Source organism: Trematomus bernacchii, unplaced genomic scaffold, assembly GCF_902827165.1.
Source record: "Trematomus bernacchii unplaced genomic scaffold, fTreBer1.1, whole genome shotgun sequence".
Classification (NCBI taxonomy): Eukaryota; Metazoa; Chordata; class Actinopteri; order Perciformes; family Nototheniidae; genus Trematomus; species Trematomus bernacchii.
The window spans coordinates 1-144179 of record NW_022988159.1 but is presented as its reverse complement, the minus strand read 5'-3'; the positions used below and the strand labels follow the sequence as shown (position 1 = coordinate 144179).

Genomic DNA, 144179 nt, shown 5'->3' with positions numbered 1-144179 from the left:
GAAAAAAAAATTAGTGAGGGGCGAACGCAGTAACCACTCCGCCAACGCCACAGTGCGTGCCGGATGAGAATGTCTGGCGTGCCATCGTCTGCCTTAAAGATGATGTCAATTTTTGCTAGAGTGCTGTCACTATCTGGGGACCTTGAATGTCTGTACACAATTGGCATGGCAATTCATCCCATATGTATTATGGCAGACACGCATTGCCATCCATTGATTGTTTGCACCTGCAATATCTGACTAGATGAATTTTCAATGACTACTTCTTACAATGTTTTATTTGATTGTTGCCTTCTGTGTTTAGTGTCCTGTCTGTCTGTAACTTTGTGTGGTAGTGTTACCACTGATCAGGTCTCTCTTGAGAATGAGACCATGTGTCTCAATAGATTTAAGAAACATTTACAGGCGATAATAACCCTTACCCTAATTACTAAATGGGACCAAGTAAAGTAATGAGGCCAACTGAACCAGCAGTGACAGAGTGCATGGTATTAAGAAAGGCATTTCAACTGTAGTTCTTCTCTCCATGTTGACAGCTCTATAGCCCAAGTCCCCTCAGTGCTACCAGTGCGTTGCCTGGACACCAGTGACCTCTGACCCCGGGCGGTGATGGTCCAATAAGAGCAGAGATGTGGGAACTGGAAAGCCCATTCACAAAGATCCAACTCTGAAAGAAAAGGAAGCTGAACCCATGTGGCCCTTTGGCAAGAGGGATTACACACACACACACACACACACACACACACACACACACACACACACACACACACACACACACACACACACACACACACACACACACACACACACACACACACACACACACACACACACACACACACACACACACACACACACACACACACACACACACACACACACACACACACACACACACACACACACACACACATCAGAAATTCAAACTGGCATCTGTGCAAATATTGCATCCTGCTGCAGTGAGGACAGAGAGGCGCTGCCTGCATCATAAAGCACAACGAGCTAATGGTTCCTCATCGCTATAACAACCCTCAGACAGCAGCTATCTACACAAGGTGTGTGTAGTGCGTGGTGTGTAAAGGGTTACACACTCTCTTTCTTCACACTCTTGCAACAGTTTTCCATTTCCCCCTCGTCTCCAGCTGAGCTCATGAAGTTCACAGACATGACGTTTTCTGCAAATATCCACCTTCGTTAATGAGCTCCCAGGACTATGTTTTTGAGATACCGCTCGACAAAGTTTGATAAACCCGGAGGCCGACTCAACACCATCTCGTTTACTGCTGCTGTTCTGTTTTAGTTCACTGCACATTTCATATTGGTGGGTTTTGGAGCTTTAATCCAAACAAAACAACATGTCCTTGTGCTTTGGGACATTCTCACAGAGATGTTTTTACTCTCTTCTGACACTATTTATATGAATGTATTATTCTTACAAAGGAAAAGCCAAATGATCAAATAGCCAATCAACATATGATATATGATATGATCTGATGCGCCGGTGAAGATGGCCGCATCGTCTTCGTGCTCCTCTCCAACTTTGCCCATTTTCGTATTTTGTACATATTTCTTTTACTTTTGCCGTTTTACTTTTAACATGGTTCGCAACATGCTAGCCGACCGCACCTACTCTGCCATACAATATAGCAGAGAGGAACTTTTCCAATTGCGAAACTTCGTGGACAATATTAACCCTCCGACAGACAATGGAGATTCACCATGGCTACCTGTTGCTGTTCTACCTGAGAGACGCAAGAAGAAGACAAAGCGAGGATGCCGGGCCGGGTTGCTGGTCAGACTAAGAAAACGTGAGAATCGGCCCCCTCTTCCGAGTATTCTTCTGGCTAATGTTCAATCCATTGAAAATAAGCTAGATGAACTCAGAAGCCGGATTGCTTTTCAACGGGACATTAAGAACTGTAACGTGTTAATTCTCACTGAGACTTGGCTCAACCCCGCTATCCCGGACTCCGCTATTGTCCCTGACGGATTCTCTATTTTTCGTCAGGACCGGACTGCAAACTCGGGGAAAAGTAAGGGAGGCGGTGTGTGTGTAATGACTAACAACAACTGGTGCTCAGATGTGAAGATTATTTCATCGGACTGTTCCGCACAGCTAGAGCACCTCATGATCTCATGTCGGGCCTTCCATCTGCCGAGGGAATTCACATCTGTTGTGATAACAGCAGTGTATATCCCGCCGCAGCCACTCGCCGACAACAACACGGCACTCGATCAGCTGTTTGGGTTTATTGATAAAACCGAGACTTCGCGGCCAGATGCGGCGTTCGTTGTGGCCGGAGATTTCAACACCGCCAACATGAAGAAGGTTTTGCCAAAATATTACCAACACATCAACTTCCCGACGCGCGGGGGAAACATACTGGACCATGTTTATTCCCCTTTCCGGAATGGATATAAGGCTCTCCCTCGCCCTCCCTTCGGCAAATCAGACCATATCTCACTACTGTTGTTGCCTGCTTACAAGCAGAAACTTAAAAGGGACAGACCGATAACAAGGACAGTACAACGATGGAGCGAGGAGTCAGATTCAGCACTGCAGGATTGCTTTGCATCCACGGATTGGAGTGTGTTTGAGGACAATAACATCAACACACACACGGACACTGTCATCTGCTACATTGGGAAATGCATCGATGTCGTGGTACCGAAGGTTTCTGTACGGACATTCCCAAATCAAAAGCCCTGGGTAAACGGTGAGGTGCGCGGCAAACTGAAAGCGCGCACTCTCGCGCACACAGCGGGAGATTTGGAGGAGTACAGGAAGTCTAGGTATGATCTCCGGAGAGCAATAAAAAATGCAAAGAGACAGTACAAAGAGAAGGTGGAATCTGACTTCAAAGGCTGTAACACTAGGAATATGTGGGCGGGACTAAGGACAATGACTGACTACAAAGGAGCAGCGGGGGGTGCTGCGGGAGTGTCTGCGTGCGCATCTCTCCCAGATGAGCTAAACAGTTTTTTTGCACGCTTTGAGAGCAGCCAGGCTGTGGAGGTACAGAGGGACCAGGAGCTACACTGCCCTTTTGTTTTAAATAGGGCAGATGTGTGTAAATCCTTTAAAAGGGTTAACCCACACAAGGCTCCTGGACCTGATGGCATCCCTGGCCGTGTTCTCAGGGTGTGTGCAGTTCAGCTGGCAGAGGTGTTCACAGACATCTTCAACAGGTCCCTGCTGCAGTCTGTAGTCCCCACATGTCTTAAACACTCCACCATCATTCCTGTCCCCAAAAAGACAATCATCACCTGCCCCAACGACTACCGCCCAGTAGCACTCACCTCCATCATAATGAAGTGCTTTGAGCGGTTAGTCAAATTATTCATCACCTCCTCCCTCCCTGAATCTCTGGACCCCCTGCAGTTTGCCTACAGAGCAAACAGGTCCACAGACGACGCCATAGCCCTCACCCTCCACACTGCCCTCTCACACCTGGACCCGAAGAACAGGAACACATATGTGAGAATGCTGTTCATTGACTACAGTTCAGCATTCAACACCATTGTGCCCTCCAAGCTGGCCATCAAGCTCAGAGACCTCGGGCTCAACAGCGCCCTCTGCGACTGGATCCTGAACTTCCTGACGGGCAGACCCCAGGCAGTGCGGGTGGGAAACATCACATCCTCCACCCTGATTCTTAACACCGGTGCCCCTCAAGGCTGCGTGCTCAGCCCTCTCCTCTACTCCCTGTTCACCCACGACTGCGTGGCCACACACAGCTCCAACACCATCGTGAAGTTTGCTGATGACACGACCGTCATCGGCCAGATCACAGACGATGACGAGACGGCGTACAGAGAGGAGGTCGAAAACCTGACATCTTGGTGCCAGGAGAACAACCTCCATCTCAACATCAGCAAAACAAAGGAGCTGATTGTGGATTACAGGAAGCAGCAGGGAGAGGGACACGCCCCCATCGCCATCAATGGGACTACGGTGGAGAGAGTCAAAAGCTTCAGGTTCCTTGGGGTCCACATCACTGAGGACCTGACATGGTCTCTTCACACCACCACCATCACCAAGAAAGCTCGACAGCGGCTCTTCTTCCTCCGCAGGCTGAGGAGGTTCAAAATGGATTCCAGGATACTCTGCAACTTCTACAGGTGCACGATAGAGAGTATCCTCACTGGCAGCATGACGGCCTGGTACGGCAGCTGCACCGACCTCGATCGTAAGGCTTTACAGAGGGTGGTGAAAACTGCACAGCACATCACCAGGACGGAGCTGCCATCCATGGAGGACCTTTACTCCCAGCGGCTCAGGAAGAAATCACTACGGATTATCAAAGACCCCCATCACCCCAGCCACAAACTGTTCTTTCTGTTGCCGTCTGGCAGACGTTACCGCAGCATCCGGGCAAGGACAAGAAGATTCGGAGACAGTTTCTTCCCGCGGGCAGTGAGACTGTTAAACAATTGAACTGTTGAAACAACATCAAACATTCAACTGCTACTCAGTAGTATGTATCTAATACCTAATATATATATCATTCCAATAACTTGTATATAGACTCATACTGCACTATTCCACATCATAACTTTATTTCATTTTTATAACTATTATTATTTTGTATTGCTCTTGCTCTTATTGTTATTATGTTATGTTATTATGTTGCATTGTTGGAGAAGCCTGTGACATAAGATTTTCAACTGCATAATTACTCTGTAGCTATGTCAGATTGACAATAAAGAACCTTGAACCTTGAACCTTGAACAATAATCATAACAAAATAATTCTAGTCTTTTCATTGAGCGAAGTTGTTCCTAACACATCTCCACCTCCCGTTGCCGCAACAGAGCTAACAAAATCATTAAGGACAGCTCTCACCCAGGTCACAGACTGTTCTCTCTCCTGCCTTCTGGGAGAAGATACAGGAGCTTCGACTCACGGACAAACAGACTCAAAAACAGTTTCTACCCCTGGGCCGTCAGGCTGCTTAACCACCACACATAAATGCAATAACCATAACCAGTCTCACACATACACACACTTTGAATGCACTTTATATACTATTTTTATATCAATATTTTTAACTATTTATTCCCCCGTATGATTGTTTATGGTGTCTGTCCTATGGCCGTGTTTTTTAGTGTTCTGTATGTGTTTGTATTTCTTGCACACCGGGACAGAGTTGCACTCTGAATCTCGTTATACTCTGTGTACAATGACAATAAAAGGCTTTAACTTTTAACTTAACTTATTTTGTCTTAGATTTTTGGATAAATAAGTACTTTATCTTTCAAACCAAATAAAGTGTTTGAATATGTCACCTTTTGCTTATTTGAAAGTTGCTAGAAAGATGATAGCATCACGTATTTAACCAACATGGAGCACTACATATTCTTATACAAAGCTAAACACAATGTACCATATTGCTTTGGAAAAATAAAATAAAGGAATTTTTAAGATTCACAAACAAAAACCCAAGCAGCTGTTTATCTTAAAGCATGCAGACTCTCAGTTCTACAGCTGGAACTCACTTCTGGTATTCAACGGCAAAACATTTTCCCAACAGCTGAGCACAAGCTGTGGCAAAGGCAACAACAACTCCTTCAGTTAAATGAATACCATGAAGATCTTATATATGAATACATGCCGAGTACTAAGGTCTTTATTAAAACTGGTTTCTAGCTCACCACTGACGAGGAAGAGGAGAAGGTGTATGGCGACAGCGGAGACCATTTTGACGACTGCTCGGTAGCTTGAAGGTCCGGCCACGCACACTGGAGCTCATTCATTACCAGAACCTGTCCCCCTCTATGCTCTGCACCCCATACTCTGCCCCCCCCCAACCCCAGCCACAGCCGCACACACACGCACACACACACACACACACACACACACACACGCCTGCCTGAACTAACCAAAGTTCTGGAGGCCAGCTCAGCCACAGCCACCTCCACAATGGCGCTTTTGTAACTCTCTGCCCAACATTACCAAGTGCATACACAGCACTGGCACAGTCACACACACACACACACACACACACACACACACACACACACACACACACACACGCACACACGTAACAAATGATTGCACCCACACTAAAAGTGGCTGCAGGAAAAAGCACTGATTTCCAACTTTCCATTTACCTTTCCTTAAATCTTACAAACACAAAATCATGCTGCTTGAACAAAGTTGACATCTCAGTTTGACACCTATAAATATTAAATTCCTCTTGAATTTTAATGGTAAAAGAGTCCGCTTACACACACACACAAAAAGCATGCATGCACCTTTGCTCATTATTTAAACATGTCACACCCTGTTCAGTCTTTCAGCTCCGTGTCCTGGAGCATATTCAAATGCACACACAGCTTGACTTTTACCTGAAGGCAAAAGCAAAGAGGGAGCTCTGCCACACAAATGCACACGAAGAATGTGTGTCAGCTGCCTCAGTGATTAGGAGAGGAGCAGGTATTCACAGAATGTGGTTTCACCTGAAAGTGTCCCTACTTATCGGACTCTTAAAGGTGGGGTAGGTAATTCACTTCAGAAACACTTTTTGTTATATTCCATGGAATGCTCTTAACATCCTGATAGCAATGAATACATGAAGTGCTTTGACAATAAATACATAAAAAAAATGTCATCTGTGGAAGCCGTGGCGCTGTAAAAAGCACGACCAATCATCTGAGCCGGCCCGGGTCAGATAACTGGATGGCCTACCTGCCTGTCAGCCTTCCATCTCGTGCACAAACTTATCTCGTGCCCTCATTGGTCATGTGCGCGTTCGTGTGTGTTGGAGGAGGGGCTCTGTAAGGAAGTCTGAAGGAAGGGGCAGATTTGTTTCGGCTGCGTACTTTCAAATTCTAGCGCACTCGAGCTGGTTTCTCCATTCTTACCTACCCTACCTTTAAGTGTTGAGGGCTAGCAGCACTGTGAAGAAGCTGTAACAAAAGTTTACCCAGTATGAGTATTATGTTTAAATGGCAACCTGCAGACGTCCATCATTTCAGATCTCTCAAATGCTAGATTGTACACATCACTTTGTAACCTGCACACGTAGAATCACATGCATCACCCCCCTTCTTGCTGCAAACTAATCAACATGAAGACTGTTTACCACTGGATGCAGCTTTATAAACAATCTGCAGGGATACAGAGATTATCCTTGTGCTCATTTAATTAAGCATTAATGCTGGGCACTACAGCTAAGTATGTGCTGATGAGACCCCTGATTGTTGATTTAATCCGTGGAGTTTTTTCTCATAGTGAGAACAATCTAATATTATACTTTTAGTCTATGTTTATTTAAAGTGGCATAATGGCTCAGTGGGGAGCACAGAGGCCGTTTCTCAATGTCGAGTATACCTGCTGCAGAGCCACTAGTTCAAGTATACTACGTCATCAAGTGGCGCCGAATGCTGGGCATTTAACATGCATTTAAACAGTCCTTCGGCGCCACTCGATGACGTAGTATACTTGAACTAGTGGCTCTGCAGCAGCTCTACTCGACATTGAGAAACGGCCAGAGTGTGAGGTTCCTACTGTTAGATCTCACTGTATCTGTGCAGGACATCTGCTCACCCATCACTAAGGCTCAGGATATTTTACAAACAAAAACTATTAAAGAACCCTTGTGGTTAGAGCATATGTTCCAGTCAAGCCTTGAGACGATTTAAGCATGTCATACCCCTCTTATTATACCCCTTTTCCTTTCCTTCTGGAGAAGAGTCTTATAGTTATTAGAGAAGTCTTGCTTGCTGTTCAACTCACGTCCTAGCTATAAGAGCAGAATGAGCACAGCAGTCGACAATGAAAATGTGCAGTGGAGTTCCTGTGAAATGCAGCAAGCTAAATCATAGCGTCATGATTCATCAAACTGGTTCTTCTGGTAGTTTGCAAGTAGAACCAACTGGTATCCAAAAAGCATGGAACTAGAAGAAACTCATGTCAGTGTACATTGTCAAATAAAGGCAAAGAAATCTTTAGTGCAAAGTCTAATGGACATGAACATATGGCTCTAATATCCCCGAGTTAGCTTTTTGTAGGGTGGCTTTGTTTAAGCTTCAAATAAGACTTTCTTTCATAGAGAAACGATTAGGTTGCATTAATCAAATGTGGTTACACAACACTAGTGCGACACAGACTGCTGTTTTCTCCCTACAGGGATTTAAAAGTGTCTTATCTCATAATGTTATTTAGACTAATCTCACAGCAGAACTCAGACAGGCCTTTATTGCAGACTCAGATCCAGATTCCAGCACAGGGCGATCCTCAGAGCAGACACCGCAGAAAGTCAGAATGTGGAGGAAATAATCTGCTAAGTGCTTGGACCTCTGCCGATTTAACACTTAACAACGCTCGTTGGTAGGTTGTTGTTTCTTTTGGAAAAGTTACAAAAGCTGATGTTAAGGAATGTCACCTGCTTGTCAACTTTTTGTTTTAAGAGACAGGTTTTCTTGTTGCCTTTTAACTAGGCCTGGGTGACGAGAAGAAAATCATATGATATTTATGACGAAATACCTCAATATCGATGTTGTGACCATATTTTAGGGTTGTATAAGACAATGTATTAACACAATGATAGTTTTGATAGAAAATCATTGGTTATAGAATAATTAAGCGGGTAAAGGTTAACAAAAGAACAGCTACTTGTACTGAATTTCTGTTTTAATGTAATGTTTGGATGCACCACACGCCTGTGCGTAGGTGTTCGGATCAGCAGGTTCAAACCCCACTGCAGTCAGCATGTCCTTGTGTCCCTGAGACACTTCACCCCAAATTGCTCCTGTGGGGATTGCCCACAGTATTGTGTATGTAAGTCGCTTTGGATAAAAGCGTGTAACAAGTAACATGTAATGAAATATCTAAATGATATCAAAGGAACAGGTAGAATAGTCTGGTAAATTCAGAAAATTACATAATTTGATTGTAAAACTGCTTTTTATGGAAGATGTTGAGGACCACTTTTGATTAAAGTCTGAATTCTGAGATAAAAACTGAAAATTCTGACTTTTTTCGTAGAATTATTAAGAAAACAAATCTGAATTTTGACCAACATTATTTAAATTAACAAATTCACATGTGGCCCTTATCCCCTTCCTGAGCCTTTAAAATCAGGGCAAGGCAACAATATCATGATATTCAAAATCCACAATGTTATCTAATCTAATTTTAAGATATTGGTATAAGAAGAATATATCGCCCAGCGTACCACAAACACACATTTACTTCATTCTAGCTATTTTTATCTTTGTGGGTCAGCCTCTCTTTCTGTTCCTACCTCTTCGTCCTCCCCTGACATTCCCTCTCCTCACGGTGGATCTGCCAGCACTCCTGCAGCACTTAACTCCCAACGAGCTCTGCTTCACCTTCCCCTCACTATACTGCTAACACCTCGGAACACTTCTGTGTTTCAGCCCCTCCTCTCTGGAGACTCTCACACAACTTTCCTCGTGTGTCAGTAAGTGTAGACAACGCCTTCGCTGTCTTTGTGTTTGCAAGCCATCACCTGAAGTAGCCTGGAGCCAGAGAGAGGCTTTTACTCCACTATCGATCCACATCCGTCACTCAGTCTCTCGTGGAAACTGTCAACAAACTATAATGAATGAGCTCGACATAAAGTGTGGGGAAATAAGCTAATGCATGCACGCAGACTGCAGACTGAAATGCAGACAGTAAAGAAGATACTTTTAAAAAATGACCCAGAGACGTGGAACAAAAACAGAAGCTGACATCCATTAACCATGAGGAGAAATCCCAAATGCTTTCATCCTATGCTTCTCCTGGATAATAGCTCAAATCTTCCTCTACAGTATGTGTGATGAATAAATGATGACAGCAGCTTTTCTCCAGCAGAACAACCAATCACTTACTTTAAAGGGGACCTATCATGCAAAATGCACTTTAGTACGTCTTTTATACATGAATATGTGTCCCCGGTGTTCCAGGGAACTCACCAAGTGTCAGAAAACACAACCCTCTCTATTTTCCTCCATACCCAAATCTCTAAAAAAGGGGCTGCAACGGATCTGATAAAAACTGATCCAGATTTGAACACTGTCCTGACGTCAGGACGGTGGCGCTACGGCTATTGGGCCAACTCCACCAATCAGGAGGAGACAGCCACGGCCATTGCCGTTCGAAAGCGCTGGAGACGCTGTAGTACATATGCCAGGCCTGTAGATGGTGCTGTTCTCACTGAATCAGCCCTTGCTAAAACAGAGCAAAAAAATGTCAAATTGAGCAAAATGAGGCATGGCTAAAATGCATGATCTGTTTGGTATTTTGAAGAAAAAAAAAGTATAAATATATGCCTTATATAGGTATGGTCCTACACTATATTATTCAAATATAGCATGATAGGTCCACTTTAAGAGAAAAACCCACCTAGCTCCAACATGTCATTATTTTATCCTGTTAAGACATGTGTAAAACTTCTTAAGTCTTCTTAATGCCCCAAAATGTGTGTTGTTCAGGTGGATATTTGGACATTTCCTCAATGTGTTTCTGAGATATATCGTCTTCTCAAGAATGTGAGGTCAGGCCATTTGACCCTTGAATCTTATCAGTCCATATTTTGGCCAAATACAAATAAAAATGGCCTTCCTGAGATATTGTGTGTACAAGAAGACGATAATAGTTTGTTATGAAAACATAATCCTGGTGCGAATACATTAAAACAGGAGACAGTGTGAACTCTGGAAGGTAGGCATGAATTCAAATACCTTCACTCATCCACTTCTACCATCGTAGCGTCTTTCAACTCAGAGTTTCATTAAAGGAGAAGATTACAGGGCAGGAGATGAGAGTGGGTTTGATAGTCAGACATTAATAAGAACTTACACAGCAGCCACAAAGGCAGTCAAGCACACATTATTATCTAGTGGAGGCGGAGAGAGGGAGGGATGGAGAAGCAAGTTTGTATTTCAGTTCATGGAAACTAGACAAGATGGGAGTGAAAAGCCCACTTGTCTCAGTAACCTTTTTACACTTCTTATTTTCATGGCATTTAAAGCAACAGAAGACGAGGGATTAGGGAGACGAAATACAAGCTTTCAGTATCCGAAGCTTCAAGTTTGAGTTCAAATGAGAGGACAGTATCCTAAAAAAAACCTGATGTACTGCTATTAAAGTCTTGGCAAACAAACACCAGCTCTGTGGCTCTGATTCCTCTGTAATCCTAAATGTGTGACAGAGCATGATTCATGCAAGTGTAATCCTATAGGCTCGTCCAGACAAGCACCACGACACTTCTGATGTGGGTGGAGCAGGAATTACTCCAAAAACCCTGAAGTTAGTTAGTATTTTACCACATGCAGTTCCCTTGTCTTAAAGTCAACTGTTTTGAAAATGTGTTTTTGGTTAGAAGGCTGAAATAAACTGAGGTTAAAGGTTTAAGATTATATTGTTTTGATCTATGACATAAAATCTGTCAGTAATTACCCATGGTGAATGCCTGAAGCTTTTATTTGTATTTAAAGGTCACCTATCAAGCTATTTTTAGGCAATAGCATAGGTCTCAGATATATACAAATATATAAAAAACATGTCTATAAAGTGATCACCCATTCTAGCCATTTCAAAAGTGCTGATTTGGGGTATAAAGCTTTAAAAAAAATACAAATAAAAAGGAGGGGGCTGAGCTCATGCGGGACCCGGCAGCTACTGTCTAAACTAAATACTGCCGTGATGAAACGCCATATCATGGATTATCAAGGATTCTTTCTGAAACAGTATGGAGCTCAAAGGCTTTCTCTCTTGCCGGTTATACCACAAGGTGAGTTCCTTTTTATTTCCTGCTTCTTCACACACATGCTCTCCAGTACAGGTTAGCTCTGAGTGTTAGCGATGCTAATGTAAACACCGACCATATTACGTCCAAAACAGTCGGGCATTGTTTCTGATAGCAACGTTTCTGATAGGGCCGTGGGTCCACATTTCAGATATTACGTCATATCGGACGCAAATCTGGATCAGCTCCGTTGTAGCCCCGTTTTTAGAGATTTGGGTACGGAGGAAAAGAGAGAGGGTTTTATTTTCTGACGCTGCGTGAGTTCCCCGACACACCGGGGACACATGTTTATGTATAAAAGACATCAAAAAGTGCATTTTGCATGATAGGTCCCCTTTAAAACGGCGGTTGCCAACAAGTGACTTAATGGGAAACGTCAACATGCAGAACATTAGCTGCCTTTAGCTTAGCGGTGTTGTCGTGATGTAGTTATTTTATAGCCTAACGTTAGCTTTTTACTTCTGGCAATTGCATTTACGCTTCAAAACTCATAAAAAGGTCTTAATATGTGGATATCATCCTGCCGAACAAAACCTAAAAGGTATCATAAACGTGTGTTTTCCACAGATCTTCAATACTCTAAAATCCTTTTTGTAGAAGGAGCCCTTTTTTAACTTCGAGGTTGTCTAACAAAATATGTCATCACTGCATCCCTCTATTTGGGGTTTCAGGAATCCAGAATAAAGTGAGTCTATCTTACATATTTGACATCTGAACACACATTTCCATTTGTACCGCACGCCTCATCACCCTCTGTTTTTCCAATCACGCCTGTGAGGCTTGCAAATCACTTTCAGTGCAGGAGGGTCTGTCTCCACTCACTGAGCGGTGCTTCCTCTCATTCACTGAGGCTCACACACTCTACACAATACCTGAACAATGACTTCATGTGAGGAAAGACACAATCATGAACACCTAGGCATTCCCCAGCAGATTGTTGACCCAGTCTCTTCCGCAGTGAGGCCGCGGCTGCTGGATATTTATAGGAAGCCTTTAGGGGATTCAGCTTTGTTTCAGAATGAATGGGGGTCCCTTCAATGGGAGAGCAATGAAAGGACATGCATGTATGAACAAACAGAAGAACTGAGACATTTGTCTATTGAACTTAATGAAGTGTAATGTCATTTTGTAGAAGTTAGCAACACAAAGGATCCCTCGACAAATAGTTAATTGAGATTTTTCTATCGGATTTAAAATATTGCAATAAATAAGATCAGAGGAAAACACATGTTTATGATATTTACATATTTAGATCGGCAGGATAATTTCCACAGCTAACACAACTTTATAATAAGTGAAATGCAATCGCCAGAAGTACAAAGTTAACAGCTATCAAGGAACCACGGCACGGTCACATGGCTTATACCTCTGCTTTTACCACTCTTATTTATTTGTGTCCATTTTTTTACCGCAGTGAGAGTTGCCAAAGAAATGTCGTTGTACTTTATTATATTCTATTCTTCATGTCACCAATGCTAAGCTAAAGGCGGCTAATGTCCAGCATGATGACGTTTAGCAGGCTCATTAAGTCATTAGTTAGCAACCACCGTTTCAAAGACAAAATATGTTTATCAGGAATAGTAGCTGGCGTATTTGATTTTAAAATAAAATACTTTATTGCAGGCATCCAACCAAAACCTCATGAAACGGTGTGGGCTAAAATGCTAACTTGTTTCCGGGTTTAAGGCTCATTCCTGCACCACTCTATAGCTGAATCAGTGGAGTTGAACTTACAGAACTGGAGGCTCAGACTGATGATGGCCAGCGCGGCCCCCCCCCACCATCACCAGCAGCAGGAAGCGGTTACGAGCCAGCATCTTCTCATGTGATTGGTCCTCCTTCCTGTCCGTCAGCCATCCAGATCACCACCCATCCCTGCAGTCTGGACACAAAGTGAGAATGAGTTTATGAAAAAAATGTATCTATGGTGCGGTAACAACTTTATAAACTGCTTGTTGTTCTCAATTGTTATACTGTTGGAGATTATAATCTTTAGGGGAGTTTTCTTGGCTTGATTAAAGGGGACCTATCATGCAAAATGCACTTTTGTACGTCTTTTCTACATGAATATGTGTCCCCGGTGTTCCAGGGAACTCACCAAGTGTCAGAAAACACAACCCTCTCTATTTTCCTCCATACCCAAATCTCTAAAAAAGGGGCTGCAACGGATCTGATAAAAACTGATCCAGATTTGAACACTGTCCTGACGTCAGGACGGTGGCGCTACGGCTATTGGGCCAACTCCACCAATCAGGAGGAGACAGCCACGGCCATTGCCGTTCGAAAGCGCTGGAGACGCTGTAGTACATATGCCAGGCCAGTAGGTGGTGCTGTTCTCACTGAATCTGCCCTTGCACAAACAGAGCTAAAAAATGTCAAATTGAGCAAAATGAGGCATGGCTAAAATGCATGATCTGTTTGGTATTTTGAAGAAAAAAAAGTATAATATGCCTTATATAGGTATGGTCCTACACTATATTATTCAAATATAGCATGATAGGTCCACTTTAAGTTAGCAATACTCGGGCTATCATGAACAGCTGTCATTTGTCCCCTACTTTTAAAAAAAGGAAATGATTAAATTAAAACATTTTCTTACTGCCAATCATAAAAATACTCATGGTGGTGGTTTTAAATTCAGACTAGTTCCCCTTTCAGACAAAAGTAGGACATCTGTGTGTAATTGGCCAGTAGTTGTATGATTTAGGTTTATGGACGTTTGTTCAGAGATGAGAGTATCACTAGGAAAAATGGTAAAACAATAAGTGTAGCATTCACAGTTTGCTCCTATTTTAAAGAGGCGTGAGAGAAAATAGACCAAGTGTTGACCCTGGTCTTTATTACTCAAAATCTTTGAACTAAAGCAGTTGGCATTTTCCCTTGTGTCATGAACCGGGTGGAAAATTGGAAAGAAGCAGCCGTATGTAATTATTACAACGATGTTGCAATTCTGTATATTCACCTCTTTCATGACAGTGGTATCTGTGCTAAGGTCAGTGTAAAACGGCAAATCAAAACATTTTCTGTTTGACCAACTACTGGAAGAAAATCTGTCAATCACTAGTATGCAGTTATTCTTATTTGTGTTTAAGTACTTGTGTTCTTACTGAAATGATAAAGACTCTAGCCTGTGTTGATGATATTTTGGACGAAGTTGTATGGGCTACACGTTGTAGTATAGTGGACAGATGAAAGGAGTTCTTACTGTAGGTAAATCAAGTTTCCAGTGTCACACACATACCGAGACATCCTTCATAATTTCCCACCAAACCCAGCAGTTTTGCACATCCATGAATAGTCCGAGAAAGAGCAGAGGGTTGGAAACCAGGCGGAGACATGGGGGAGGAAGGAACTTAAACTACACTAAATGTAGCCCTGCACAATAAACCCTACCATTAGGGTGTCTCAAAATACTCTCAGACAGGAGTGTTTAAGCCTACATCTAACCAAGGTACAATGAAATGAGGCCTCAGGGAGAATTGGAGCAACAAACATGCACCGTGTGACCTTTGCAACTGTCTGCACCCACTATCCTGTATTTCAGGATGTGTCACACCAAACTCCAGTCAGTTTGATGCTGAGTTTCTTATCAATTCAGTATAAAAACGTCATAGATCACACATTTATAGCATACATTTTTCAAGAACTGTAGCCACTGGTTGGTTTGCCATACAAAACCCAACAAAGCTCACTTATTGAATTTAAATATTGCTTACATCCACATTTTAGATTATAGCCTGCAACATGCAGCTTAAAAACTCCAGGGTGTACTTTGGTACAGTTTGAGATCTACTTAATTAGCACGTGCTGTGGAATATTGGGGTGGTTTAACCTTTAACATTTAATTAAGTTCACAATCACATGCATTTACACATTTAGGATTAGGCTCAAGTTAGGCTAAATTGTGAAGAGGGATACAACGACCTCTTGCCTTGATATATCTGAATGAAAATGATCAACCACAAACTAAAGACATGTGGCATTCAGAGGAGGTATGGCTTGCCTATAGGATAGAGTTGTGCAGTGACGCGTCCTAAAACCCGGAAGTCAGCTGCGCATGGGTTCCCTTGACAAAAAGCGGGGATTGGATATGGGATTTCTCCATAGGATTTTGGAAAATAGCTCGAAATAAGGTCTGTGGAAAACGAACCTGTTTGATAAATGCACGTTTTGTTCAGCCGGAAAATATCCACATGTCTACCCTGACTAAAACACAATGTGTATATAACAGATGTATGACTATAAAACATGACAGTGCTGGTGTAACATTAATCTTCCCAGCTGTCAGACTGTACATCACCTCTATGTGACATAACATATACTGACTTGACAAAGGATTATCTCCAAATTCCTCACAAATGTGCAGATTACTGCTCAGTTGCTCATACACAGGCTACATACACTGTACTATAGGCCGGTCCCCTGAGGATTTACATTAAATGCAACTTAACGCTGTAATTGTTCTGCTAACTCAAGTGTATAGTGTATTCATTTTTCATTTTGAGAGGTTGATAGGCTGGACAAGCACTGCCTTCTATTCTGTTATTGTATATGTATATTGTGTATTCATCACATATACTCTATAGATATGTATCCTTCATTATTGATACGTATATATTCACTGTTTTGCGTATGCTGTTTATCTTCGACTGCTCATGTGTATGTCTTTATTGTTTTTTTCTTGTATTTTATTCTACTCATTCATGTCTTATCTGTTCTGCTGTGATGGAAACAAATCCCAAATTGGGATCAATAAAGTATATTATCTTATCTCTTATTGGAAAAACACAGTATAAATAATAATAATCATCATAATAATAATAATAATAATACACTTTATTTGTATAGCACCTTTCAAAACAGAGAGCTTTAACATACAAATACACAGACAGCAGGTGAGTTAAACAATAGCATCTAAACGTGAGAATACATAGTAAAACACATAGAAAATAATAATACAAAAATACATAGAATAAGAACAAAATAAGACTAAAAAAAGAACATTTAATTTCCTTAATTCGTTACTTCAGAAATGGTTTCCCCAGTACTACATCTATTGGTCGTACTCTTGTAATATTACAACGTTAGTACAATATATTACACAGTAACTACGTAATGCTGCATTACAGTAAAAAGAACGTGTTTACGATCTGCTAGGTAACGTCAGTTAACGTCAGTTGGCTAACGGTTAGCTAGCTAGTTACATTCACTAACTAATGCAGTAGGTTAGCTCCAGCTGACTGGTGAATAAAGAACATTATACATGGAGATATCGCGAGTGTCCTGCTGGTTATTAACACTTCTCCTAACTTTATTTCTGGCTACTTGTTGCATCATGCCTGTGTGTTGAAGTGGAGTATTCTCACCGTGATGGTGATGTGTAGCTTTGTGGTGCCGCGACAGAGGAACCGATATTTAAATGCCATTCAACAATGCAGCAAAAGACAAACAGACAACGAATGCAAATGCGTCATAGAGGGAAAGATAAAAAAGCACTTGTTAAATTGTCCCTACCTGCAGGAACCGAGTGCCTCAGACAACCGGGGGAAACAGTTGAATCCAGCGCTTCGGTTTCTCCGGTGAGAGACTGACTGACTGCAGCGCAGAGAAGACCGGGGTCAAGATACACGGAATGTGTAGTGGTAATTCCGGTGATGTCTTTCAAAATGAAAGCATATAGCCACGAGGCGAATATGCTGCCACGTTTTGCATAATTTTCAATGCAGTCAGAGTGTAATCAACAATTGAACACAGCAAGTTGAAGGTGACTCTCATGTGGGAGAACTATCAAAGCATAAAGTGTTATTGGAAATAGACACAGTACGATAAGGTATTTTTGTGTGGGTAACAAATGAACAATAGATGTGACAAAATGTGCTTTTATTTTGTAATCAAAACGTATGGAGTTCCGCTGTAGAGAAGATAAGTCTGGTTCATGGACAGCCATCAAAATCCCAAACACACTGCTCCATCTGCTGGACCAGAGACAGCAATGCACGTGGTGCCTTCAAGGACTCCTCTCTAGGAAATACATGATATGGTTTATTCAAATATGTTTCATTGCATAATAAATTAAACACTAAAACAGTAATATGTGGAGGGATATGGCTCCATTTGACAAATAAACATATTAGTCAGGATTCTCCAATTAAAAAGTGCAAATCATGCCGTACTGACATTTATTGTTTATTATTGACATTTTTGTTTTAGCTGATTGGTTTATGTATGTATTCAAATATAAAATTATGTATTTATTTATTTTAGTATATATATATATTTGTGTATGTCTGTTTGTCTGTTTTTGTATGTCTGTTTGTCTTCTGTCTGTGTGGGATTTTGTTTGTGGTGTTCAGCAGTATTTACATTGTTACTCTTTATTTTTCTATAAAGTGAAGATTTGTTTACCTACTTTTGATGCATGCTCTGATAGAATAACTGTGAAGGTTTCTCATTTCTCTAATTCCCCTCCTCGACTCCCCTCCTCGACTCCTATCCTCGTGTCTTAGTCCTGCCCACAGGAGATGCGAGCGGAGGAGTCGAGGAGGGGAACCGAGGAGAGAGGAGGGGAAGCAGCAGGCATTTGGAGAAATTAGAAACCCTCTAACTGTATGCTGTTGAACAAACCCAAGAAACAAAGTTTAAAAAATCAAATTGCAAATCAATATGTCAAAAAGGAATATATTCAACACACTGGATAACAATGGATATACGTATTTGTAATGCACATATCAGAAAATATTTATAATTATGTATTATATGTATTGTGTTTATATGTAAAAGTACAACGTACATAGTTTTACTTTATTCATTTGTTTTCTTATTGCACATTTGTAATTGTACTTCTTGTGTTTGTATAAATATATATATTTGTAATATATATTTTGGTATTGTTATATTATATTTTATCTCATTGCATTGATGCGTGTGGCGCAGTGGCTTAGTGTGTTGGTGTTCGGATCAGGGGAGCACAGGTTCAAACCCGACTGCAGTCAGCATGTCGTTGTGTCCCTGAGACACTTCACCCCAAATTGCTCCTGTGGGGATTGCCCACAGTATTGAGTATGTAAGTCGCTTTGGATAAAAGTGTCTAACAAGTGACATGTACAAAAAAAATGTAATGTAATTAGGCAAGGGTGCTTCTAACTCTGATGCGTTATGAGTGTCTGTAGGGGGCAGTGTTTCCTAGAGTGATAATAACACTTCACCTTCTAATGTCAAGGTTTGTGTTTCTTCTAGTTAGTGTTAGTGTTAGTTAGTGTTTTCAGGCCTATTGTTGTAGACACATTTGTGGGGGAGTATAGAAATAGCATAGAAATATCACAGTGCATAAGTCATACACTCCAACAAGTCAGGGTTTTAAAAAAACAAAGAATATATAATGAAAAAGAATGGATTGCATGTGCAGTTAATGTTGGACCTTTTTAATCATAAACTTGTATACAAACTCAATAAGCAATAATCAGAATAATTTGTAATATATATATATGCCTTTTCATCAATTCCCCTGTCACAGTTAAATAAACTGAATCTGCTTATCAGAGAAATGCTACAAGGAGCTTAATGTCACTAGAAGATGATTGGGAAATATACTAAATAAAAAACAACACTGCATTCGAAAATCTGCATAATAGAATCTATGATTTAAAGGCCTCCTATCATGCAAAATGCACTTTTCAATGTCTTTTACATGAATATGTGTCCCCGGTGTGTCAGGGAAGTCTGAAATGCATGATCGGTTTGGTATTTTGAGCAAAACACATCATAGACATGTTTTTTTATATTTGTATATATCTGAAACCCATAATATATGAACATTTGAAAATGGCTCAGCATTTAAATTGGGATTTTACTAATGAGATGCGCGGTGTAAAGTGACTCGACTCCTGTCGTCTGGTTTCTATAATCAGAGTCATTGTGCATACGGCACAGTGTCTGCTCATGTGGTCAGACTCTAAGTTTACTCAGTTTACTCAGCCTCAGTCAGAGCGAGACACTGAAACCTGACTCAAAGACTGAAACATTTTTTATTTGATTTGAACGTGTAAAACAATAATACAAAAAATAATAATAATGAAATGAAACATGAGAATTATGATGCTTTACAAACTTAAGCAGTATCAAATTGATAAACAAAAATATACCTAGATAATCTACCTAGAGATTATCATGCTCATAATAGAGCTCATACACCAACAGAACAACAATGTGGTGTAACAATCTATTCATAATCTTGATGCTTTTGTCTTTCGGCCAAAGTGGTGTTTTCGGTCCACCTGAAGTTCATCTCTTTTAGCTCTGTCTTTGGTCCCCACCGGCTTCTCAAGGAAATATCTGAAAAACAATTGATAAATGTTTCACTATAGTTTCCCAGCCATTCACTTTTTATTTGCCCCTTATGGTGAGCAGGTGGACAATGAGATTTAATAATAGCTTCAACTGAAAATGACACTATGTAAATGAAAAAATGCTCTGATTCTGTTTCTGATTCTGAAAACAGTAAAATGGTAAAGGGCTGGACACAAACATTTGAGTTGAAACTTACTTTCACTGAAAACGTGAATAAAAACTAGCCTGGCTAAAACCACAATTCAAATCTAATAAAATGTGAAACAACATTTTGATTTGTGAATTTTAGACAACTTTGATTTGGATACCTTTGGACACAACCAGCTATGCTAAGCTAACTATCAGCTAGCTCTAGCATCACATAGCAACCCAGTCTCACGGCATTTCGTGTTATAGTCACAAAATGTATTTAATCTATTGATTGCACCACTGATTCACCACGTCTTTTTGTCCGGTCGGGTCTTGGAATACCAGAAGCTGTGTGGTTCATAAAACCATTTTCTTACTCAATATCTTACCCTAAGCCTAACCCTATCCCTTTTATTTTTAAATTGTATAATGTCTGAGTTGTTTTGCCGTCTGCGAGGAAAAGAAATGGCTCAGAGCCTCAGAATACTGAAATCTGTATTTCTTTTAATCTGTTTTTCCTTCTAATTTGTTATTATTTGGTGCAGGCACAAAACATACTACCAATAGAAATGCATTGCTTCTGAAATCGTTCTGTGTCAGAATACTGAAATCTGTATTTTTTTTTATCTCTTTTTCCTTCTAATTTGTTATTATTTACATTGCTTTTAAAATCGTTCTGTGTGACACGGAAAAAATGGCGAAATCATGTTGGTGAACACGAATCAATAGATTAATTTCGTGACTATAACACGAAATGCCGTGAGACTGTGTTGCACATAGACAGAGAGAAACGAGAGTGCATGGTATCAATCTTCTTATACCCTCTATAAGAAAGCAAAAACATCTATGCAAAATGTTTTTGAATTCCAACTACTATTAATTATACACTCTGTGGTAAAATAATTTCACTACAACAGATAGCTCGTGCATCCTGATATAAAAAGTCTCCTGTAGAAGCAAATTCTTTCTTCGAGGGAATCACGTTGCCTCTGATTGGCCCTAATGTGGTATTTGCTGTGGCTCTTGCATCTGCAGAAGTAACAAACGTGGCCAAGTCTGTGATTATGAATGATTGAATCAGGCTATAACTCTTCAGAGGATGCTAGCCTCCTCCTCTGCAGTAATATCTGAAGGTATGGCAGTCATATGAGCCGAGCGGCTGAACGTGCAACCACTTAACATGACCTTTTTCCTTCAGCTGCATAAGTCATGGGACAGGGATGGACAGGTGATTGGAAATGGCATGTCTGTGCACGTTTGCTGCCATGTGGAAGACTTCAACTGATAACATTAGCGTAATATGTCTGTGTTACATCCTAAAGCGTGCCCTTTATAAATTAAATTATGAATGCTGTGTTGATACAATTTTGGAGAAATCTGAATCACGCTTGGTAGCCAGATGTAAAGCATGAGATTTGCATTAGTCTTATAGCTGCCTTGATTCATTTTTACATAACCATGAATTTATTGAATGGAGTTGATTATATATCCAGTTATTTTAAAATGATTGGTCGTGCTTTTTACAGTATTACGGCTTCCACAGATGAAATATTTTTATGGATTTTTTGTCAAAGCACTTCAGATATTCATTGCTATTGGGATGTTAAGAGCATTCCATGGAATATAACAAAAAGTGTATCTCGAGCCGGTTTCTCAAACTTACCTACCCTACCTTTAATCTAAATTACACCATATAAACATTGATTTTAATTTCTTACAATCTCTTGGTACTTAATTACATGTGCATTCAATCGTTCATAGTAGGCTGAGTCCATGAAAGTTCTACATTATTGCTTCCTACTAACCGAGACATGGCTATAGTAAAAAGGTAATAAAGCTACTAAAAAAAGATTTGGGATGCGTCTTTAAAAAGTTTTAAAGTGATAGTGCACATAAATTAATGTGCAATTAATGTTATACGATCAAAAGGCTACAGAAGACATGAACAGATCACAAACTCTTGTCGTGAATGTGGACTAATTGGGGTGGAAAGTACTGTAGGCTGCCTAAAAATACATACAATATGTGCAATAATTTAGGGGTCCTGAAATACTTTGGTTTTTCTGCTACCTTATAATCATCCACCTATATGTCATGTTTGTCCAGTAGACAAAAACACCTGGCTTCCTGCTACCTGCTCACTCCTCCAGCTGTCAGTGTCTCATTCCAGATGTTGTGGATTTTCGTCCTCCATTTGCTCAGCGGGCACAAACCCATGCTCTGTTCACGTGTGTGAGGTAGACCTGAAATGTCACACACATATAGAGGGGACAGTGCCCTGAAGCAGTGCACTAAAGTTCAACTGGTTTTTTCCTAATAGAGTTTATTTGCGTCAACAAACAGGCATAGATGTTTCCTCATCAAAACACAGACTTGAAAATGGACAATGAGCCCTCAGTCTTGTCAACACTAACTTTGATCTTTTAGTTAAAATTGATTATCATATTTTAGTTGTACTGATGAATAAATGTGTTGGTATTTACCTGTTGATCCATGCATTGATCTGCATGTTTTAGTAATAGACAATATGTGTGTGTGCCTGCCCGTGGACAGCAGATGGAAATCTGACATAAATCATCGCTTATCTTTTGGAAATTAATACGTTTGTTTGCATGGTCCTTGTTTAGTAGAGATTAATAACATTACACACAATAAATTACACGAGAAATCACATGAACCCTGAGTATGAAGGAAAGTGTTTTTATCAGCAGAGTTCAGTAGCCAGATGGTCAAACAGTGGTTGATCATTAATGTCGTGTTGACCTACCACATGTCACAGAAAACCCTCATGAAGGAATAATAGTGTAGAAAGTCTGTTTGTGCCAGCTTTGCATTGCTGACCATGCAGGTTACATACATGTCCAGTCATTCGAATCAAATAACTAATACTAATCATTTTGCCTATATTTTGTGATGTACATTGTGTCTTTTAGATTTGAAAAATGTGTCTGCACAAAATATATTCACTAAATCCTCTAGAAGCGACGATGAAAGACTACCTGTAAATTGAGAAAACAAATAGTTATTTGCATTCTTTTGACGCATTTAAACAATATATTCATGCACACACTCCTAACCTAATGACCAGCGTTTCTTGGACACTGGAGATAAACATGTCTCCTAATATGGTGACTGTGACACATAGAATTTGCCAGGGATTACTTAACACAGAGGGATTCCCCAAATCAATGTCCTTTATAAGGGAGCACCCTAATATGGTCGACACACAGGAGCTACACATTCTCCGTCTCTGCCTAATATAGAGGGGACAGGGAACTCCGTGTTTCTCTCAGAGACTTGTCCGCTTATCACTGACTGTTCACTGTTCTTTTAAAGCTGACAAGCTTTTTATCCCCGTAGCTTATACAAATATGACAATGACATGCAACAAAAAACACACCCAGAAACTGTGGCTAAAGTGGCAATAATGCTAAATGCTAACACTGTAACAGAAGTACACATTGGGAAAAGTCTTACATTGAACTAAATCAGTAATGTCTTATACAGTAATGGGTAGTTAATGTTTGCTAAGAGCCACCATTACAGGCCTACTTGTCTGAGTCTATTAGATTAAGACAGAATGTGCTTATGAATGCAAGTTTCCATACATGGAGGAATGTGTAATTCTACTTTTAATAGTGACATTCACTGTTGGGGATTCTAATGTATAAAAGAACAACAAAAAGACAGCCCAATCCTGATAAGTACACTGTGTCCACGTTGTTCAAAACATGCTGCTGAATTGTAGATGTCATTCTGTTTGTTTGCAGAGGCCTACCAAAAGTCCTGGAAAGAAAGTTTGCTCTCAAAGTTCAAACTAACATTTGTATTTGACTATTTCCAGACAGACCTGCACGGAAGACACAAAATATGTTTGCGTCTGCCTCAACTGGCCAAAACAAACACAGAGCACGCAGACCAAAAATACATTTTGTCCACTAACAGACACCAGCAAATCATGTTGCCAACTCATTTTCCTAGAATTCAGCTAACACTGTCACATTTCAAGGGCTGGTATACTCTATATACTTCCTACATTTAAGAAAGCAAAAACCAGAACAGGCATAATGTCTCCAGCCTACACCCAGAACCCTTAACATTTTTGAACTGCCAACTTCTGTTAAGTTTGGAAAGACACAACAAACCTTTCCTTGTTTGAAAGTGCTTAAGACCACTTTTCTAGGAGCAGACCTGGTTACATACAGTAAAGGTAATAATAAGAACCCTCAGAGAATCACAGTTTAACTACTGTGTGTATAAGAGCATTAATGGTTTTGGAGTATATGCTTTAAGAAGTATGCAGAGGATATTGGCAGATTAACACTTAACACCAAGAGGGTTTTATACAGCCTTGCTTAAGTTCAAAGAAGAATTATTACATGTCTTGCGATGCACTTACCCATTTGCTATCATGATCGACACTTTCTTTCAAATATATGTCTATTGTTCCCAAGGATTAATGCTATCTACTAACAAAATCCGATAAAAAATGTACAAAAATGCTAAATGGATTACATTTCCATCAACAGCAGCTATACTTTGTGTTTGGTGCTGTTTGCAAATGTACCATTTGATGTGCAGGCGTTTAACACATTACCGCATTTTGCAGCCAGTGCATTTTAGATTCAAAGCAGGGTGTTTATACAGGGCCGTCCCTGGCCAACATGAGGCCCCACGCAAAGTTATATGATGAGGCCCTCTGTTTCGCAAGCGTCAACGGGGGGGGGGTGCTAGTGCTCATCACACTAATTGCGCCGCATCGGCGCACCACATTCGGCTCAGTTGAGGCACCCTCCGCAAGGTGAGGCCCCAGCCAGTCTGCATCCTATAGGGAGGGACTGCCCTGTGTTTATATAAGCATTTTTCAGGGTTGATTGCAATTTTTGCCTTTTTTCTTTACATAAGTATATTTAAAGGACCAGTTGATGGAGCTATATAGCCAATGTTCTGGATTTTTCTTATTATAGTTCTATGACATTTGCATAAAGATGCCTGCACGACATGGGTATTATTGTTGTTGATCTATGATTATTATGATACATGCGGTACAACGGCAGTATTTATAAGAGAACATCTTTTTCCAGAACACATAGAAAACAACTCCTGGTCGTTGACCTCCGGAGACACACTCTTGTGCCTGTTGAGCCTGTCATTCACTCAGACAACGTGATTACATGAGAAACCGTGGCACATGATCTGGCCTGGACAATTGCATTTGCAATTATCAAATTGAGAGGCGTATGGATTTTATTCTGCTTCCCAAATTGGAAAACCTCAGTTTCTGTGAACGTTTGAGTCTTAAGTCCTAGTTTGCCTTGCTCTTTCTTTTTCTCTCACACACACACACACACACACACACTAGTGTTGCCCATTTAAATGCACAAAGACACTCTGTATGAAATGCGTTGGCCACATACTTTATTCCAAAAAGGATTGAGGTCGACTCACTCTGTGGGTAGACACACTTTTCCCCTCCTTGTCTAAATTCATCATCTCATGCCTGTCCAACATAAGCCAAGGGCCTATTTACAGGCTGCAACAATCGTCCCATTCTTTAAAAATCTTTGAGAGTCCTTCCAAGAATTATGTTGCATAACATAATTCCATGGAAGAGGTTAGTGCGTATAGATATTTGTAAAACCTACGCCAGGGGTGCTCAAACCGATTTTGACTATTCAATGTTATCTTTATTTGATATTTGGAAAAAAAAGCTTTTACTTTCCTGAAACTGTTTGGAGCCGTACACAAACTGTTATGTCCTGCTGGGTAATAATAGCACAACAATTAATAGTGATGAGGGGTAAATCAGCTTAGGAATGTTGATAGGTTAGTAATGCTAATTCATACTAATAGCCTACTAGTTTCCTTATCCACTTTCCCATTTTCCAAAAAGTTGGGCTACATCTTGCATGAAAGGTGCTATCTAAATAAAGTTGATTATAATTAGGATCTACAATTACTGTAGCCTACAGTGTGAAATGACCTTTTACCTTTACCTTTCTATTTAGAGTAAAAGTCGTGTTTATCGTCTCTCCAGTGTTACATCAGACAACTCTCAGTTATGATCTCTGCCCTTCAAAATAAAAGCAGACATCACGTGAAAGAGTAGTGACTACGTGAAGCCTCAGCCAATCAGCGTCTCTGTTTTGCGGCTTCCCATTCGTCGATAAACATTGCGACCCGCAGAGGAGCTTCCAGAGAGGCAAGGCACGTCAACGTGACTAAAGGCCGAGTCTCGTCCACAGTCAGCAACATCGGGATTATTCACCAATATAAAAGAAGCACGGTGAATAATTACCCCTGTTCTCAAGAAAAAGGAAACGAAGCGCTCTGACATCGACCTCTAACAACGGAAACCCGTTAGCTTTAGCAGCTAGGCTAGCTCAGTTAGCCGTTACATACCCTCGTTTTCCCCCACGCAGCTGACCTCCACCACAACACAGGCGGATAGAGTATCAATTGCCTGCTAGTTTGGGGTCGTTCTCCTCCTGTGTCTTTCCGCCTTGTCCCCGTGTGGTGCCCTGTGGAAGCTTCCCGAATATGATCCATAATGAGTCAAAGGGACACTTTGGTTCATCTGTTTGCTGGAGGGTGAGTGTCAAACATGCAGAAAACTAAGCTAGCTAGCTAAAGGCTAACTGTTGTTGCTTAGCATAATATGCTACACATAATGGGCTACACATTATTGGTATCTTCATAATAATTTGGATTTGGTTAATATTGAATATTATTGTTTTTTGCTTAACTCTGGCATATGCTCACCAATATTGTCCTTGCATGTGCACCCGTAGTAGTTTCAATGTCACAATGACATTTCAGGGCATGAATGAAATGGCTGGTTTGTGGAAGCGTGATCTTTTTTTAGGCTTCCTACCGAGAATCTGTGTACAGTGTTACATTTAAAAGCGTGCTTTTTGTAACAGCTCTGTGTCATTCATGACGTTAGTGCATATAAACAAACATGGTCAGACTGTCACTCAAGATCTGGATTAAATGCAATCTAAAATCGTTAATGAAAGGTTAGATTACACACATTGTTGCCTAATAATCTCTTGCATACAGCCTCAAAGTATGGTCTTAAACCAGAAGTGACAGAAGTACTTAGATCTTGATACAAGTAAAAGTCCTGCATTCAAAATGTTACTCAAGTAAAAGTACACAAGTATTATCATCAAAATATAGTGAAAGTAGCGACAGTAAAAGTAGTCATTGTGCAGATTGGTCCATTTCAGAATAATATCTATGATATGTTTTATAATGATTGATCATTAAAGTGTTCTCAAAGCTGGTAAAGGTGCAGCTAGTTTGAATGACTTTGTATACTGCAGGGTAGCTTGTGGATTTACTCCAGATGGAACTAAAGTCTGATTTAACACTTATTTCACATCATTCATCCACATCTGTAAAGTAACTAAAGGTATTAAATACATGTAGTGGAGTAAGAGTACACCATTCACATCTGAACTGTAGTTGAGTAGAAGTACAAAAGGCATAACATGAAAGTACCTCAAAATTGTACTTGAGTAAATGTACTTAAAGTGCACCTATCATGCTAATTTAAGGCAATACAATCAATCAATACATGTAGTGGAGTAAAAGTACACCATGTACCTCTGAATTGTAGTGGAGAAGTACACCATGTACCTACCAAGTACAAATTGTACTGAAGTACAGTACCTTAGTAAATATACTTAATAACTAACAGCACTCACTAAAACCAGATCCATTAAATTACACTGCCGCTTAGCAAAATTAAAAACTGTCAAATAATCTATTTTTAATAATTGTAATTGCCTCCAGCAGACCAGGGTAATGAGTTTGGACATGTTTGAGGGCAATTGAGCAATTCACTTACAGTTTTTAACAACAGCAGTGACGACCGTGCTGTTTTCTCAGAGCGATTTCTATTATATTTGTATCGCTATTAAATCAGCATAATGGCCTAAATGGTTAAAGTGTCCACACCCGGCGTTAAGGATAGAGTTGCATTTCAAGCATGAGCTTTAGTGAGAATAAAGTGACACATTTGACATGCATGCTTTCCCTCTGCCAATGACCTGCTTCCTCTGTGGTTCCTTCTGTAGCTGCCAGACATCAGCCCACTCTGCCAAAAACTATGTTGACAGGACTTTGTATTTATGCTTTGATGCTGTTTGAAAATTAACCCTCTGTCCTACAGTGCAGTCCTGTCTCAGTCAGATTCTTTCCGTTAGGCCTGATCCACGCAGATATTGTTTTGCGTTCGCTGTAATCAGTTTTATTTCCAATTCTTACCTAAGAAGATTATTTACCTGAAACACCGGAGCTGCTCATGAACCCATGCCCTGCTGCACATTGTTTACACAGGGCGTAATGTGCATTTGTAAATGCGAACACTTTCAATGATTTGTTACACAATTCACAGCTGTCTGTTTGTGTTTGCATGTTGATGAATTAGATGGCAAAATGTGAAACATAGCATAACCTGTTCAGATCAGCGTGCTGCACTGTAGTGCTCCCTGTCATCGGTTTCCCTTGAATACCTTTTCCCAATCATTTGTGTCCACTTGAATTGTCCTCTCCATGATGGTATGTTTGTGTTTTTATCATGTTCTGTTGCTTTTACCTCTTAGAATATTTAACACATTTTACGGTGTCCTTGGGTGTCATGAAAGGTGCCTTAAATAAAATGTATTATTATAACATCTCTCTACAAACATTTGTTTTCTAACAACAAAATGTTCCTAATGTTGATCTAAAAAAACCCGAATCTACTTGGTTCACCCTCGTGTAAAACTACATAATGTGTGATTTTTCAAAGAGGTGTGGCACTGAGTAAAGCTTGTTGTCATTCGCATAAAGCATTCCTGAGCGTCTCACTGTTCCCACACTTTGCCAGATCGTGACTGCATGCCAGGCGTTATCAGAATTCCAACTAACCCACCACTTCATCGGCTAATTCAATTATGCCTGAACATTAACACGTTGCACACCTTCCACCCTGACCGCTGACACCATCGAACAACGACACTTCAGTCTTGTCCCGTCAGCTGTGACTTGTTTGCTAACATTTTTTCCATATGTGTCTCTCCTTCCAGATGTGGGGGCACGGTGGGAGCCATAGTGACGTGTCCTCTGGAGGTCGTGAAGACCCGTCTGCAGTCGTCCACCATCAACTTCTATGTGTCTGAGGTCCAGCTCAGCACTGTCAACGGGGCCAGTGTGGCCCGCATGTCCCCCCCCCGGCCCCCTGCACTGCCTCAAGTGAGTACTCCATTACATTTGCCCCCGTCTCACCGCCTTATCGATACTACACGTCTTACTTATTATCCATTCCTTATCAGTGCAGTACTATTGCATCTTAGAACAGCAAACTCCCTTGAAATGTTTAAAAGCTAATTAAAAACCTATCTTTTTAATATGGCTTTTAATTTGGGTTAACTTTCAATGGTCACTGGTTTCATTCTCCATGTTTTACTGTATTTCTTTTCTGTTTGACTTTTATTTTACATTTTTAATAAAAAAAATTAATTGTTTTATTTTAACATATTATCACTGTAGATGTTTTATAGGGATGCTCCGATCGATCGGCCGCCGATCGTTATCGGCCGATATTCACTCTCGGCCAATCGATCGGTGCTCTCTATAAAGGCCGATCAGGAGAGCCGATCACATGACTTAAATACATGACACTTTTCTCTGTGCGCGGCAAAACAAGCTCGTCAAAATGGCTTCACCGGTCTGGCAGTATTTTAAGGTGTCCGAAAAAGACAGTAAAATAGCGATATGCAACGTGTGTGAAGCAGAAATCCTGCAGCTCCGCCCGCTGTGACGGACCGGTGAGCGGAGCAGAACACACACTAAGAGTTAGACCTAACACACTTATCTATTTTATCGACCTATCTAGCTAAACTATGTATAAATATATTTATTCTTCACTGTCGGGTCACTCATTACTGGATATATCTTATCTTCCTGGAATTTGTAAAATAAAAGGCATATTATTCCTGACATCCAAAAAAGGTGCACATTTAGAAAAGAGCTTAAGACATAGAAGTATGGGCTCAGAACAGTCTCATAATACACACACATGCACACAGAAGGATTCACACTTGTATTTCATGATCTGCAAAAGGATTCACACTTGTGTTTTTCAATGCACACACAAATGTGTTCCGTTTCATATTCATGTAAATAAAATCCAAATACAGAAAAAAGTTTTACATATGTATTTTTGATCCTCACATATTTGTTTTCCGTTTAAATCCCCTGAACCTTCAAACACAAACCGCTTTCTGTGCATGGATCGCTGTGCATTCGTGTGTGGGTTTTTTGAGACTCCCCTGACGGTCACCCGATTCGTACTTGTAATTTCTAATTTATAGCCAATCAGATGTCTCCTCAATTCTAAGCCAATCACATGAGCGCGTCCCCACGAGGGTAGATTTCTTGCGTTCATGACGTAGCGCTTCATGTACGCATTTTGCGCTTTACCGGACAAATTTGAAACTTACCGGTCATGTTTCAATGATAATAATAATAAGAAGAAGAAGAAGAAGAAGAAGAAGAAGAAGAAGAAGAAGAAGAATTGTGTAGCAGAGTTTCCGTTAGCAGGTAATTACCGGACTATGACCGGATATGGCTAATAACACGGGAGTAAGGATCATCTCTTTTCCTCTCTCCCTCCCTCTCTCCTGACAGCCCGTCAGTTTCTCATGCAGCTCGCTAAAACTTCCCTCGCGTTTATGTCCATATCGATCAGATCCAGCTCTCCTGTTCGGCCTTTATAGAGAGCACCGATCAAACTATTAAGAGTGAATATCGGCCGATAATGACCGGCGGGGCTCCCCCCGTTGACAGTTCACTGTCAAGAACTGGCTTCGTAGTGCACTGATCGATTAGGCTAAGCTAACCTGTAGCTGCTCCCTCCACACTCACAACAACTTCATACAGACATAAATAAAGCAGCTGTATTCGCCATACAGGAAACACACATTTAAAACGGTTTTGCCTGCCGTTTTTGGGTACACAAGCATTCATTAATGGTTCGGAAAGTGGCACTGTACCTTAATAATATAAAGGCTTGTATTTGCGTGCATTTCCTGCTCGGAAAGTGGCAATGTACTGAGAGTGGAAGTGTCCTGAGATTAGCGCCTGCAGGCAGGCTCCATGGACCTGTCAGCTCCGGACAGCGCAAAATGCGTACATGAAGCGCTACGTCATGAACGCAAGAAATCTACCCTCGTGGGGGCGCGCTCATGTGAGGAGACATCTGATTGGCTATAGATAGAAAAAAATTACAAGTACGAATCGGGTCACCGTCAGGGGAGTCTCAAAAAACCCACACACGAATGCACAGCGATCCATGCACAGAAAGCGGGTTGTGTTTGCAGGTTCAGGGTTTTAAACGGAAAACAAATATGTGAGGATCAAAAATACACATGTAAAACTTTTTTCTGTATTTGGATTTTATTTACATGTATATGAAACGGAACACATTTGTGTGTGCATTGAAAAACACAAGTGTGGATCATGAAATACAAGTGTGAATCCTTCTGTGTGCATGTGTGTATTATGAGACTGTTCTGAGCCCACATAGAAGGGGCGACAGCCAGGTTTTACGTCTGAGCCGCACCGTCTACAAGATTTAGCTTATTTCTACATTGCAAATGAAGCAAAACTGTTTTATACTGTCAGCTTTTCTTTTAGCTTGATCCTAGAAGTGTGCTATTAGGTTAATTAGTGTGCTCTGGCTAAAACACAGTGGTGGTGAGGGGGAGACTGCAAAGACAACAGGTGAAAACCCTTTTGGAAGTTTCTGCTTTTCTTAGCATGTTTCTTTTTTTCTTTTTTACGAGCATAGCTGTTAACTTGATTCATGTCGTTGGTTTATTCTCTCCCATATGGAGCTAATTTCCTGCCATAACTCCACAAACAAACTAAACAGGTTTTACAAATGCCTCGTGATTCACTAACAAACACAATGTGGTTTGCAAATACAAAACACCATTTACAAACTAATGCATTTAGTTTTGCAAAGAAAAAACGTATCTATCAAATAAACACATACCATTATTCTAATAAATCATGTTTCATAGACAAATTCAGCTTAGGTTTTACAAGTACACACGTTTTTTTTCCAACTACAACACTTGTTTTTACAAGTACAAAACTTTTTCTTCTCACGGCGGAATATTACTGCCAAAAGTCACGTGACTCACTCACGTGACTTTTGGCAGTAATATTCCGCCGTGGTTGTGCTCATACACACTCACACATGCTCACTCACACATGCTCCACGGCAGCAGGGGGCACTACTGAGTCCATTGGGAAGGCGGGAGGTTGAGCAGAGCATGGAACAGCTCTTGCCAGCCTGATCATGACAGCGGTGTTTCTCGCGATCCAGCATCTGAATTTAGTGATCACAACGAAAACAGCCAAGACACATATTGAGCCCAGAAAATGAATGTTCTTAGGGCTGTAAATATAATAAGCCTTTGTCTAAAATAGACAACATTGTAACTAAGGAGATTTAAACTATACAGCGATTCTGCACTCGGTCAATCAGCTGCTCTTCATTTTCTTTCCTGCTATATTCAATGAGTGATACAAATATTTTTTACCATACGTTCTGAATAAAACTGATACTGTTGGACTCGGTACTAGTTGACTGCTACCAGAAATAAAAGGAAGTACTTTACTGTGTACTTTGTGAGTAATCCTCTGTCAGAGTCCCCTCCATAGTACATAATGCATGTTTTTTGCTATCTTTGATGAATGATAAAAGGGTCATTCCAGAATTGGAGGACAATTTAGACACCAACATTTTTGAAAAATGAACCTTTCATTTTATTATTTTTTGTAATGTATTTAGGAAAAACAGATAATAAACCATAAAAAAAAGTGATTTGCCCAGCTAAGGCATCAAATGTATATTTTCCAATGAAGAATTAACCCTGTTACTCTAATTATAGTAACAGGGTTGCAAGTAACAGGGTTGAAAATCAATGCTAATTTTAGCTTTTACCTCAGGAATTAATGCTAGCTGCACAATGTAATGCTATTGTCAAGGAATGGACACACTTTATATTATATTTATATTTATATATATTTAACAAAAGAAAGATACATTTGAAATTAATTTGTTTTTGTCTCATAATTTGAGTAACAGGGTTGCGTTTGTATGAGTGCCACACTCCTTCAAGAGTGACAAGATTGGAAATATATTACAAATAAAAGAGAAGACTTAGTTTTGGTCTACCCATGGTAGTAGCACATGGCTTGCTGATGTCCTTTCCACTGTGTCATGCGACAAACAGTTTTTTCACTTCCTCTGCCAAGCTAAAAAGGTTTCGGTAACAGGGTTGCGCGCATGTTGAGGGACACACCTTCTGTGCAAAATTACTGTTATTTAAAATGTGTTTATGATTTAACAAATTGATTTTACCATTACAAGACACATATATCAATAGAATAATACCAAAAAAGTAAATAAAAACCCTATTTTAAATGTTATAGTTGACATGCAAGTTGGTCACCAAGAAGCTGGGACAAGAGAAAAGGGCCATTTTAGGGGGTGTTCGAGAGCTATTTGATATTTTAAATAATATTTTGAAACCACTTTTTCTACAACTTTATATGCATCTTGTCTCAAGACAAGTATATTTAACACAACAAGTGCATGTCTTAGCTTTTTGGGCATGGATTATTAGATTTTTTATATGGGGGACATGAAATGTCCTCCAATTCTGGAATGACCCAAAAATAAAATGTTACCATTAGTTCTTAATGAAATTGATACGGTTTGACTTTGTATTAGTAAGCCTACTACTAACAATACATTGAAGTACTTTTACTGTGTATTTTTTGAGAAATACTCTGTCAAAGTCCCCTCCTGAGAACAAAATCAAGCCACTTCTTCTAAGTTTGATGAGGGAAAAAAATATTTTTTGGGTGATTTAATGGGTGATGTAACATTAATGACAGACATAATATGAGGTCCTTGGCACTCTAGAGGGGTCATTTTGTGATCATGGGGCATCAGGACAATATCATATGGAGTCAGATACTGGAAGTGGGCTGGAGGCGTTAACTGGGACTGATGGAAGGATGAGGCTGATGAGACTGAAGAATCTGCGAGGAACGAACTAGCGGCAGAGGAATAATTATATATTAAAAGACAGCAGCATCATAAGAGGGCAACCATGTGACAGAGTGTGTTACTTTGCTGAAGGATATTTGTGACCAGCTATCCATTCCAGGCCAGACTCTAAAGACTTTCCAAGGTGTGAAAATGCTGCTGCCGGAGTACTGACTGGAAGTATTGCTGATATCATGTCTACCATCCTCTTAAAATACTCTGTCCAACAATATCAGTCTCAGGAAGAAATGTTTTTTAACGCTTATTAAAAGAAAAACATGCATTCTTGTACTCAGGAGGGGACATTGACAGAGGATTACTGGAAAAGTACACAATAAGTACTTCATAGTACTTGTGGGGGTAGTATCAGTAGTACTGAGTCCAACAGGATCAATCTCACGAAGAACTAATGGCAACAAAAAAGAATTCCCTCATCAAACTTAGCAGAAGTGGCTTGATTTTGTTCACAGGAGGGGACTTTGACAGAGTATTTCTCAAAAAATACACAGTAAAAGTACTTCAATGTATTGTTAGTAGTAGGCTTACTAATACAAAGTCAAACCGTATCAATTTCATTAAGAACTAATGGTAACATTTTATTTTTATCATTCATCAAAGATAGCAAAAAACATGCATTATGTACTATGGAGGGGACTCTGAGGATTACTCACAAAGTACACAGTAAAGTACTTCATTTTATTTCTGGTTGCAGTCAACTAGTACCAAGTCCAACAGTGTCAGTTTTATTAAGAACTTGTGGTAAAAAATATTTGTATCACTCATTGAATATAGCAGGAATAAAAATGAAAAGCAGCTGATTGACCGAGTGCAGAATCGCTGTATACAGGGGCGGACTGGGACTACAAATCAGCCCGGGACTCTCGACCGGCCCACTTCGGTACCGCCGGCCCACCTCGGTACCGCAAGTAAGTGGCCCACCTCGGTGGTGCCGCAAGTAAATACCGCGAGGAAATTGTCGAGGGGGGGTGAGCAGTGACTTATCCGACCGGCCCACTTCAGTACCGGCCCATCGGGATTCGTCCCGAACGTCCCCTGGCTGTATATATAGTTTAAATCTCTTTAGTTACAATGTTGTCCATTTTAGACAAAGGCTTATTATATTTACAGCCCCTAATAACATTTATTTTCTGGGCTCAATATGTGTCTTGGCTGTTTTCGTTGTGATCGCTAAATTCACCTTGTTTATAATATTATCACTATAACACCTGTCATCAGACTGGCAAGGGCTGTTCCATGCTCTGCTCAACCTCCCGTCTTCCCAATGGACTCAGTAGTGCCCCCTGCTGCCGTGTAGCATGTGTGAGTGAGCATGTGTGACTGTGTATGAGCCAGCCACGGCGGAATATTACTGCCAACTCACTCACGTGACTTTTGGCAGTAATATTCCGCCGTGAGAAGAAAAAGTTTTGTACTTGTAAAAAAAAGTTGTGTACTTGTAAAACCTAAGCTGAATTTGTCTCTGAAACATGATTTATTAGAAAAATGTTATGCGTTTGTTTGATAGATACGTTTTTTCTTTGCAAAACTAAATTCATTAGTTGGTAGATGGTGTTTTGTATTTGCAAACCACATTGTGTTTGTTAGTGAATCATGAGGCATTTGTAAAACCTGTTTAGTTTGTTTGTGGAGTTATGGCAGGAAATTAGCTCCATACTGTGTGTGTGTGTGTGTGTGTGTGTGTGTGTGTGTGTGTGTGTGTGTGTGTGTGTGTGTGTGTGTGTGTGTGGTGTGTGTGTGTGTGTGTGTGTGTGTGTGTGTAGTGTGTGTGTGTGTGTGTGTGTGTGTGTGTGTGTGTGTGTGTGTGTGTGTGTGTGTGTGTGTGTGTGTGTGTGTGTGTGTGTGTGTGTGTGTGTGTGTGTGTGTGTGTGTGTGTGTGTGTGTGGTGTGTGTTGTGCTGTGTGTGTGTGGTGTGTGTGTGTGTGTGTGTGTGTGTGTGTGTGTGTGTGTGTGTGTGTGTGTGTGTGTGTGAACGGAGAGGAAGGCAGGGAGGAAAAGCTGCATACACAACCACACATTTAGCAAAAAAACATGTTGCACAATCCGCTAAGGTCTCCCACTGATTCCTCAGACCTTAAAGAAACATTTCTCTAGAACCGGTTTCAATTCAGAAACAGGGTTTAAGGGACATTGCCATGTAGACCCTATGCATTCTACAAAATGATGCGTTGACTTAAACCTCAGTAACCCGTGTTTATGATGATTATCTGAGTTAGATGTAGCTCGTGGTTCCTCCTCCCTGTTCTAACAGAGAGGTTTGGGTTCCTTCTTCAGGCACAATTTCTTGGCCGGTTGGTCTGGCTGTCGTCCCTGAAACCCAACTCCTCTCTCTTTGGGAAAACCATACACAATCGCTTTAGCCAAACAGGAAATGTTATAAACAAATCCAACTGTTCTGTTATCTTTTAAGATTTTCCTAAATCTTTGATACCTCAGGACTCTTTGTGGTCAGTTGTGACAGGCCTTTCCCTACGTTATGTTTACTTATTCAAAATGCATCCTTGATTTGGGTGGATTCCCAGTTGTGATGTTAAAGGAAATTAGATCCGCTCCGTGAAGAAGGAGAGAATGGCCGGCTTCTTCTAAATTGATGACACCATGCCACTTCTCAAATTCACTGAGTTAAGTCACATTGAAATGAAATGCCAGTCACTGTAACAGCAGTTACATTCTGTCATCTGGCAGAATAATCCCCACTAAATACATTTTGGAATATTATCAAAATCCAAGTGTTACCAGTGTTGCAAACACATGCTAAAATGTCACGTTTTTTTTAATGTAGTTGTTTCGTACTAGATTAAGTTCCTTGCAAGACACAGAGGTAGCACACATATCTTAGATTTGTCACTAAAGTATGTGTGTTATTATAAAATGAGACTGAAGAACATCTAGCTTGCAGCCACTACCAATCAAAAACATCACAACATATTGCAGGCATTAGCGGTCAGTGAGGCGGCATGAAATTAATTTCACTGATTTGCACAGCAGCGTCAGGACACGGCACAAACTGAGCTCAGAAGACAGGAGCACATCTGCTTTGCATAAGCTCTTCACGAACACCATTCAATTGGAAAATGCATAACTCTTATGGCTGCTTGTAACTTGTAACCCTTCCGTTTGGTGTGTCCCCTACAACTATTAGTGTATACCCTCCTCAATACAAAAGCATTTTAAACTGACAAACAACTGACCATCTTTCTATTCTTAGCTGCTGACTGGGGTGAGGGCTTTGAATGTAGGCTAAAGTTCCTCCTGAAGTGGAAAGATAGAGAAAGGCCATGTTGTATTTATAACAGGTTTGTCCTGATATGTTAATGTACTCGTGTGATGTCAGGGCAACCTTTACCTTACATTTGGGATGGAAACTTTGCCTTCAAGGTGGTGCCAGATCCGGGGTCGCCATATTCATACGGTGACGAAATGTATAGTGACCTGTGGGTGTTACTTGAAGTCTTACATGTGTTGAATGCACTTACTTTCTCATAATGCATTTGTAAAACAGATTTCTCTGCTATGTTTGAAGCCTGCATTGATCACATCTATAATAACTTGATTTGAGACTTCTTCTCGCTGCTTTAGTTGGTGTGTTGGTGTGTTTCTTGACATGTTACCACCAACTGTTGATCAGTGAAACAGTGTGAAACCATTGCTGCAATGTGTAGATTAAAAAAGGTAGCTCAGATAACTCCCATTGTGTTAAAGCAGGGGTGGGGAACCTTTTTCCTCTCAAGGGCCATTTCAATTTTTTCAACATCCTCCGAGGGCCGTACAAATGATTGACCTCTGCTTAAAAAACTGAAATCACAGCCCATTCATTTGGCCTTTCTTTCATGCTGTGCAAAGAAGAAGCAACCTCTTAATCCAGATATCTTCCCATGACTCGCGCGCATGCATGCACATGCACGGTTGTGGCATGACCACCAAAACAGAAAGATATGGATATTTAGTTTCCTATCCATGTGGACATGATTTAAGTGGTGGGGGGGGGCCTAACCTCCTCTAGGGGGGGCCGGGGGGCATGTTCATGAGAAGAATGTGAGAGAATAGACAAATAAAGATGTTGCAAAGACCTTTTGTGTTTGACTAGTCAGGACAAAATACAACTTTGTACAGTTACTGATGGTGTTAACAGTTAAAGACTTGTTTTAAGAACTATAATATAAAAAGCATCAAACTGGTGCACTTTGAGAGCAAAATTAAGAGATCTATGGAAACATCTCAACATCCATATGAAACAGAACTGTAAACAGATTTGATTTTTAACCTTAAGGATATTTTACAAATCACTCCCCTTTCAAATAGGGATGCCAGAAACTGACCATGATCAAAATCGAAAATCGGACAGCCCTGGCGAATATTAATCAATTATTCGACACCCCCCCCCCCCCCCCCCTCCCCTCCCCCGCGGGAGAGGGGAAAAAAAAGTATTTTCGCAGAGCTTGCATTTGACTTCATTTGCACTTGTCAGTTCTAAGTAGTTCCACGAGGAACTCTTGAGTTGTGTTCTCACTGTTCTGTCGCCAATAAATCAATCGCACGTGTGACGGAGAGGGAGGGGGGGGTCGGTGTGTAGCAGGCTGCAGCAGCACTCTGCACTCTGCGCTGCTGGCTTCCTCCAAGTTTACAGTAAAACAAACTGGTGGTGTGATCAATGGTCATTTACAATTATTAATACTATTACTATTATTAGCATTAGTCTATATTTTGGTTGAAACCAAACCAGAAAAAAAAAGAAAAACATAAATATATAAATAAAATCGAATTTTAAAAATAATCTTCGATTATGGAGACTGTAACGAATATTCGAATAATCGCTGGCATCCCTACTTTCAAACTGTATTCTTGTTTATTAATAACAACTTTTTGTTACTGTCATATAGTATTTTATACCTGTTTTTCCTTTAGTCTCTTATTTTTTTATAATGATCATATCAAGATGTGCCTTGTGTGGTTGTAGAAAAAGCTTCTTATATTCGTTAGCATAGCTAGCTAACCAGATGCTAATAACAAAGAAGTTATTGACTGTATGATCAGTATGACAGATGAACAGATCGCCACTGGGCTTTCAACTAAAGACACAGCCACGCACAAACTGCGGCATGTGCACGGCTCCTTGTGGGTACTGCAATTTCTGAATGCCGGAGCGACGTTCCGGTGCTCTCCGTCAGAACTGCACCCCTGTCAGACGAGACATGTACCACGTGATGACACGTTAGGCTCATGTTGTGTTCAAGGACCCTGACCAAGTCACCCTGACCCTGACCACTCTTTTTTAATTATTTTGCGGTCTAGATTTCTTTAAAAAAAATGTTTTGCGTAAATACAAAGAAAAATAGTTCAAAAAGTGAAATAGTGCAATAAGAGTCTATATGCAAGTTATTGGAATGATATATTAGGTAAATAGACACATAATTACTAAGTAGCAGATGAATGTTATGGATGTTGTTTCAACAGTTCAGGTGTTTAATTTGTGACATTCTCACTGAAGAGACTTGCAATTATTTGCCCCAGACTTCTGCTTTCAGACGAAGCTAATTATGAAGTTATTACCCTATCTGATAATAATCCAATGCAGAGGCAATAATGTAATATAATACATTATTTTATATATATATTTATATATGTATTCTTATATAGTCTTAAAGTTACAACCGGCCCTTTGAGTGCAGCCATAATGCTGATGTGGTCCCGTGATGAAATGTAGTTTGACACCCCTGACCTAGATGGATGAAGAGGTTTCATTGTAGACGTTATGTCATAGATGTCTATGTATTATGTATTGTGATATCAGTGGTTCCTTGAGATGCAAGAGTGAGTCAAATTAACGCCAGTCTAACATCCGTCCAGAAAAAGTAGATCTTCCACAAAGCTTGTCCTAAATACATCATGGAGCCGACACCAGATGTGAAGATCATGTGATTACATTGTCTTTATGTCTCAGTTTCAGATCTCCAATCCGATTTATTTCGGTTGGATGTGTGTATTCTTGATGTGCTAGTAGTTGTTGAATGTCCTCCATCTATCTAATATCTCTAAATGTAGATTGAATGGACCCAGTATCATCGCACTACGACCCAGCAAGACACTTGGGTTCATTCACTGGTGATCAGTTGGCCCGAAAAAAACATACGTAAAGAGAAATCTTTGAAGTTTCATATTCTTGATATTTTAATTGGAATTATATCTGTAAATTAGACAAAACTTCCAGAAATCGGACAATATTGGTAGAAATAATGTTAACACACCAGTCAAACCTAAACATAACTAAAACATGCACGATGGAGTTATAATACGTACTTTTTTTCTGTGTTTTCTGTTTTCAGGTTGATCCTGAAGAAAGAGGGTTACCGTTCTCTCCTCAGGGGCCTGGGGCCAAACCTGGTGGGAGTGGCACCTTCTAGGTAAGCTGTCACCTTTAATCCTCATTGTATGTTTAGCAATGTGTACATATTGAGCTATAAAGTGTTGCAGTGATGATGCATTTACAACCCGCGGGTTAGCATTGCAAGGGCTCCCTCGACAAAAAGCCAATAGAGAGGCGAAGTCCCGCCCATCTACTTCCGACCCATGGGACCTTATTTCAGAAAAATTATGTATTGAAGTCAATGGAGAGAGAAAGATTATCTTTCGATCCCGTTTGAATTGTGCCATGAATTACACATATGATGTTTGTCAATCTTAACAAATAATTTCCATGTCAAAAAAGTCACAGTTTGTCGTAAAACTGTTGAAATATAAGACTATGAAAAATACGCAACTAGAAAGACTACAAATCCCAGAATCCCGGTCCCGCATGCTGGCTCTTATGAACCGACTAACTCCCCTTGTGTGTATGTACAGCTCTCAACATGCCCAGACTTGGAGTGATTTTCACCTCTTTTAATACTTTCCGCCTCATTCTGAAAGAAAGAAGTGAAATGTGCCAACGTGACGGCCGTCTTGGTGTGTGGTGCGAGGCGGGAGATGTAGTTCATTGAGCGGTTTCACACAAAAAAAAGTGTTACTTCACAGTTTTACGACACATTTTTATTATTTTGACTTATCTTTTAAATTGACAAACATCATATGTAATTCATGGCACAATTAAAACGGAATTGAAAGATACGTTTTCTCTCCCCATTGACTTCAATACATAATTTTTCCGAAATAAGGTCCCATGAGGTTCCACCGGAAAGAGAGACTTCGCCACTCTATGGAATATTTCTATTTGAAGAAAATAAGATCTGTCAAACATTCTCATGATACTTACATGTTTTGTTCAACAGGATAATGTCCACTTATTAAAACCACTTTTATTATAGTCGAAGTGTAAATGCTAACGTTAGGCTATAAGCTAACTACATCCTGGTCACATGACTTCACGTCACCACCGCTAAGCTAAAGGTGGCTAATGTTTGGCGTGATGACGTTTAGTCGTCATTTAGACACTTGTTAGCAACCACTGTTTTTAAGACACAGCGAGGTATTTACTGACATATTTTATATCACACAACGAAAGCTTGTTCTACTCAGCTTGTATTAAACACAGACCTTGTTTCATAACCCTAACATGCTGACTCATTCCTGCACAACTCTGTTAGTTTTGTCTTCAACTAAATAGTGACTTAGTAAAGTCAATTGCAAAACTCAGTATCTCTTTGACAAATAAACATTTGATAACATTGTTAATCTGCTAAATTGTGTCTCCAGTGCCGTTATCCCTCTGCAGATGAAATCCTGCAGCATTAAGCTCAGTAATGTGAACGTAGCCAAAATGTCTACTGTGAAAGAGTGAGATACTGCGAGGAGAACAAATCTAAAGCCCAGGGCACCACATGCCGCTCAGTCAGTGCTCTTTAAATCAAATGTGTGCATGTATTCATAGATTTATCTCAGCACCCATGGCGCACGTCATACAAAACAAACACCAAGGTCATTTTATCAGTTTCCTACAGGGCTTTGATAACAGCGGTGCTTATTATACGCCAGTTGTTTCATTAACATTTGGCCCTTTGCCTCAGTACTTTCAAGGCTGATCTGTCAACATAAGGGCTGACATGGCTGTTAGAAAAAGTGGTGTTATGTAACCACTAGGGCTGCACAAATAATCCAAATGTTAGCCAAATTACAATGTGTTCTTATATTAAAATCAGAAGAATAACACTATTTGTTAAAGAGGCCCTATTTTGCTCTTTTCAGGTGTATATCAGTATGTAGTGTCTCTACTTTAAAGAGTCCTCTCCTGCTGATGTTCAGGTGTATATCAGTATGTAGTGTCTCTACTTTAAAGAGTCCTCTCCTGCTGATGTTCAGGTGTATATCAGTATGTAGTGTCTCTACTTTAAAGAGTCCTCTCCTGCTGATGTTCAGGTGTATATCAGTATCTGCTGTCTCTACTTTAAAGAGTCCTCTCCTGCTGATGTTCAGGTGTATATCAGTATGTAGTGTCTCTACTTTAAAGAGTCCTCTCCTGCTGATGTTCAGGTGTATATCAGTATGTAGTGTCTCTACTTTAAAGAATCCTCTCCTGCTGATGTTCAGGTGTATATCAGTATGTAGTGTCTCTATTTTAAAGAGTCCTCTCCTGCTGATGTTCAGGTGTATATCAGTATGTAGTGTCTCTACTTTAAAGAGTCCTCTCCTGCTGCTGTTCAGGTGTATATCAGTATGTAGTGTCTCTACTTTAAAGAGTCCTCTCCTGCTGATGTTCAGGTGTATATCAGTATGTAGTGTCTCTACTTTAAAGAGTCCTCTCCTGCTGATGTTCAGGTGTATATCAGTATGTAGTGTCTCTACTTTAAAGAGTCCTCTCTGGCTGATGTTCAGGTGTATATCAGTATGTAGTGTCTCTACTTTAAAGAGTCCTCTCCTGCTGATGTTCAGGTGTATATCAGTATGTAGTGTCTCTACTTTAAAGAGTCCTCTCCTGCTGATGTTCAGGTGCATATCAGTATGTAGTGTCTCTACTTTAAAGAGTCCTCTCCTGCTGATGTTCAGGTGTATATCAGTATGTAGTGTCTCTACTTTAAAGAGTCCTCTCCTGCTGATGTTCAGGTGTATATCAGTATGTAGTGTCTCTACTTTAAAGAGTCCTCTCCTGCTGATGTTCAGGTGTATATCAGTATGTAGTGTCTCTACTTTAAAGAGTCCTCTCCTGCTGATGCTCAGGTGTATATCAGTATGTAGTGTCTCTACTTTAAAGAGTCCTCTCCTGCTGATGTTCAGGTGTATATCAGTATGTAGTGTCTCTACTTTAAAGAGTCCTCTCCTGCTGATGTTCAGGTGTATATCAGTATGTAGTGTCTCTACTTTAAAGAGTCCTCTCCTGCTGATGTTCAGGTGTATATCAGTATGTAGTGTCTCTACTTTAAAGAGTCCTCTCCTGCTGATGTTCAGGTGTATATCAGTATGTAGTGTCTCTACATGTCTCCATGCTTTAATGTTCAAAAAGCTCTTTATTTTTCTCATACTGCCTGTGCTGCATCACCTCTTTTCACCCTCTGTCTGAAACCAGAGCCTAGTCTGCTCTGATTGGTCAACTGCTTAGAGATGTCCCGCCCCTTACCCTATCACATACAATGTGTTAGAAATACATGCTCATTCATCTTCGTGGCTTTCCAGCAGTTTCTACACGCACACATGGCAACAGTGTTTGGTCTGTGTCCTGTAAATACTGTAAATGACTGAAGTTAGGTAATGCTATGTACTGTATATACAACATTAACGCTCATTAATCACGCTCGGTGGTAGTGACGGGAGCAAAGTGGGCGCTAATGGCTGTGGGCAGCGGTAATGCTGCAGCAGGCAGATGTCAGTGCTTAGCACATGTGAAGTGTTTTGTTGGCATCTTGCGTGAATAAATGCTGATGCAGAGGAGCTGTGACGCAGATTTGAAGATGAATGCTCACACAAACACTCTTATAATGTGACTGATGAGCTTCATTAGCAAACACACGGCACATTATGCTGTTAAAAAGAACAGAAGCAGTTGTTTTTATTGAGATGGGTTGGTTCTTTTAATTAGTGAAAATAATGAAGATGTGCTGTTTGTACTGAGTAGCCTCTGTGTCTAACCAGCTGATTTGCTGCTGGTTCCGCTCTCTGCTTTACACCTAATTAATTTTTCAAAGCTCATTAGGCTGAAGCTGACATGAGGACGCTTGTATTTGTATTTGTTGATGTTGTGTAATTAAAAGGCTACAAAGCTACCGGAGGCACATAATTAGGACTAATTGTATTGACACTTCAGCAGAAAAACATGTCATGTATAACTTGTTTTTCCTTGTACTTGTGTTACATTTATTTACTCACCTTTTTGTGTTTTTTTTGCCAACAGAGCAATCTACTTTGCTGCTTACTCCACGGCCAAAGAGAAACTGAACGGTGTGTTTGAACCCGACTCCACGCAGGTACACATGGTGTCGGCTGGAATGGCAGGTAACTACAACGGGTGGACGTTTACATAGGGATGGGTATCGTTAAGGTTTTAACGGTACTACTACTTTTATCGATACCGCTTATCGGTCCGGTCTTTTAACGGTACTTTTATCGGTTCTTTTGGAGAAAAAAATGAGGTAAACTAACTATATGTTGTATGTCAGGGACTACGGATGGAAATTAGCTCAAAGCTAAAATCCGGCATATTTACACTTGAAGCATTATTTGTCTAAAGTGTTCATTAATGTGCATTGTCCCTATTCAAATAAACGAATAAATGAAAAATGAAAATAAACAAATTGTGAACAAAACTAACATTGCTTTTTATTTAAATTAAATACATAATATTTCACATCAAAAGAAACAACAATGTTTTAACAAATGGTATTAAATAATGTGATGACAGAACTGTAAACAGAATGGCTGAAACTTTAACAAAATAAATGTACCTCTAATCATTAGCCCATGTTTGTATAATTGAGTTAACTCCGTGTGTTGCTGCTAGCATACATACTGTAACACCTGACGTGGAAACGTTACTCGTGGATGGGGCTACAGAGCTACTAGAAAGACAGTCGAACCCGGTGCGTTTCTCCGTCTGGATGTGGTGCACTTTTGATAAATGTTTAGACAAATTGCTCGTGTTACCGCCCTTACATGCTAAACTCTTATTGCACTTTAGGTAACGAGCATTGTCCACATCGAGACGGGTAAAGTTTAACCACACCTTTTAGTGCTTAGTTCTCTCCGCCATCTCCTGCGTGTGTGTGTGTTGCTGCATGGAGCAGCTGCGTGTGTGTAAACTGCCCCGCCCCCTCGCAAGCAGGCGGGGGAGAGAGATCTCTCGTCTGGTTTGGAGAGATCGAAAATACTACTGCATTTTGCAGTTTGTGTAGCAATAATACACATGACATCTTTTTTACATGTCTCCAGTACCGATAAAAAGACCGATAACGTCGGAGCTTAACGGTACCACGGTCTTTAATAATTCAGCCCCGGGGCCCGTTTAATACCGGGGCTCGGTACCCATCCCTACGTTTACACAATGCTTTTCGACATACTGTCAGGGTGGGAACATTTCCAGCATGCTCGTCAAATGCTCACCATTCTTGTTAGGGATGCTGCTTTCTAAGAAACACAAACCCCAGCATGTGCATTAGAGTTTCCATTAGAAAAAAATAGGTGCTGGTCAACTTTATGGGGAATATTTCAATGTCCCGGAGATATTCTGTTGAAATAGTACCTTAGGTTATTATTGGGCTTGAAAATATTTGATAGGGAGGCTTTATCACAAATCACATCAAGGCACTTTTGTTGTTGTTTTGTTTTTAAAGTAGGTTATTTAAAAAAAAAAAAAAAAATTCAAACAAGTCCACTCAATAGACTCCTGAGGCCTGTACTACGAATCCAGTTCAACATACCCTGGATATGTTTGAGTTACCCGGCTTACCTAATCCAAAACAAACGCGCTCTCGCTAAGCTGTCCTACGACGCTGGTTATCAACTCGGTAACTCAAGCCAGGGTTTCTCTGTCCGGCTGAGTGCGCGTTCACATGAAAGGGGTGGGGCTAGCAACATTTGACCATTTGACAAATCACAAACATGGACAAGCGTACTGACAGCGCAGCGTCATACTTCCTGAATGAAAAGTCAACTATAATATTAGACATATAAAGAAGTTAAACTTTAAACATCCATGACTTAAACACTTTATCCAGGATAAAAGCCACATAGCTGCACCTGCAAGGTGAATACAGCTGGTAAAAGAAAAAGTGTTTGAATGCGTACATTAACAGGTTTATGAAATCACTGCCCCGTCTAAGACACGAGTGGATCTGACTTTAATTACATTTGACTCGAGTGTTTCGTCAACTTAATGTGTTGCTTAAAATAATACTTCTGCATACAGTATGTGACACTGTGAGTGTTGCACGGCCAGATACGGCTCAAGAAGCTGACTCAAATAAGGAAATATATGATACATTATGATGTGATATGATATGAATGACACATCGACGTCTGCACTCACAGTGCCGAGGACTGTACTTAATGTTACTCTGATCCGGTTACTTATGTCGTGGCAGATATTTAAGTAAGCTTTCTTAACGCTAATGTTATAATAGTCAGATTGCTCTGAAGATGGGAGGGGATATTCTATTAATTTTCACGTTCACACAGTCAGTTGATTTTTGCCGGCCGTCTTTCCTGCAACGGCAGTTTTTCTGTATTTCCTTTCTCCTGTAATATGAATATGGTTCACTTTTTAGCGGGCTAGATCTCCACGGTAACTTATCCTGGAACCTAGTCTGCTCCGAAGCAGGATAGGTTCCAGGATAAGAGATCAACTCAGTGAAAGCACCGCCTGCTGACCAATCAGAGCCCAACATCACAGACTGTGTGAACGTGAAAATGAATAGAATATCACCTCCCATCTTCAGAGCAATCTGATTATTAGCCTATAACTATTATACTATTATGTTAAGAAAGCTTAATTCAATATCTGCCACAACATAAGTAACCGGATCAAAGTAACATTACGTAGCCTACAGTCCGCGGCACTGTGAGTGCAGACGTCGATGTGTCCCATTATCATTCATATCACATCACATCATAATGTATCATATATTTCCTTATTTGAGTCAGCTTCTTGAGCCGTATCTGGCCGTGCAACACTCACAGTGTCACATACTGTATGCAGAAGTATTATTTTAAGCAACACATTAAGTTGACAAAACACTCGAGTCAAATGTAATTAAAGTCAGATCCAAGTCAGTGATTTCATAAACCTGTTAATGAACGCATTCAAACACTTTTTCTTTTACCAGCTGCATTCACCTTGCAGGTGCAGCTATGTGGCTTTGATCCTGGATAAAGTGTTTAAGTCATGGATGTTTAAAGTTCTTCATATTTGACTAATATTATAGTTGACTTTTCATTCAGGAAGTATGACGCTGCGCTGTCAGTACACGGCTTGTCCATGTTTGTGATTGGTCGAATGCTCCAGACACCACCCATTTTATGTGAACGTGCACCTAACTAGATAGGACACGGCTGGCTTGCGATCGAGTTGATAGCCAGCGTCGTAGGACAGTTTAGCGAGAGCGGGTTTGTTTTGGATTAAGTCAACCGGATAACTCAAAACATATCCAGGATATGTTGAACTAGATTCGTAGTATAGGCCCCAGGTTAGCCGCTCAGCATAAGTTACCATGGAGATCTAGCCCGCTAAGAAGAGAACCAGCGTCGTAGGACCGGAAACCCAGTGTTTTCCCTGAAGTTAGCTCGCTAAGCGAAAATCCGGCTTCGTAGTACAGGGGGGTATACTACTATATATACTTAACATAATAGTATAATAATAGTATAATAGTTATAGGCTAATAGTCAGATTGCTCTGAAGATGGGAGGTGATATTCTATTCATTTTCACGTTCACACAGTCGGTGATTTTGTTGATCTCTTATCCTGGAACCTATCCTGCTTCGGAGCAGACTAGGTTCCAGGATAAGTTACCGTGGAGATCTAGCCCGCTAAAAAGTGAACCAGCTTCGTAGGACCGGAAACCCCTGAAGTTAGCTTGCTAAACGAAAATCTTGCTTCGTAGTATAGGCCCCAGGCCTCTGTACCGAAGAGGATCTGCTTTTGAATGTGGCCAAGACCAGAGAGATGGTCATTGATTTCAGGAGGAAGAGGACATCTCCTCCTCTGCCCCTGTGCATTCTGGGAGAGGATGTGGCAGTTGTGGAGGTCTACAAGTACCTGGGAGTGCACTTAGACAATGGGCTGAACTGGAGGATCAACACTGACGCTGTGTACAAGAAGGGGATGAGCAGACTCTATTTTCTGAGGAAGCTGAGATCCTTCAACGTATGCAGTAAGATGCTGGAGATCTTCTATCAGTCTGTTGTGGCTAGTGCACTCTTCTTTGCTGCGGTCTGCTGGGGGGGCAGCATCAGAGCCGGTGACACCAGCAGGATCAATAAACTGATCAGGAAAGCTGGGTCAGTCATCGGCATCAAGCTGGAACCCTTTGAAGCTGTGGTGGAGAGGAGGACACTGAACAGGCTGTTGTCCATCATGGATAACCCCACCCATCCTCTCCACCTGCAGCTGGACAGTCAGCGGAGCTCCTTCTCCTACAGACTGCTGCAGCTCCCCTGTCTCAAGGACAGATACTGGAAAACATTCCTGCCCACTGCAATAACTCTGTACAACAAATCACCTCTGGCTGGAAGAGAACTCTCTGCTCCATAGTTTCTCTAGAAATAAAACCACCTTGTACATTTTACTCACACATAATCTGTTTCATATTTAATACTCCATAATTCCATATATTTTGAATATATATATATTTGTATATTTGTATATATATATATATATATATATATATATATAATATCTGTATGTATATTTTGTATTTTGACATGTATATTTTATATTTTATTTTATATTTTATTTTATTTTATTTCTATTCTTGTATATTTTGTTTTATTGTAAAATGCCTTTTATGCTGCTGTAACAAAAACAATTTCCCAATTTGGGATCAATAAAGTACGATCTATCTATCTATCTATTAGGACAACACATGTTTAAAGTAATTTCTTTTTAGAAAAAGTCACAACAATTTTTTGAAAGTCAAACAATTTTGGAAAAAAGAAAGAAAAAGAAAGTCAAACATTTGAAAAAACAAGTTATTTGAGCAAAAAAGTCAGATTTTTTTTAAAAAGAAAGTCAAACATTTTGAGGGGGAAAAAAATTATTTTGAAATAAAAGTTAGGATTTTGAGAACAAAACTTAACAAAAATCTCTTTTGGGTTTATAAACAAACCATAGTACAAGTAGCTAATAACATTTTCAATAACTCATGCTGCTGCAGACTTGTTTAAATTCTGTCCTGCAGAGAGAATCCTCCTGTTTTTTCCTTCACCTTTCGGTAGCGATATACCGCCCAAACAGAAATCTTAAAAACAGCTCAGTTAAAATGTAACATGTTAAAAGGACCGGAATAAATACCGTGTTATTTTCCCCTCACACTTTGTTGGTTGGTTGTTTGCTCTTGTGTCCCTCTGAACCTTTACAGTGCTGTTCAGTCGGTGAAGCTTTAAGCACACCATCACTCAGACATTAAAAAAATAAAAACCCAGTCAAGGTCAGCTTTGTCTGTAAATATCTCTCCAGCAGTGAATGCACATATTCTGCAGACTAAATAAAGTGACAGGTGATGAGGATTCGATGGAGCAGTGATTTATCTCAGGTGAAAGTCACAGCAGCTGATAGAGCAACGTGTTTCTGTTTACAGGCCATTCTTCTCACTAAATGCTTAACTTATAACTAATAAGTTATAAAATCCTCCATCATAGGTTCATTTACACAATCATTATCACCAACATGTTCTTTTACATTACATTTACCTGATGCAGCTTACATTAGGTGCCAACCAACCGTGAAGAAAAAGATTAGCAGAAATAATCAAAGCTTCAAATAAGCCAAACCATTTAAAGTGCTTCATACATTTTTATTTGAGTATTTCAATTGCCTACAGGTGAGTTTTCAATTTCCTGCAGAAGATATCTAGACATCTGGTAAAGTTTGATAAACAATTTCTGAAGAAAACGGTCCCTTTGATAAATTACCATATATATATATATATAACATGACACAGAGCTTTTTACGGGAGGTCAAACGGTTTGAAATCCCTAGTCTTGATTTTTATAAGCATATCATGTGGATTTATGCTTCTTTCATATCTGTTTCGTCTCTCTCACACACATTCCTGTCCTCTACTCTCCTACCATAAAGTTGGATAAGAAGCTGTTGTTGTTTTTTTACAGCTGTTTTCTTAACATTGAATTTGATGACATGCAGTAGCTCCTCTTCAGATCACACAGAGGATATTCTATAGAAGATCAAGCTTTCTCACGTGAAGCTGCTTTTTGTTAAAATAATATTTGTTCATTGTTTTAACTACCATGAATACAGCATATTATCTTTCTGTGTTAGTTGTCAGACAGCTGATAATAACACACCATGGAACATTTTGAACACATTTGTCTTTTTCCCTGCAGGTTTTACAGCCATCACAGCCACCAACCCCATATGGCTGATAAAGACTCGTCTGCAGCTGGATGCGAGGTAAACATGGCGCCTGGGTGTGAGCGTTACAAAGTTCACTTCACATGAGAGGGACCGACAATGTTACAAAGCCCTTCGAGGTGTTGTCATGTCACACAGGAACACTTTTGGCGCTTTCACACCGGAGTACTTTTCCCAGGAATAGTTCCGATAGTTCCTGGGATTTTGCGTTCACACCAAAAAGATCTGGAACTAGAACTTTTTTTTGCGAACCTTTTCACCCATTTTCAGTCCCTGCTAGAGAGGTGGTACTTTCCTGGGGAGAAAAAGGTTCCAATTTCTGATTGGCTGGGCGAATTGCAAACCACGCCCCGTAAAACTCTGAAAGGTTTTTGTGAAGCCGCCATTTTATTTTCTCGCATTAGCATTATTAGCATTAGCCCAGCGCACCAACGGAGAGAGACTAACTTATGGCAACACAAAATAAAACATGGGAGTGGTGGAGTGATGAGGAGGTGTCTGCGCTTCTGGCGATTTACTCGGAAGGCTTCAGTAGAAGCTGCTGGGAGTCCCAGCAGCTTCTACTGAAGCCAGTCCCCAACTTCGGGGACTTCCGGCCGGGGACTTCGGGTGGCAGTATACGCCGTGAAGTTGTTTGCGGCCTGCCAGTAAACCCAAAGCAGAAGAAGAAGTGACGTCAGCGGCTCCCTCAGGGACTACATTTCGGTGTGAACGCGATTTACTAGATAGTTCCAGGAAATAAAAGTTCTGGGAACTATTCCTGGGAAAAGTACTTGGTGTGAAAGCGCCTATTGAGGCCCCGTCCACACGGAGACAAAACGGGTGTTATCCGCTATAGTTCTTTATACGAGGCCGTAACGGAACCGCGGAAACGGAGCCCTCAAACGATAACGCATCCCAAAGTGGGAAGGTCTGGTAACGTAACGCTTGCGGCACCGTGTGTACGCCCTAAACGATCATAGCCCCGCCTCTCCTGCTCACCCCCGCGTCATTACTGATGCCTTTCGCCAACAACAACAACAATGGCGGATCACAGGGTTGCGTTCGTGCTCCAGACGCTACTGACCATAGGCGCGTTCACACCAGAGTACTTTTCCCCGTACTTTTCCGTTAGTACCTCTTATTTTGCGTTCACACCAAAAAGAGTACTTAGTGCCGGGAACTTTTACCCCCATTTTTAGTGCCTGCTAGAGAGGTGGTACTATCCTGGGGAGAAAAAAGTGCCAATTTCTATTGGCTGGGCGAATTGCAAACCACGCCCCGTAAAACTCTGAAAAGTTTTGTGAAGCCGCCATTGTATTTGCTGGCATTAGCATTATTAGCATTAGCATTAGCCCCGCGCACCAACGGAGAGAGAATAACTTATGGCAACACAAAAGAAAACATGGGAGCGGTGGAGATGAGGAGGTGTTGGCGCTTCTGGCGATTTACTCGGAAGGCTTCAGTAGAAGCTGCTGGGAGTCCCAGCAGCTTCTACTGAAGCCAGTCCCCAACTCCGGGGACTTCCGGCCGGGGACTTCGGGTGGCAGTATACGCCGTGAAGTGGTTTGCGGCCTGCGGCCTGCCAGTAAACCCAAAGCAGAAGAAGAAGAAGTGACGTCAGCGGCTTCATTTGCGTAATCTTCCCTCAGGGAACTTATTCCGGTGTGAACGCGATCTGTACTTAGTGCCATGGGGGCACTAAATGCCGGCACTAAGTACAGCAAAGTACTTGGGGTGAAAGCAGCTCATGATACAGATGTTAGTGCAAAATCTACAGCTCCTCTACCACAACCATCAGCATCAAGTGGACATGGAGAACTACATGAACTACATGTTGCTAAATCCACCGTGGAGAATAACCAGAAAGGCAACCATGGCAACCATGCTCGGGAGGTCTTCTTCGCTGCTTTTGGTGTATTTTGTGGCGGAAGTACAGCTCCACTTACAGGCCCGGCATATGTACTACCAGCGGGTCGAGCGGTCTCGTGTGGACGGACACGTTTATTGAGCCGATTCCGTGTGGACGGAAGACTTTTTTGATATCGACATTGGTTCGTTTTCGCCTCCGTGTGGACGGGGCCTGAGTAGCTTTGTAAAGACACTCCTTGGTTGTATTACATGAAACCGCTTTATATGTAAAATACAGCTCTCAAAACACTTGATGTAGAACTTCTTCTCCTCCTTCATGTCCCTTTTCCCAACGGTGTGTTCAATCCTTTGCAGCCATGAAGTTTATTCCTTAAAATCCCAAAGGATAACATTACCACACAGAAAACAAAGAACTGATAAAAGCAGACTCTGTTTACTTGAAGACATGCATGTGCCTCGGGTCTTCTGATCAATGAATGGATTTCAGATTATACCTTGTGTAAGGCATGCTGCTGTTATGTGTCCTTGGTTTTTTCACCTTCTCCTACAACAGCGCAGCTATTTATGCACCCGTGTGTATTAAAGTCAACATATAGAGTAAGCTGGAGCAGAAACCAGAGCTCCTGCTGGGTTTTAATGTAACTCACTAGGCTCTCTTTACATTAAGATTCATGACTTTACATCCATGTGCATCCTTCATTTATGTGCTGACTAATACTCTACTATTGTTACAATGTGGAGCACTATGCTGTTCCTTGATCAAGGGACTTTGTGTAGTCATATCACTCCACAGAAAGAATTGTATTATCTGTGGCAAAAAACAACAACATTCGATTTCTGTTACACCCATCATAAAAACATCCTGGTATACTTTTTGATTATTCAGATATATAGTTGTGAAGAACATTAAAACAAAGGAAACGGTAAACAAAACAAGATAAGGAAATAGGTGAAAAGACAGAGAGTTGGACGACAGAGAAATCCGAAAAATAAAAAACTAGTTGGTAGAACAGAAAACATGAACAGATTTGAACAGTTAGAGAAAACCTCCATCAGTGCTGCCGTCATTTTAAGACGCAGTTCAACAATCTACACGGAGAAAAACTGACTATTTTTTGTGAAAATATGAGCTGAATATACATTTTCATTAGACATGTAAACAGCTTAGTGTGAATATTGTCTTTTTTAAGAATAAGAGAGAAACTGTAATATTATAGGCATGAAAATATGAGTCTGTGTTTAGTTGTTTTTCACCACATAAGTTATTTATCTTGGCTTTAAAACTATATATTGTCTCTTTCTCCCCCAGGAATCGGGGCGAGCGGAGGATGAGTGCGTTCGAGTGCATGCGGCGGGTGTATCGGACGGACGGCCTGCGGGGTTTCTACAGAGGAATGTCGGCTTCCTACGCCGGTATCTCAGAGACTGTGATCCACTTTGTGATCTATGAGAACATCAAGCGGCGCCTCATGGAGGCCAAGGCCACGCAGAACATGGACGAGGAGGAGGAGACGTCCAAAGACGCGTCAGACTTCATCGGGATGATGCTCGCTGCCGCCACCTCCAAAACCTGCGCCACAACTTTAGCTTATCCTCATGGTGAGAGTTTTATAAAAGACATCAGGGAGTTAGCTCAACGTATGAATATGTGTCCCGATTTAAAGAACACAGAAACAGGCTTCTCCAGGTATGGTGATTTATTTTAGCTGTGGACTGTAACGACAATACAGTATAATTATAGGGCCAGGTAGCATTGGCGATCTCGCGGTAGCCAATCAGCGGTGAGGATCTCAGCCTGCCGTCACTGACGTTCAACCAGAAAACATCAGCCGTTAGCTGTTAGCAGTTGTCTGCAGACTTGTCAAAGCATTAATTCATGGTTTTTACTAATCGGTATCGGTATGGTACTTCGGCATCATTTTGAAACGTGTATTACAATTAAATCACGGTAAAATATGTTCATTTAGTTGTAGTTGTAGCCCCCTAGCCAGCGCGTCTTGTTTGAATGATGCGAGTAAACACAGCTGACAGCCGCGGTGAAACTCGAGCGATTAGAACGAAGCGAATATTCGCATCGCGTCCGGTGTGAACGCAGCATAAGGAGTCGTAATCATAGACATATAAGAACTGTAATTACATGTCAAACATACACGCATTCTGCATTGAGGCTAAAAGCTATTTTCACACAGCCATAAATGGAGATTTTGCAATGCATATTTATTGTATTTGTAAACCTACTTGGCAATAAACTTAATTCTGGGTCAAAACGTATAACTCCAAACGTACATCTTCTAGGAAAAGAATAAGAAATATATTTGCAAAAAGCAAACCCTTGTCTCATACCCTATCTATGGTAAGGCCCAGGTGGCCCAACAAATAACCTTACAATAAAAGTTAGTATGAGCTAGATTTAGTAGTTCCTCTCCTTTAACCGCTCCCTTTCTTCTTCTTGCAGAAGTGATCCGCACCCGGCTACGGGAGGAGGGCACCAAGTATAACTCCTTCTTCCAGACTTTAAGAACAGTGCCCAGAGAGGAGGGGTACCGCGCGCTGTACCGCGGCCTCACCACCCACCTGGTGCGACAGATCCCCAACACAGCCATCGTCATCTCCACCTACGAGCTGGTGGTCTACCTCCTGAACGGTTAAAGCCTCCCCCCCCCTCCCATACCTAGTACTCATATGTAACCCTGCCCCTGATCGGAGACGAAAGCTGACTGCACCCCCGCCTGAAGAGGACAGAGACGGTGATCTTTACCACTGACACAAGGCGTGGGGTCAAAATACGTTTTATAACCAAAGGGTCTTTCACAGGGAGGAGGATCCAGACGGTCCTCATTGGTTCGGAAGAAATGGTTGTCCAATTGTTTTATTTTGATTCCCTTCAGTCGTGCTTCTGGAAGACAGCTTGTTCTGCTTCTAACAATACTAATAATATAAAAAGAAGTAATTCCAATCCTTACTACCTAGCGGATTTAACACCACCCCTTCTAGCAGCAATTCAGTTTTTTTTAAAACATTAGTATTGTGCAGTGTTCCCCTGCGATCATCAGAGAGTAGAAGACTGGAGACTGAGTTAAAGTACCTGACAGGTGGCTCTCAAGTTAAAGAAGGAGAAATCTGTGCCTAAGGCTTGTTGAGGGCAGATAGAGAGCGGGAAATGTGGAGATAGAGAGCAGGAGACGTGCCTTGTGTGAAGATTTGGTAGAGTCGTACACTGGTTCTGTGATTACAGGTCGTCAGCATCTGAAATAATCTCATACTCCCGCCTCATGACGCAGGAGTCGACGTGCATTTACAGCTCTACACGAAATAGCTTCATCTTGATTATTTATGGCAATGAAAGTCCAAAAATGACGTCTCAAATTCAGCATGTTTGTGTTATCCCGGTGTAGAAGAAAAGTAACGTCTAATGGTAAATGGAGGGTCAAAAGTCCCCAAATTCAACTACTGAAATCAGAGACATGAGGATGAGCTTCATTAAAGCCAAGGAAGTAAAACACTGACCCATGTTGTGATGAAAAATAAGTTCTAACAAAATGTAATGTTGATATAAAAAGTGATTGTGTTGCATTTGGCTCCCCAGAAGTGGCACAATGAGGAGAGCTGTTCTGTTGGTTGTTTCCTTCCCTCAAACAATGAGGTGTTGTTCTTATAGCACTGTCAACGTCTTTCTCTACAATCCTCATCTCATATTCCCTCACGTAGTTTTACAGGCGAGGGACAATCCTCTTCAGTTTACTCTGGAAACTTGTTGTGCTTGTGTGTGGAGGAAGTGGCCAGGAAAATGCTTCATGAGCGCACACTAATTTACCGCAAAGAAGAACTGTTTGTTAATTCCCCCCCTTATTCCATTGTTGTTTAAGAAACATGTGAACTGCATTACTACCAATTTAAAAAAACGTCAGTGTTGTGTACTTTGTCATGACATGGAAAGATACTTGCTTTCTTGTTTGTTTGTTTTTTTATTTCCACACAATACAACAGAAAAAACAGTATTCTGCTGTCCCAACATCTATCCTAGTCGGCATATACGTAACCTTTCCTAAGGGATCACATGACACGAGAAGCTAGCCTGCATTTCCAGCACAGCAGCATGACTTAGCACACGATGCTAACCCTTCAACAGCTGCAGTGCACTATCCAAACACTTCCTGCTTAATAGGTCAGTCACAGTGCGGTGAAATATGGAGATCATTTTGTCGCGCATTGTGCTTCAGATTACAGAAAACTGCTTCAGTGCGTGTCCCCCCCCGATGCTTCTCTCCACTGGAAATATAGATCTTTAATGTGAAGACGTTTCAGTTTTAAGGCACACGTGAAGGATGCGTTAGATTAGCCTCATTGTGCAAATCTTATCAGAGGTGTTTGACACTCTGTGCCACGAACACACACTAAAATATAAACAGGACGCAGATATTTGTTTTCACTCATCAGGTTAAATGGTAAATTCGTGCCCATTACCTGTATGGCTAAATCTCTTTCACTTGTATTAGTGTGTGTGTTTCTGATGCATCGTTACCTGCATCTCATGATTTATTTTGCACCTGTTTGCATTGTGTGCCAGTAAGTGTGTGTGTGTGTGTTTCATGTGTGTTTGCTCAAATGACAATCGTATGTCATTCTGTCGTGTCTTGTCGTGTAAATGAGACAATGGGAGTATGCATGCGTTCAGAAGAATAGCAGCAAACAGTGTTGTTTTTATCTTTTTAAAAGAAATCGTTGCCTTTTCCTGACGCCCTTCGTTTCTCTCCGTGTTGTCTTCGATGAGCCGTCTGTGCGTGTGGCTCGGCCTATGCATTCTGTCATACCTGTTTTTGTAAAACAAAAAGCCAATAAAAAGGAAAAAGTGCAAATATAAGAACATACGTGTCATTTCATTGTTATTTAGTGCTTTATATCAGTTTTTCACAGTCTGCTTAATCCTCAAATTAAACTTCTCAAATCAGTGAAATGTCTAACTCATTTTCTCACATTTAAGGCATGTGTGTTGCTCTTGCACTACAACAAAATGTCGTTAATAATCTTGTATATGATCCGCATTTAAGGAAATTCATTAGTTTATAGTTTGCTCAATGTGCAGTATTGCCGTTAAGATTCAGACAATATTATATAATATATTTATTGTGAGGAGTAGTTTATGTTTTTGCTGCTTATTTTTAAAACACTGTTTGAATTAGAACCTTTAAATTGTGTTACTATGGAAACACCAGTGCATCTTTCAAACCTGACCCACGTGAAGTCGTCCATCAACCCGGCACAAGTTATTTAGCACGTTCACACCGGAGTGCTTTTACCCGTACTTTTCCCGTTTAGTTCCGTTAGTGCCTGGAATTGTGCGTTCACACCAAAAAGAGTACTTAGTTCCGAGAACTTTTACCCCCATTTTTAGTGCCTGATATACCCCTTTCACACCAAGGCTTTTCCCGTTCTAGCTCCGTGCTAGAGCTTTTCTGGTTCAGAACATGGTTCAGAACCAGTTCTTCGGTTCAGCTCCCGCTCTGTTCACACCGCTCGGAGCCCGACTGGTGCTGCGTCATTGCGTCATCGTTTTGCGTCATGACGTAACCGTTTGCGTGCCTGCTTCATAAAGCCAAACCACACCGCGTGGAAACCCCTCACATCGACAACAACAACAATGGCCGATTGTATTGAAGCTGTTACAGGCTTGGCCTGTCACTTTAAGAGTAGCAGCCGCAAGGGGTTGTGGGTTTTTGGAAGTCCGGTGTGTGTAAAATGTGATGGCCAAGGCGAAGTGCGGAGGTATGAAGAGAGAGACGAAAGTATAGAGAAAGTGGTCAGAAAAGGAGTATAGTGTCTAGTTTGTATGTATTCAATTCAGTGTCCATGTAATTGAAGAACGTAAATAAACGGAGGTTCTTCCCACGTGTTACAGGCTTGGCCTGTCACTTTAAGAGTAGCAGCCGCAAGGGGTTGTGGGTTTTTGGAAGTCCGGTGTGTGTAAAATGTGATGGCCAAGGCGAAGTGCGGAGGTATGAAGAGAGAGACGAAAGTATAGAGGAGTATAGTGTCTAGTTTGTATGTATTCAATTCAGTGTCCATGTAATTGAAGAACGTAAATAAACGGAGGTTCTTCCCACGGCACCCGAACGCATCGTCTTCATCCTTTTTCCCCTCGAAATATCTGGACAGCTAGTTACCGGCTGACAACGAGCCAAGTCAGAAACCACCGGTGTGTATCCGAAACTACGGTTTCGGTGCCGAGATACCGTCAGTATAAAAGGTAACATTGGGGGCTCGTCCGAGATTTTTTTTTTTCTACGGGGGAGAAGAGTGGAGTGGATTTAATGGCAGCGTTCGGAGCTAACGCTAATGCTAATCACAGACTGAGACAAGCTGATGCAGCTAACGGAAAAAGCCCACGGAAAAGCTCTAATCCATTCTTGGTGAATATTGATGAGGCTGTTCAAAGTCAGGTGGACATGTTTGACCAGACAATTATGGATTATACTGGGTATGGGGACTGCACCAACCCCTTTCTGACTAGCATGGAGCTAACGCTAGCCGGAGCCGCAAGCTACGCCACGCCGCCGGAAGCATCACTGGCGCCAACTAACCCTTTCATCATGCCGACAAAGGAGCAAGCACAGCCAAATAGTGAGTTTCTCACCCACTTTCCACCAAAATGTGACCGTTTAATGAGCATGGTATCAACTTCAGCTAAACCAGCTAATCCTTTCACCTCCATGGACTATAGCCACTCTATGCCGACCATCCCAAGTTACTCAGCTCATTCACAGTGCCTTCAGCCGCCAGTGTCACCATTAACACCCTGTATGCAGCAGCCTGCCACACTGCCTTGTAAAGTACAAGCTCACACATGCTCAGCTGTGCACTGTGGGACCGCACCTGGCCAGTGTGAGTGCGATCAGCCTAACATGAGGAGAGCTTGGTCTGAACCACGCAGCTCGTGCAGCACACAGAGAGGACTATATGGACACAAGTGATGAAGATGAACACCGTGGACACAGAGAGAGAATACCAACATTACGCCCAAGCCAGTTTGATGGGGCTGGCTCGTGGAGAGACTTCCTCTTCCATTTTAAAGGATGTGCTGAGGCTGGTCAGAGAGGACTATGGCTGTGCATCTCAGATTCAGCTTGACTGGACCCGCGGCTGCCATCATCCACAAGAACCCCAGATCTACTCGCTGGAGTTATCAGCGGATGGTGAGTGAGATTGAGGCGGCCTACGGACCGTGTTCAGAACATGCTGCTGCCATAGGCATTGAACTGAGACAGAGAGTCAGAGGACCGGGGGAGGCCCTGCACCTGTTAAGAGACGACATCTATGAAAAAGTGTCAATTGTGTATGCTGATCGTAATGAGCCGGAGCAGGACGTCATCAGTGTGGAGATTTTCACCAACGCCCTTGCCGATGCAGAAGTGATCCAAAGACTACTGGAGGACAAGCCGCGCACCTTGGCTAGAGCCTACGAGATAGCCCACAGGTATGAAGCCACCAGACGGGCTGCCAGAGCCGTCACACAGCTAATGCAGTCTGGTTATCGCAATGCTGCAGAGCGGAGACCCAGGGCAGCTATGGTGCACGAAAATGCTAATGTTTCCGCCTGTATGGAGGCTTTCGGGGTGGCTGAAGAGTGGGCTGCGGAGCCCGCTAGCACCCAGAGTAAAGCACCGAGGTTTAACCAGCAGTGGTCGCCTAACAGAGCTAAACCTGTACAAATGAACTCTAGAGAAGTCATCTGCCACAACTGCTCTGGTGTGGGGCACATACAAAGGAACTGTCCCTCTTCCCGAAAACGCAAACAGCATGCACCTAATAACACTCCAGCTCCTGACTCAGGTACGGTGGTCACATGCAATAAAGGCTCTGATGATGACATGAGTATCCGGATACTGATACAGGGACATGAACTGTGTGCTCTGCTCGACTCTGGCGCTCGGAGGAATGTACTCCCCCTCCGCCACTTCAACGCCATTCCTGTTGAATCGAGGCCTCAAATCCAGCCATCCATCGTACAAGTATTACAAGGCATCGGTCCCGAGGGCATCGCTGTCCGAGGGGAAGTCAACCTGCCAGTTCAAGCCGGAAGCAAGGTAACCAATGTGAACTTTATTATAGCAGACACAGCTGAAAATACAGAGGTTATCCTGGGGCACCCTTTTCTGCTGCAGTCACATGCTCACTTGGACTATGGTCGCAGGGAAATCACCCTCTTCGGTGAGAGAGTGCCTCGCTCAAAACCCAGCAGACAGCCTGAAGTGCACCTCGTCAGGGTATCCCGCACAACAGTATTGGAGTCGGGGTGTGAGTATGTGGTGCCTGGTACTGCCCGCCTCCGCTCTGCTGTTAACAAAGATATGATGCTGACCCCCACTAAAGGCTTTGTTGAGAGACAGCACGTCCTGGCAGCCCACATTGTTGTACAGACCCGGCATTCCTCCAACATTCCCATGCGGATTTACAATCCTGGTCCTGCATCTGTTACTCTGAAGAGAGGGGTGGTGGTCGGAGTTCTTCAGCCAGCGGAGGTGTTGGGAGAAGTGGATCTCCATCCGACCAAGTCCCCAGTAACATCAGACCCCAATGACTTTCCTGTTATATATGTGCCCAGTCATCTACAGGACATGTATGCAGAGAGCTGTGCTCACCTGTCTGAGGAGGACAGAGCCGGGCTAGCTCACGTGCTACGGAGGTTCGGTGATGTCTTCTCCACCGGGCCCACTGACCTTGGCCGCACCAGCTTAGTGCAGCACGACATACAGACTACTCCTGGGCAGCCTGTGAAGCAGCCGCCACGCAGAATGGCCAGAGACAAACAGATTGCTGCAGATCTGCAGGTACAGCAGAGCCTGGAGTCTGGTGTAGCTCGTCCCAGCAACAGCAGCTGGGCTGCACCTATTGTCATGGTGAGGAAGAAAGACCAAAGCCCGCGATTATGTGTGGATTACAGACCCCTTAACGAAAGGACTATTAAAGATGCCTATCCCCTGCCACGTATTCAGGACACTCTGGACACACTCTCCAATGCCAGGTACTTCAGTACACTAGACTTGACTTCAGGCTACTGGCAGGTGGAATTGACACCAAGGGCCCGCAAAGCCGCAGCTTTCTGCACTCGCAAGGGGCTATTTGAATGGAACGTCATGCCCTTTGGACTGTGCAATGCACCGGCCACGTTTCAGAGGCTAATGGACAGAGTATTAGTGGGATTGCAGTGGGAGACCTGCTTGGTGTATCTCAATGACATCATCGTCCTGGGGCGGGACGGTTCCGAAATGCTAAGCCGGCTCAGTGAAGTGTTCGCCAGGCTACGAGGAGCTAACCTGAAGCTGAAACCGTCAAAGTGCTGCCTTTTCCGGGAGAAGGTGGGTTACCTTGGCCACATTGTCTCAGCCCAGGGTGTGTCTACTGATCCAGAGAAGGTGAAGAAAGTGGCAGAGTGGCCTACGCCTCGTAACATCTCTGAGGTACGTCAGTTTGTGGGCCTGGCATCATATTACAGACGCTTTGTGGAAAACTTTGCTACGATAGCTAAACCTCTTCACGAGCTGACCAAAAAGTATGCACGATTTAATTGGACAGAGGAATGCCAGGAGGCATTCACAGAGCTGAAAGGACGACTGTCAACAGCTCCTGTCCTAGGCTACCCCCCTTGACAGCGGCGAGATGCTTCTCGACACCGATGCTAGTGACTGGGGAATCGGAGCAGTCCTCTCCCAAATCCAGGGGGGTGAGGAGAGGGTGCTAGCCTATGGAAGCAGGAGGTTGTCAGCCACAGAACAAAACTATTGCACCACCAGACGTGAACTTCTGGCAGGCGTGGAGTTTGCCTGTCACTTCAGACAATACCTGCTTGGCAGACCATTCACTCTCCGGACTGATCACAGCAGCCTGCGCTGGTTAACCAGGTTAAAAGAACCAGAGGGACAGCTGGCCCGCTGGCTAGAGAAGCTGGCAGAGTATGATTTTCAGGTGGTTCATCGACCGGGGAGACACCACCAAAATGCAGACGCACTTTCCAGGAGGCCCTGCAGGGAGTCGTGCCCCTGCACAGTGCCAGAGCATGACAGCGAGCGACACCAGCATAAGGGGGTCCAGTGTGACCTGACAGACAGTACAGCTGAAGTTGCCATATATACTCCCACAGAGCAACCTCTAGTGGGGGTAGCTGAGCGAGAGTTTCCTCCAGTGGGGGTAGAGGATGCCTGCAGTGACAACAATAACAACTATGACCTGCTAAATCCAAGCATCAACTGGGTGAGTGATATTCCCAACACCAGTTTATTCTCTGGGTGGACTCAAGAACAGCTGAGAATGGCTCAGGAATCTGACCCTGACATTGCACCAGTAAAAAAGTGGATGGATGAAGGGAGAGGCCGGCTGCCATATGCAGACATAGCCCACTTGAGCCCCGCTACCAAATCATACTGGGCACAGTGGAATAGACTTAACCAGAAAGATGGAGTGCTAATGAGGAAATATTATAGCACTGAAGGAACAACGTTTTACCCCCAGATTGTGCTGCCTCATATGTACCGCAGTTCAATGATGGAGCAGATGCATGATGGTCCTGTGGGAGGCCATTTTGGAGTAGAAAGAACTCTCACACGCCTGCAAACCAGATATTTCTGGTATAACATGAAGGACGATGTCACACTCTGGTGCCGCACCTGCCCCAGCTGTGCTGCTAAAGCTCGCCCGAAGAAAACTCCTCGAGCGGCTATGGGCACGGTGCGAGTCGGTGCCCCCATGGAGAGGATTGCAGTTGATGTGATGGGCCCTTTAAATGAAACAGAGAGACACAATAGCTACATACTAGTAGTGCAAGACTACTTCAGTAAGTGGGTAGAAGCCTATCCAATCCCAGACCAGCAAGCATCCACGGTGGCAGAAAAGATCGCCTCTGAGTGGGTGTGTAGGTACGGAGCTCCCCAGTGCTTGCACAGTGACCAGGGCACAAATTTCGAGTCAGCTGTTTTCCAGGGGATGTGCGAGCTGCTGGGGATTGACAAGACTCGAACTACCCCATTTCACCCACAGTCTGATGGACAGGTAGAGCGCTTTAATGCCACTCTGCAGAAAATCCTGGCTACTACTGCAGACAGATGTCACTGGGACTGGGATCTCATGATGCCTTATGCACTCATGGCTTATAGAGCAACTCGACACAGCTCCACCGGATTGACACCAAATATGATGCTTTTTGGAAAAGAAGTCACTGAGCCAGTCGACCTGGTCGCTGGTTTGCCACCTGACAATGACAATATCGACACTAACACCCCCCCTCAATATGTCATGAAACTGAGAGAACGTCTGGAGCTGTCTCACCAGCTAGCACGAGAAGCTCTTGGGAAATCTGTTGAGCGAGCTAAAAAACAGTATGACAAAAACATTTGTCAAACCCAACACAAAGTGGGAGATGCAGTCTGGCACCTGATTAAAGGCACCAAAAGGGTTAAAAACAAGGTACGAACGTTTCTGCCATCCTACGAGGGCCCTTACTTCATTGTAGGCATGTTGGATGACCTGATCTATAGACTCAAAAAGAGCCCTAGAGCCAAAGTCAAAGTTGTCCACCATGACAAGCTCAAGCCTTATTATTCCAGGACCCCATTAGACAACAGCTGGGTGTTCAAAGACACAGAAGCCTGGGCGCCTGTCGAGGTGCCGCCCCCTCAGCCAGACCTCAACTCATCTGACACAGTCATCGGGCCTCTCCACCTGTGGGACCCCCCATCAGACGCAGAGGATCCAGCTGTGGAGGCCCTCGAGGACCCAGGTTCTTCACTGCCAGTCACGCCGAGCAGCAGCTGGCTTCATGACAGACTTCCTCGGACTCAGCGCCCTTCCAGGGCCCCGGCCAGTGATCCCCTACGGATTTCCACCCCTCTACAGAGACCCCAGCGAGTCCGCAGAGTTCCTGACATGTTAGGTGACTGGGTCAGTCACTAGGGTTTGTTATAGTTTAACCTGAGTCAGGGTGTCAGCAGGTTTGTTCCTAACTCAGTAAAGGAAAAAAAAGTTCCAGAGTAATTCTATGCTCTTAAGCTAAAGTTATTTAATTATATTGTTATACATCCACAGTTTGTGGCTCTATTTCATTTAGTTGCCTGTGGTAATGAGTAATGTGGATACTGTTTTACTGCTTTGACACTTGATGCAGGATGTAACTGGTTAGAGAAACCAAACAGATGGTACAATTGTAATGCCTAAGAGCCACATCATATATAGAGTGAAGTCACACAGTGTTGAATTTAACTGGGTTGATTAACTACATCACAGTATGTTATGTACATGTCAGCATGTGTGTTTATACACCTTTGAAACGTTAAAAAAAAAGGATCTATGCAGTATGCTTCGTGGACATTTTTATGGACATTGCCTCATGATTCAAGCTGTTTCCACAGCAAGGAAGACGCCTTCAAGGACTGTGGGGAATGTGTTGCCATTAATGTTTCATGCTTTCCTTTTATAATGTTTACATGCTGGAGTGATGTTAAGGGTTGTTTTATCATCATCCAGAGTGGGGGTAGTGTTACAGGCTTGGCCTGTCACTTTAAGAGTAGCAGCCGCAAGGGGTTGTGGGTTTTTGGAAGTCCGGTGTGTGTAAAATGTGATGGCCAAGGCGAAGTGCGGAGGTATGAAGAGAGAGACGAAAGTGGTCAGAAAAGGAGTATAGTGTCTAGTTTGTATGTATTCAATTCAGTGTCCATGTAATTGAAGAACGTAAATAAACGGAGGTTCTTCCCACGGCACCCGAACGCATCGTCTTCATCCTTTTTCCCCTCGAAATATCTGGACAGCTAGTTACCGGCTGACAACGAGCCAAGTCAGAAACCACCGGTGTGTATCCGAAACTACGGTTTCGGTGCCGAGATACCGTCAGTATAAAAGGTAACAAAGCGCTACTCAACTAAATGGAACAAATGGGACGACTTTACTACCAACTTTACAGTCGTTACATGCAACATTCAAGACTTCTTTACAATCATCATCATCAACTTCAACGACGATTCGGTAGGAGAAAGAAGGTAAATATACGTCCTATTCGATGGCGTTAGAGCTAGCTGTTGTTAGCCTCTGCATGCGCCAAGCTCAAAATACCCAGCTTTGCAGCATTAATTACTATGGTATAACATTGAAAACTGTTGCCCCTGCCCCCACCTCCGACGTAAGCGTGACGTATGCGGTGCATGCTTTCTAGACAACTTTTTGGTGCTTGAAACGAACCGGATTCCGGAGCTTATGCCCCTTTCACACCAACGCGTTCCTTGTCGCCCAAAGTCAATTTGGTGTGTCCCGAACCCTCGGCCGTGACACGCCTTATTTGGCCTTTCACGGTCGACACATGGCCGATTCAACGGCCAAAATACGGACACAAGCTATCGGGCCAAGAAACCACTCTGATCAGCTGTTCAGCTAGCAAATGAGAAGCGAAACGGAAGTGAGGGACGTAAACAAAGGATTTAAGAAGGCACAGGACAGCAGCTAAACCCCAGCAGGTGATACTTAAAGACATCAAACATAGCCCTTAAATGTCCTCTCTTACCTCCCACACATAGCAGGGACATCTCTGATATCGGCGGGAGCGTCCCCAGCTGTCCTCTGCTGAGAGCTCCGTGATTTGTTTGGTCAAGTCCGGTTTTTCATCTCATCAGTTTATTTGTCAGTATAAAGTTGCAGGATTAGTCTCAAGTACCTCAACATTGTCCTTAAGTACAGTGTCTGAGTAAATGAGATACTGTCTACTGCTGTTCATTTACCTATTGCGAATCGCCTCGGATAAAAGCATCACATGGAAATGTAAATTTAGCAAGAAGTGGCCATTATTACATTACATACATTACTACATTGCTGACTCAATAAACTACACACCCGCCAGAACACTGTGATCATCAGATGCAGGTCTATTAACTGTGATTTTATAGTATGTCTGCACTTTGTGCTCATTTCATCATTCATGTATTTTTATATTCTAAAACATGTTTTCGATGGACGAGAGTGAAAATGGAACGCACATGCTATTTGTTTGTTTATATCAGTCTGTTCTTCTTCACTTTCTTCCGGTTGTTGCCTATTTTGAATGACGAATACACACTACCGCCGCCTGCTGGTAAGGAGAGTTATTGCCACTCACGCATGCGCAGTTCGTACGTGCTCGGCTGAAGTCTTTGCGGTGTGTTCCAGTGCGACACATGGCCAAGACGCAGGAGAACTCGTCGATGGAAGTGTCGGTGTCGGCGAGTTCTCTGCTGACTGCCTGGTGCTTACGTCTCCCCTGAACATGGGTCGACTGAAGAGTCTCGTCATGCCTGCCTACAAGAAGTAGCGCTGAGCAAAGTGACTAGAAGGCAACCACACACTTATAAAAAAAAACGCACTTTATTTGTCAGGCAACACTATCAGGCTTTGTGTGATTCTGTTTATTTGTACCTTACTTTGACCATCCGTTCGCTGTTATTGATCATTGTGGAGAGCAGGCATCCTCGTGTAAATGGCAATTTATCGAGGTCAGAAAAGTTATCGAGTTAATTTTTATTTATCGTACGATAAGTCAATTAATTGCTTATCGCGACAGGCCTATGCACACAATAAAACAGTGGAAAAAAACATGTGTTTGACTTTCATTAGTGAATGAAACGTTGTGCCCTTTATAGTCTGTGTCCAATATTGTGTCTTTGTATATATATATGCTAAGGTCCCGCTACTGACACGATAGCAGTCATTTAGTGCGTATATGTGTAATTAAACCCATGATATCAAAATCTCACTCCAGCCAGGTACCCAAAGTTGGCAACCCTGATTTTATATTTGTAATATATAGCTTTACCTCATTTTAAAGCTGCATTTATTTAAAAAATGCACAAACTAAAGCACAACAAGATATGTCTCTATTATGTGTCAGATGTGCAAGTGTGTAACTGGATGGACTCCATCTCTCTTTGAGCTTTGTGGTAGTGATTGTTTTGTCAAATTAATGGTCTCAAGGTTAACATTTAGAAAAACACTAAATGTTTATTTTAATTCCTGTGGTTTGCTAATAAGTAATGTGGTAATCTCTGTTATTGCAGATGGCTGAACTTCAGGTAGACGAGAACACAAGCAGCAGAAAGAGTTCATCAGCAGAGGTAAGTTACTTTAACTTTTAAAAGTGAAAATCCTGGTTAAATAATTATTCATATTTGAGTGAAAACAATGAAATTCTGTTAAAGTTTAGCAGTCTAGAGTCCTGTTGATTTAAGTTTTCAGAATTGTTTACATGGTTGCATTTGAGTCTAAACAATGAAGAATTAAAAAGGCGTTCGTTATACTGAGTGAATCATATTGGTTGCTAGGAAACATCTGGCAAAATCAATCAAAGATGTAAACAGGAAGTCACCTGTAGCAAATAGTGAGTGCTAAAGCTACAGTAGCATATACAAGGAGATGGTAACATCTGATCATTCACATTTACTCTGAGGTGGGAGAAGTACTCAGATCTTGTACTTGAGTGAAAGTAGAAGTACTCGGATCTTGTACTTGGGTAAAAGTAGAAGTACTCAGGTCTTGTACTTGAGTAAAAGTAGAAGTACTCAGGTCTTGTACTTGAGTAAAAATACTCATATCTTGTACTTGAGTAAAAGCAAAAGTAATCAGATCTTGTACTTGAGTAAAAGTACTCATATCTTGTACTTGAGTAAAAGCAAAAGTACTCAGATCTTGTACTTGAGTAAAAGTACTCAGATCTTGTACTTGAGTAAAAGCAAAAGTACTCAGATCTTGTACTTGAGTAGAAGTACTCAGATCTTGTACTTGAGTAAAAGTAGAAGTACTCAGATCTTGTACTTGAGTAAAAGCAGAAGTACTCAGATCTTGTACTTGAGTAAAAGTAGAAGCACTCAGGTCTTGTACTTGAGTAAAAGCAGAAGTACTCAGATCTTGTACTTGAGTAAAAGCAGAAGTACTCAGATCTTGTACTTGAGTAAAAGTAGAAGTACTCAGATCTTGTACTTGAGTAAAAGTAGAAGCACTCAGATCTTGTACTTGAGTAAAAGTAGAAGTACTCAGGTATTGTTCTTGAGTAAAAGTAGAAGTACCAGAGTGTAGGAATACTCTGTTACAGTAAAAGTCCTGCATTCAAAATGTTCCTCAAGTAAAAGTAGAAAAGTATTATCATCAAAATATAGTGAAAGTAGCGACAGTAAAAGTAGTCATTGTGCAGATTGGTCCATTTCAGAATAATATATATGATATGTTTTATAATGATTGATCATTAAAGTGTTCTCAAAGCTGGTAAAGGTGCAGCTAGTTTGAATGACTTTGTATACTGCAGGGTAGCTTGTGAATTTACTCCAGGTGGAACTAAAGTCTGATTTAACACTTGATTATATTTCACATTATTCATCCACATCTGTGAAGTAACTAAAGGTATTAAATACATGTAGTGGAGTCAAAGTACACCATTTACCTCTGAACTGTAGTGGAGTAGAAGTACAAGGTAACATAAAATGGAGTACCTCAAAATTGTACTTAAGTACAAGTACCTGAGTAAATGTACTTCCTACCTCTGAATTTACTGATATAATGTGATCATTTAATTTTCATTATTTTCAAATTCACGGTGTAGATATTTTAATAGCTAGTGATACCTGGATACTATAACTAATTTATAAAACAATGAAACGAGTTTGTGTGCTTCAACCCTTTTAGTGTCTGTGAGAGCCAACCCCTTTGTATTTATTTAAAAAACAAATCAGTCCGAATCAATCAACCAATCAGTGCGTCTTTGTTATTTTGTTGTATCAAGTTAATAGGTATTTATACTTCTTCCTTTATTCAGCGGTATTTTAGGCTACGACGAGTCAGAATGCATTCTCGGGTTTCATTAAAAACCTTACTTTACTTCTGTCACGTCCATTTTTAACTTGCATCAAGACATTCATATGTGTCCTCTAATACACTTGTGTCACTTTCTCTGTTGATTTATTGTTTTGTTTTATAGGAAGAGACCTGCAAAGACCCAGATAGACTTTATGATGATGGGGAGAAGAGTATCATCGGAGAACAGCTGGATCAACATCAGTCTACAGCCACGATAGGAAAACCATACACCTGTGACCAGTGTGAGAAGAGTTTCTGGAGTTCAGGGACTTTGAAGCGCCACAAACGTACCCACACTAGAGAAAAACCTTTCACCTGTGACCAGTGTGAGAAGAGCTTTAGCAGGTCAGACTATTTGACGATTCACAAGCGAACCCACACTGGAGAAAAACCCTACTCCTGTGACCAGTGTGAGAAGAGCTTTAGCCAATCAGGCTCATTGAAGGTCCACCAGCGAACCCACACTGGAGAAAACCCCTACTCCTGTGACCTCTGTGAGAAGAGCTTTAGCCAGTCAGGCTATTTGACGATTCACAAGCGAACCCACACTGGAGAAAAACCCTACTCCTGTGACCAGTGTGAGAAGAGCTTTAGCCAGTTAGGCGATTTGAAGATTCACCTGCGAACCCACACTGGAGAAAAACCCTACTCCTGTGACCAGTGTGAGAAGAGCTTTAGCCAGTCAGGCTCATTGAAGGTCCACCAGCGAACCCACACTGGAGAAAAACCCTACTCCTGTGACCAGTGTGAGAAGAGCTTTAGCCACTCAAGCCATTTGACGACTCACAAGCGAACCCACACTGGAGAAAAACCCTACTCCTGTGACCAGTGTGAGAAGAGCTTTAGCCAGTTAGGCGATTTGAAGATTCACCTGCGAACCCACACTGGAGAAAAACCCTACTCCTGTGACCAGTGTGAGAAAAGTTTCACGGCCTCACGCTCATTGAAGCGCCACCAGCGAACCCACTCCTTTGACCAGTGGGAGAAAGAGTTCAGTGACTCATACAGTGTGAAGCTCCACCAGCCTACCCACACTGGAGAAAAACCTGACGTCTGTGCTCACTCTGAGAAGAGTTTCAGAGAACCAGACCACATGGGAGAAAACCTTCACTAGTGCACTGAGACTGTTCAGAAAGAGTGAGGTGGACTGTTTGACACAACTCACTGTTAAAAGATGTTGTGTGGATTTTAAAAGTTGTTCAAATGTTCTCAATAATATTCAAATGCATGCACTTCAGTTGTCAACTTGTATTTTTTTTCCACAGCAAAAACACACACAAAGCTCCCTAAAGAACAAGGCACCACAGTCACTTAAATGTAATAATGTTATAAATATGTGGTAATTGAACAACAAGCTAAAGCCTACTGATTTCTAAAAGTGTGTGTATAGAGCCTTTAGTCTCATATAAGCTAGATAGAGCGTCGCTTTGAACCATAAACTATTACCAATGCTGACTGTACTCATTCAGGCCATTTTACCCTCAGAAAGAGGTTCCACAGGGGTCTATCCTTGGTCCATTCATGTTTACATTAGATGTTACATAACTTTTTCCAGTAGCCACACTTTCTCCTTCGACCTTTTCTCTGTTGGGGAGGTTTGTAAGGCTCTAAAGGGCCTAGACCCCAATAAATCAGCAGGCCCAGACGATCTCCCCCCTTGTTTCTTACGTCTAGCTGCAGATATTATAGCCCAACCAGTGTGTCATGTTTTTAATCTTTCTATAACAAACAATGTCATTCCAGATGTTTGGAAAACTGCAAATGTTCTCCCCTTATTGAAAGGTGGTGATTCCATGCTGATGAATAATTACAGACCAATTTCCAAGCTCTCTATTTTAGCTAAAGTACTTGAAAGGCTGGTGAATGATCAAATCAAAGAATATTTAAGCTTGTACAACATTCTATCTCCTCACCAGTCAGGCTTTAGGAAGCAGCACAGTACAGTAACGGCTGCTTTGAAAGTAGTGAATGACATTGTTGAAGGCTTGGACGCAAAGAGCTACTGTGCTGCCCTTTTTATAGTCTTATCCAAGGCATTTTATACTGTGGACCATGGCATTCTATGCCAGAAGTTATCCCATATAGGCCTGTCTGACCTAGCTGTTGGTTGGTTTTCAAACTATCTTTCAAATTGCAAGCAATGTGTACAATTCAGCGGTCTCTCCTCAAGCTTTCTTAATGTGCCCAGAGGTGTTCCTCAAGGTTCGGTCTTGGGACCCACCCTGTTTACAATTTATATAAATGATGTGCATCAAAATATTGATGCCTCTGTACATATATATGCAGATGATACTGATCTATACTGTTGTGCTAGCACTGCCGCCCTTGCATTTGAACGTCTGCAGTCTGCTTTTGACACTTTACAGTCACACCTTTTCCACCTCAGGTTGGTGTTGAATTCAGACAAGACAAAAGTCATGTTGTTTTCCAAGAAGAAAAAGTTACCAACTGTTCTTCCCTGCATCATGTCTGCCCAGCATAACCCCATTGAAGCTTTTCACACCTACAGAAACTTGACTATTGACTATCTATGACTACTAAGATTGACTATCTTTTAAGGAAACTGATATTAAAACTGGGATTCTTTTTTAGAAACAAGGCCTGCTTCTCCACAAGTGCTAGGAAACGGCTTGGAGCTGCCACATGTTTCCCGCTCTTGGACTACGGGGATGTTGTGTACATGAACGCCTCAGCTCACTCCCTTCATCTGCTGGACGCTGTTTACCATGGGGCTCTGAGGTTCATAACCAACTGTAAACCCCTCACACACCATTGCACACTGTACTCTTTAGTTAACTGGACATCACTATCAATGCGCAGATCTCTGCACTGGTACAAATTAATCTATACCGCTATGCTTGGACTGCTGCCCCTCTACATATCACACAAACAGTACAGCTATAGACTACGATCTCAAAATTACATCACTCTGTCCGTCCCCTCAGTATGCACGGAGCTTGGGAAAAAAGTGTTACCACTGATCAGGGGCCTCATTTATAACGCCTTGCGTAAGATTGACGTGGGAAGGTTGCTTACGTAGGACCAGTGGCGTTTTTATATGTACAAAAGTGGTGGGGCACAAAAAACTTAGATGTCTATATATAAGCTTCTGCAGTGACGTGCAGTGAGGTTCATGGCTGGTGAGGCACTGGCACTGACTCTTCAGGTTTACAAATATTATATTTTGACCTAAACCAAAATATAATATTATTTTCAAAAGCTTTTTTTGTCTGATGCTTCGATTAATTTTAAACAGACAGTTCAACAAAAGGATACCCAAAAAATGTCATTTTATCATTTAAATATTGAATTGTTCTCTCTTAGTAAGATCCCATTTTCAATAAAATGGCGGTCTTACCTTGACTTGAAGATGAAGTCCATTTGCCTATCCTTCTGGACAAACATTTCTATTACTTTTTTGTAAAAGTCCTCCTTATGTTCTTGTAGTTTCAAAAGTCTATCATAAATCTAATCCATAGATTTATGATAAAAAAATTATATAAGTAGGGTAGACATGTGGATGTTATCCGGCTAATCAAAACGTGCATTTATCTAACAGGTACGTTTCCCACAGATCTTATTTCGAGCTATTTTCTAAAATCCTCTGGAGAAATCTCATTGCTTTTTTGTGCTTACTTCCTGGTTTTAGGACGCGCCCCTGCAGCTCTCTCGTCTCCTCTTCACACAGCACACTTTTCGCGGCACACGTACTTACAGCCAATCAGCTCTGAATGATTTGAGATGACGTATGGCGGGGATGGTAGCTCCATGCCCCTCTGGTCATTATTTTTTTGCCACACACATTTCATTACAAATACTCTGAGCATGCGCAGTGAAGTTTTTACAGTCACCGTTGACTTCACAGCGAGAGGAAGCGGCATAATCAGGTTTTGTCCCACATGGCTCTAAACAGCTCAATAGGCACACACTGTGACTGTAGACACACTAATTAGAAGAACACAGACTAAAACAGCAATGTACAGACGAATCAGATGATTAAACATGATCTTAAAATATATTTTATATATTTTTTTATTTATTTTTTTTGCATTTTTGTAATCATTATTTGTAATACTTTCTGCTGACACTAGTCAGCTAATGACCAGTCGCCACTGCGTAGGACAAAGCAAAAAAAATAGGTCCAGACATTTATCGCTATTTTCCGATTCACAAAACATTGCGTACCGGAGAGGGAAGTGCGTACGGCACTTCCTACGCCTGTTTCCCTTTATAAATCACAGTCGACTCGTAACGCCCATATTTGCCTATAAATAGTCAAATAAACGCCCATTCATTCATTCATTTTGACTGACTGCATGAAGAAGATCGCAGGAAAAAAGTTAATGACAAAAAAAATACACATAACCTTCCTCAGGCAGTGTGTTTGTCCCGAGGACAGCAGACACCCCCTTGATGAGAAACTGTAAGAAATGATCGGGGAATCCCTCCGGAGTGGAGTCATGACGACTGGATCTGAATTATTTTTGTTGTATTTGGTGGTTTGTGTTCCAGCTGTCGATCAGCAACTATATATCCATAATTCACCAGTTAAAGGAAATACAACTAATGTGTTGTGTTATATTAGCTGTACAATTTACCACATATGGTGTTCTTAGTTTCCATACCTCCTGTGTTTTACGAGCGACTTATCAAGTCTTGGCAAACGGCATAAAACACGATTAAACGTATATAAAACCATGCTCGTATCTACAACCTATAGAAATGCAAAACGGCGTCAGTTTAGACGTTATTCTGTCCTCCTGCTTACCGCATCATTTATGAGAAAACATTTCATAACATTAACACAACATATTCGAGGTGGTTTTAAATAACCTATCCGTATTTATTTATTTCTCCAAGTTATATGTTTTTGTGTGCACTGAGGAGTCTCAAACAGGCGTTTGTTTAATCATTTTAAGATTGGCTTTAATCAATGTTTGAAAATAAATTCTTCATATTTGATAAATAAGAGGTAACATTTTATTTATGGTATTATTTCCACATATTTCTCCATTCTTCCTTCTGCCAACGGTGTCGCAGTTTCTCGTCTCTCCCGTTTGTGTGCTTAGTGCGTACTCATGGGTTAGAGTTTGCGTGGAGGACCCTTCTTATTATACATCCATGGGAGGACTGCACATTTTCCCGTCAAGTTAGTATTTTGTAAATCGCAAACATTGCGTAGAAACTGGCGTACGCCATTTTTTGAGCGTATATCCCTTTATAAATGAGGCCCCAGAGCCCGACTGGTGCTGCGTCATTGCGTCATCGTTTTGCGTCATGACGTAACCGTTTGCGTGCCTGCTTCATAGAGCCAAACCGCGCGGAAACCCCTCACATCGACAACAACAACAATGGCCGATTGTATTGAAGCGCTACTCGTTTTGGTTTTGCTCTGTCGAAACTAAATGGAACACATGGGACCCTTTACTACCAACTTTACAGTCGTTACATCAGGGATGCAAACTCATCAGGTATGAAAAAGGTGACAAGGATCCGAGCCCCCCGACCCCACGGAATATCGGCTTTAAAATGAGGAATAACAGGATTTTAGCAGTCGGAACAACTAAAGCAGTTAATAACAGAAACGCCAAAGAGTCACATCTAATAGAAATGTATAAAAGCATTTATTTGAATTGTGTAGCAGTCAGTTTATAATTTTGGCAGCACTGTTGAGCATTTTGAAAATGTATTTTCATGCCTCTGTGCAAGGCTTAGTCTTTCTATCTGTATAGCCAGTGGTGTAAAGTAACTAAGTTCATAAACTCAACAAGGACTATACTTGGGTACAATTTTGAGATACTTTATTTAAGTATTTCAATGTGTTGCTACTTTGTTCTTCTACTCCACTACAGTTCAGAGGTAAATGGTGTACTACTACATGTATTTAATACCTTTAGTTACTTTACAGATGTGGATGAATGATGTGAAATATAATCAAGTGTTAAATCAGACTTTAGTTCCACCTGGAGTAAATTCACAAGCTACCCTGCAGTATACAAAGTCATTCAAACTAGCTGCACCTTTACCAGCTTTGAGAACACTTTCATGATCAATCATTATAAAACATATCATATATATTATTCTGAAATGGACCAATCTGCACAATGACTACTTTTACTGTCGCTACTTGAACTATATTTTGATGAGAATACTTTTTGACTTTTACTTGAGGAACATTTTGAATGCAGGACTTCTACTTCTACTTTTACTCAAGTACAAGACCTGAGTACTTCTACTTTTACTCAAGTACAAGACATGAGTACTTCTACTTTTACTCAAGTACAAGACCTGAGTACTTCTACTTTTACTCAAGTACAAGACCTGAGTACTTCTACTTTTACTCAAGTACAAGACATGAGTACTTCTACTTTTACTCAAGTACAAGACCTGAGTACTTCTACTTTTACTCAAGTACAAGATCTGAGTACTTTTACTCAAGTACAAGACCTGAGTACTTCTACTTTTACTCAAGTACAAGACCTGAGTACTTCTACTTTTACTCAAGTACAAGACATGAGTACTTCTACTTTTACTCAAGTACAAGACCTGAGTACTTCTACTTTTACTCTAGTACAAGATCTGAGTACTTCTACTTTTACTCAAGTACAAGATATATACTTATACCACCTCCGTTTATAGCCTATGAAAAAAACTATTTGAAAACGAAGGCTAAAGCTAACGTTAGCAGATAGTGACAATGTATGCTAGTTAGCTAGCTCAACGATAATATTGCGACAGGAAAACTTTTCAGTGCACATCACGCTCTGCCGCTCCGACAGGGAGCTCTGATTTGAACACCTGAACGGCCCGTTCTAACAGCTGTTCACCAGCGGTCCAGTCTGTGCCACAGTGACTCCGGACCGCACAGTTAATATTAACAAACGCACCCGTAGGTAATGTAGCTGCTGAAGCTAGACCCTCATCCCGGAGCAGCAGAGCCTTATTATACATCCATGAGCAGAGCCGACAGGCAGGAAGACTCTAGCACACAGCTCGCGCTTCATTATAATATATAAAAAAAAGAACACCATGCGTGTCATGATGGCACATAACAGCTCGCGGCCGCAGATTACTCCGGGTCCCAGACCCCCCCCCCCCCATACCCCAAACATATTTTTATTGCAGATCTACATGAATCACACAAACTACCTATTTTGGATTCAAAACGGCGAATTTCGCCGAAAGGTGACAAGTTTGCATCCCTGTACATGCTACATTCATGACTTCTTTACAATCATCAACTTCAACGACGATTCGGTAGGAGAAAGAAGGTAATACGTCCTATTAGAGCTAGCTGTTGTTCGCCTCTGCATGCGCCAAGCTCAAAATACCCAGCTTTGCAGCATTAATTACTATGGTATAACATTAAAAACTGTTGCCCCTGCCCCCGCCTCCGACATAAGCGTGACGCATGCGGTGCTTGCTTTCTAGACCGACAACTTTTTGGTGCTTGAAAAGAACCGGATTCCGGAGCTTATGCCCCTTTCACACCAACGCGTTTTCAGGGCAGGTGTTATGCCGTAGGTTGAAGCCTTGCCGTAGATTGAAGCCCTGTTCGCGGGGACGCGCACAGGTGACGTCATCGGCTGTATTGAGCTTCGCCTAGTTTTCAAAATGTTTTCTCTCTTTTGAATGATATATTTCACATCAGATTAAACAGCAAACGGCTGAATAAATAATGTGCATACAATTGCAAGGTTGCTCGTTTTAAGGAAAGACAATGAAAGGATAAGATGTCATTTGTCAGTATAGTCCTATTTCTTAAAACCTTCGCTGTTGTTTAAGTGTCTGATAACCACGAATAGTAAGCAATGATATAACAGTAATGATATAACATATATGATAATGTAAGACACTGTGTTATTTTCAATCAAGCCTAAAAGATAATTTGTTCAAACTAGCTCCACTCGCTTTAATTGCTCCTTTGAATGTAATTGTCCTCTGTGGTTTCCTACTCAACACATTTTTGTATTGTAATGCCACTCATATTTTATTTTTTATTTTATTTTAAGGTGACATTGAATGTTTTGAAAGGTGCCCTGAAATAAAGTTTATTATTGATCTTATATCTGTGCCTATATCACGCTATTAATGTTCCTTATTTTAGACTGGGTTAATCCTGGTGTCAATAGGGAAGATCTGCACTGTTCTCTACATAACATGTTCAGCAGAGCAGGTTTTTCTCCACCAGCCTACCCACACTGGAGAAAAACCTGACGTCTGTGCTCACTCTGAGAAGAGTTTCAGAGAACCAGACCACATGGGAGAAAACCTTCACTAGTGCACTGAGACTGTTCAGAAAGAGTGAGGTGGACTGTTTGACACAACTCACTGTTAAAAGATGTTGTGTGGATTTTAAAAGTTGTTCAAATGTTCTCAATAATATTCAAATGCATGCACTTCAGTTGTCAACTTGTATTTTTTTCCACAGCAAAAACACACACAAAGCTCCCTAAAGAACAAGGCACCACAGTCACTTAAATGTAATAATGTTATAAATATGTGGTAATTGAACAACAAGCTAAAGCCTACTGATTTCTAAAAGTGTGTGTATAGAGCCTTTAGTCTCATATAAGCTAGATAGAGCGTCGCTTTGAACCATAAACTATTACCAATGCTGACTGTACTCATTCAGGCCATTTTACCCTCAGAAAGAGGTTCCACAGGGGTCTATCCTTGGTCCATTCATGTTTACATTAGATGTTACATAACTTTTTCCAGTAGCCACACTTTCTCCTTCGACCTTTTCTCTGTTGGGGAGGTTTGTAAGGCTCTAAAGGGCCTAGACCCCAATAAATCAGCAGGCCCAGACGATCTCCCCCCTTGTTTCTTACGTCTAGCTGCAGATATTATAGCCCAACCAGTGTGTCATGTTTTTAATCTTTCTATAACAAACAATGTCATTCCAGATGTTTGGAAAACTGCAAATGTTTCTCCCCTTATTGAAAGGTGGTGATTCCATGCTGATGAATAATTACAGACCAATTTCCAAGCTCTCTATTTTAGCTAAAGTACTTGAAAGGCTGGTGAATGATCAAATCAAAGAATATTTAAGCTTGTACAACATTCTATCTCCTCACCAGTCAGGCTTTAGGAAGCAGCACAGTACAGTAACGGCTGCTTTGAAAGTAGTGAATGACATTGTTGAAGGCTTGGACGCAAAGAGCTACTGTGCTGCCCTTTTTATAGTCTTATCCAAGGCATTTTATACTGTGGACCATGGCATTCTATGCCAGAAGTTATCCCATATAGGCCTGTCTGACCTAGCTGTTGGTTGGTTTTCAAACTATCTTTCAAATTGCAAGCAATGTGTACAATTCAGCGGTCTCTCCTCAAGCTTTCTTAATGTGCCCAGAGGTGTTCCTCAAGGTTCGGTCTTGGGACCCACCCTGTTTACAATTTATATAAATGATGTGCATCAAAATATTGATGCCTCTGTACATATATATGCAGATGATACTGATCTATACTGTTGTGCTAGCACTGCCGCCCTTGCATTTGAACGTCTGCAGTCTGCTTTTGACACTTTACAGTCACACCTTTTCCACCTCAGGTTGGTGTTGAATTCAGACAAGACAAAAGTCATGTTGTTTTCCAAGAAGAAAAAGTTACCAACTGTTCTTCCCTGCATCATGTCTGCCCAGCATAACCCCATTGAAGCTTTTCACACCTACAGAAACTTGACTATTGACTATCTATGACTACTAAGATTGACTATCTTTTAAGGAAACTGATATTAAAACTGGGATTCTTTTTTAGAAACAAGGCCTGCTTCTCCACAAGTGCTAGGAAACGGCTTGGAGCTGCCACATGTTTCCCGCTCTTGGACTACGGGGATGTTGTGTACATGAACGCCTCAGCTCACTCCCTTCATCTGCTGGACGCTGTTTACCATGGGGCTCTGAGGTTCATAACCAACTGTAAACCCCTCACACACCATTGCACACTGTACTCTTTAGTTAACTGGACATCACTATCAATGCGCAGATCTCTGCACTGGTACAAATTAATCTATACCGCTATGCTTGGACTGCTGCCCCTCTACATATCACACAAACAGTACAGCTATAGACTACGATCTCAAAATTACATCACTCTGTCCGTCCCCTCAGTATGCACGGAGCTTGGGAAAAAAGTGTTACCACTGATCAGGGGCCTCATTTATAACGCCTTGCGTAAGATTGACGTGGGAAGGTTGCTTACGTAGGACCAGTGGCGTTTTTATATGTACAAAAGTGGTGGGGCACAAAAAACTTAGATGTCTATATATAAGCTTCTGCAGTGACGTGCAGTGAGGTTCATGGCTGGTGAGGCACTGGCACTGACTCTTCAGGTTTACAAATATTATATTTTGACCTAAACCAAAATATAATATTATTTTCAAAAGCTTTTTTTGTCTGATGCTTCGATTAATTTTAAACAGACAGTTCAACAAAAGGATACCCAAAAAATGTCATTTTATCATTTAAATATTGAATTGTTCTCTCTTAGTAAGATCCCATTTTCAATAAAATGGCGGTCTTACCTTGACTTGAAGATGAAGTCCATTTGCCTATCCTTCTGGACAAACATTTCTATTACTTTTTTGTAAAAGTCCTCCTTATGTTCTTGTAGTTTCAAAAGTCTATCATAAATCTAATCCATAGATTTATGATAAAAAAATTATATAAGTAGGGTAGACATGTGGATGTTATCCGGCTAATCAAAACGTGCATTTATCTAACAGGTACGTTTCCCACAGATCTTATTTCGAGCTATTTTCTAAAATCCTCTGGAGAAATCTCATTGCTTTTTTGTGCTTACTTCCTGGTTTTAGGACGCGCCCCTGCAGCTCTCTCGTCTCCTCTTCACACAGCACACTTTTCGCGGCACACGTACTTACAGCCAATCAGCTCTGAATGATTTGAGATGACGTATGGCGGGGATGGTAGCTCCATGCCCCTCTGGTCATTATTTTTTTGCCACACACATTTCATTACAAAATACTCTGAGCATGCGCAGTGAAGTTTTTACAGTCACCGTTGACTTCACAGCGAGAGGAAGCGGCATAATCAGGTTTTGTCCCACATGGCTCTAAACAGCTCAATAGGCACACACTGTGACTGTAGACACACTAATTAGAAGAACACAGACTAAAACAGCAATGTACAGACGAATCAGATGATTAAACATGATCTTAAAATATATTTTATATATTTTTTTATTTATTTTTTTGCATTTTTGTAATCATTATTTGTAATACTTTCTGCTGACACTAGTCAGCTAATGACCAGTCGCCACTGCGTAGGACAAAGCAAAAAAAATAGGTCCAGACATTTATCGCTATTTTCCGATTCACAAAACATTGCGTACCGGAGAGGGAAGTGCGTACGGCACTTCCTACGCCTGTTTCCCTTTATAAATCACAGTCGACTCGTAACGCCCATATTTGCCTATAAATAGTCAAATAAACGCCCATTCATTCATTCATTTTGACTGACTGCATGAAGAAGATCGCAGGAAAAAAGTTAATGACAAAAAAAATACACATAACCTTCCTCAGGCAGTGTGTTTGTCCCGAGGACAGCAGACACCCCCTTGATGAGAAACTGTAAGAAATGATCGGGGAATCCCTCCGGAGTGGAGTCATGACGACTGGATCTGAATTATTTTTGTTGTATTTGGTGGTTTGTGTTCCAGCTGTCGATCAGCAACTATATATCCATAATTCACCAGTTAAAGGAAATACAACTAATGTGTTGTGTTATATTAGCTGTACAATTTACCACATATGGTGTTCTTAGTTTCCATACCTCCTGTGTTTTACGAGCGACTTATCAAGTCTTGGCAAACGGCATAAAACACGATTAAACGTATATAAAACCATGCTCGTATCTACAACCTATAGAAATGCAAAACGGCGTCAGTTTAGACGTTATTCTGTCCTCCTGCTTACCGCATCATTTATGAGAAAACATTTCATAACATTAACACAACATATTCGAGGTGGTTTTAAATAACCTATCCGTATTTATTTATTTCTCCAAGTTATATGTTTTTGTGTGCACTGAGGAGTCTCAAACAGGCGTTTGTTTAATCATTTTAAGATTGGCTTTAATCAATGTTTGAAAATAAATTCTTCATATTTGATAAATAAGAGGTAACATTTTATTTATGGTATTATTTCCACATATTTCTCCATTCTTCCTTCTGCCAACGGTGTCGCAGTTTCTCGTCTCTCCCGTTTGTGTGCTTAGTGCGTACTCATGGGTTAGAGTTTGCGTGGAGGACCCTTCTTATTATACATCCATGGGAGGACTGCACATTTTCCCGTCAAGTTAGTATTTTGTAAATCGCAAACATTGCGTAGAAACTGGCGTACGCCATTTTTTGAGCGTATATCCCTTTATAAATGAGGCCCCAGAGCCCGACTGGTGCTGCGTCATTGCGTCATCGTTTTGCGTCATGACGTAACCGTTTGCGTGCCTGCTTCATAGAGCCAAACCGCGCGGAAACCCCTCACATCGACAACAACAACAATGGCCGATTGTATTGAAGCGCTACTCGTTTTGGTTTTGCTCTGTCGAAACTAAATGGAACACATGGGACCCTTTACTACCAACTTTACAGTCGTTACATCAGGGATGCAAACTCATCAGGTATGAAAAAGGTGACAAGGATCCGAGCCCCCCGACCCCACGGAATATCGGCTTTAAAATGAGGAATAACAGGATTTTAGCAGTCGGAACAACTAAAGCAGTTAATAACAGAAACGCCAAAGAGTCACATCTAATAGAAATGTATAAAAGCATTTATTTGAATTGTGTAGCAGTCAGTTTATAATTTTGGCAGCACTGTTGAGCATTTTGAAAATGTATTTTCATGCCTCTGTGCAAGGCTTAGTCTTTCTATCTGTATAGCCAGTGGTGTAAAGTAACTAAGTTCATAAACTCAACAAGGACTATACTTGGGTACAATTTTGAGATACTTTATTTAAGTATTTCAATGTGTTGCTACTTTGTTCTTCTACTCCACTACAGTTCAGAGGTAAATGGTGTACTACTACATGTATTTAATACCTTTAGTTACTTTACAGATGTGGATGAATGATGTGAAATATAATCAAGTGTTAAATCAGACTTTAGTTCCACCTGGAGTAAATTCACAAGCTACCCTGCAGTATACAAAGTCATTCAAACTAGCTGCACCTTTACCAGCTTTGAGAACACTTTCATGATCAATCATTATAAAACATATCATATATATTATTCTGAAATGGACCAATCTGCACAATGACTACTTTTACTGTCGCTACTTGAACTATATTTTGATGAGAATACTTTTTGACTTTTACTTGAGGAACATTTTGAATGCAGGACTTCTACTTCTACTTTTACTCAAGTACAAGACCTGAGTACTTCTACTTTTACTCAAGTACAAGACATGAGTACTTCTACTTTTACTCAAGTACAAGACCTGAGTACTTCTACTTTTACTCAAGTACAAGACCTGAGTACTTCTACTTTTACTCAAGTACAAGACATGAGTACTTCTACTTTTACTCAAGTACAAGACCTGAGTACTTCTACTTTTACTCAAGTACAAGATCTGAGTACTTTTACTCAAGTACAAGACCTGAGTACTTCTACTTTTACTCAAGTACAAGACCTGAGTACTTCTACTTTTACTCAAGTACAAGACATGAGTACTTCTACTTTTACTCAAGTACAAGACCTGAGTACTTCTACTTTTACTCTAGTACAAGATCTGAGTACTTCTACTTTTACTCAAGTACAAGATATATACTTATACCACCTCCGTTTATAGCCTATGAAAAAAACTATTTGAAAACGAAGGCTAAAGCTAACGTTAGCAGATAGTGACAATGTATGCTAGTTAGCTAGCTCAACGATAATATTGCGACAGGAAAACTTTTCAGTGCACATCACGCTCTGCCGCTCCGACAGGGAGCTCTGATTTGAACACCTGAACGGCCCGTTCTAACAGCTGTTCACCAGCGGTCCAGTCTGTGCCACAGTGACTCCGGACCGCACAGTTAATATTAACAAACGCACCCGTAGGTAATGTAGCTGCTGAAGCTAGACCCTCATCCCGGAGCAGCAGAGCCTTATTATACATCCATGAGCAGAGCCGACAGGCAGGAAGACTCTAGCACACAGCTCGCGCTTCATTATAATATATAAAAAAAGAACACCATGCGTGTCATGATGGCACATAACAGCTCGCGGCCGCAGATTACTCCGGGTCCCAGACCCCCCCCCCCCCATACCCCAAACATATTTTTATTGCAGATCTACATGAATCACACAAACTACCTATTTTGGATTCAAAACGGCGAATTTCGCCGAAAGGTGACAAGTTTGCATCCCTGTACATGCTACATTCATGACTTCTTTACAATCATCAACTTCAACGACGATTCGGTAGGAGAAAGAAGGTAAATACGTCCTATTAGAGCTAGCTGTTGTTCGCCTCTGCATGCGCCAAGCTCAAAATACCCAGCTTTGCAGCATTAATTACTATGGTATAACATTAAAAACTGTTGCCCCTGCCCCCGCCTCCGACATAAGCGTGACGCATGCGGTGCTTGCTTTCTAGACCGACAACTTTTTGGTGCTTGAAAAGAACCGGATTCCGGAGCTTATGCCCCTTTCACACCAACGCGTTTTCAGGGCAGGTGTTATGCCGTAGGTTGAAGCCTTGCCGTAGATTGAAGCCCTGTTCGCGGGGACGCGCACAGGTGACGTCATCGGCTGTATTGAGCTTCGCCTAGTTTTCAAAATGTTTTCTCTCTTTTGAATGATATATTTCACATCAGATTAAACAGCAAACGGCTGAATAAATAATGTGCATACAATTGCAAGGTTGCTCGTTTTAAGGAAAGACAATGAAAGGATAAGATGTCATTTGTCAGTATAGTCCTATTTCTTAAAACCTTCGCTGTTGTTTAAGTGTCTGATAACCACGAATAGTAAGCAATGATATAACAGTAATGATATAACATATATGATAATGTAAGACACTGTGTTATTTTCAATCAAGCCTAAAAGATAATTTGTTCAAACTAGCTCCACTCGCTTTAATTGCTCCTTTGAATGTAATTGTCCTCTGTGGTTTCCTACTCAACACATTTTTGTATTGTAATGCCACTCATATTTTATTTTTTATTTTATTTTAAGGTGACATTGAATGTTTTGAAAGGTGCCCTGAAATAAAGTTTATTATTGATCTTATATCTGTGCCTATATCACGCTATTAATGTTCCTTATTTTAGACTGGGTTAATCCTGGTGTCAATAGGGAAGATCTGCACTGTTCTCTACATAACATGTTCAGCAGAGCAGGTTTTTCTCCTGCCAGATATGGCACCCCCCCCTACAACTTTGTCCAGGAAGGTCACACCGTCACCAAAATCACACTGGTGTTGCCTGTTCCCCTCTAGTGTGTGCTCACAAAAGCATTTTACTCTGGGCCCAACAGGTAAAAAACGAAAGAGGGGCTTCCATATCCGGCAGAGAAGATGTTGTAGCTGCCGGATTTGGAAGCCCCCCTATATCTTTGTCCAGGATGGTCATAGACTCACCAAAATCACACTGGTGTTGCCTGTTCCCCTCTAGTTTGTGCTCGCAAAAGCATATTACTCTGGGCCCAGCAGGTAAAAAACGAAAGAGGGGCTTCCATATCCGGCAGACCAGGTGTTGGAGCTGCCGGATTTGGAAGCCCCCCTATATCTTTGTCCAGGATAGTCACAATTTCACCAAAATCACACTGGTGTTGCCTGTTCCTCTCTAGTTTATGCTCACCAAAGCATTTTACTCTGGGCCCAGCAGGTACAAAACTAAAGAGGGGCTTCCATATCCGGCAGAGAAGGTGTTGTGGCTGGCTGCCGGATATGGAAGCCCCCCTATAATTTTTCACCTGCTGGGCCCAGAGTAACATGCTTTTGTGAGCACAAAGTAGAGGGAAACAGCAAACACCAGTGTGATTTTGGTGAGTCTATGACTATCCTGGACAAAGATATAGGGGGGCTTCCAAATCCGGCAGCTACAACACCTGGCCTGCCGGATATGGAAGCCCCTCTTAAGTTTTTCACCTGCTTGGCCCAGAGTAAAATGCTTTGGTGAGCATAATCTAGAGGGGAACAGGCAACACCAGTATGATTTTGGTGAAGTTGTGACTATCCTGGACAAAGTTGTAGGGGGGGTGCCATATCTGGCAGCACCTTCTCTGCCGGATTTGGAAGCCCCTCTTTAGTTTTTCACCTGCTGGGCCCAGAGTAAAATGCTTTGGTGAGCACAAACTAGAGGGGAACAGGCAACACCAGTGTGATTTTCTTGAGTGTATGACTATCCTGGACAAAATGAAAGGGGGGGGGTTCCAAATCTGACAGGAGAAATACCTGCTCTGCTGAACATGTTACGTAGAGAACAGTGCAGATCTTCCCTATTGACACCAGGATTAACCCAGTCTAAAATAAGGAACATTAATAGTGTGATATAGGCACAGATATAAGATCAATAATACACTTTATTTTAGGGCACCTTTCAAAGCATTCAATGTCACCTTAAAATACAATAACAAATAAAATATGAGTGGCATTACAATACAAACATGTGTTGAGTAGGAAACCACAGAGGACAATTACATTCAAAGGAGCAATTAAAGCGAGTGGAGCTAGTTTGAACAAATTATCTTTTAGGATTGATTGAAAATAACACAGTGTCTGACATGTTATATCATTAAGCAATAGCTCACGACAGGCCGTGGTATATGCTCATTATATCACAGCTAAGGGGCGTGGTTCGGCCCGACGCAAAATGCTGTTGTGTTTTCTGAAATGCTGTGGTGTTTTCTGAAATGCTGTGGTGTTTTCTGAAATGCTGTGGTGTTTTCTGAAATGCTGTGGTGTCTTGCACTTCCGGGCCACCGTAGAAAACAATGAAATTCTGTTTAGAGTTTAGCAGTCTAGAGCCCTGTTGATTTAAGTTTTCAGAATTGTTTACATGGTTGCATTTGAGTTTAAACAATGAAGAATTAAAAAAGCGTTCGTTACACTGAGTGAATCATATTGGTTGCTAGGAAACATCTGGCAAAATCAATCAAAGATGTAAACAGGAAGTCACCTGTAGCAAATAGTGAGTGCTAAAGCTACAGTAGCATATACAAGGAGATGGTAACATCTGATCATTCACATTTACTCTGAGGTGGGAGAAGTACTCAGATCTTGTACTTGAGTAAAAGGAGAAGTACTCAGAAAAGTAGAAAAGTATTATCATCAAAAATATATTTAAAGTAGCGACAGTAAAAGTAGTGATTGTGCAGATTGGTCCATTTCAGAATAATATATATGATATGTTTTATAATGATTGATCATTAAAGTGTTCTCAAAGCTGGTAAAGGTGCAGCTAGTTTGAATGACTTTGTATACTGCAGGGTAGCTTGTGAATTCACTCCAGGTGGAACTAAAGTCTGATTCAACACTTGATTATATTTCACATCATTCATCCACATCTGTAAAGTAACTAAAGGTATTAAATACATGTAGTGGAGTAAAAGTTCACCATTTACCTCTGAACTGAAGTGGACTAGAAATACAAAGTAGCATAAAATGGAGATACTCAAGTAAAGTACAATTACCTCAAAATTGTACTTAAGTACAGTACCTGAGTAAATGTACTTCCTACCTCTGAATTTAACTAATTTATAAAACAATGAAACGAGTTTGTGTGCTTCAACCCTTTTAGTGTCTGTGAGAGCCAACCCCTTTGTATTTATTTAAAAAAACAAATCAGTCCGACTCAATCAACCAATCAGTGCGTCTTTGTTATTTTGTTGTATCAAGTTAATAGGTATTTATACTTCTTCCTTTATTCAGCGGTATTTTAGGCCACGACGATTAGGGATGCCAGAAACTGACCATGATCAAATTCGAAAATCGGACAGCCCTGGCGAATATTAATCGATTATTCGATTATTTTGGTTGAAACTAAGCCAGGAAAAAAAAGAAAAACATAAATAATAATAAAAATATATATAAATAAAATCGAATTTTAAAAATAATTTTCGATTATGGAGACTGTAACGAATATTCGAAAAATCGAATAATCGCTGGCATCCCTAACGACGAGTCAGAATGCATTCTCGGGTTTCATTAAAAACCTTACTTTACTTCTGTCACGTCCATTTTTAACTTGCATCAAGACATTCATATGTGTCCTCTAATACACTTGTGTCACTTTCTCTGTTGATTTATTGTTTTGTTTTATAGGAAGAGACCTGCAAAGACCCAGATAGACTTTATGATGATGGGGAGAAGAGTATCATCGGAGAACAGCTGGATCAACATCAGTCTACATCCACGATAGGAAAACCACACACCTGTGACCAGTGTGAGAAGAGTTTCTGGAGTTCAGGGATATTGAAGCACCACAAACGTACCCACACTAGAGAAAAACCTTTCACCTGTGACCAGTGTGAGAAGAGCTTTAGCAGGTCAGGCGATTTGAAGATTCACCATGCGAACCCACACTGGAGAAAAACCCTTACTCCTGTAACCAGTGTGAGAAGAGCTTTAGCCAGTCAAGCTCATTGAAGCACCACCGGAGAATCCACACTGGAGAAAAACCTTTCACCTGTGACCAGTGTCAGAAGAGTTTCTGCAGATCAGGGATATTGAAGCGCCACAAACGTACCCACACTAGAGAAAAACCTTTCACCTGTGACCAGTGTGAGAAGAGCTTTAGCCAGTCAGGCTATTTGACGATTCACAAGCGAACCCACACTGGAGAAAAACCTTTCACCTGTGACCTCTGTGAGAAAAGTTTCACGGACTCATGCTCATTGAAGCGCCACCAGCGAACCCACACTGGAGAAAAACCCTACTCCTGTGACCTCTGTGAGAAGAGCTTTAGCCAGTCAAGCTATTTGACGATTCACAAGCGAACCCACACTGGAGAAAAACCCTACTCCTGTGACCAGTGTGAGAAAAGTTTCACGGACTCACATTCATTGAAGAGCCACCAGCGAACCCACTCCTTTGACCAGTGGGAGAAAGAGTTCAGTGACTCATACAGTGTGAAGCTCCACCAGCCTACCCACACTGGAGAAAAACCTGACGTCTGTGCTCACTCTGAGAAGAGTTTCAGAGAACCAGACCACATGGGAGAAAACCTTCACTAGTGCACTGAGACTGTTCAGAAAGAGTGAGGTGGACTGTTTGACACAACTCACTGTTAAAAGATGTTGTGTGGATTTTAAAAGTTGTTCAAATGTTCTCAATAATATTCAAATGCATGCACTTAAGTTGTCAACTTGTATTTTTTTCCACAGCAAAAACACACACAAATCTCCCTAAAGAACAAGGCACCACAGTCACTTAACTGTAATGTTATAAATATGTGGTAATTGAACAACAAGCTAAAGCCTACTGATTTCTAAAAGTGTGTGTATAGAGCCTTTAGTCTCATATAAGCTAGATAGAGCGTCGCTTTGAACCATAAACTATTACCAGTTGCTGACTGTACTTCATTCAGGCCATTTTACCCTCAGAAAGAGGTTCCACAGGGGTCTATCCTTGGTCCATTCATGTTTACATTAGATGTTACATAACTTTTTCCAGTAGCCACACTTTCTCCTTCGACCTCTGTTGGGGATGTTTGTAAGGCTCTAAAGGGCCTAGACCCCAATAAATCAGCAGGCCCAGACGATCTCCCCCCTTGTTTCTTACGTCTAGCTGCAGCTATTATAGCCCAACCAGTGTGTCATGTTTTTAATCTTTCTATAACAAACAATGTCATTCCAGATGTTTGGAAAACTGCAAATGTTCTCCCCTGATTGAAAGGTGGTGATCCCATAGTGATGAATAATTACAGACCAATTTCCAAGCTCTCTATTTTAGCTCAAGTACTTGAAAGGCTGGTGAATGATCAAATCAAAGAATATTTAAGCTTGAACAACATTCTATCTCCTCACCAGTCAGGCTTTAGGAAGCAGCACAGTACAGTAACGGCTGCTTTGAAAGTAGTGAATGACATTGTTGAAGGCTTGGATGCAAAGAGCTACTGTGCTGCCCTTTTTATAGACTTATCCAAGGCATTTGATACTGTGGACCATGGCATTGTATGCCAGAAGTTATCCCATATAGGCCTGTCTGACCAAGCTGTTGGTTGGTTTTCAAACTATCTTTTAAATCGCAAGCAATGTGTACAATTCAGCGGTCTCTCCTCAAGCTTTCTTATTGTGCCCAGAGGTGTCCCTCAAGGTTCGGTCTTGGGACTCACCCTTTTTTCAATTTATATAAATGATGTGCGTCAAAATATTGATGCCTCTGTACATCTATATGCAGATGATACTGTTCTATACTGTTGTGCTAGCACTGCTGCCCTTGCATTTGAACGTCTGCAGTCTGCTTTTGACACTTTTCAGTCACACCTGTTCCACCTCACGTTGGTGTTAAATTCAGACAAGACAAAAGTCATGTTGTTTTCCAAGAAGAAAAAGTTACCAACTGTTCTTCCCTGCATCATGTCTGCCCAGCATAACCCCATTGAAGCTGTTCACACCTACAGAAACTTGACTATTGACTATCTATGACTACTAAGATTGACTATCTTTTAAGGAAACTGAAATTAAAACTGGCATTCTTTTTTAGAAACAAGGCCTACTTCTCAACAAGTGCTAGGAAACGGCTTGTAGCTGCCACATGTTTCCCGCTCTTGGACTACAGGGATGTTGTGTACATGAACGCCTCAGCTCACTCCCTTCATCTGCTGGACGCTGTTTACCATGGGGCTCTGAGGTTCATAACCAACTGTAAACCCCTCAAACACCATTGCACGCTGTACTCTTTAGTTAACTGGACATCACTATCAATGCGCAGATCACTGCACTGGTACAAACTCATCTATACCGCTGTGCTTGGACTGCTGCCCCTCTACATATCCACTTACATATCACACAAACAGTACAGCTATAGACAACGATCTCAAAATTACATCACTCTGTCCGTCCCCTCAGTACGCACGGAGCTTGGGAAAAAAGCCATATCATACTCTGCCCCCTCAACCTGGAACACACTTCAGCAGGATACAAGTATACTTCGGGGCAATGGTGGATTTTGCATACAATACATCAGGGGTAGGCAAGTAAGTTTGGCCGTGGGCCAATTTTTTGCTGAGCCACAAGATGGCGGGCCAGAACATAATCAAAGCCTAATTCAAGGAATTGATTTTGGTAAGAGGGCGCAGCGCCCCTGTTCCCCGGTTCAGAAAAAACTCTGATATCGCTGATAACCCTCCCCATCAACACTCTGATGCCCAGTCAGATCCGCTGATTGGTTCACTGATGATATAGGCGCCCAATCCAGAGCCTCTGGATAGACCCGCCCAAAGGGAGGATCGTCGTCTCTAGCCCCATTTCAGTCCCATGTTAAAAGTCAGGGCTATTATCTGTATTTTAACAGACTTATCTTTTAAATTGAGGTGCATTTATTGTTCTCTTCAAAGTAAAAATTTTTCTGAAATTTTAGGGAGGATGGTCCTCCCTTTCCTCAATGGACGAGCCTCCACTGAGTGAGTTATTAACTAGGTAGCAGTGTTATTTAACATACTTTTATTCTGATAAGTATTGTCAAGTTCTCTGGGTTTTTGGCATTTATTTGAGTGTTTGCCCACATTTGAGAGGCTTGAGGGGCAACAGAGGACGCATGGACAACTGGAATCCTTTTTCCTTTTCTTTATTTCAACTTTTCAAGGACACATTAGGATTCTTTCAGGTTGAAAACCTTTAAAAAATACAAAATAAATAAATTACAGCATGTTTTGCTTTGCAATTTATTTAATATATTATAACCTAAATTAATCAGTAACCAAGTATTTTACTCAACTCAATGTATTTAATAGTTAAAGGGGACCTATCATGCAAAATGCACTTTTGTACGTCTTTTATACATGAATATGTGTCCCCGGTGTTCCAGGGAACTCACCAAGTGTCAGAAAACACAACCCTCTCTATTTTCCTCCATATCCAAATCTCTAAAAAAGGGGCTGCAACGGATCTGATAAAAACTGATCCAGATTTGAACACTGTCCTGACGTCAGGACGGTGGCGCTACGGCTATTGGGCCAAGTCTCCACCTATCAGGGGAATGTGGGGTTGGGCCACGGCCGGCCATTGCCGCTCGAAAGCGCTGGAGACGCTGTAGTACATATGCCAGGCCTGTAAGTGGCGCTGTAGTCTGCCACAAAAGCAGCGAAGAAGACTTCCCGCGCATGGTTGCCATGGTTACCCTTCTGTTTATTCTCCGCTGTGGCTTTTGTTCTCCCTCCCCGAGGCAAGCACTGTAATTCTCTCCGGTTAGTCCACCAGCAGATGACAAACACCCACCTCTCCGCCTCTTCCAAGGAACGAGGGGACCGTGTGGCAGAGTTTCAGTTAGGTTTTCTTTCGCCGGTCAAGATGTCCGTTAAAGTTTAAATCTTCCGGACAAAATTAGAAAAGTGCCGGTCAAAGGTCTTCTTTGTTATTTATTGAGCTTTAAAACAAATGAATAACGACTCTATATAATAATATAAGAATAAAACACGGAGGACGGAGATCTCTTTTTCTCACCCTCTTCTGACTTGATCAGAGCACGCTCCCCTCTCCTGCAGGGGGGCGTGGTCAGCTGCAGCTCACAGAATCAGCCCCCTGCAAAAACAGGGCTGGAGAACAGCAAATAGAGTGAAATGAGGCATGGCTAAAATGCATGATCTGTTTGGTATTTTGAAAACAGAAACGTATAAATACACCTTATATAGGTATGGCCCTACAATATATCATTTAAATATAGCATGATAGGTGTCCTTTAAATAAGTGCTTTAATTGACGTCAGTGTACCCCGCTGCCTGATTGTGCCTGTGCTGTATGTCATTCATTCTCAACATAGATAAAAGTACAATAAGCATTCTTCAGGTGTAGGTAGATTCTCTATTCGGACATTATAGCCTATATGTGCGACTGTCGATATTGCTGGCGGGCCAACAATGGCCCGCGGGCCGCCTGTTGCCGACCCATACAATACATCAAAGTAACATACACAGCACAACCCTCTATTTAAGCTAGAAGGAACAGATAACACAACTACAACAACAGCAAAGTCAAATCAAAATAAAACTTGAATTGGAACCTTTGAATTGTGTTACCATGGAAACACCAGTGCATCTTTCAAACCTGACCCACGTGAAGACGTCCGTCAACCGGCACGAGTTATCGAAACTACTTTCACACATCAACGGTAAGAAAAACAGCGTTTCTGCAGCTGGGTCGTTTCTATGTGATGTTTACGGGAGCTATTGTTTGGCTGGCAGAGGGAGATTTATTTTACTCTTTCAAACTTATTTAGATATTTAATGAAAATAGAGTTTGTTGTTCTGCATGTTGGATACTGGGACTGAAATGTATGACCTGCTTCCTCTGCACAAGTAAGACTGATTTATTGTCTTTATTTATATTTGTAATATATAGCTTTACCTCATTTTAAAGCTGCATTTATTTAAAAAATGCACAAACTAATGCTGCGTTCACACCGGACGCGATGCGACTATTCGCTTCGCTCTAATCGCTCCTATCGCATCGCTCTAAACGCTGGAGGTTCACCGCGGCTGCCAGCTGTGTTTACTCGCATCATTCAAACAAGACGCGCTGGCTCGGGAGCTACAACTACAACAAATGAACATATTTTACCGTGATTAAATTGTAATACACGTTTCTAAATGATGCCGAAGTAACAACATACTGATACCGGTTAGTAACAACCATGAATTAATGCTTTGACAAGTCTGCAGACAAGACGGCAGGCAAAACACCTTTTAAAATGCTTGTTTTCTGAATGAAGATCGGGTCAACCAGGCTAAGCTAACGTTGTATATGCTCATTCCACACTCATAACAACGGCCTACAGACATAAATAAGCAGCGACTGTATTCACCATGACACAGATAGTCTGTGGTTTGTACTTGTTTAACTTTTGTCCAGTTTCTAAACGGATATGAGGAGCTGTGAGCTCTGTGTGCTAACTGCTAACAGCTAACGGCTGATGTTGTGTGGTTGAACGTCAGTGACGGCGGCTGAGATCCTCACCGCTGATTGGCTTCCGCGAGAACGCGTCACGTGAATTTGACGCTCGAGTTGAAAAAATTGAACTCTCGCGTTTAACGCGGCACCGTTCAATCGCCTCAATCGTGTGATTCGCGCTGCGTCCACCGCTTCATGCGCGCCGTCGGAGCGAATTCGCGTCTGTCCACGTCTCTGCATTGACTTTACATGTAATCGCGCCGCCCCCAAACGTCGCATCGCGTCCGGTGTGAACACAGCATTATGTGATTACATGTAAAGTCAATGCAGAGACGTGGACAGACGCGAATTCGCTCCGACGGCGCGCATGAAGCGGTGGACGCAGCGCGAATCACACGATTGAGGCGATTGAACAGTGCCGCGTTAAACGCGAGAGTTCAATTTTTTCAACTCGAGCGTCAAATTCACGTGACGCGTTCTCGCGGAAGCCAATCAGCGGTGAGGATCTCAGCCGCCGTCACTGACGTTCAACCACACAACATCAGCCGTTAGCTGTTAGCAGTTAGCACACAGAGCTCACAGCTCCTCATATCCGTTCAGAAACTGGACAAAAGTTAAACAAGTACAAACCACAGACTGTCTGTGTCATGGTGAATACAGTCGCTGCTTATTTATGTCTGTAGGCCGTTGTTGTGAGTGTGGAATGAGCATATACAACGTTAGCTTAGCCTGGTTGACCCGATCTTCATTCAGAAAACAAGCATTTTAAAAGGTGTTTTGCCTGCCGTCTTGTCTGCAGACTTGTCAAAGCATTAATTCATGGTTGTTACTAACCGGTATCAGTATGTTGTTACTTCGGCATCATTTAGAAACGTGTATTACAATTTAATCACGGTAAAATATGTTCATTTGTTGTAGTTGTAGCTCCCGAGCCAGCGCGTCTTGTTTGAATGATGCGAGTAAACACAGCTGGCAGCCGCGGTGAACCTCCAGCGTTTAGAGCGATGCGATAGGAGCGATTAGAGCGAAGCGAATAGTCGCATCGCGTCCGGTGTGAACGCAGCATTAATGTCAATTATGAGTCTTTTTTTAGATAACTTCATGCTAATGCTGTGTTCACACCGGACGCGATGCGACGTTTGGGGGCGGCGCGATTACATGTAAAGTCAATGCAGAGACGTGGACAGACGCGAATTCGCTCCGACGGTGCGCATGAAGCGGTGGACGCAGCGCGAATCACACGATTGAGGCGATTGAACGGTGCCGCGTTAAACGCGAGAGTTCAATTTTTTCAACTCGAGCGTCAAATTCACGTGACGCGTTCTCGCGGAAGCCAATCAGCGGTGAGGATCTCAGCCGCCGTCACTGACGTTCAACCACACATCAGCTGTTAGCAGTTAGCACACAGAGCTCACAGCTCGAATAGTCGCATCGCGTCCGGTGTGAACGCAGCATTATGCTGCGTTCACACCGGACGCGATGCGACTATTTGCTTCGCTCTAATCGCTCCTATCGCATCGCTCTAAACGCTGGAGGTTCACCGCGGCTGCCAGCTGTGTTTACTCGCATCATTCAAACAAGACGCGCTGGCTCGGGAGCTACAACTACAACAAATGAACATATTTTACCGTGATTAAATTGTAATACACGTTTCTAAATGATGCCGAAGTAACAACATACTGATACCGGCTAGTAACAACCATGAATTAATGCTTTGACAAGTCTGCAGACAAGACGGCAGGCAAAACACCTTTTAAAATGCTTGTTTTCTGAATGAAGATCGGGTCAACCAGGCTAAGCTAACGTTGTATATGCTCATTCCACACCTAACAACGGCCTACAGACATAAATAAGCAGCGACTGTATTCGCCATGGCACAGACAGTCTGTGGTTTGTACTTGTTTAACTTTTGTCCAGTTTCTGAACAGATATGAGGAGCTGTGAGCTCTGTGTGCTAACTGCTAACAGCTAACGGCTGATGTTGTGTGGTTGAACGTCAGTGACGGCGGCTGAGATCCTCACCGCTGATTGGCTTCCGCGAGAACGCGTCATGTGAATTTGACGCTCGAGTTGAAAAAATTGAACTCTCGCGTTTAACGCGGCACCGTTCAATCGCCTCAATCGTGTGATTCGCGCCGCGTCCACCGCTTCATGCGCGCCGTCGGAGCGAATTCGCGTCTGTCCACGTCTCTGCATTGACTTTACATGTAATCGCGCCGCCCCCAAACGTCGCATCGCGTCCGGTGTGAACACAGCATAAAGCACAACAAGATATGTCTCTATTTTGTGTCAGATGTGCAAGTGTGTAACTGGATGGACTCCATCTCTCTTTGAGCTTTGTGGTAGTGATTGTTTTGTCAAATTAATGGTCTCAATGTTAACATTTAGAAAAACACTAAATGTTTATTTTAATTCCTGTGGTTTGCTAATAAGTAATGTGGTAATCTCTGTTATTGCAGATGGCTGAACTTCAGGTAGACGATAACACAAGCAGCAGAAAGAGTTCATCAGCAGAGGTAAGTTACTTTAACTTTTAAAAGTTTTTATGTTTCATGTGGAACCTACTTGAGCAGGTCTCCCTTGAAAAAGAGATCAATGATCTCAATGGGATACACCTGGATAAATAAAGGTTTGAAATGAAATGAAAAGTGAAAATCCTGGTTAAATAATTATTCATATTTGAGTGAAAACAATGAAATTATGTTTAAAGTTTAGCAGTCTAGAGTCCTGTTGATTTAAGTTTTCAGAATTGTTTACATGGTTGCATTTGAGTCTAAACAATGAAGAATTGAACAAGCGTTCGTTATACTGAGTGAATCATATTGGTTGCTAGGAAACATCTGGCAAAATCAATCAAAGATGTAAACAGGAAGTCACCTGTAGCAAATAGTGAGTGCTAAAGCTACAGTAGCATATACAAGGAGATGGTAACATCTGATCATTCACATTTACTCTGAGGTGGGAGAAGTACTCAGATCTTGTACTTGAGTAAAAGGAGAAGTACTCGGATCTTGTACTTGAGTAAAAGTAGAAGTACTCAGATCTTGTACTTGAGTAAAAGTAGAAGTACTCAGGTCTTGTACTTGAGTAAAAGTAGAAGTACTCAGGTCTTGTACTTGAGTAAAAGTAGAAGTACTCAGGTCTTGTACTTGAGTAAAAGGAGAAGTACTCAGATCTTGAGTAAAAGTAGAAGTACTCAGATCTTGTACTTAGTAAAAGTAGAAGTACCAGAGTGTAGGAATACTCTGTTACAGTAAAAGTCCTGCATTCAAAATGTTACTCAGGTAAAAGTAGAAAAGTATGATCATCAAAATATAGTGAAAGTAGCGACAGTAAAAGTAGTCATTGTGCAGATTGGTCCATTTCAGAATAATATATATGATATGTTTTATAATGATTGATCATTAAAGTGTTCTCAAAGCTGGTAAAGGTGCAGCTAGTTTGAATGACTTTGTATACTGCAGGGTAGCTTGTGAATTTACTCCAGGTGGAACTAAAGTCTGATTTAACACTTGATTATATTTCACATCATTCATCCAGATCTGTGAAGTAACTAAAGGTATTCAATACATGTAGTGGAGTAAAAGTACACCATTTACCTCTGAACTGTAGTGGAGTAGAAGTACAAGGTGACATAAAATGGAGTACCTCAAAATTGTACTTAAGTACAAGTACCTGAGTAAATGTACTTCCTACCTCTGAATTTACTGATATAATGTGATCATTTAATTTTCATTATTTTCAAATTCACGGTGTAGATATTTGAATAGCTAGTGATACCTGGATACTATAACTAATTTATAAAACAATGAAACGAGTTTGTGTGCTTCAACCCTTTTAGTGTCTGTGAGAGCCAACCCCTTTGTATTTATTTAAAAAACAAATCAGTCCGAATCAATCAACCAATCAGTGCGTCTTTGTTATTTTGTTGTATCAAGTTAATAGGTATTTATACTTCTTCCTTTATTCAGTGGTATTTTAGGCTACGACGAGTCAGAATGCATTCTCGAGTTTCATTAAAAACCTTACTTTACTTCTGTCACGTCCATTTTTAACTTGCATCAAGACATTCATATGTGTCCTCTAATACACTTGTGTCACTTTCTCTGTTGATTTATTGTTTTGTTTTATAGGAAGAGACCTGCAAAGACCCAGATAGACTTTATGATGATGGGGAGAAGAGTATCATCGGAGAACAGCTGGATCAACATCAGTCTACAGCCACGATAGGAAAACCATACACCTGTGACCAGTGTGAGAAGAGTTTCTGGAGTTCAGGGACTTTGAAGCACCACAAACGTACCCACACTAGAGAAAAACCTTTCACCTGTGACCAGTGTGAGAAGAGCTTTAGCCAGTCAGGCGATTTGAAGATTCACCTGCGAACCCACACTGGAGAGAAACCCTACTCCTGTGACCAGTGTGAGAAGAGCTTTAGCCAGTCAGGCTCATTGAAGGTCCACCAGCGAACCCACACTGGAGAAAAACCCTACTCCTGTGACCAGTGTGAGAAGAGCTTTAGCCAGTCAGGCGATTTGAAGATTCACAAGCGAACCCACACTGGAGAAAAACCCTACTCCTGTGACCAGTGTGAGAAGAGCTTTAAACAGTCAGGCTCATTGAAGGTCCACCAGCGAACCCACACTGGAGAAAAACCCTACTCCTGTGACCAGTGTGAGAAAAGTTTCACGGCCTCACGCTCATTGAAGCGCCACCAGCGAACCCACTCCTTTGACCAGTGGGAGAAAGAGTTCAGTGACTCATACAGTGTGAAGCTCCACCAGCCTACCCACACTGGAGAAAAACCTGACGTCTGTGCTCACTCTGAGAAGAGTTTCAGAGAACCAGACCACATGGGAGAAAACCTTCACTAGTGCACTGAGACTGTTCAGAAAGAGTGAGGTGGACTGTTTGACACAACTCACTGTTAAAAGATGTTGTGTGGATTTTAAAAGTTGTTCAAATGTTCTCAATAATATTCAAATGCATGCACTTCAGTTGTCAACTTGTATTTCGTTCCACAGCAAAAACACACACAAAGCTCCCTAAAGAACAAGGCACCACAGTCACTTAAATGTAATAATGTTATAAATATGTGGTAATTGAACAACAAGCTAAAGCCTACTGATTTCTAAAAGTGTGTGTATAGAGCCTTTAGTCTCACATAAGCTAGATAGAGCGTCGCTTTGAACCATAAACTATTACCAATGCTGACTGTACTCATTCAGGCCATTTTACCCTCAGAAAGAGGTTCCACAGGGGTCTATCCTTGGTCCATTCATGTTTACATTAGATGTTACATAACTTTTTCCAGTAGCCACACTTTCTCCTTCGACCTTTTCTCTGTTGGGGAGGTTTGTAAGGCTCTAAAGGGCCTAGACCCCAATAAATCAGCAGGCCCAGACGATCTCCCCCCTTGTTTCTTACGTCTAGCTGCAGATATTATAGCCCAACCAGTGTGTCATGTTTTTAATCTTTCTATAACAAACAATGTCATTCCAGATGTTTGGAAAACTGCAAATGTTCTCCCCTTATTGAAAGGTGGTGATTCCATGCTGATGAATAATTACAGACCAATTTCCAAGCTCTCTATTTTAGCTAAAGTACTTGAAAGGCTGGTGAATGATCAAATCAAAGAATATTTAAGCTTGAACAACATTCTATCTCCTCACCAGTCAGGCTTTAGGAAGCAGCACAGTACAGTAACAGCTGCTTTGAAAGTAGTGAATGACATTGTTGAAGGCTTGGACGCAAAGAGCTACTGTGCTGCCCTTTTTATAGTCTTATCCAAGGCATTTGATACTGTGGACCATGGCATTCTATGCCAGAAGTTATCCCATATAGGCCTGTCTGACCTAGCTGTTGGTTGGTTTTCAAACTATCTTTCAAATTGCAAGCAATGTGTACAATTCAGCGGTCTCTCCTCAAGCTTTCTTAATGTGCCCAGAGGTGTTCCTCAAGGTTCGGTCTTGGGACCCACCCTGTTTACAATTTATATAAATGATGTGCATCAAAATATTGATGCCTCTGTACATATATATGCAGATGATACTGATCTATACTGTTGTGCTAGCACTGCCGCCCTTGCATTTGAACGTCTGCAGTCTGCTTTTGACACTTTACAGTCACACCTTTTCCACCTCAGGTTGGTGTTGAATTCAGACAAGACAAAAGTCATGTTGTTTTCCAAGAAGAAAAAGTTACCAACTGTTCTTCCCTGCATCATGTCTGCCCAGCATAACCCCATTGAAGCTTTTCACACCTACAGAAACTTGACTATTGACTATCTATGACTACTAAGATTGACTATCTTTTAAGGAAACTGATATTAAAACTGGGATTCTTTTTTAGAAACAAGGCCTGCTTCTCCACAAGTGCTAGGAAACGGCTTGGAGCTGCCACATGTTTCCCGCTCTTGGACTACGGGGATGTTGTGTACATGAACGCCTCAGCTCACTCCCTTCATCTGCTGGACGCTGTTTACCATGGGGCTCTGAGGTTCATAACCAACTGTAAACCCCTCAAACACCATTGCACGCTGTACTCTTTAGTTAACTGGACATCACTATCAATGCGCAGATCACTGCACTGGTACAAACTCATCTATACCGCTGTGCTTGGACTGCTGCCCCTCTACATATCCACTTACATATCACACAAACAGTACAGCTATAGACTACGATCTCAAAATTACATCACTCTGTCCGTCCCCTCAGTACGCACGGAGCTTGGGAAAAAAGCCATATCATACTCTGCCCCCTCAACCTGGAACACACTTCAGCAGGATACAAGTATACTTCGGGGCAATGGTGGATTTTGCATACAATACATCAGGGGTAGGCAAGTAAGTTTGGCCGTGGGCCAATTTTTTGCTGAGCCACAAGATGGCGGGCCAGAACATAATCAAAGCCTAATTCAAGGAATTGATTTTGGTAAGAGGGCGCAGCGCCCCTGTTCTCCGGTTCAGAAAAAACTCTGATATCGCTGATAACCCTCCCCATCAACACTCTGATGCCCAGTCAGATCCGCTGATTGGTTCACTGATGATATAGGCGCCCAATCCAGAGCCTCTGGATAGACCCGCCCAAAGGGAGGATCGTCGTCTCTAGCCCCATTTCAGTCCCATGTTAAAAGTCAGGGCTATTATCTGTATTTTAACAGACTTATCTTTTAAATTGAGGTGCATTTATTGTTCTCTTCAAAGTAAAAATTTTTCTGAAATTTTAGGGAGGATGGTCCTCCCTTTCCTCAATGGACGAGCCTCCACTGAGTGAGTTATTAACTAGGTAGCAGTGTTATTTAACATACTTTTATTCTGATAAGTATTGTCAAGTTCTCTGGGTTTTTGGCATTTATTTGAGTGTTTGCCCACATTTGAGAGGCTTGAGGGGCAACAGAGGACGCATGGACAACTGGAATCCTTTTTCCTTTTCTTTATTTCAACTTTTCAAGGACACATTAGGATTCTTTCAGGTTGAAAACCTTTAAAAAATACAAAATAAATAAATTACAGCATGTTTTGCTTTGCAATTTATTTAATATATTATAACCTAAATTAATCAGTAACCAAGTATTTTACTCAACTCAATGTATTTAATAGTTAAAGGGGACCTATCATGCAAAATGCACTTTTGTACGTCTTTTATACATGAATATGTGTCCCCGGTGTTCCAGGGAACTCACCAAGTGTCAGAAAACACAACCCTCTCTATTTTCCTCCATATCCAAATCTCTAAAAAAGGGGCTGCAACGGATCTGATAAAAACTGATCCAGATTTGAACACTGTCCTGACGTCAGGACGGTGGCGCTACGGCTATTGGGCCAAGTCTCCACCTATCAGGGGAATGTGGGGTTGGGCCACGGCCGGCCATTGCCGCTCGAAAGCGCTGGAGACGCTGTAGTACATATGCCAGGCCTGTAAGTGGCGCTGTAGTCTGCCACAAAAGCAGCGAAGAAGACTTCCCGCGCATGGTTGCCATGGTTACCCTTCTGTTTATTCTCCGCTGTGGCTTTTGTTCTCCCTCCCCGAGGCAAGCACTGTAATTCTCTCCGGTTAGTCCACCAGCAGATGACAAACACCCACCTCTCCGCCTCTTCCAAGGAACGAGGGGACCGTGTGGCAGAGTTTCAGTTAGGTTTTCTTTCGCCGGTCAAGATGTCCGTTAAAGTTTAAATCTTCCGGACAAAATTAGAAAAGTGCCGGTCAAAGGTCTTCTTTGTTATTTATTGAGCTTTAAAACAAATGAATAACGACTCTATATAATAATATAAGAATAAAACACGGAGGACGGAGATCTCTTTTTCTCACCCTCTTCTGACTTGATCAGAGCACGCTCCCCTCTCCTGCAGGGGGGCGTGGTCAGCTGCAGCTCACAGAATCAGCCCCCTGCAAAAACAGGGCTGGAGAACAGCAAATAGAGTGAAATGAGGCATGGCTAAAATGCATGATCTGTTTGGTATTTTGAAAACAGAAACGTATAAATACACCTTATATAGGTATGGCCCTACAATATATCATTTAAATATAGCATGATAGGTGTCCTTTAAATAAGTGCTTTAATTGACGTCAGTGTACCCCGCTGCCTGATTGTGCCTGTGCTGTATGTCATTCATTCTCAACATAGATAAAAGTACAATAAGCATTCTTCAGGTGTAGGTAGATTCTCTATTCGGACATTATAGCCTATATGTGCGACTGTCGATATTGCTGGCGGGCCAACAATGGCCCGCGGGCCGCCTGTTGCCGACCCATACAATACATCAAAGTAACATACACAGCACAACCCTCTATTTAAGCTAGAAGGAACAGATAACACAACTACAACAACAGCAAAGTCAAATCAAAATAAAACTTGAATTGGAACCTTTGAATTGTGTTACCATGGAAACACCAGTGCATCTTTCAAACCTGACCCACGTGAAGACGTCCGTCAACCGGCACGAGTTATCGAAACTACTTTCACACATCAACGGTAAGAAAAACAGCGTTTCTGCAGCTGGGTCGTTTCTATGTGATGTTTACGGGAGCTATTGTTTGGCTGGCAGAGGGAGATTTATTTTACTCTTTCAAACTTATTTAGATATTTAATGAAAATAGAGTTTGTTGTTCTGCATGTTGGATACTGGGACTGAAATGTATGACCTGCTTCCTCTGCACAAGTAAGACTGATTTATTGTCTTTATTTATATTTGTAATATATAGCTTTACCTCATTTTAAAGCTGCATTTATTTAAAAAATGCACAAACTAAAGCACAACAAGATATGTCTCTATTTTGTGTCAGATGTGCAAGTGTGGAACTGGATGGACTCCATCTCTCTTTGAGCTTTGTGGTAGTGATTGTTTTGTCAAATTAATGGTCTCAATGTTAACATTTAGAAAAACACTAAATGTTTATTTTAATTCCTGTGGTTTGCTAATAAGTAATGTGGTAATCTCTGTTATTGCAGATGGCTGAACTTCAGGTAGACGATAACACAAGCAGCAGAAAGAGTTCATCAGCAGAGGTAAGTTACTTTAACTTTTAAAAGTTTTTATGTTTCATGTGGAACCTACTTGAGCAGGTCTCCCTTGAAAAAGAGATCAATGATCTCAATGGGATACACCTGGATAAATAAAGGTTTGAAATTAAATGAAAAGTGAAAATCCTGGTTAAATAATTATTCATATTTGAGTGAAAACAATGAAATTATGTTTAAAGTTTAGCAGTCTAGAGTCCTGTTGATTTAAGTTTTCAGAATTGTTTACATGGTTGCATTTGAGTCTAAACAATGAAGAATTGAACAAGCGTTCGTTATACTGAGTGAATCATATTGGTTGCTAGGAAACATCTGGCAAAATCAATCAAAGATGTAAACAGGAAGTCACCTGTAGCAAATAGTGAGTGCTAAAGCTACAGTAGCATATACAAGGAGATGGTAACATCTGATCATTCACATTTACTCTGAGGTGGGAGAAGTACTCAGATCTTGTACTTGAGTAAAAGTAGAAGTACTCAGATCTTGTACTTGAGTAAAAGGAGAAGTACTCGGATCTTGTACTTGAGTAAAAGTAGAAGTACTCAGATCTTGTACTTGAGTAAAAGTAGAAGTACTCAGGTCTTGTACTTGAGTAAAAGTAGAAGTACTCAGGTCTTGTACTTGAGTAAAAGTAGAAGTACTCAGGTCTTGTACTTGAGTAAAAGGAGAAGTACTCAGATCTTGAGTAAAAGTAGAAGTACTCAGATCTTGTACTTAGTAAAAGTAGAAGTACCAGAGTGTAGGAATACTCTGTTACAGTAAAAGTCCTGAATTCAAAATGTTCCTCAAGTAAAAGTAGAAAAGTATTATCATCAAAATATAGTGAAAGTAGCGACAGTAAAAGTAGTCATTGTGCAGATTGGTCCATTTCAGAATAATATATATGATATGTTTTATAATGATTGATCATGAAAGTGTTCTCAAAGCTGGTAAAGGTGCAGCTAGTTTGAATGACTTTGTATACTGCAGGGTAGCTTGTGAATTTACTCCAGGTGGAACTAAAGTCTGATTTAACACTTGATTATATTTCACATCATTCATCCAGATCTGTGAAGTAACTAAAGGTATTCAATACATGTAGTGGAGTAAAAGTACACCATTTACCTCTGAACTGTAGTGGAGTAGAAGTACAAGGTGACATAAAATGGAGTACCTCAAAATTGTACTTAAGTACAAGTACCTGAGTAAATGTACTTCCTACCTCTGAATTTACTGATATAATGTGATCATTTAATTTTCATTATTTTCAAATTCACGGTGTAGATATTTGAATAGCTAGTGATACCTGGATACTATAACTAATTTATAAAACAATGAAACGAGTTTGTGTGCTTCAACCCTTTTAGTGTCTGTGAGAGCCAACCCCTTTGTATTTATTTAAAAAACAAATCAGTCCGACTCAATCAACCAATCAGTGCGTCTTTGTTATTTTGTTGTATCAAGTTAATAGGTATTTATACTTCTTCCTTTATTCAGTGGTATTTTAGGCTACGACGAGTCAGAATGCATTCTCGAGTTTCATTAAAAACCTTACTTTACTTCTGTCACGTCCATTTTTAACTTGCATCAAGACATTCATATGTGTCCTCTAATACACTTGTGTCACTTTCTCTGTTGATTTATTGTTTTGTTTTATAGGAAGAGACCTGCAAAGACCCAGATAGACTTTATGATGATGGGGAGAAGAGTATCATCTGAGAACAGCTGGATCAACATCAGTCTACAGCCACGATAGGAAAACCATACACCTGTGACCAGTGTGAGAAGAGTTTCTGGAGTTCAGGGACTTTGAAGCGCCACAAACGTACCCACACTAGAGAAAAACCTTTCACCTGTGACCAGTGTGAGAAGAGCTTTAGCCAGTCAGGCGATTTGACGACTCACAAGCGAACCCACACTGGAGAAAAACCCTACTCCTGTGACCAGTGTGAGAAGAGCTTTAGCCAATCAAGCCATTTGACGACTCACAAGCGAACCCACACTGGAGAAAAACCCTACTCCTGTGACCAGTGTGAGAAAAGTTTCACGGCCTCACGCTCATTGAAGCGCCACCAGCGAACCCACTCCTTTGACCAGTGGGAGAAAGAGTTCAGTGACTCATACAGTGTGAAGCTCCACCAGCCTACCCACACTGGAGAAAAACCTGACGTCTGTGCTCACTCTGAGAAGAGTTTCAGAGAACCAGACCACATGGGAGAAAACCTTCACTAGTGCACTGAGACTGTTCAGAAAGAGTGAGGTGGACTGTTTGACACAACTCACTGTTAAAAGATGTTGTGTGGATTTTAAAAGTTGTTCAAATGTTCTCAATAATATTCAAATGCATGCACTTCAGTTGTCAACTTGTATTTTTTTCCACAGCAAAAACACACACAAAGCTCCCTAAAGAACAAGGCACCACAGTCACTTAAATGTAATAATGTTATAAATATGTGGTAATTGAACAACAAGCTAAAGCCTACTGATTTCTAAAAGTGTGTGTATTGAGCCTTTAGTCTCATATAAGCTAGATAGAGCGTCGCTTTGAACCATAAACTATTACCAATGCTGACTGTACTCATTCAGGCCATTTTACCCTCAGAAAGAGGTTCCACAGGGGTCTATCCTTGGTCCATTCATGTTTACATTAGATGTTACATAACTTTTTCCAGTAGCCACACTTTCTCCTTCGACCTTTTCTCTGTTGGGGAGGTTTGTAAGGCTCTAAAGGGCCTAGACCCCAATAAATCAGCAGGCCCAGACGATCTCCCCCCTTGTTTCTTACGTCTAGCTGCAGATATTATAGCCCAACCAGTGTGTCATGTTTTTAATCTTTCTATAACAAACAATGTCATTCCAGATGTTTGGAAAACTGCAAATGTTCTCCCCTTATTGAAAGGTGGTGATTCCATGCTGATGAATAATTACAGACCAATTTCCAAGCTCTCTATTTTAGCTAAAGTACTTGAAAGGCTGGTGAATGATCAAATCAAAGAATATTTAAGCTTGAACAACATTCTATCTCCTCACCAGTCAGGCTTTAGGAAGCAGCACAGTACAGTAACAGCTGCTTTGAAAGTAGTGAATGACATTGTTGAAGGCTTGGACGCAAAGAGCTACTGTGCTGCCCTTTTTATAGTCTTATCCAAGGCATTTGATACTGTGGACCATGGCATTCTATGCCAGAAGTTATCCCATATAGGCCTGTCTGACCTAGCTGTTGGTTGGTTTTCAAACTATCTTTCAAATTGCAAGCAATGTGTACAATTCAGCGGTCTCTCCTCAAGCTTTCTTAATGTGCCCAGAGGTGTTCCTCAAGGTTCGGTCTTGGGACCCACCCTGTTTACAATTTATATAAATGATGTGCATCAAAATATTGATGCCTCTGTACATCTATATGCAGATGATACTGATCTATACTGTTGTGCTAGCACTGCTGCCCTTGCATTTGAACGTCTGCAGTCTGCTTTTGACACTTTTCAGTCACACCTTTTCCACCTCAGGTTGGTGTTGAATTCAGACAAGACAAAAGTCATGTTGTTTTCCAAGAAGAAAAAGTTACCAACTGTTCTTCCCTGCATCATGTCTGCCCAGCATAACCCCATTGAAGCTGTTCACACCTACAGAAACTTGACTATTGACTATCTATGACTACTAAGATTGACTATCTTTTAAGGAAACTGATATTAAAACTGGGATTCTTTTTTAGAAACAAGGCCTGCTTCTCCACAAGTGCTAGGAAACGGCTTGGAGCTGCCACATGTTTCCCGCTCTTGGACTACGGGGATGCTGTGTACATGAACGCCTCAGCTCACTCCCTTCATCTGCTGGACGCTGTTTACCATGGGGCTCTGAGGTTCATAACCAACTGTAAACCCCTCACACACCATTGCACACTGTACTCTTTAGTTAACTGGACATCACTATCAATGCGCAGATCTCTGCACTGGTACAAATTAATCTATACCGCTATGCTTGGACTGCTGCCCCTCTACATATCACACAAACAGTACAGCTATAGACTACGATCTCAAAATTACATCACTCTGTCCGTCCCCTCAGTATGCACGGAGCTTGGGAAAAAAGTGTTACCACTAATCAGGGGCCTCATTTATAACGCCTTGCGTAAGATTGACGTGGGAAGGTTGCTTACGTAGGACAAAGCTAAAAAAATAGGTCCAGACATTTTCCGCTATTTTCCGATTCACAAAACATTGCGTACCGGAGAGGGAAGTGCGTACGGCACTTCCTACGCCTGTTTCCCTTTATAAATCACAGTCGACTCGTAACGCCCATATTTGCCTATAAATAGTCAAATAAACGCCCATTCATTCATTCATTTTGACTGACTGCATGAAGAAGATCGCAGGAAAAAAGTTAATGACAAAAAAAATACACATAACCTTCCTCAGGCAGTGTGTTTGTCCCGAGGACAGGAGACACCCCCTTGATGAGAAACTGTAAGAAATGATCGGGGAATCCCTCCGGAGTGGAGTCATGACGACTGGATCTGAATTATTTTTGTTGTATTTGGTGGTTTGTGTTCCAGCTGTCGATCAGCAACTATATATCCATAATTCACCAGTTAAAGGAAATACAACTAATGTGTTGTGTTATATTAGCTGTACAATTTACCACATATGGTGTTCTTAGTTTCCATACCTCCTGTGTTTTACGAGCGACTTATCAAGTCTTGGCAAACGGCATAAAACACGATTAAACGTGATAGTATATAAAACCATGCTCGTATCTACAACCTATAGAAATGCAAAACGGCGTCAGTTTAGACGTTATTCTGTCCTCTGCTTACCGCATCATTTATGAGAAAACATTTCATAACATTAACACAACATATTCGAGGTGGTTTTAAATAACATATCCGTATTTATTTATTTCTCCAAGTTATATGTTTTTGTGTGCACTGAGGAGTCTCAAACAGGCGTTTGTTTAATCATTTTAAGATTGGCTTTAATCAATGTTTGAAAATAAATTCTTCATATTTGATAAATGAGGTAACATTTTATTTATGGTATTATTTCCACATATTTCTCCATTCTTCCTTCTGCCAACGGTGTCGCAGTTTCTCGTCTCTCCCGTTTGTGTGCTTAGTGCGTACCATGGGTTAGAGTTTGCGTGGAGGACCCTTCTTATTATACATCCATGGGAGGACTGCACATTTTCCCGTCAAGTTAGTATTTTGTAAATCGCAAACATTGCGTAGAAACTGGCGTACGCCATTTTTTGAGCGTATATCCCTTTATAAATGAGGCCCCAGAGCCCGACTGGTGCTGCGTCATTGCGTCATCGTTTTTGCGTCATGACGTAACCGTTTGCGTGCCTGCTTCATAGAGCCAAACCGCGCGGAAACCCCTCACATCGACAACAACAACAATGGCCGATTGTATTGAAGCGCTACTCGTTTTGGTTTTGCTCTGTCGAAACTAAATGGAACACATGGGACCCTTTACTACCAACTTTACAGTCGTTACATCAGGGATGCAAACTCATCAGGTATGAAAAAGGTGACAAGGATTCGAGCCCCCCGACCCCACGGAATATCGGCTTTAAAATGAGGAATAACAGGATTTTAGCAGTCGGAACAACTAAAGCAGTTAATAACAGAAACGCCAAAGAGTCACATCTAATAGAAATGTATAAAAGCATTTATTTGAATTGTGTAGCAGTCAGTTTATAATTTTGGCAGCACTGTTGAGCATTTTGAAAATGTATTTTCATGCCTCTGTGCAAGGCTTAGTCTTTCTATCTGTATAGCCAGTGGTGTAAAGTAACTAAGTTCATAAACTCAACAAGGACTATACTTGGGTACAATTTTGAGATACTTTATTTAAGTATTTCAATGTGTTGCTACTTTGTTCTTCTACTCCACTACAGTTCAGAGGTAAATGGTGTACTACTACATGTATTTAATACCTTTAGTTACTTTACAGATGTGGATGAATGATGTGAAATATAATCAAGTGTTAAATCAGACTTTAGTTCCACCTGGAGTAAATTCACAAGCTACCCTGCAGTATACAAAGTCATTCAAACTAGCTGCACCTTTACCAGCTTTGAGAACACTTTCATGATCAATCATTATAAAACATATCATATATATTATTCTGAAATGGACCAATCTGCACAATGACTACTTTTACTGTCGCTACTTGAACTATATTTTGATGAGAATACTTTTTGACTTTTACTTGAGGAACATTTTGAATGCAGGACTTCTACTTCTACTTTTACTCAAGTACAAGACCTGAGTACTTCTACTTTTACTCAAGTACAAGACATGAGTACTTCTACTTTTACTCAAGTACAAGACCTGAGTACTTCTACTTTTACTCAAGTACAAGACCTGAGTACTTCTACTTTTACTCAAGTACAAGATCTGAGTACTTCTACTTTTACTCAAGAACAAGACCTGAGTACTTCTACTTTTACTCTAGTACAAGATCTGAGTACTTCTACTTTTACTCAAGTACAAGATATATACTTATACCACCTCCGTTTATAGCCTATGAAAAAAACTATTTGAAAACGAAGGCTAAAGCTAACGTTAGCAGATAGTGACAATGTATGCTAGTTAGCTAGCTCAACGATAATATTGCGACAGGAAAACTTTTCAGTGCACATCACGCTCTGCCGCTCCGACAGGGAGCTCTGATTTGAACACCTGAACGGCCCGTTCTAACAGCTGTTCACCAGCGGTCCAGTCTGTGCCACACTGACTCCGGACCGCACAGTTAATATTAACAAACGCACCCGTAGGTAATGTAGCTGCTGAAGCTAGACCCTCATCCCGGAGCAGCAGAGCCTTATTATACATCCATGAGCAGAGCCGACAGGCAGGAAGACTCTAGCACACAGCTCGCGCTTCATTATAATATATAAAAAAAGAACACCATGCGTGTCATGATGGCACATAACAGCTCGCGGCCGCAGATTACTCCGGGTCCCAGACCTATTTTGGATTCAAAACGGCGAATTTCGCCGAAAGGTGACAAGTTTGCATCCCTGTACATGCTACATTCATGACTTCTTTACAATCATCAACTTCAACGACGATTCGGTAGGAGAAAGAAGGTAAATACGTCCTATTAGAGCTAGCTGTTGTTCGCCTCTGCATGCGCCAAGCTCAAAATACCCAGCTTTGCAGCATTAATTACTATGGTATAACATTAAAAACTGTTGCCCCTGCCCCCGCCTCCGACATAAGCGTGACGTATGCGGTGCTTGCTTTCTAGACCGACAACTTTTTGGTGCTTGAAAAGAACCGGATTCCGGAGCTTATGCCCCTTTCACACCAACGCGTTTTCAGGGCAGGTGTTATGCCGTAGGTTGAAGCCTTGCCGTAGATTGAAGCCCTGTTCGCGGGGACGCGCACAGGTGACGTCATCGGCTGTATTGAGCTTCGCCTAGTTTTCAAAATGTTTTCTCTCTTTTGAATGATATATTTCACATCAGATTAAACAGCAAACGGCTGAATAAATAATGTGCATACAATTGCAAGGTTGCTCGTTTTAAGGAAAGACAATGAAAGGATAAGATGTCATTTGTCAGTATAGTCCTATTTCTTAAAACCTTCGCTGTTGTTTAAGTGTCTGATAACCACGAATAGTAAGCAATGATATAACAGTAATGATATAACATATATGATAATGTAAGACACTGTGTTATTTTCAATCAAGCCTAAAAGATAATTTGTTCAAACTAGCTCCACTCGCTTTAATTGCTCCTTTGAATGTAATTGTCCTCTGTGGTTTCCTACTCAACACATTTTTGTATTGTAATGCCACTCATATTTTATTTTTTATTTTATTTTAAGGTGACATTGAATGTTTTGAAAGGTGCCCTGAAATAAAGTTTATTATTGATCTTATATCTGTGCCTATATCACGCTATTAATGTTCCTTATTTTAGACTGGGTTAATCCTGGTGTCAATAGGGAAGATCTGCACTGTTCTCTACATAACATGTTCAGCAGAGCAGGTTTTTCTCCTGCCAGATATGGCACCCCCCCTACAACTTTGTCCAGGAAGGTCACACCGTCACCAAAATCACACTGGTGTTGCCTGTTCCCCTCTAGTGTGTGCTCACAAAAGCATTTTACTCTGGGCCCAACAGGTAAAAAACGAAAGAGGGGCTTCCATATCCGGCAGAGAAGATGTTGTAGCTGCCGGATTTGGAAGCCCCCCTATATCTTTGTCCAGGATGGTCATAGACTCATCCAAAATCACACTGGTGTTGCCTGTTCCCCTCTAGTTTGTGCTCGCAAAAGCATATTACTCTGGGCCCAGCAGGTAAAAAACGAAAGAGGGGCTTCCATATCCGGCAGACCAGGTGTTGGAGCTGCCGGATTTGGAAGCCCCCCTATATCTTTGTCCAGGATAGTCACAATTTCACCAAAATCACACTGGTGTTGCCTGTTCCTCTCTAGTTTATGCTCACCAAAGCATTTTACTCTGGGCCCAGCAGGTACAAAACTAAAGAGGGGCTTCCATATCCGGCAGAGAAGGTGTTGTGGCTGGCTGCCGGATATGGAAGCCCCCCTATAATTTTTCACCTGCTGGGCCCAGAGTAACATGCTTTTGTGAGCACAAAGTAGAGGGAAACAGCAAACACCAGTGTGATTTTGGTGAGTCTATGACTATCCTGGACAAAGATATAGGGGGGCTTCCAAATCCGGCAGCTACAACACCTGGCCTGCCGGATATGGAAGCCCCTCTTAAGTTTTTCACCTGCTTGGCCCAGAGTAAAATGCTTTGGTGAGCATAATCTAGAGGGGAACAGGCAACACCAGTATGATTTTGGTGAAGTTGTGACTATCCTGGACAAAGTTGTAGGGGGGGTGCCATATCTGGCAGCACCTTCTCTGCCGGATTTGGAAGCCCCTCTTTAGTTTTTCACCTGCTGGGCCCAGAGTAAAATGCTTTGGTGAGCACAAACTAGAGGGGAACAGGCAACACCAGTGTGATTTTCTTGAGTGTATGACTATCCTGGACAAAATGAAAGGGGGGGGTTCCAAATCTGACAGGAGAAATACCTGCTCTGCTGAACATGTTACGTAGAGAACAGTGCAGATCTTCCCTATTGACACCAGGATTAACCCAGTCTAAAATAAGGAACATTAATAGTGTGATATAGGCACAGATATAAGATCAATAATACACTTTATTTTAGGGCACCTTTCAAAGCATTCAATGTCACCTTAAAATACAATAACAAATAAAATATGAGTGGCATTACAATACAAACATGTGTTGAGTAGGAAACCACAGAGGACAATTACATTCAAAGGAGCAATTAAAGCGAGTGGAGCTAGTTTGAACAAATTATCTTTTAGGATTGATTGAAAATAACACAGTGTCTGACATGTTATATCATTAAGCAATAGCTCACGACAGGCCGTGGTATATGCTCATTATATCACAGCTAAGGGGCGTGGTTCGGCCCGACGCAAAATGCTGTTGTGTTTTCTGAAATGCTGTGGTGTTTTCTGAAATGCTGTGGTGTTTTCTGAAATGCTGTGGTGTCTTGCACTTCCGGGCCACCGTAGAAAACAATGAAATTCTGTTTAGAGTTTAGCAGTCTAGAGCCCTGTTGATTTAAGTTTTCAGAATTGTTTACATGGTTGCATTTGAGTTTAAACAATGAAGAATTAAAAAAGCGTTCGTTACACTGAGTGAATCATATTGGTTGCTAGGAAACATCTGGCAAAATCAATCAAAGATGTAAACAGGAAGTCACCTGTAGCAAATAGTGAGTGCTAAAGCTACAGTAGCATATACAAGGAGATGGTAACATCTGATCATTCACATTTACTCTGAGGTGGGAGAAGTACTCGGATCTTGTACTTGAGTAAAAGGAGAAGTACTCAGAAAAGTAGAAAAGTATTATCATCAAAATATATTTAAAGTAGCGACAGTAAAAGTAGTCATTGTGCAGATTGGTCCATTTCAGAATAATATATATGATATGTTTTATAATGATTGATCATTAAAGTGTTCTCAAAGCTGGTAAAGGTGCAGCTAGTTTGAATGACTTTGTATACTGCAGGGTAGCTTGTGAATTTACTCCAGGTGGAACTAAAGTCTGATTTAACACTTGATTATATTTCACATCATTCATCCACATCTGTAAAGTAACTAAAGGTATTAAATACATGTAGTGGAGTAAAAGTTCACCATTTACCTCTGAACTGAAGTGGACTAGAAATACAAAGTAGCATAAAATGGAGATACTCAAGTAAAGTACAATTACCTCAAAATTGTACTTAAGTACAGTACCTGAGTAAATGTACTTCCTACCTCTGAATTTAACTAATTTATAAAACAATGAAACGAGTTTGTGTGCTTCAACCCTTTTAGTGTCTGTGAGAGCCAACCCCTTTGTATTTATTTAAAAACAAATCAGTCCGACTCAATCAACCAATCAGTGCGTCTTTGTTATTTTGTTGTATCAAGTTAATAGGTATTTATACTTCTTCCTTTATTCAGCGGTATTTTAGGCCACGACGATTAGGGATGCCAGAAACTGACCATGATCAAATTCGAAAATCGGACAGCCCTGGCGAATATTAATCGATTATTCGATTATTTTGGTTGAAACTAAGCCAGGAAAAAAAAGAAAAACATAAATAATAATAAAAATATATATAAATAAAATCGAATTTTAAAAATAATTTTCGATTATGGAGACTGTAACGAATATTCGAAAAATCGAATAATCGCTGGCATCCCTAACGACGAGTCAGAATGCATTCTCGGGTTTCATTAAAAACCTTACTTTACTTCTGTCACGTCCATTTTTAACTTGCATCAAGACATTCATATGTGTCCTCTAATACACTTGTGTCACTTTCTCTGTTGATTTATTGTTTTGTTTTATAGGAAGAGACCTGCAAAGACCCAGATAGACTTTATGATGATGGGGAGAAGAGTATCATCGGAGAACAGCTGGATCAACATCAGTCTACATCCACGATAGGAAAACCACACACCTGTGACCAGTGTGAGAAGAGTTTCTGGAGTTCAGGGATATTGAAGCACCACAAACGTACCCACACTAGAGAAAAACCTTTCACCTGTGACCAGTGTGAGAAGAGCTTTAGCAGGTCAGGCGATTTGAAGATTCACCAGCGAACCCACACTGGAGAAAAACCCTACTCCTGTGACCAGTGTGAGAAGAGCTTTAGCAGGTCAGGCTATTTGAAGATTCACCTGCGAACCCACACTGGAGAAAAACCTTTCACCTGTGACCAGTGTGAGAAGAGTTTCTGCAGATCAGGGATATTGAAGAGCCACAAACGTACCCACACTAGAGAAAAACCTTTCACCTGTGACCAGTGTGAGAAGAGCTTTAGCCAGTCAGGCTATTTGACGATTCACAAGCGAACCCACACTGGAGAAAAACCTTTCACCTGTGACCTCTGTGAGAAAAGTTTCACGGACTCATGCTCATTGAAGAGCCACCAGCGAACCCACACTGGAGAAAAACCCTACTCCTGTGACCTCTGTGAGAAGAGCTTTAGCCAGTCAAGCTATTTGACGATTCACAAGCGAACCCACACTGGAGAAAAACCTTTCACCTGTGACCAGTGTGAGAAGAGCTTTAACCGGTCAGACTCATTGAAGGTCCACCAGCGAACCCACACTGGAGAAAAACCCTGCTCCTGTGACCAGTGTGAGAAAAGTTTCACGGACTCATGCTCATTGAAGCGCCACCAGCGAACCCACACTGGAGAAAAACCCTACTCCTGTGACCAGTGTGAGAAAAGTTTCGCAGACTCACGCTCATTGAAGAGCCACCAGCGAACCCACTCCTTTGACCAGTGGGAGAAAGAGTTCAGTGACTCATACAGTGTGAAGCTCCACCAGCCTACCCACACTGGAGAAAAACCTGACGTCTGTGCTCACTCTTGCCCCTTTCACACCAACGCAACTCCGGTTCAAGCTCCGTGCTAGAGCTTTTCTGGTTCAGAACCGGTTCTTCGGTTTAGCGCCGGCTCTTTTCACACCGCTCAGAGCCCGACTGGTGCTGCCGCTGCTGCGTCATGACGTCACAGTTTACGTCGCTGAGTTTCTCCCCAACGCCGGAGCTCACTTCACAACAACAACGGGCCGGGGACTGCGTTGCTTTTAATCATACGAAGCCAGATTAAATTAAATAACGACTTCTCCAACCTTATACTTTTCTCCAGAGTGCCGTGGTTCATTGTTTATTAATGTGTTTCAGCGGCATTTACCGACCGCTGCAGTGCTGGCCGGCTGCTCTTCAACGGGAGTGTATTCTCCCGTTAGCTCCGGGTTAGCTCACACGGCTCTAAAGTATTCACTGTCTGACTGTCACACAAGCAGCTGATACATATCCCCAGTTCCCCTTAAGTGAATGTGTGTCAGTCTGAATTGACGCTGTTTGGTGTCAGTCTGAATTGACGCTGTTTGGCATCACAACGCTGTTATGAAAGTTTCTCTGGTATAACATGGGTGATGTTAGCATAGCAACCGAAGCTAAACTGACTACTTGCTAAGCAGTTTTCTACAGGCACTTTTTACCGACGTATTTTTCATTATGATTCTACTTGTGATAGTCGGACATGACAACCTGTGCAGCCCATGTATTGATTCCATCCGATAGCTGCTATAATAACAAACGTCTGCCTGCTCTCCACAATGATCAATAACAGCGAACGGATGGTCAAAGTAAGGTACAAATAAACAGAATCACACGAAGCCTGGTTAGTGTTGCCTGACTTTATAAAGTGTGTTTTTTTTAACAAGTGTGTGGTTGCGTTCTAGTCACTTTGCTCAGCACTACTGCTTGTTACAACTTTTATTTGCCGTACTCGCCTTAAGTGTTAGCTCAGGTTAATCTCGCCCCCCTCCGACGTAAGCGTGACGTATGCGGTTCTTGCTTCTAGACGGACAACTTTTTGGTGCTCGAAACGAACCGGATTCCGGAGCTATGACGCTGCTCCGCTGCGGTGTGAACAGGAAAACCCGGTGCTTTTCAAGCACCAGCACCGAACCGGCCCTGAAACACCGTTGGTGTGAAAGGGGTATCTGAGAAGAGTTTCAGAGAACCAGACCACATGGGAGAAAACCTTCACTAGTGCACTGAGACTGTTCAGAAAGAGTGAGGTGGACTGTTTGACACAACTCACTGTTAAAAGATGTTGTGTGGATTTTAAAAGTTGTTCAAATGTTCTCAATAATATTCAAATGCATGCACTTCAGTTGTCAACTTGTATTTTTTTCCACAGCAAAAACACACACAAAGCTCCCTAAAGAACAAGGCACCACAGTCACTTAAATGTAATAATGTTATAAATATGTGGTAATTGAACAACAAGCTAAAGCCTACTGATTTCTAAAAGTGTGTGTTTTGAGCCTTTAGTCTCATATAAGCTAGATAGAGCGTCGCTTTGAACCATAAACTATTACCAATGCTGACTGTACTCATTCAGGCCATTTTACCCTCAGAAAGAGGTTCCACAGGGGTCTATCCTTGGTCCATTCATGTTTACATTAGATGTTACATAACTTTTTCCAGTAGCCACACTTTCTCCTTCGACCTTTTCTCTGTTGGGGAGGTTTGTAAGGCTCTAAAGGGCCTAGACCCCAATAAATCAGCAGGCCCAGACGATCTCCCCCCTTGTTTCTTACGTCTAGCTGCAGATATTATAGCCCAACCAGTGTGTCATGTTTTTAATCTTTCTATAACAAACAATGTCATTCCAGATGTTTGGAAAACTGCAAATGTTCTCCCCTTATTGAAAGGTGGTGATTCCATGCTGATGAATAATTACAGACCAATTTCCAAGCTCTCTATTTTAGCTAAAGTACTTGAAAGGCTGGTGAATGATCAAATCAAAGAATATTTAAGCTTGAACAACATTCTATCTCCTCACCAGTCAGGCTTTAGGAAGCAGCACAGTACAGTAACAGCTGCTTTGAAAGTAGTGAATGACATTGTTGAAGGCTTGGACGCAAAGAGCTACTGTGCTGCCCTTTTTATAGTCTTATCCAAGGCATTTGATACTGTGGACCATGGCATTTTATGCCAGAAGTTATCCCATATAGGCCTGTCTGACCTAGCTGTTGGTTGGTTTTCAAACTATCTTTCAAATTGCAAGCAATGTGTACAATTCAGCGGTCTCTCCTCAAGCTTTCTTAATGTGCCCAGAGGTGTTCCTCAAGGTTCGGTCTTGGGACCCACCCTGTTTACAATTTATATAAATGATGTGCATCAAAATATTGATGCCTCTGTACATATATATGCAGATGATACTGATCTATACTGTTGTGCTAGCACTGCCGCCCTTGCATTTGAACGTCTGCAGTCTGCTTTTGACACTTTACAGTCACACCTTTTCCACCTCAGGTTGGTGTTGAATTCAGACAAGACAAAAGTCATGTTGTTTTCCAAGAAGAAAAAGTTACCAACTGTTCTTCCCTGCATCATGTCTGCCCAGCATAACCCCATTGAAGCTTTTCACACCTACAGAAACTTGACTATTGACTATCTATGACTACTAAGATTGACTATCTTTTAAGGAAACTGATATTAAAACTGGGATTCTTTTTTAGAAACAAGGCCTGCTTCTCCACAAGTGCTAGGAAACGGCTTGGAGCTGCCACATGTTTCCCGCTCTTGGACTACGGGGATGTTGTGTACATGAACGCCTCAGCTCACTCCCTTCATCTGCTGGACGCTGTTTACCATGGGGCTCTGAGGTTCATAACCAACTGTAAACCCCTCACACACCATTGCACACTGTACTCTTTAGTTAACTGGACATCACTATCAATGCGCAGATCTCTGCACTGGTACAAATTAATCTATACCGCTATGCTTGGACTGCTGCCCCTCTACATATCACACAAACAGTACAGCTATAGACTACGATCTCAAAATTACATCACTCTGTCCGTCCCCTCAGTATGCACGGAGCTTGGGAAAAAAGTGTTACCACTGATCAGGGGCCTCATTTATAACGCCTTGCGTAAGATTGACGTGGGAAGGTTGCTTACGTAGGACCAGTGGCGTTTTTATATGTACAAAAGTGGTGGGGCACAAAAAACTTAGATGTCTATATATAAGCTTCTGCAGTGACGTGCAGTGAGGTTCATGGCTGGTGAGGCACTGGCACTGACTCTTCAGGTTTACAAATATTATATTTTGACCTAAACCAAAATATAATATTATTTTCAAAAGCTTTTTTTGTCTGATGCTTCGATTAATTTTAAACAGACAGTTCAACAAAAGGATACCCAAAAAATGTCATTTTATCATTTAAATATTGAATTGTTCTCTCTTAGTAAGATCCCATTTTCAATAAAATGGCGGTCTTACCTTGACTTGAAGATGAAGTCCATTTGCCTATCCTTCTGGACAAACATTTCTATTACTTTTTTGTAAAAGTCCTCCTTATGTTCTTGTAGTTTCAAAAGTCTATCATAAATCTAATCCATAGATTTATGATAAAAAAATTATATAAGTAGGGTAGACATGTGGATGTTATCCGGCTAATCAAAACGTGCATTTATCTAACAGGTACGTTTCCCACAGATCTTATTTCGAGCTATTTTCTAAAATCCTCTGGAGAAATCTCATTGCTTTTTTGTGCTTACTTCCTGGTTTTAGGACGCGCCCCTGCAGCTCTCTCGTCTCCTCTTCACACAGCACACTTTTCGCGGCACACGTACTTACAGCCAATCAGCTCTGAATGATTTGAGATGACGTATGGCGGGGATGGTAGCTCCATGCCCCTCTGGTCATTATTTTTTTGCCACACACATTTCATTACAAAATACTCTGAGCATGCGCAGTGAAGTTTTTACAGTCACCGTTGACTTCACAGCGAGAGGAAGCGGCATAATCAGGTTTTGTCCCACATGGCTCTAAACAGCTCAATAGGCACACACTGTGACTGTAGACACACTAATTAGAAGAACACAGACTAAAACAGCAATGTACAGACGAATCAGATGATTAAACATGATCTTAAAATATATTTTATATATTTTTTTATTTATTTTTTTGCATTTTTGTAATCATTATTTGTAATACTTTCTGCTGACACTAGTCAGCTAATGACCAGTCGCCACTGCGTAGGACAAAGCAAAAAAAATAGGTCCAGACATTTTCCGCTATTTTCCGATTCACAAAACATTGCGTACCGGAGAGGGAAGTGCGTACGGCACTTCCTACGCCTGTTTCCCTTTATAAATCACAGTCGACTCGTAACGCCCATATTTGCCTATAAATAGTCAAATAAACGCCCATTCATTCATTCATTTTGACTGACTGCATGAAGAAGATCGCAGGAAAAAAGTTAATGACAAAAAAAATACACATAACCTTCCTCAGGCAGTGTGTTTGTCCCGAGGACAGCAGACACCCCCTTGATGAGAAACTGTAAGAAATGATCGGGGAATCCCTCCGGAGTGGAGTCATGACGACTGGATCTGAATTATTTTTGTTGTATTTGGTGGTTTGTGTTCCAGCTGTCGATCAGCAACTATATATCCATAATTCACCAGTTAAAGGAAATACAACTAATGTGTTGTGTTATATTAGCTGTACAATTTACCACATATGGTGTTCTTAGTTTCCATACCTCCTGTGTTTTACGAGCGACTTATCAAGTCTTGGCAAACGGCATAAAACACGATTAAACGTATATAAAACCATGCTCGTATCTACAACCTATAGAAATGCAAAACGGCGTCAGTTTAGACGTTATTCTGTCCTCCTGCTTACCGCATCATTTATGAGAAAACATTTCATAACATTAACACAACATATTCGAGGTGGTTTTAAATAACATATCCGTATTTATTTATTTCTCCAAGTTATATGTTTTTGTGTGCACTGAGGAGTCTCAAACAGGCGTTTGTTTAATCATTTTAAGATTGGCTTTAATCAATGTTTGAAAATAAATTCTTCATATTTGATAAATAAGAGGTAACATTTTATTTATGGTATTATTTCCACATATTTCTCCATTCTTCCTTCTGCCAACGGTGTCGCAGTTTCTCGTCTCTCCCGTTTGTGTGCTTAGTGCGTACTCATGGGTTAGAGTTTGCGTGGAGGACCCTTCTTATTATACATCCATGGGAGGACTGCACATTTTCCCGTCAAGTTAGTATTTTGTAAATCGCAAACATTGCGTAGAAACTGGCGTACGCCATTTTTTGAGCGTATATCCCTTTATAAATGAGGCCCCAGAGCCCGACTGGTGCTGCGTCATTGCGTCTTCGTTTTGCGTCATGACGTAACCGTTTGCGTGCCTGCTTCATAGAGCCAAACCGCGCGGAAACCCCTCACATCGACAACAACAACAATGGCCGATTGTATTGAAGCGCTACTCGTTTTGGTTTTGCTCTGTCGAAACTAAATGGAACACATGGGACCCTTTACTACCAACTTTACAGTCGTTACATCAGGGATGCAAACTCATCAGGTATGAAAAAGGTGACAAGGATCCGAGCCCCCCGACCCCACGGAATATCGGCTTTAAAATGAGGAATAACAGGATTTTAGCAGTCGGAACAACTAAAGCAGTTAATAACAGAAACGCCAAAGAGTCACATCTAATAGAAATGTATAAAAGCATTTATTTGAATTGTGTAGCAGTCAGTTTATAATTTTGGCAGCACTGTTGAGCATTTTGAAAATGTATTTTCATGCCTCTGTGCAAGGCTTAGTCTTTCTATCTGTATAGCCAGTGGTGTAAAGTAACTAAGTTCATAAACTCAACAAGGACTATACTTGGGTACAATTTTGAGATACTTTATTTAAGTATTTCAATGTGTTGCTACTTTGTTCTTCTACTCCACTACAGTTCAGAGGTAAATGGTGTACTACTACATGTATTTAATACCTTTAGTTACTTTACAGATGTGGATGAATGATGTGAAATATAATCAAGTGTTAAATCAGACTTTAGTTCCACCTGGAGTAAATTCACAAGCTACCCTGCAGTATACAAAGTCATTCAAACTAGCTGCACCTTTACCAGCTTTGAGAACACTTTCATGATCAATCATTATAAAACATATCATATATATTATTCTGAAATGGACCAATCTGCACAATGACTACTTTTACTGTCGCTACTTGAACTATATTTTGATGAGAATACTTTTTGACTTTTACTTGAGGAACATTTTGAATGCAGGACTTCTACTTCTACTTTTACTCAAGTACAAGACCTGAGTACTTCTACTTTTACTCAAGTACAAGACATGAGTACTTCTACTTTTACTCAAGTACAAGACCTGAGTACTTCTACTTTTACTCAAGTACAAGACCTGAGTACTTCTACTTTTACTCAAGTACAAGACATGAGTACTTCTACTTTTACTCAAGTACAAGACCTGAGTACTTCTACTTTTACTCAAGTACAAGATCTGAGTACTTTTACTCAAGAACAAGACCTGAGTACTTCTACTTTTACTCTAGTACAAGATCTGAGTACTTCTACTTTTACTCAAGTACAAGATATATACTTATACCACCTCCGTTTATAGCCTATGAAAAAAACTATTTGAAAACGAAGGCTAAAGCTAACGTTAGCAGATAGTGACAATGTATGCTAGTTAGCTAGCTCAACGATAATATTGCGACAGGAAAACTTTTCAGTGCACATCACGCTCTGCCGCTCCGACAGGGAGCTCTGATTTGAACACCTGAACGGCCCGTTCTAACAGCTGTTCACCAGCGGTCCAGTCTGTGCCACAGTGACTCCGGACCGCACAGTTAATATTAACAAACGCACCCGTAGGTAATGTAGCTGCTGAAGCTAGACCCTCATCCCGGAGCAGCAGAGCCTTATTATACATCCATGAGCAGAGCCGACAGGCAGGAAGACTCTAGCACACAGCTCGCGCTTCATTATAATATATAAAAAAAGAACACCATGCGTGTCATGATGGCACATAACAGCTCGCGGCCGCAGATTACTCCGGGTCCCAGACCTATTTTGGATTCAAAACGGCGAATTTCGCCGAAAGGTGACAAGTTTGCATCCCTGTACATGCTACATTCATGACTTCTTTACAATCATCAACTTCAACGACGATTCGGTAGGAGAAAGAAGGTAAATACGTCCTATTAGAGCTAGCTGTTGTTCGCCTCTGCATGCGCCAAGCTCAAAATACCCAGCTTTGCAGCATTAATTACTATGGTATAACATTAAAAACTGTTGCCCCTGCCCCCGCCTCCGACATAAGCGTGACGTATGCGGTGCTTGCTTTCTAGACCGACAACTTTTTGGTGCTTGAAAAGAACCGGATTCCGGAGCTTATGCCCCTTTCACACCAACGCGTTTTCAGGGCAGGTGTTATGCCGTAGGTTGAAGCCTTGCCGTAGATTGAAGCCCTGTTCGCGGGGACGCGCACAGGTGACGTCATCGGCTGTATTGAGCTTCGCCTAGTTTTCAAAATGTTTTCTCTCTTTTGAATGATATATTTCACATCAGATTAAACAGCAAACGGCTGAATAAATAATGTGCATACAATTGCAAGGTTGCTCGTTTTAAGGAAAGACAATGAAAGGATAAGATGTCATTTGTCAGTATAGTCCTATTTCTTAAAACCTTCGCTGTTGTTTAAGTGTCTGATAACCACGAATAGTAAGCAATGATATAACAGTAATGATATAACATATATGATAATGTAAGACACTGTGTTATTTTCAATCAAGCCTAAAAGATAATTTGTTCAAACTAGCTCCACTCGCTTTAATTGCTCCTTTGAATGTAATTGTCCTCTGTGGTTTCCTACTCAACACATTTTTGTATTGTAATGCCACTCATATTTTATTTTTTATTTTATTTTAAGGTGACATTGAATGTTTTGAAAGGTGCCCTGAAATAAAGTTTATTATTGATCTTATATCTGTGCCTATATCACGCTATTAATGTTCCTTATTTTAGACTGGGTTAATCCTGGTGTCAATAGGGAAGATCTGCACTGTTCTCTACATAACATGTTCAGCAGAGCAGGTTTTTCTCCTGCCAGATATGGCACCCCCCCTACAACTTTGTCCAGGAAGGTCACACCGTCACCAAAATCACACTGGTGTTGCCTGTTCCCCTCTAGTGTGTGCTCACAAAAGCATTTTACTCTGGGCCCAACAGGTAAAAAACGAAAGAGGGGCTTCCATATCCGGCAGAGAAGATGTTGTAGCTGCCGGATTTGGAAGCCCCCCTATATCTTTGTCCAGGATGGTCATAGACTCACCAAAATCACACTGGTGTTGCCTGTTCCCCTCTAGTTTGTGCTCGCAAAAGCATATTACTCTGGGCCCAGCAGGTAAAAAACGAAAGAGGGGCTTCCATATCCGGCAGACCAGGTGTTGGAGCTGCCGGATTTGGAAGCCCCCCTATATCTTTGTCCAGGATAGTCACAATTTCACCAAAATCACACTGGTGTTGCCTGTTCCTCTCTAGTTTATGCTCACCAAAGCATTTTACTCTGGGCCCAGCAGGTACAAAACTAAAGAGGGGCTTCCATATCCGGCAGAGAAGGTGTTGTGGCTGGCTGCCGGATATGGAAGCCCCCCTATAATTTTTCACCTGCTGGGCCCAGAGTAACATGCTTTTGTGAGCACAAAGTAGAGGGAAACAGCAAACACCAGTGTGATTTTGGTGAGTCTATGACTATCCTGGACAAAGATATAGGGGGGCTTCCAAATCCGGCAGCTACAACACCTGGCCTGCCGGATATGGAAGCCCCTCTTAAGTTTTTCACCTGCTTGGCCCAGAGTAAAATGCTTTGGTGAGCATAATCTAGAGGGGAACAGGCAACACCAGTATGATTTTGGTGAAGTTGTGACTATCCTGGACAAAGTTGTAGGGGGGGTGCCATATCTGGCAGCACCTTCTCTGCCGGATTTGGAAGCCCCTCTTTAGTTTTTCACCTGCTGGGCCCAGAGTAAAATGCTTTGGTGAGCACAAACTAGAGGGGAACAGGCAACACCAGTGTGATTTTCTTGAGTGTATGACTATCCTGGACAAAATGAAAGGGGGGGGGTTCCAAATCTGACAGGAGAAATACCTGCTCTGCTGAACATGTTACGTAGAGAACAGTGCAGATCTTCCCTATTGACACCAGGATTAACCCAGTCTAAAATAAGGAACATTAATAGTGTGATATAGGCACAGATATAAGATCAATAATACACTTTATTTTAGGGCACCTTTCAAAGCATTCAATGTCACCTTAAAATACAATAACAAATAAAATATGAGTGGCATTACAATACAAACATGTGTTGAGTAGGAAACCACAGAGGACAATTACATTCAAAGGAGCAATTAAAGCGAGTGGAGCTAGTTTGAACAAATTATCTTTTAGGATTGATTGAAAATAACACAGTGTCTGACATGTTATATCATTAAGCAATAGCTCACGACAGGCCGTGGTATATGCTCATTATATCACAGCTAAGGGGCGTGGTTCGGCCCGACGCAAAATGCTGTTGTGTTTTCTGAAATGCTGTGGTGTTTTCTGAAATGCTGTGGTGTTTTCTGAAATGCTGTGGTGTTTTCTGAAATGCTGTGGTGTCTTGCACTTCCGGGCCACCGTAGAAAACAATGAAATTCTGTTTAGAGTTTAGCAGTCTAGAGCCCTGTTGATTTAAGTTTTCAGAATTGTTTACATGGTTGCATTTGAGTTTAAACAATGAAGAATTAAAAAAGCGTTCGTTACACTGAGTGAATCATATTGGTTGCTAGGAAACATCTGGCAAAATCAATCAAAGATGTAAACAGGAAGTCACCTGTAGCAAATAGTGAGTGCTAAAGCTACAGTAGCATATACAAGGAGATGGTAACATCTGATCATTCACATTTACTCTGAGGTGGGAGAAGTACTCAGATCTTGTACTTGAGTAAAAGGAGAAGTACTCAGAAAAGTAGAAAAGTATTATCATCAAAAATATATTTAAAGTAGCGACAGTAAAAGTAGTGATTGTGCAGATTGGTCCATTTCAGAATAATATATATGATATGTTTTATAATGATTGATCATGAAAGTGTTCTCAAAGCTGGTAAAGGTGCAGCTAGTTTGAATGACTTTGTATACTGCAGGGTAGCTTGTGAATTCACTCCAGGTGGAACTAAAGTCTGATTCAACACTTGATTATATTTCACATCATTCATCCACATCTGTAAAGTAACTAAAGGTATTAAATACATGTAGTGGAGTAAAAGTTCACCATTTACCTCTGAACTGAAGTGGACTAGAAATACAAAGTAGCATAAAATGGAGATACTCAAGTAAAGTACAATTACCTCAAAATTGTACTTAAGTACAGTACCTGAGTAAATGTACTTCCTACCTCTGAATTTAACTAATTTATAAAACAATGAAACGAGTTTGTGTGCTTCAACCCTTTTAGTGTCTGTGAGAGCCAACCCCTTTGTATTTATTTAAAAAACAAATCAGTCCGACTCAATCAACCAATCAGTGCGTCTTTGTTATTTTGTTGTATCAAGTTAATAGGTATTTATACTTCTTCCTTTATTCAGCGGTATTTTAGGCCACGACGATTAGGGATGCCAGAAACTGACCATGATCAAATTCGAAAATCGGACAGCCCTGGCGAATATTAATCGATTATTCGATTATTTTGGTTGAAACTAAGCCAGGAAAAAAAAGAAAAACATAAATAATAATAAAAATATATATAAATAAAATCGAATTTTAAAAATAATTTTCGATTATGGAGACTGTAACGAATATTCGAAAAATCGAATAATCGCTGGCATCCCTAACGACGAGTCAGAATGCATTCTCGGGTTTCATTAAAAACCTTACTTTACTTCTGTCACGTCCATTTTTAACTTTCATCAAGACATTCATATGTGTCCTCTAATACACTTGTGTCACTTTCTCTGTTGATTTATTGTTTTGTTTTATAGGAAGAGACCTGCAAAGACCCAGATAGACTTTATGATGATGGGGAGAAGAGTATCATCGGAGAACAGCTGGATCAACATCAGTCTACATCCACGATAGGAAAACCACACACCTGTGACCAGTGTGAGAAGAGTTTCTGGAGTTCAGGGATATTGAAGCACCACAAACGTACCCACACTAGAGAAAAACCTTTCACCTGTGACCAGTGTGAGAAGAGCTTTAGCAGGTCAGGCGATTTGAAGATTCACCAGCGAACCCACACTGGAGAAAAACCCTACTCCTGTAACCAGTGTGAGAAGAGCTTTAGCCAGTCAAGCTCATTGAAGCACCACCGGAGAATCCACACTGGAGAAAAACCTTTCACCTGTGACCAGTGTCAGAAGAGTTTCTGCAGATCAGGGATATTGAAGCGCCACAAACGTACCCACACTAGAGAAAAACCTTTCACCTGTGACCAGTGTGAGAAGAGCTTTAGCCAGTCAGGCTATTTGACGATTCACAAGCGAACCCACACTGGAGAAAAACCTTTCACCTGTGACCTCTGTGAGAAAAGTTTCACGGACTCATGCTCATTGAAGCGCCACCAGCGAACCCACACTGGAGAAAAACCCTACTCCTGTGACCTCTGTGAGAAGAGCTTTAGCCAGTCAAGCTATTTGACGATTCACAAGCGAACCCACACTGGAGAAAACCCTACTCCTGTGACCAGTGTGAGAAAAGTTTCGCGGACTCACATTCATTGAAGAGCCACCAGCGAACCCACTCCTTTGACCAGTGGGAGAAAGAGTTCAGTGACTCATACAGTGTGAAGCTCCACCAGCCTACCCACACTGGAGAAAAACCTGACGTCTGTGCTCACTCTGAGAAGAGTTTCAGAGAACCAGACCACATGGGAGAAAACCTTCACTAGTGCACTGAGACTGTTCAGAAAGAGTGAGGTGGACTGTTTGACACAACTCACTGTTAAAAGATGTTGTGTGGATTTTAAAAGTTGTTCAAATGTTCTCAATAATATTCAAATGCATGCACTTAAGTTGTCAACTTGTATTTTTTTCCACAGCAAAAACACACACAAAGCTCCCTAAAGAACAAGGCACCACAGTCACTTAACTGTAATGTTATAAATATGTGGTAATTGAACAACAAGCTAAAGCCTACTGATTTCTAAAAGTGTGTGTATAGAGCCTTTAGTCTCATATAAGCTAGATAGAGCGTCGCTTTGAACCATAAACTATTACCGTTGCTGACTGTACTCATTCAGGCCATTTTACCCTCAGAAAGAGGTTCCACAGGGGTCTATCCTTGGTCCATTCATGTTTACATTAGATGTTACATAACTTTTTCCAGTAGCCACACTTTCTCCTTCGACCTCTGTTGGGGATGTTTGTAAGGCTCTAAAGGGCCTAGACCCCAATAAATCAGCAGGCCCAGACGATCTCCCCCCTTGTTTCTTACGTCTAGCTGCAGCTATTATAGCCCAACCAGTGTGTCATGTTTTTAATCTTTCTATAACAAACAATGTCATTCCAGATGTTTGGAAAACTGCAAATGTTCTCCCCTGATTGAAAGGTGGTGATCCCATAGTGATGAATAATTACAGACCAATTTCCAAGCTCTCTATTTTAGCTCAAGTACTTGAAAGGCTGGTGAATGATCAAATCAAAGAATATTTAAGCTTGAACAACATTCTATCTCCTCACCAGTCAGGCTTTAGGAAGCAGCACAGTACAGTAACGGCTGCTTTGAAAGTAGTGAATGACATTGTTGAAGGCTTGGATGCAAAGAGCTACTGTGCTGCCCTTTTTATAGACTTATCCAAGGCATTTGATACTGTGGACCATGGCATTTTATGCCAGAAGTTATCCCATATAGGCCTGTCTGACCAAGCTGTTGGTTGGTTTTCAAACTATCTTTTAAATCGCAAGCAATGTGTACAATTCAGCGGTCTCTCCTCAAGCTTTCTTATTGTGCCCAGAGGTGTCCCTCAAGGTTCGGTCTTGGGACTCACCCTTTTTTTCAATTTATATAAATGATGTGCGTCAAAATATTGATGCCTCTGTACATCTATATGCAGATGATACTGTTCTATACTGTTGTGCTAGCACTGCTGCCCTTGCATTTGAACGTCTGCAGTCTGCTTTTGACACTTTTCAGTCACACCTGTTCCACCTCACGTTGGTGTTAAATTCAGACAAGACAAAAGTCATGTTGTTTTCCAAGAAGAAAAAGTTACCAACTGTTCTTCCCTGCATCATGTCTGCCCAGCATAACCCCATTGAAGCTGTTCACACCTACAGAAACTTGACTATTGACTATCTATGACTACTAAGATTGACTATCTTTTAAGGAAACTGAAATTAAAACTGGCATTCTTTTTTAGAAACAAGGCCTACTTCTCAACAAGTGCTAGGAAACGGCTTGTAGCTGCCACATGTTTCCCGCTCTTGGACTACAGGGATGTTGTGTACATGAACGCCTCAGCTCACTCCCTTCATCTGCTGGACGCTGTTTACCATGGGGCTCTGAGGTTCATAACCAACTGTAAACCCCTCAAACACCATTGCACGCTGTACTCTTTAGTTAACTGGACATCACTATCAATGCGCAGATCACTGCACTGGTACAAACTCATCTATACCGCTGTGCTTGGACTGCTGCCCCTCTACATATCCACTTACATATCACACAAACAGTACAGCTATAGACTACGATCTCAAAATTACATCACTCTGTCCGTCCCCTCAGTACGCACGGAGCTTGGGAAAAAAGCCATGTCATACTCTGCCCCCTCAACCTGGAACACACTTCAGCAGGATACAAGTATACTTCGGGGCAATGGTGGATTTTGCATACAATACATCAGGGGTAGGCAAGTAAGTTTGGCCGTGGGCCAATTTTTTGCTGAGCCACAAGATGGCGGGCCAGAACATAATCAAAGCCTAATTCAAGGAATTGATTTTGGTAAGAGGGCGCAGCGCCCCTGTTCCCCGGTTCAGAAAAAACTCTGATATCGCTGATAACCCTCCCCATCAACACTCTGATGCCCAGTCAGATCCGCTGATTGGTTCACTGATGATATAGGCGCCCAATCCAGAGCCTCTGGATAGACCCGCCCAAAGGGAGGATCGTCGTCTCTAGCCCCATTTCAGTCCCATGTTAAAAGTCAGGGCTATTATCTGTATTTTAACAGACTTATCTTTTAAATTGAGGTGCATTTATTGTTCTCTTCAAAGTAAAAAATGTTCTGAAATTTTAGGGAGGATGGTCCTCCCTTTCCTCAATGGACGAGCCTCCACTGAGTGAGTTATTAACTAGGTAGCAGTGTTATTTAACATACTTTTATTCTGATAAGTATTGTCAAGTTCTCTGGGTTTTTGGCATTTATTTGAGTGTTTGCCCACATTTGAGAGGCTTGAGGGGCAACAGAGGACGCATGGACAACTGGAATCCTTTTTCCTTTTCTTTATTTCAACTTTTCAAGGACACATTAGGATTCTTTCAGGTTGAAAACCTTTAAAAAATACAAAATAAATAAATTACAGCATGTTTTGCTTTGCAATTTATTTAATATATTATAACCTAAATTAATCAGTAACCAAGTATTTTACTCAACTCAATGTATTTAATAGTTAAAGGGGACCTATCATGCAAAATGCACTTTTGTACGTCTTTTATACATGAATATGTGTCCCCGGTGTTCCAGGGAACTCACCAAGTGTCAGAAAACACAACCCTCTCTATTTTCCTCCATATCCAAATCTCTAAAAAAGGGGCTGCAACGGATCTGATAAAAACTGATCCAGATTTGAACACTGTCCTGACGTCAGGACGGTGGCGCTACGGCTATTGGGCCAAGTCTCCACCTATCAGGGGAATGTGGGGTTGGGCCACGGCCGGCCATTGCCGCTCGAAAGCGCTGGAGACGCTGTAGTACATATGCCAGGCCTGTAAGTGGCGCTGTAGTCTGCCACAAAAGCAGCGAAGAAGACTTCCCGCGCATGGTTGCCATGGTTACCCTTCTGTTTATTCTCCGCTGTGGCTTTTGTTCTCCCTCCCCGAGGCAAGCACTGTAATTCTCTCCGGTTAGTCCACCAGCAGATGACAAACACCCACCTCTCCGCCTCTTCCAAGGAACGAGGGGACCGGGTGGCAGAGTTTCAGTTAGGTTTTCTTTCGCCGGTCAAGATGTCCGTTAAAGTTTAAATCTTCCGGACAAAATTAGAAAAGTGCCGGTCAAAGGTCTTCTTTGTTATTTATTGAGCTTTAAAACAAATGAATAACGACTCTATATAATAATATAAGAATAAAACACGGAGGACGGAGATCTCTTTTTCTCACCCTCTTCTGACTTGATCAGAGCACGCTCCCCTCTCCTGCAGGGGGGCGTGGTCAGCTGCAGCTCACAGAATCAGCCCCCTGCAAAAACAGGGCTGGAGAACAGCAAATAGAGTGAAATGAGGCATGGCTAAAATGCATGATCTGTTTGGTATTTTGAAAACAGAAACGTATAAATACACCTTATATAGGTATGGCCCTACAATATATCATTTAAATATAGCATGATAGGTGTCCTTTAAATAAGTGCTTTAATTGACGTCAGTGTACCCCGCTGCCTGATTGTGCCTGTGCTGTATGTCATTCATTCTCAACATAGATAAAAGTACAATAAGCATTCTTCAGGTGTAGGTAGATTCTCTATTCGGACATTATAGCCTATATGTGCGACTGTCGATATTGCTGGCGGGCCAACAATGGCCCGCGGGCCGCCTGTTGCCGACCCATACAATACATCAAAGTAACATACACAGCACAACCCTCTATTTAAGCTAGAAGGAACAGATAACACAACTACAACAACAGCAAAGTCAAATCAAAATAAAACTTGAATTGGAACCTTTGAATTGTGTTACCATGGAAACACCAGTGCATCTTTCAAACCTGACCCACGTGAAGACGTCCGTCAACCGGCACGAGTTATCGAAACTACTTTCACACATCAACGGTAAGAAAACAGCGTTTCTGCAGCTGGGTCGTTTCTATGTGATGTTTACGGGAGCTATTGTTTGGCTGGCAGAGGGAGATTTATTTTACTCTTTCAAACTTATTTAGATATTTAATGAAAATAGAGTTTGTTGTTCTGCATGTTGGATACTGGGACTGAAATGTATGACCTGCTTCCTCTGCACAAGTAAGACTGATTTATTGTCTTTATTTATATTTGTAATATATAGCTTTACCTCATTTTAAAGCTGCATTTATTTAAAAAATGCACAAACTAAAGCACAACAAGATATGTCTCTATTTTGTGTCAGATGTGCAAGTGTCTAACTGGATGGACTCCATCTCTCTTTGAGCTTTGTGGTAGTGATTGTTTTGTCAAATTAATGGTCTCAATGTTAACATTTAGAAAAACACTAAATGTTTATTTTAATTCCTGTGGTTTGCTAATAAGTAATGTGGTAATCTCTGTTATTGCAGATGGCTGAACTTCAGGTAGACGATAACACAAGCAGCAGAAAGAGTTCATCAGCAGAGGGTAAGTTACTTTAACTTTTAAAAGTTTTTATGTTTCATGTGGAACCTACTTGAGCAGGTCTCCCTTGAAAAAGAGATCAATGATCTCAATGGGATACACCTGGATAAATAAAGGTTTGAAATGAAATGAAAAGTGAAAATCCTGGTTAAATAATTATTCATATTTGAGTGAAAACAATGAAATTATGTTTAAAGTTTAGCAGTCTAGAGTCCTGTTGATTTAAGTTTTCAGAATTGTTTACATGGTTGCATTTGAGTCTAAACAATGAAGAATTGAACAAGCGTTCGTTATACTGAGTGAATCATATTGGTTGCTAGGAAACATCTGGCAAAATCAATCAAAGATGTAAACAGGAAGTCACCTGTAGCAAATAGTGAGTGCTAAAGCTACAGTAGCATATACAAGGAGATGGTAACATCTGATCATTCACATTTACTCTGAGGTGGGAGAAGTACTCAGATCTTGTACTTGAGTAAAAGTAGAAGTACTCAGATCTTGTACTTGAGTAAAAGGAGAAGTACTCGGATCTTGTACTTGAGTAAAAGTAGAAGTACTCAGATCTTGTACTTGAGTAAAAGTAGAAGTACTCAGGTCTTGTACTTGAGTAAAAGTAGAAGTACTCAGGTCTTGTACTTGAGTAAAAGTAGAAGTACTCAGGTCTTGTACTTGAGTAAAAGGAGAAGTACTCAGATCTTGAGTAAAAGTAGAAGTACTCAGATCTTGTACTTAGTAAAAGTAGAAGTACCAGAGTGTAGGAATACTCTGTTACAGTAAAAGTCCTGAATTCAAAATGTTCCTCAAGTAAAAGTAGAAAAGTATTATCATCAAAATATAGTGAAAGTAGCGACAGTAAAAGTAGTCATTGTGCAGATTGGTCCATTTCAGAATAATATATATGATATGTTTTATAATGATTGATCATTAAAGTGTTCTCAAAGCTGGTAAAGGTGCAGCTAGTTTGAATGACTTTGTATACTGCAGGGTAGCTTGTGAATTTACTCCAGGTGGAACTAAAGTCTGATTTAACACTTGATTATATTTCACATCATTCATCCACATCTGTGAAGTAACTAAAGGTATTAAATACATGTAGTGGAGTAAAAGTACACCATTTACCTCTGAACTGTAGTGGAGTAGAAGTACAAGGTGACATAAAATGGAGTACCTCAAAATTGTACTTAAGTACAAGTACCTGAGTAAATGTACTTCCTACCTCTGAATTTACTGATATAATGTGATCATTTAATTTTCATTATTTTCAAATTCACGGTGTAGATATTTGAATAGCTAGTGATACCTGGATACTATAACTAATTATAAAACAATGAAACGAGTTTGTGTGCTTCAACCCTTTTAGTGTCTGTGAGAGCCAACCCCTTTGTATTTATTTAAAAAACAAATCAGTCCGAATCAATCAACCAATCAGTGCGTCTTTGTTATTTTGTTGTATCAAGTTAATAGGTATTTATACTTCTTCCTTTATTCAGTGGTATTTTAGGCTACGACGAGTCAGAATGCATTCTCGAGTTTCATTAAAAACCTTACTTTACTTCTGTCACGTCCATTTTTAACTTGCATCAAGACATTCATATGTGTCCTCTAATACACTTGTGTCACTTTCTCTGTTGATTTATTGTTTTGTTTTATAGGAAGAGACCTGCAAAGACCCAGATAGACTTTATGATGATGGGGAGAAGAGTATCATCGGAGAACAGCTGGATCAACATCAGTCTACAGCCACGATAGGAAAACCATACACCTGTGACCAGTGTGAGAAGAGTTTCTGGAGTTCAGGGACTTTGAAGCACCACAAACGTACCCACACTAGAGAAAAACCTTTCACCTGTGACCAGTGTGAGAAGAGCTTTAGCCAGTCAGGCGATTTGAAGATTCACCTGCGAACCCACACTGGAGAGAAACCCTACTCCTGTGACCAGTGTGAGAAGAGCTTTAGCCAGTCAGGCGATTTGACGACTCACAAGCGAACCCACACTGGAGAGAAACCCTACTCCTGTGACCAGTGTGAGAAGAGCTTTAGCCAGTCAGGCTCATTGAAGGTCCACCAGCGAACCCACACTGGAGAAAAACCCTACTCCTGTGACCAGTGTGAGAAGAGCTTTAGCCAGTCAGGCGATTTGAAGGTCCACCAGCGAACCCACACTGGAGAAAAACCCTACTCCTGTGACCAGTGTGAGAAGAGCTTTAGCCAGTCAGGCGATTTGAAGATTCACAAGCGAACCCACACTGGAGAAAAACCCTACTCCTGTGACCAGTGTGAGAAGAGCTTTAGCCAGTCAGGCTCATTGAAGGTCCACCAGCGAACCCACACTGGAGAAAAACCCTACTCCTGTGACCAGTGTGAGAAAAGTTTCACGGCCTCACGCTCATTGAAGCGCCACCAGCGAACCCACTCCTTTGACCAGTGGGAGAAAGAGTTCAGTGACTCATACAGTGTGAAGCTCCACCAGCCTACCCACACTGGAGAAAAACCTGACGTCTGTGCTCACTCTGAGAAGAGTTTCAGAGAACCAGACCACATGGGAGAAAACCTTCACTAGTGCACTGAGACTGTTCAGAAAGAGTGAGGTGGACTGTTTGACACAACTCACTGTTAAAAGATGTTGTGTGGATTTTAAAAGTTGTTCAAATGTTCTCAATAATATTCAAATGCATGCACTTCAGTTGTCAACTTGTATTTTTTTCCACAGCAAAAACACACACAAAGCTCCCTAAAGAACAAGGCACCACAGTCACTTAAATGTAATAATGTTATAAATATGTGGTAATTGAACAACAAGCTAAAGCCTACTGATTTCTAAAAGTGTGTGTATAGAGCCTTTAGTCTCACATAAGCTAGATAGAGCGTCGCTTTGAACCATAAACTATTACCAATGCTGACTGTACTCATTCAGGCCATTTTACCCTCAGAAAGAGGTTCCACAGGGGTCTATCCTTGGTCCATTCATGTTTACATTAGATGTTACATAACTTTTTCCAGTAGCCACACTTTCTCCTTCGACCTTTTCTCTGTTGGGGAGGTTTGTAAGGCTCTAAAGGGCCTAGACCCCAATAAATCAGCAGGCCCAGACGATCTCCCCCCTTGTTTCTTACGTCTAGCTGCAGATATTATAGCCCAACCAGTGTGTCATGTTTTTAATCTTTCTATAACAAACAATGTCATTCCAGATGTTTGGAAAAACTGCAAATGTTCTCCCCTTATTGAAAGGTGGTGATTCCATGCTGATGAATAATTACAGACCAATTTCCAAGCTCTCTATTTTAGCTAAAGTACTTGAAAGGCTGGTGAATGATCAAATCAAAGAATATTTAAGCTTGAACAACATTCTATCTCCTCACCAGTCAGGCTTTAGGAAGCAGCACAGTACAGTAACAGCTGCTTTGAAAGTAGTGAATGACATTGTTGAAGGCTTGGACGCAAAGAGCTACTGTGCTGCCCTTTTTATAGTCTTATCCAAGGCATTTGATACTGTGGACCATGGCATTCTATGCCAGAAGTTATCCCATATAGGCCTGTCTGACCTAGCTGTTGGTTGGTTTTCAAACTATCTTTCAAATTGCAAGCAATGTGTACAATTCAGCGGTCTCTCCTCAAGCTTTCTTAATGTGCCCAGAGGTGTTCCTCAAGGTTCGGTCTTGGGACCCACCCTGTTTACAATTTATATAAATGATGTGCATCAAAATATTGATGCCTCTGTACATATATATGCAGATGATACTGATCTATACTGTTGTGCTAGCACTGCCGCCCTTGCATTTGAACGTCTGCAGTCTGCTTTTGACACTTTACAGTCACACCTTTTCCACCTCAGGTTGGTGTTGAATTCAGACAAGACAAAAGTCATGTTGTTTTCCAAGAAGAAAAAGTTACCAACTGTTCTTCCCTGCATCATGTCTGCCCAGCATAACCCATTGAAGCTTTTCACACCTACAGAAACTTGACTATTGACTATCTATGACTACTAAGATTGACTATCTTTTAAGGAAACTGAAATTAAAACTGGGATTCTTTTTTAGAAACAAGGCCTGCTTCTCCACAAGTGCTAGGAAACGGCTTGGAGCTGCCACATGTTTCCCGCTCTTGGACTACGGGGATGTTGTGTACATGAACGCCTCAGCTCACTCCCTTCATCTGCTGGACGCTGTTTACCATGGGGCTCTGAGGTTCATAACCAACTGTAAACCCCTCACACACCATTGCACACTGTACTCTTTAGTTAACTGGACATCACTATCAATGCGCAGATCTCTGCACTGGTACAAATTAATCTATACCGCTATGCTTGGACTGCTGCCCCTCTACATATCACACAAACAGTACAGCTATAGACTACGATCTCAAAATTACATCACTCTGTCCGTCCCCTCAGTATGCACGGAGCTTGGGAAAAAAGTGTTACCACTGATCAGGGGCCTCATTTATAACGCCTTGCGTAAGATTGACGTGGAAGGTTGCTTACGTAGGACCAGTGGCGTTTTTATATGTACAAAAGTGGTGGGGCACAAAAAACTTAGATGTCTATATATAAGCTTCTGCAGTGACGTGCAGTGAGGTTCATGGCTGGTGAGGCACTGGCACTGACTCTTCAGGTTTACAAATATTATATTTTGACCTAACCAAAATATAATATTATTTTCAAAAGCTTTTTTTGTCTGATGCTTCGATTAATTTTAAACAGACAGTTCAACAAAAGGATACCCAAAAAATGTCATTTTATCATTTAAATATTGAATTGTTCTCTCTTAGTAAGATCCCATTTTCAATAAAATGGCGGTCTTACCTTGACTTGAAGATGAAGTCCATTTGCCTATCCTTCTGGACAAACATTTCTATTACTTTTTTGTAAAAGTCCTCCTTATGTTCTTGTAGTTTCAAAAGTCTATCATAAATCTAATCCATAGATTTATGATAAAAAAATTATATAAGTAGGGTAGACATGTGGATGTTATCCGGCTAATCAAAACGTGCATTTATCTAACAGGTACGTTTCCCACAGATCTTATTTCGAGCTATTTTCTAAAATCCTCTGGAGAAATCTCATTGCTTTTTGTGCTTACTTCCTGGTTTTAGGACGCGCCCCTGCAGCTCTCTCGTCTCCTCTTCACACAGCACACTTTTCGCGGCACACGTACTTACAGCCAATCAGCTCTGAATGATTTGAGATGACGTATGGCGGGGATGGTAGCTCCATGCCCCTCTGGTCATTATTTTTTTGCCACACACATTTCATTACAAAATACTCTGAGCATGCGCAGTGAAGTTTTTACAGTCACCGTTGACTTCACAGCGAGAGGAAGGGGCATAATCAGGTTTTGTCCCACATGGCTCTAAACAGCTCAATAGGCACACACTGTGACTGTAGACACACTAATTAGAAGAACACAGACTAAAACAGCAATGTACAGACGAATCAGATGATTAAACATGATCTTAAAATATATTTTATATATTTTTTTATTTATTTTTTTGCATTTTTGTAATCATTATTTGTAATACTTTCTGCTGACACTAGGTGGGGCTGTGCCCCACCTGCCCCTAATGACCAGTCGCCACTGCGTAGGACAAAGCAAAAAAAATAGGTCCAGACATTTTCCGCTATTTTCCGATTCACAAAACATTGCGTACCGGAGAGGGAAGTGCGTACGGCACTTCCTACGCCTGTTTCCCTTTATAAATCACAGTCGACTCGTAACGCCCATATTTGCCTATAAATAGTCAAATAAACGCCCATTCATTCATTCATTTTGACTGACTGCATGAAGAAGATCGCAGGAAAAAAGTTAATGACAAAAAAATACACATAACCTTCCTCAGGCAGTGTGTTTGTCCCGAGGACAGGAGACACCCCCTTGATGAGAAACTGTAAGAAATGATCGGGGAATCCCTCCGGAGTGGAGTCATGAAGACTGGATCTGAATTATTTTTGTTGTATTTGGTGGTTTGTGTTCCAGCTGTCGATCAGCAACTATATATCCATAATTCACCAGTTAAAGGAAATACAACTAATGTGTTGTGTTATATTAGCTGTACAATTTACCACATATGGTGTTCTTAGTTTCCATACCTCCTGTGTTTTACGAGCGACTTATCAAGTCTTGGCAAACGGCATAAAACACGATTAAACGTGATAGTATATAAAACCATGCTCGTATCTACAACCTATAGAAATGCAAAACGGCGTCAGTTTAGACGTTATTCTGTCCTCTGCTTACCGCATCATTTATGAGAAAACATTTCATAACATTAACACAACATATTCGAGGTGGTTTTAAATAACATATCCGTATTTATTTATTTCTCCAAGTTATATGTTTTTGTGTGCACTGAGGAGTCTCAAACAGGCGTTTGTTTAATCATTTTAAGATTGGCTTTAATCAATGTTTGAAAATAAATTCTTCATATTTGATAAATGAGGTAACATTTTATTTATGGTATTATTTCCACATATTTCTCCATTCTTCCTTCTGCCAACGGTGTCGCAGTTTCTCGTCTCTCCCGTTTGTGTGCTTAGTGCGTACCATGGGTTAGAGTTTGCGTGGAGGACCCTTCTTATTATACATCCATGGGAGGACTGCACATTTTCCCGTCAAGTTAGTATTTTGTAAATCGCAAACATTGCGTAGAAACTGGCGTACGCCATTTTTTGAGCGTATATCCCTTTATAAATGAGGCCCCAGAGCCCGACTGGTGCTGCGTCATTGCGTCATCGTTTTTGCGTCATGACGTAACCGTTTGCGTGCCTGCTTCATAGAGCCAAACCGCGCGGAAACCCCTCACATCGACAACAACAACAATGGCCGATTGTATTGAAGCGCTACTCGTTTTGGTTTTGCTCTGTCGAAACTAAATGGAACACATGGGACCCTTTACTACCAACTTTACAGTCGTTACATCAGGGATGCAAACTCATCAGGTATGAAAAAGGTGACAAGGATTCGAGCCCCCCGACCCCACGGAATATCGGCTTTAAAATGAGGAATAACAGGATTTTAGCAGTCGGAACAACTAAAGCAGTTAATAATAACAGAAACGCCAAAGAGTCACATCTAATAGAAATGTATAAAAGCATTTATTTGAATTGTGTAGCAGTCAGTTTATAATTTTGGCAGCACTGTTGAGCATTTTGAAAATGTATTTTCATGCCTCTGTGCAAGGCTTAGTCTTTCTATCTGTATAGCCAGTGGTGTAAAGTAACTAAGTTCATAAACTCAACAAGGACTATACTTGGGTACAATTTTGAGATACTTTATTTAAGTATTTCAATGTGTTGCTACTTTGTTCTTCTACTCCACTACAGTTCAGAGGTAAATGGTGTACTACTACATGTATTTAATACCTTTAGTTACTTTACAGATGTGGATGAATGATGTGAAATATAATCAAGTGTTAAATCAGACTTTAGTTCCACCTGGAGTAAATTCACAAGCTACCCTGCAGTATACAAAGTCATTCAAACTAGCTGCACCTTTACCAGCTTTGAGAACACTTTCATGATCAATCATTATAAAACATATCATATATATTATTCTGAAATGGACCAATCTGCACAATGACTACTTTTACTGTCGCTACTTTAACTATATTTTGATGAGAATACTTTTCGACTTTTACTTGAGGAACATTTTGAATGCAGGACTTCTACTTCTACTCAAGTACAAGACCTGAGTACTTCTACTTTTACTCAAGTACAAGACATGAGTACTTCTACTTTTACTCAAGTACAAGACCTGAGTACTTCTACTTTTACTCAAGTACAAGACCTGAGTACTTCTACTTTTACTCAAGTACAAGATCTGAGTACTTCTACTTTTACTCAAGAACAAGACCTGAGTACTTCTACTTTTACTCTAGTACAAGATCTGAGTACTTCTACTTTTACTCAAGTACAAGATATATACTTATACCACCTCCGTTTATAGCCTATGAAAAAAACTATTTGAAAACGAAGGCTAAAGCTAACGTTAGCAGATAGTGACAATGTATGCTAGTTAGCTAGCTCAACGATAATATTGCGACAGGAAAACTTTCAGTGCACATCACGCTCTGCCGCTCCGACAGGGAGCTCTGATTTGAACACCTGAACGGCCCGTTCTAACAGCTGTTCACCAGCGGTCCAGTCTGTGCCACACTGACTCCGGACCGCACAGTTAATATTAACAAACGCACCCGTAGGTAATGTAGCTGCTGAAGCTAGACCCTCATCCCGGAGCAGCAGAGCCTTATTATACATCCATGAGCAGAGCCGACAGGCAGGAAGACTCTAGCACACAGCTCGCGCTTCATTATAATATATAAAAAAAGAACACCATGCGTGTCATGATGGCACATAACAGCTCGCGGCCGCAGATTACTCCGGGTCCCAGACCTATTTTGGATTCAAAACGGCGAATTTCGCCGAAAGGTGACAAGTTTGCATCCCTGTACATGCTACATTCATGACTTCTTTACAATCATCAACTTCAACGACGATTCGGTAGGAGAAAGAAGGTAAATACGTCCTATTAGAGCTAGCTGTTGTTCGCCTCTGCATGCGCCAAGCTCAAAATACCCAGCTTTGCAGCATTAATTACTATGGTATAACATTAAAAACTGTTGCCCCTGCCCCCGCCTCCGACATAAGCGTGACGTATGCGGTGCTTGCTTTCTAGACCGACAACTTTTTGGTGCTTGAAAAGAACCGGATTCCGGAGCTTATGCCCCTTTCACACCAACGCGTTTTCAGGGCAGGTGTTATGCCGTAGGTTGAAGCCTTGCCGTAGATTGAAGCCCTGTTCGCGGGGACGCGCACAGGTGACGTCATCGGCTGTATTGAGCTTCGCCTAGTTTTTCAAAATGTTTTCTCTCTTTTGAATGATATATTTCACATCAGATTAAACAGCAAACGGCTGAATAAATAATGTGCATACAATTGCAAGGTTGCTCGTTTTAAAGGAAAGACAATGAAAGGATAAGATGTCATTGTCAGTATAGTCCTATTTCTTAAAACCTTCGCTGTTGTTTAAGTGTCTGATAACCACGAATAGTAAGCAATGATATAACAGTAATGATATAACATATATGATAATGTAAGACACTGTGTTATTTTCAATCAAGCCTAAAAGATAATTTGTTCAAACTAGCCTCCACTCGCTTTAATTGCTCCTTTGAATGTAATTGTCCTCTGTGGTTTCCTACTCAACACATTTTTGTATTGTAATGCCACTCATATTTTATTTTTTATTTTATTTTAAGGTGACATTGAATGTTTTGAAAGGTGCCCTGAAATAAAGTTTATTATTGATCTTATATCTGTGCCTATATCACGCTATTAATGTTCCTTATTTTAGACTGGGTTAATCCTGGTGTCAATAGGGAAGATCTGCACTGTTCTCTACATAACATGTTCAGCAGAGCAGGTTTTTCTCCTGCCAGATATGGCACCCCCCCTACAACTTTGTCCAGGAAGGTCACACCGTCACCAAAATCACACTGGTGTTGCCTGTTCCCCTCTAGTGTGTGCTCACAAAAGCATTTTACTCTGGGCCCAACAGGTAAAAAACGAAAGAGGGGCTTCCATATCCGGCAGAGAAGATGTTGTAGCTGCCGGATTTGGAAGCCCCCCTATATCTTTGTCCAGGATGGTCATAGACTCACCAAAATCACACTGGTGTTGCCTGTTCCCCTCTAGTTTGTGCTCGCAAAAGCATATTACTCTGGGCCCAGCAGGTAAAAAACGAAAGAGGGGCTTCCATATCCGGCAGACCAGGTGTTGGAGCTGCCGGATTTGGAAGCCCCCCTATATCTTGTCCAGGATAGTCACAATTTTCACCAAAATCACACTGGTGTTGCCTGTTCCTCTCTAGTTTATGCTCACCAAAGCATTTTACTCTGGGCCCAGCAGGTACAAAACTAAAGAGGGGCTTCCATATCCGGCAGAGAAGGTGTTGTGGCTGGCTGCCGGATATGGAAGCCCCCCTATAATTTTTCACCTGCTGGGCCCAGAGTAACATGCTTTTGTGAGCACAAAGTAGAGGGAAACAGCAAACACCAGTGTGATTTTGGTGAGTCTATGACTATCCTGGACAAAGATATAGGGGGGCTTCCAAATCCGGCAGCTACAACACCTGGCCTGCCGGATATGGAAGCCCCTCTTAAGTTTTTCACCTGCTTGGCCAGAGTAAAATGCTTTGGTGAGCATAATCTGAGAGGGGAACAGGCAACACCAGTATGATTTTGGTGAAGTTGTGACTATCCGGGACAAAGTTGTAGGGGGGGTGCCATATCTTGGCAGCACCTTCTCTGCCGGATTTGGAAGCCCCTCTTTAGTTTTCAACCTGCTGGGGCCCAGAGTAAAATGCTTTGGTGAGCACAAACTAGAGGGGAACAGGCAACACCAGTGTGATTTTCTTGAGTGTATGACTATCCTGGACAAATGAAAGGGGGGGTTCCAAATCTGACAGGAGAAAATACCTGCTCTGCTGAACATTTTACGTAGAGAACAGTGCAGATCTTCCCTATTGACACCAGGATTAACCCAGTCTAAAATAAGGAACATTAATAGTGTGATATAGGCACAGATATAAGATCAATAATACACTTTATTTTAGGGCACCTTTCAAAGCATTCAATGTCACCTTAAAATACAATAACAAATAAAATATGAGTGGCATTACAATACAAAAATGTGTTGAGTAGGAAACCACAGAGGACAATTACATTCAAAGGAGCAATTAAAGCGAGTGGAGCTAGTTTGAACAAATTATCTTTTAGGATTGATTGAAAATAACACAGTGTCTGACATGTTATATCATTAAGCAATAGCTCACGACAGGCCGTGGTATATGCTCATTATATCACAGCTAAGGGGCGTGGTTCGGCCCGACGCAAAATGCTGTTGTGTTTTCTGAAATGCTGTGGTGTTTTCTGAAATGCTGTGGTGTTTTCTGAAATGCTGTGGTGTCTTGCACTTCCGGGCCACCGTAGAAAACAATGAAATTCTGTTTAGAGTTTAGCAGTCTAGAGCCCTGTTGATTTAAGTTTTCAGAATTGTTTACATGGTTGCATTTGAGTTTAAACAATGAAGAATTAAAAAAGCGTTCGTTACACTGAGTGAATCATATTGGTTGCTAGGAAACATCTGGCAAAATCAATCAAAGATGTAAACAGGAAGTCACCTGTAGCAAATAGTGAGTGCTAAAGCTACAGTAGCATATACAAGGAGATGGTAACATCTGATCATTCACATTTACTCTGAGGTGGGAGAAGTACTCGGATCTTGTACTTGAGTAAAAGGAGAAGTACTCAGAAAAGTAGAAAAGTATTAGCATCAAAATATATTTAAAGTAGCGACAGTAAAAGTAGTCATTGTGCAGATTGGTCCATTTCAGAATAATAATATGATATGTTTTATAATGATTGATCATGAAAGTGTTCTCAAAGCTGGTAAAGGTGCAGCTAGTTTGAATGACTTTGTATACTGCAGGGTAGCTTGTGAATTCACTCCAGGTGGAACTAAAGTCTGATTAACACTTGATTATATTTCACATCATTCATCCACATCTGTAAAGTAACTAAAGGTATTTACATGTAGTGGAGTTTCACCATTACCTCTGAACTGAAGTACAGTACCTGAGTAAATGTACTTCCTACCTCTGAATTTAACTAATTTATAAAACAATGAAACGAGTTTGTGTGCTTCAACCCTTTTAGTGTCTGTGAGAGCCAACCCCTTTGTATTTATTTAAAAAACAAATCAGTCCGACTCAATCAACCAATCAGTGCGTCTTTGTTATTTTGTTGTATCAAGTTAATAGGTATTTATACTTCTTCCTTTATTCAGCGGTATTTTAGGCTACGACGATTAGGGATGCCAGAAACTGACCATGATCAAATTCGAAAATCGGACAGCCCTGGCGAATATTAATCGATTATTCGATTATTTTGGTTGAAACTAAGCCAGGAAAAAAAAGAAAAACATAAATAATAATAAATATATATAAATAAAATCGAATTTTAAAAATAATTTTCGATTATGGAGACTGTAAGGAATATTCGAAAAATCGAATAATCGCTGGCATCCCTAACGACGAGTCAGAATGCATTCTCGGGTTTCATTAAAAACCTTACTTTACTTCTGTCACGTCCATTTTTAACTTGCATCAAGACATTCATATGTGTCCTCTAATACACTTGTGTCACTTTCTCTGTTGATTTATTGTTTTGTTTTATAGGAAGAGACCTGCAAAGACCCAGATAGACTTTATGATGATGGGGAGAAGAGTATCATCGGAGAACAGCTGGATCAACATCAGTCTACATCCACGATAGGAAAACCATACACCTGTGACCAGTGTGAGAAGAGTTTCTGGAGTTCAGGGATATTGAAGCACCACAAACGTACCCACACTAGAGAAAAACCTTTCACCTGTGACCAGTGTGAGAAGAGCTTTAGCAGGTCAGGCGATTTGAAGATTCACCAGCGAACCCACACTGGAGAAAAACCCTACCTCCTGTACCAGTGTGAGAAGAGCTTTAGCCAGTCAAGCTCATTGAAGCACCACCGGAGAATCCACACTGGAGAAA

The 144179-nt window shown here is 41.3% G+C and overlaps 3 protein-coding genes and 1 pseudogene across 4 annotated transcripts in view; 3 read left to right on the top strand and 1 right to left on the bottom strand.

The window, feature by feature from the left end:
• The window catches only part of pxylp1 (2-phosphoxylose phosphatase 1), a 35486-nt gene extending 18117 nt beyond the window's left edge, over positions 1-17369 (bottom strand). Inside the window, exons 1-2 of one of the 2 annotated variants that reach the window (XM_034122277.1) lie at positions 17277-17369; positions 13497-13644 (exon numbers count right to left, since the gene is read on the bottom strand). Coding sequence is in view for 1 of the 2 variants with exons in the window: in XM_034122276.1 (XP_033978167.1) it covers positions 5656-5701 (46 nt within the window). In the remaining variant the exon portion in view is untranslated. Of the gene's footprint in view, positions 1-5655; positions 5760-13496; positions 13645-17276 lie in introns of those variants that run through there. The other variant, XM_034122276.1, reaches the window with a different exon arrangement.
• Positions 17370-26410: 9041 nt separating this feature from the next.
• LOC117475927 (solute carrier family 25 member 36-A-like) lies at positions 26411-57594 on the top strand. The gene is given in 8 exon segments (XM_034122275.1): positions 26411-26828; positions 29315-29450; positions 29452-29480; positions 40698-40775; positions 44690-44790; positions 50852-50918; positions 54040-54329; positions 55186-57594. Coding segments are annotated over 8 exon segments (936 nt in total). The 5' UTR covers positions 26411-26787; the 3' UTR covers positions 55380-57594.
• Positions 57595-67557: 9963 nt separating this feature from the next.
• On the top strand, positions 67558-105477 carry LOC117475916 (annotated as a pseudogene).
• Positions 105478-108494: 3017 nt separating this feature from the next.
• On the top strand, positions 108495-144175 carry LOC117475890 (zinc finger protein 271-like; the record flags this gene model as incomplete). Its single annotated transcript, XM_034122230.1, has 6 exons — positions 108495-108637; positions 114022-115068; positions 120534-120599; positions 131542-131599; positions 133250-134018; positions 143926-144175. Coding segments are annotated over exons 1-6 (2256 nt in total), but the record flags the coding sequence as incomplete, so codon positions are not given.
• Positions 144176-144179: the final 4 nt, after the last annotated feature.